This window comes from Eretmochelys imbricata, chromosome 2 (genome assembly GCF_965152235.1).
Source record: "Eretmochelys imbricata isolate rEreImb1 chromosome 2, rEreImb1.hap1, whole genome shotgun sequence".
Classification (NCBI taxonomy): domain Eukaryota; kingdom Metazoa; phylum Chordata; order Testudines; family Cheloniidae; genus Eretmochelys; species Eretmochelys imbricata.
This window is the reverse complement of record NC_135573.1, coordinates 34,459,849-34,604,027: the sequence shown is the minus strand read 5'-3', so window position 1 is coordinate 34,604,027 and position 144,179 is coordinate 34,459,849.

The window sequence follows — 144,179 nt, the reverse complement described above, 5'->3', positions numbered from 1 at the left end:
TTGTGTGGATGAAGATTTGTCAAGAGCATTTTGATAAGGTAAAGAAAATCTTGTCAGAAAACCCAGCCCAGTCCAGATTTTGACAAAAGGGTTGAACTATGTACGGATGCATCAGACAATGGTTTAAATGCAGTGTGGCTGCAGTCTGGAGAAAGTAACAGGACGCATCCCATTGCCTTCTTGCGTTAAAAACCTGACACCCACTGAACAGAACTACTCGGTCACAGAAAAAAGTGTGTTAAGCCATTGTGTGGGCAGTCAGGCAGCTGAGGCCTTATCGTTTTAACAGAACACTCAGGGTTCTAACTGGCTGCTCTCCATTAATTTGGATGCACAGAATGAAAGTACCAGTTCCAAACTGCATCACTGGAGCATCACTCTTCAAGAATATGCCAAGGAAATTATGCATATTAAGGGAAAAGAAAATATAGTAGCAGACACTCTGTTCAGATAAGAGAGTTGTGCCGTTGCCCACAGATCAGCCACGGGCTGACCTTCTTGCATCATTGTAAGAGAAGAGGTCTGATCCTATGAGCCCCTCACTACCCACTAGCAAGGGTTCTCTGTCATGGAACAGAAACTCCTACCAGGCCTGACAAACTCACTCCACCTAACACATTGCTGTCATGGTATTTCTATATAAAGATTGTTGAGTATGGTATCAAAACTTGTATTGTACTGGTCATTGTAATCATTGTGAGATGTGTGTACAGATAATAATTAAGAAGTTGTATATGTACACTGAAAATATGCTTAAATCAAGCAAACCTGGCAGGGTTGATAAACAAGGTTTTGCTAGACAAAGGAATGGTGATTTACCTGTCTCCCTAGGTGTCTGATGTAAATTGAGCATGGTAAAAGTCAACACAAAGCAAGCTTGATTTGCACATTAAGTCAACAGGAAAAGCAAATTAACAGAGGGATGAGAAAAACAGCATGGACAGCATGGCATATGCATACCAGTGGGAAAGAAGAACTTTGTCTGGGGTACACTTCAAAAGAATACATTTTGCTGGATTATAAGAAGAAGTGGGAAGGAATCCTGAGGGCATCAATTTCGCTGAGGAACACTCCTGGCAGAGGGGAATGATTCATGAAAAGATTGGATCCTGGTTTGACTGAAAATCAGAAAACTCTGAGGGTGAGAAAACTGCTTTAGCCAAACAACTGTAGCTTGCTCAAGCTATGGTTATGCTTTTAGAAGTATGTTATACTTTTGTTTTATTCGTAACCATATCTGTTTCAACAAGCTTTAATACTTTGTTCTTTATTAATAAACTTAGTCTTGGTGTTAGTATAAAGTCACCTCAGTGCTGTAATATTAAAGTTGCGTGACTCCTCATCTGAATTAGAAGGCTGGTGTGTAATACATCTCTTTGGAGCCTGTGACCTTGGTAATTTCTGTGAGTGTCCAGTGGCAGGAGCTGGATACTGCAGAAGAAGGCTATAGGAGGAGGTTTGGAGATTGAAGTGCACCTGACATTTACCTGCAAGGCAAAGTAAAGGCTGGCAAATCTTTTGAGGAGATTGTTTGGTAGGTTAATAGACTAGAGTGTCCAAGAGCTGACCCACAGTTTACCTTCAGTAAGACTCTCTCTTGCTGAGGCGGCGTAACAAGGTGACTCACAGTCCTGAGCTCCTGGAGAGAGCACCACAGGTATCCTTCTCTTTTGGTGACGGGTACATGTAATTTGATCATGGTCCTTGGGTCCCTTGGGTTTTTGTAGGTGTAGTCTCAGAAGGGCTCTTATGTGATGTGAATCTGCAATCCTTACACTGAGCTTTACTTATTTAGAAAAGTTTTTCAATCAAATGGGACTACTTGTGTCCTCTTCATAACACTAGTATAAGTAAGGGCTGTGGAGTGGGGTCCATTCTGATTTGGAGTCGTCTCTGTTTTTTAATAGAAAGCTAACTGGGGAAAGAGATCAGTAAAAAGTACTCCTATATAACTTATCAGGAGAACCAATGGTCTTGCGTCAGGAAGGATTATATTTCCATTTTTACTAGTAGGACACTTACCAGTAGGGGAAAAAGGTCACCTGCCCTCTTACATTTGCTCTTGTGTTTTCAACCAGGGGCACTACAATTATAAAATGAATGCAAAAGACCTATTAAGTCAAATAATCTACCACTGCAGGATTGCTCCCTAGATATGAATACTGTATGCCATTGTTTTAAAAACATGCTAATCACAAAAAGAAAAGGAGTATTTGTGGCACCTTAGAGACTAACCAATTTATTTGAGCATAAGCTTTCGTGAGCTACAGCTCACTTCATCGGATGCAGCAATGAAGTGGGCTGTAGCTCACGAAAGCTTATGCTCAAAGCTAAATTGGTTAGTCTCTAAGGTTCCACAAGTACTCCTTTTCTTTTTGCGAATACAGACTAACACGGCTGTTACTCTGAAACATGCTAATCACAGTTCTGCTCATCTTGTCCTATAGAAACTGTTCCTTCTCATAAAGGTCATTGTTCTAAAAAAAGTAGTGGATGATTACTTCCGAGAATGCTGAATATACTGTAGACCCCTTTGGTCACTGGTTTAAAACCACCCCATGCCCATATCACTGGAGAGTTGTTACTGGTTTGGTTGTGAAATGGGTTGGTGGTGTCAGCTGACCACCTAAGAGTCAGCATCACACTTTTCAGAGTAGCGGCCATGTTAGTCTGTGTCCACAAAAAGAAAAGGAGGACTTGTGGCAACTTAGAGACTTACAAATTTATTTGAGCATAAGCTTTCGTGAGCTACAGCTCACTTCATCGGATCATCACACTTCTTTGATGCACAAATTGGCCCTCTTTTTGGAAGCTTTAGCATAAAGTTGCGATTGAAATGATTTAACTAGCCTGCTGCCCTAATGGTAGTTATTCCAGAACAGGGTTAAAGCACATTTCAAGGTAGAGTGCATGGTGCTTTTCCACCCCACATAAGGGCAAGGCACAGTAGTAGTCCCTATGTTTGGAAGAGCACAGTGACTGCTTTCTCTTAGTGTCTCTAGTGATGCAAGTCACTCCAAAAGGACATGGGCCCATTTGACCTCCACACGTGCTCATGGAGCTGATTGAAACCACTGGGAGGAGCTGGCTCACCACCTAAGGGGATGGTGGTAAAGGTGCATTTCCCCAGCAGCACAATGGACAGACCCTTGGAATGGATGCGGGAAAGGCAGAGGAGACAGGCAGATTCTATCCCTTCAGTGCAGTGTCATAGATTCTAGTCTGAGGAGGGAGAGGCTGGTGGGACTGGGGTGTACGAAGCTCCTGAGAGAACTCCTTCCTTCACTAAATGTAGGGAACAGCCCTGAGTTCAGAGAATGCTCACAGGCTGCCTTTTCAGTCCTCTCAGGGCAAAGTGCTACCTGCACAACAAGAGCTGTGGGAAGGTCCAATATGGGAAAAGGCTGAGGCAGCAGGTGTGAGTAGCTGGCCAGACTGTGACTACCAGGAGGCAGCAGCCAGGAGCCTCTGACTGAGGAGCAAGGGGATTAGGGGTGAAAGAGTAAGCAGGAGGCATGTGACTGGGGAGGAGCAAAAGGGATTGGTAGAAGGAGCAGGAGATCTGGGAAGGGGGTGAAAAGAAGCAGAATGGAGGAAGGCTGCCTGTTCTTTTCCGGAGGAGGAAGAAAACACTTTTCTGGAGGAGGAAGGGAGACCAGAATCAGGCCCAATATTTACCACCTAATTTCACCCAGCTGTTTCTTATTATAATGATGTGTGTGGCTGAAAACTGTGGTAAGTGAGGCCCAGATCCTCAAAGGTATTTAGGGGCCTAACTCCCATTAAAAGCAATGGGACCTAGGCACCTAAAGATCTTCAAGAATCTGGGCATCAGATACTGCAGCGTGGTAGGTATTTGCAATCATAGGCACCAATTCTTTGGGTGCTCCAGGACTGGAGCACCCATGGAAAAAAGTTAGTGGGTACTTCGCACCCCCCTGCAGCCAGCTCACCCACTCCCTTCCAGCACCTCCTGCCTGCTGCAATCAGCTGTTCCGCAATGTACAGGAGGCACTGGGGGTGGGGGAGGAGCTGGTATGGGGTGCATGCAGGGGAGAGGGTGGAACTGGGCAGGAAGAGACAGGATGGGGGTGGAGCGGGGGGTGGGAAGAGGTGGGCAGGGGTAGGGATTTAGGGGAAGGGGTCAAGTGGGGGCAGAGCCTGGGGCAGAGAAGGGGGTTGAGCACTCGCGGGGGCCTGGGGGAAGCTGGCGCCTGTGTTTGCAAATTCAGAGTTTTTTTATGGTGGTCACTGTAGGTTTCTCAGTAGCCTTTTCTCACATACTGCGGGCCAGAACTTTTCCCCTCCAGCTTCTTTGTGTTGCCCTAATGGGGAAAACCCGCTGGTCATCCATTTTAAGATGGCTCTACACATCTCTTTCCAACTCCCAGTGCAAGGAGGTATGTTCAGTACCAAGTGAATAGCTTGGGATAGCTTGAGTGAGGGATGGATAGCTCAGTGATTTGAGTGTCGGCCTGCTTAAACCCATGGTTGTGAGTTCAATCCTTGAGGGGGCCATTTAGGGATCTGGGGCAAAAATTGGAGATTAGTTCTGCTTTGAGCAGCGGGTTGGAGTAGAGTTGCAGCTAGCAAGAGATGTTAAGAGTAACAAGAAGGGTTTCTTCAGGTATGTTGGCAACAAGAAAAAAGTCAAGGAAAATGTGGGCCCCTTACTGAATGAAGGAGGCAACCTAGTGACAGAGGATGTGGAAAGAGCTAATGTACTCAATGCTTTTTTTGCCTCTGTCTTCATGAACAAAGTCAGCTCCCAGACTGCTGCACTGGGCAGCACAGCATGGGGAGGAGGTGACTAGCCCTCTGTGAAGAAAGAAGTGGTTCGGGACTATTTAGAAAAGCTGAATGAGCACAAGTGCATGGGGCTGGATGCGCTGCATCCGAGAGTGCTAAAGGAGTTAGCGGATGTGATTGCAGAGCCATTGGCCATTATCTTTGAAAACTCATGGCCATCGGGGGAGGTCCTGGACGACTGGAAAAGGCTAATGTAGTGCCCATCTTTTAAAAAGGGAAGAAGGAGGATCCTGGGAACTACAGGCCAGTCAGCCTCACCTCAGTCCCTGGAAAAATCATGGAGCAGGTCCTCAAGGAATCAATTCTGAAGCACTTAGAGGAGAGGAAAGTGATCAGGAACAGTCAGCATGGATTCACCAAGGGGAAGTCATGTCTGACTAATCTAATTGCCTTCTATGATGAGATAACTGGCTCTGTGGATGAGGGAAAAGCAGTGGACATGTTGTTCCTTGATTTTAGCAAAGCTTTTGACATGGTCTCCCACAGTATTCTTGCCAGTAAGTTAAAGAAGTATGGGCTGGATGAATGGACTATAAGGTGGATAGAAAGCTGGCTAGATTGTCGGGCTCAACAGGTAGTGATCAATGGCTCCATGTCTAGTTGGCAGCCGGTATCAAGTGGAGTGCCCAAAGGGTCGGTCCTCGGGCTGGTTTTGTTCAATATCTTCATTAATGGTCAGGAGGATGGTGTGGATTGCACCCTCAGCAAGTTTGCAGGTGACACTAAACTGGGAGGAGAGGTAGATATGCTGGAGGGTAGGGACAGGATACAGAGGGCCCTAGACAAATTAGAGGATTGGGCCAAAAGAAATCTGATGAGGTTCAACAAGGACAAGTTCAGAGTCCTGCACTTAGGATGGAAGAATCCCATGCACCGCTACAGACCAGGGACCGAATGGCTAGGCAGCAGTTCTGCAGAAAAGGACCTAGGGGTTACAGTGGACAAGAAGCTGGATAGGAGTCAACAGTGTGCCCTTGTTGCCAAGAAGGCCAATGGCATTTTGGGATGTATAAGTAGGGGCATTGCCAGCAGATCGAGGGACGTGATCATTCCCCTCTATTCGACATTGGTGAGGCCTCATCTGGAGTACTGTGTCCAGTTTTGGGCCCCACACTACAAGAAGGATGTGGAAAAATTGGAAAGAGTCCAGCGGAGGGCAACAAAAATGATTAGGGGACTGGAACACGTGACTTATGAGGAGAGGCTGAGGGAACTGGGATTGTTTAGTCTGCGGAAGAGAAGAATGAGGGGGATTTGATAGCTGCTTTCAACTACCTGAAAGGGGGTTCCAAAGAGGATGGCTCTAGACTGTTCTCAGTGGTAGCAGATGACAGAACAAGGAGTAATGGTCTCAAGTTGCAGTGGGGGAGGTTTAGGTGGGATATTAGGAAAAACTTTTTCCCTAGGAGGGTGGTGAAGCACTGGAATGCTTTACCTAGGGAGGTGGTGTAATCTCCTTCCTTATAAGTTTTTAAAGTCAGGCTTGACAAAGCCCTGGCTGGGATGATTTAGTTGGGGATTGGTCCTGCTATGAGCGGGGGTTGGACTAGATGACCTCCTGAGGTTCCTTCTATGATTAGTCATGATAGTCTATGATTCTAAGTGTGCATGGCCAGAGCACTGCTGAGTTCTGCCAATCATCAGCTACCAGAGTTGCCCCTTAGGGTCTGCACAGTCTTGGGCAATTTAGAGCAGAAGAAAGGCAATAATGTCTAAATTTTAATTATATTTTTGAGTAGCTTATTCCTTATAATTGACCACTAAGGTACACAAAATTAATCTGAAATCGAACTGATGAACCTGTGAATGGTCATATGGTATAGTAAATGTGGGACCCTAAGTGCAAGCCTTATTCACATGACTAAACCTTACCTGTACAATTAGTACCACTTAAACAAATAGGGGCATTTGAATTACTTACATGTGTAAGGCTTCACAGGCTCAGATCCATCATCTACAACAGCAGGAATGGAAGCTCATTAACAAGTTCGAAATGCTTTGTTTGAGCAACTATACTAAATCTATCAGCAAGTGAGAATGATCTTTAACTTTTAAAAATATCAAATGCAATCAACATTCTTTCTTGAAAATGTTTTATGAATCCCTCACCTTTTTATAGATAGGCAGTATATTCTTGGTGTTTAGTATTGATTGGGTGATTTTTAGATTAAGTGGGCAAATCCATCAAAATAAAAAGCTTTCAAAAAGGACACAGTGTGCTTTACAATATAGGTTCATGTATTAAAATGGTATTTTTATTGAATGTAGCTCAACTGCATAACTAGGACACATTCAGAAATCACAGCACCACATTGATAAAATTAATATTTTAATTAGACAAATTTTGAAATAATTTTGTTCTAATTATTTATTTTATTATTTTTATGTTATGTAACCTTTGTATTGTGATAGCACATAAAGGCCGACCAGGTCAGGGACAACCTTGTACTAAGAGCTGTACAAATATATAGAAAATGACTCTCTCTTTTGCACATATCTTTGAAATCCCTTATCTATTTAGATATTTAAGTAACATGCTCAGTTTCTTTTTGAGTCAGCTCTTCCAAAATATAGTGCAACTTATATTATTAGCACTCAAATTGGAAGACAGAGGTTATACGAGTATGAATCAATTTAAAGTATTCAACTTGTAGGCTTACATGAAATGACTTCATGGTACTGAGTATGTAACTATCTGCCACTAGTTGTGGTAGTGTGTTAATGTTAGTAAATATCACATTTGTTTTAAAGATAATGAAAAATGGAATTAGCCATCAAAAGCTGAAAAGTTAAACTAGAATCCTTTGTTAGGAGGTGAAAATGCCAGTTTTGTTTTCTGAGCAATGAATGGAAGACAATTTGAATCTTTTCTTTTCACCTGATAAGATTAAGAAGGAAAATGAAATCCTATGCAACTTTGTCCAGTGACACAGCTAGTTATTACTCTGAACCTTCATAAAGATACCATTGTGGATGTATAGCTGATATAGAAAGGCACAGTTCAAGCATGTTGTGTAGATGTTCATAACAATCAGAAGCAGCTAACACAGATGTGATGAAGTCTCTGATAAAAATAAATGATTTGTTTCATTACAGTAAACATTTTGATGCAAAATGTAGTATTCGGAAAGCATGAATAACTCTGATATCTAAAATTCTTGTAGAAATAGAGATGAGGTAAAGGTAATACTTCCATGAGTACAAAAAACCTCCTTCTTCCAGAGGATTACCTATGGTAGTTTACAAATTACCCATAAAAATTCCAGTCAGGCATCTGGAACCTACATCTCATACCAACAAAACTCCCATTGAAATGACTCATGGAATCACTCACTTCAATTGCAGCTTCTGAGAGCACAAGAGGGAGAAAATGTCTTCATGACCTTTATAAGGATTCCACTATATTTATATACCATACTAATAATCATGTCAATGGAATTGGTACTACAGGCTGCAGAGTACCAACCACTGTCTCCTCTCCTCAAATAAATGGGAAACAATAGTGAGCAGAGTGGTGTCCTAAGCAAAGTTAATGTCTGTCACCCTATCAAACAGCATGAACTTTACTTTTACTTTGCGTGCCTTGCCACTCTTATGTCTCCTCACAGCAGCTCTCTACAAATTGTGTGGCCAGATTACGCTGTCAGTTACAGTAATGTAAATCCAGAATCATTCTGTCAGAGTCAATGGAGTAATTCTGCATTTACAGTGATGCAACTGAAAGAAGAATTTGGTTTAAGGTCTGGTAGATGCAGTCGCTGTTTCAGTACCTCCTCCAGAACTGGTAAACAATAAAACAGGGATGGACTTGTGGCCAAATCCTGAATTTGAAAAGCTCTGAATTCTAGAGGAGATGGGATCCAGATCCGAAGTTGATAGCTGTCCCGTATGACTCATACTGCCTCTTCTCTCTCAATCCCAGCCTCACTCTGCCTGCCTTCCATTCTCCTCACCAGCCACCATGCATCCCCCACAACCTTCTTTCTTTTCCTCCTCATCTCTCCTCCATCAATATCTCTCTTCTACTTACATTGTCTCTCCCACTCTCTTACTGCTATTAACTCACCCCACTCTGTCTTTCCTCTTTATTCCATCCCAGTCCCCATAGTCCTTTAAATAAAACCCCAGTGGGACAAAAACAAAAATAGAGAAAAAATCATTTTAAACACTGATTAAAAAAGTAGAAATAGCATTTGCCAAATATCATCTGGATCCTCTTTTTGTATCTTGTATCCCCTCTCTCCTACCCTCATTCTAAGTGAAATCCTGGCTCCATTAAGACAATGGCAAAATGCCCATTGAGTATGGTGGGACAGGATTTCACCCTTTGTCCTGTATGCTCTTTGATTAGGAACCATCTCGATTTTGTGTTTAATGAATGCCTCATGCAATGGGTTCCCAGTTTCAGTTGGGGCCCTAGGTACTACTGTAATACAAATAAATTAATAAATTAATAATCATGATAATAATGTTTAAAAAGAGTAAACAAGATAACCCGGATAATTAGAGGCCTGTCAGTCTGACATCAATCCCAGGCAAGATAATGAGTGGCAGATATGGTACTTGATAATAAAGAATTAAAGAAGAGTAATGTAATAAATGCAAATCAACATGGGTTTTTGGAATATAGCTCCAGTAAACTAACTTGATATCTTTTTGGTTGATAAGGGTAATAGAGTTGACGTAATATACTTAGACATCTGTAAGTCATTTGATGTGGTATCGCACAACATTTTGATTAAAATACTAAAATGATATAAAATTAACATGGAACAAATTAAATGGATTAAAAACAGGTTAGATAATAGATCTCAAAATGTAATTGTAAATGGGGAATCACCATTCCAATGGGGTCCCTCAGAGATCAGCTATTGGCCTGCACTATTTAACATTTTCATCAATGACCTGGAAGAAAACATAAATTCATCACTGATAAAGTTTGCAGATGACACAAAAACTGGGGGAGTGGTAAATAATGAAGAGGACAGGTCACTGATTCAGAGTGATCTGGATTGCTTGGAAAATGGGGCACAAGAAAACAATATGCATCTTAGTACAGCTAATAATTACAGGATGGGGGTGGGGGTGGGGGGGCTCTATCCTGGCTAGCAGTGATTCTGAATAAGACATAGGGGTCATGGTGGAGAATCAGCTGAATGTGAGCTCCCAGTGTGACACTGTGGCCAAAAGAGCGAATGTGATCCTGGGATGCATAAAACAGAGGAATCTCAAGTAGAAGGAGAAGTTATTTTACCTCTGCATTTAGCACTAGTGCTGCTGGAATCCTGTGTCCAGCTCTGGTACCCATAATTCAAGAAGGATGTTGATACACTGGAAAGGGTTTAGAGAAGACCCACAAGAGTGATTAAAAGATTAGAAAACATGCCTTACAGTGATAGCCTCAGGGAGCTCAATATATTTATCTTAGAAGAGAAGAATAAGGGGTGACTTGATTACAGTTTATAAATATCGACATCATGAACAAATATTTAATAATGGATTCTTCAATCTAGCAGAGAAAGGTTAACAAGAGTCAATGGCTGGAAGATGAAGCTAGACAAATTCAGACTGGAGATTAGGGTTGCCAAGAGTCCGGTTTTCTACTGGAATGCCCGGTCAAAAAGGGACCCTGGTGGCTCCGGTCAGCAGTGCTGATTGGGCAGCTGAAAGGCTGGTTGGCAGCACATCAGGGCTAAGGTCAGGAGACTGCCATAGCCTGCCTTATCCCCACTGTGTCGCCGATCGGGAGCTGCCTGAGGTAAGTGCCATCCAGTCAGAGACTGCACCCCAAACCCACTACCACACCCCAACCTCTTGCTCCAGGTAGGAACCCCCTCCCATACCCTAACTCCCTCCCAGAGCCTGCACCCCATCCAGCATGCCAACCCCTTACCCCAGCCTTGAGCCCCCTTCCTGCACACCAAACCCCTCATCCCCAGCCCCACCCAAGATTCCACACCCCCAGATGAAGCCTGCACCCCGTCCTGAACCCCAACTCCCTATCCCAGCCCTGACCCCACTCCTGCACCCCAAATCGCTCATCCCCCAGCCCCATCTCAGAGCCCACACCCCTGCCAGAGCCCTCACCCGCTCCAACAGAGTGAGCAACAGAGGGAGGGGGATGGAGTTAGCCGGAGCTGGGGCCTAGGAAATGGGGCAGGACACAGGACAGGACGTCAGGGAAGGGGCAGCGGTGGGACAAGGGTGTTCGGTTTTGTGCAATTAGAAAGATGGCAACTCTACTGGAGATAAGGCGTAATTTTTTTACAGTGAGAGTAATTAATCATTGGAATAATTTACCAAGAGTCATGGTGGATTCTCCATAATTCAGAATTTTTAAATCAAGATTGGATGTTTTTCTATAAGATATGATCTAGGACTTATTTTGGGTAAGTTCTATGGCCTGTATTATACAAGAGTGCAGACTGGATGATCACAGTGATCCTTTTCAGCCTTGGAGGCTGTCATACATATAAAAGGAAGGGTGATCACCTTCTGTCCACAGTGCTATAAAATCCCTCCTGGCCAGAGGCAAAACCCTTTCACCTGTAAAGGGTTAAGAAGCTAAGGTAATCTATCTGGCACCTGACCCAAAATGACCAATGAGACCACAAGATACTTTCAAATCTGGATGGGGGGGAGCAAGGGGTTGGTCTGTCTGTGTGATACTTTTGCTGGGAACAGATCAGGAATGCAGCCTCACAACTCCTGTTAAGTTAGTAAGTAATCTAGCTAGAAATGTGTTAGTTTTCCTTTTGTTTAATGGCTGGTAAAATAAGCTGTGCTGAATGGAATGTATATTCCTGTTTTTGTGTATTTTTGTAACTTAAGGTTTTGCCTAGAGGGATTCTCTATGTTTTGAATCTGATTACCCTGTAAGGTATTTACCATCCTGATTTTACAGAGGTGATTTTTTTACCTTTTCTTTAATTAAAATTCTTCTTTGAAGAACCTGATTGATTTTTCATTGTTCTTAAGATCCAAGGGTTTGCGTCTGTGTTCACCTGTACAATTTGGTGAGGATTCTTATCAAGCCTTCCCCAGGAAAGGGTGTGTAGGGTTTGGGGGAAGACGTCTCCAAGTGGTCTCTTTCCTTGTTCTTTGTTTAAAACATTTGGTGGTGGCAGCATAGGGTTCAAGGACAAGGCAAAGTTTGTACCTTGGGGAAGTTTTTAACCTAAGCTGGTAAGAATAAGCTTAGAGGGTCTTTCATGGAAGTCCCCACATCTGTACCCTAGAGTTCAGAGTGGGGAAGGAATCTTGACAGAGGCTATGCATAACAATAATGTATATAAGATTAAATAAAATGTCATATCTGAACACCACTGAATGTTGGGAAAGTTTGGACTGAAATTCAGATTTGGATCAGAACTTAGCCACTTGAGCCCATCTCTAGAACAATACCTCAGTCTATAACAAGATATACAAATGCTCTTTGAGATAAATTCATTTGGTTTTCAAAACTGTCATCAAGAAAGAGAGGCAATTTTTTCCCCAAAATGCCCATAATTATTCATTCAGATTTTTATCAATGAATCCACTTTGTTTTTGTGCCCTTTTATATTCTCTTTCTCTGAATATTCCAGTAAATGAATTTACTAGCAGGAGTGTTTGCTGTGACATTTTTTTAACAAATAGTACAGAATATTCTAAGAAAACAAACATTTAAAATTATGTATATTTACCCTGAAAAACTGATTGTAAGAGTTGTACTCATCCAGTCATGGAACAAAAACATACCATGTAAACTATGTGTCTAAACAAAACAGTTCACATGTCATATAAGAGCATTATAAATATTACAAACATCTGTTCATTCACATTTTATTACAAATGATTTTAAATATGTCTGGCATGCTTATTATTAAAGTATGTACAATAACTGATCATATACTTCTAGTTACATTAACTAGGTCAGATTCTCATCTCAAATACACTAGAGTGAATCTGAAGGAACTTTAATTGATCTATTTTAATGGAGTTACTCCAGTTTCATATTGATGTTACTGAGAATAGAATGTGGCCCAGCCACTTCAATGTCCATGTCTAAAGTGTCTCTTTTTTCAGCAAACCTCCTCTTGGGCATTTTATTAACATAACTTTCACAAGTAATCAAGCATATTATCTTTAAGTACATTTTAGGTCAACCCTGTCACTCTCTTGCAGATATCTATATTTTCAAAGTTAAGTAATTGGAAAATTGTTAAAGATCATTATTGCATTGTAACATCTATTTGGTTGTTTATTCTCAGACACTCAGAGATCAAAACATTTCAGAAAGATTTCTGGTCAACAGCTCCTCTCTTCTACCAAGTGAATAACTCTATCATATTAAACACAATAAGGATATGAGTAAAATTTATTCTCAAAAAAGTAGCAAGTGGTGTTTCAATGGGTTTGCATAGTCTGGTACCATTATTTGTGATACATGAGGGGATGCAGGGTCACCCAGATGTGGATGGAGACACTATATTGTCAATGTTATTTAGTTGGAGTAAGTCCCCCCTCTGTCCTCTCTTAAAATGTCCTTGAAAATTTTGGAATTATTCACTTTGCTTGGGAACCCAATATGCATGTCCAGGAATCTGCCACAATGTCAGCATCACCATGTAGCTGTACCTCTTTCTGTTAATGGAAACTGCATTTAATTAAAGGGGTGTACACAGAACAGTTACACAGTGACCATCAATAGCGATGGTATAGTCTGGGAAATCCCAATTGTTTACATTTTTAAATTCCCATCTGGAGCACATAGCATTCAGCACACTGTGTATTGCCATGCAAACCTCCATGTCACCCCAGACTGGTACCTACCAGGCCAGTAACCATCTAGAGCAGCTAGCTTCCACAGGGAAATTGCCACTCTCCCACTGCAAGCAAAGGTCTCATCTAGGCGGGAGTGTCTGATGATGTAACATCAGTTCTGGCTTACCACAAAGATATAGAAACATCTCCTTTTTCATTCTGAAGTTATGCAATCACTGCTGGTACCCCCAACTCTCAAGAACAACATAGTCCCACCAGTATGCCATCCTGGTTGTCAAGGTTCCTTCCCCACTCTGAACTCTAGGGTACAGATGTGGGGACCTGCATGAAAGATCCCCTACGCTTATTCTTACCAGTTTAGGTAAAAAACTTCCTCAAGGTACAAACTTTGCCTTGTCCTTGAACCCTATGCTGCCATCACCAAGCGTGTTAAACAAAGAACAGGGAAAGAGACCACTTGGAGACGTCTTCCACCAAAATATCCCCCCAAACCCTACACCCCCTTTCCTGGAGAAGGCTTGATAAAAATCCTCACCAATTTGTACAGGTGAACACAGACCCAAACCCTTGGATCTTAATCAATGAAAAAGCAATCAGGTTCTTAAAAGAAGACTTTTAATTAAAGTAAAAGAATCACCTCTGTAAAAATCAGGATGGTAAATACCTTACAGGGTAATCAGATTCAAAATATAGAGAATCCCTCTAGGCAAAACCCTAAGTTACAAAAATACACAAAAACAGGAATATACATTCCATTCAGCACAGGTATTTTACCAGCCATTAAACAAAAGAAATCTAACACATTTCTAGCTAGATTACTTACTAACTTTTTACAGGAGTTGTGAGGCTGCATTCCTGATCTGTTCCCGGCAAAAGCATCACACAGACAGACAGACCCTTTGTTCCCCTCCGCCTCCAGCTTTGAAAGTATCTTGTCTCCTAATTGGTCATTTTGGTTAGGTGCCAGTGAGGTTACCTTAGCTTCTTAACCCTTTACAGGTGAAAGGGTTTTGCCTCTGGCCAGGAGGAATTTTATAGCACTGTGGACAGAAAGGTGGTTACCCTTCCCTTTATATTTATGACACTGGTCTAGACCTAAATGCAATGCTCCTCTCACTGAATACCATCCTCCAGTAATGCATGGAAGTGCTTCTCCTGGCTGGGTGGTGTATGACCATTCTAGTCTTATGTTCATCAGCTGCTGGTCTCTGATTCTTTTCAGGTACCACTGGAAAATTTTCCACCTCCTTTCCATAGCCACATCAAATGCTTCACAAGTACTTTTCAAAAGCTCCAACAGAAAACTTTTTTTGGCTGAGGAAAGAGTGAGAGCAGACAGTCCATCCTGGAGCCCATCCTGGCATCCATTTTGAGATAAGATCTCGGAAACAGTGCCAATATCTGGGGATGATGGGAGTTTCCACTGTGAATTATGGGAATTTCCTAGGGGACTATGGAAGTTTAATCTCTTCTCCCACAATTCCCCTAGAGTCCCCAGAGGGACTTTCAAAATTTCCCAGAAGCCACTGCTTTAGGGAGTTGTGCCAAGAGTTGTCAGATTGGTTCCCAGAGGGCAAAGGAACTATAATGATATAGTACAATACAAATGTGAACATGGGGCAAAACTAAACCCAAAAGCATGACTAAAGTTGGCACAATAAACTATTGGTATTTACATTAGTGCTATGTCACGGGTTCAGTTACAGTTTAGACATTTAGCATAGACACAGACCCTGAGCCTAATTTGGTCTGTCTATGTAACTCAGGCCTGATGAGCCTGCTACGGGTCTTGCAAAGAGAGATGAGTCCTTTAGCTCAGGCAGTTCAGGCTCAAGCATTGAGGTCCCAGGTTTGATTCTGGCTACTGCCGACAAACCTGGGACTTCTCGAGCTTAATGCATGAGCCTCTACTGCCTGAGCTACAAGACACATGTCTCATAGCCAAGGTGGTAGCAGGCTCACCAGTCTCTAGCTGGCTCAGCTGTGACTAGAGGGGGACAAAATGCCACACCCAGCAGACATGGGTTACATCTATGCCTCACAGGAATGTTGTGAAGCTTAATGGTTATGATATGTTTAATGATTGTGACAAGAGATCCTTTCTCAGATAAAAAATGCTGTATAACTGCAATGTAGTGTTATCTGCCAAGTTTAGTGTAGTGGTAAAGCATTTTGAAAAATATGCCATGCCCCCGCATCAACGAGTACCTTGGAGGCCGGCAGTGAAAGAAGGACAGTCCCAGTAGCAAGGGATGGAGATATTCGCCAAGGGACAATAGGTAGTTCCTCCCCCTGGGAGTCTCTGGCACCCATTGGCCAGCAGGAGGAGAGGAGTGCTGATTGGCCAGCATTTCCCAGCACCCAGGATTTAAGCCGGTGTAGGGGCCATGTGGAGCCTTTTTAGGCTTTGTTCCAGCAGAGAAAGGGTTACTCACCAGCTTCCAGCAGCAACAACAATCTTAAGATGTACCTCTGCCTCCTGCCCCCCAATGGGGGCTCTGCCTGCTATTGGAACAGGCGCCCCCTAAAGATGGGATTCCATGCTGACTCCCCCACTCTCCCTGCTTGAGGGGAGAAGACAGAGACTGCATGGGGTTGGCACTGGTTCCCAAAGTGGCACAGCCTGGGTGACGACTGCAACTGCAGGCCCCCACAATCAAGGAGGGAGAAGCCCACAGGCCTCATGGTGCCACTACAGTGGCTGGGAGTGCCCTGCTGCAGCTAGGTTTGTTGCCATGCCTCCCCACTCCCCCCTGCTAGAAGGGGAGGAGCCAGGGGGTCAAAAGGTGCTTCTACAGTGACTGCGAGGGCCCATGGCTCTGTGGTCCTGGGCTGTCCTGTGGGAGCCAGCTCTAGGTTGTGACTCCGCCCCTTTCCTCCCTGGGTTACTTGGGAGCAGAGAAAACTCACCTGTGTGCCTGGGCACCTGATGTTGTTGACATTAAAGGAGAACCTGAGTATCCCAGTGGTGATGTTGGATAGGTGGGAATCCTCTATCCACCCCTCTGCTGCAGTCTCTTTACTCCTAAAGAATTTAAAATTAGCGATGCCTCCACCTGGCTGGCCCCTGTACACACTCAATGGCATGTCTTGGGAACCTCCAGGAATAAACCGATTCTAATAATAAATAAGTAATAAAATAATAATTAATAATAATCTGTAGCATGGGTCTAACTCAAAAATACCAATTATAAATAATATACAAGCTCTCAGCAGCAGTTAGCTTCACACCAGCAATCTTGCTCTTCTCTCCAAAAAATGGAGCCCACCACCTGCACTCCCTGCAGTCCCAGGAAGTCTCTCATTCTTTCCCCAAGGCATCATGGGTGTTGTAATCTCTAAGGCTAGATTGCAGCACATGGAATCTTCCCAACTGGAACACACCCAATAAAGTTCAGAGGGCCCTCCCGTAAAAGGAGCCTACAAGGGAAACTGCTCTCCCCCTCCCCTGCCCACGAGGGTGAGCGGGAGAAGCTGGGGTCACACGGCTGAGAAGGGCCCTGTGTCCCTGGAGACCCTGTTGGGGCCAAGTCTTTTTTCTCATGTCCCCCATGTCTCCCACTACTCACCAGGGAGGAAGATGGGGGTCACGTGATCCCACTATAGTGACTGGGGGGAGGCCCTGTGGGAGCCAGTATGTTGCTTTGGTCCCCACCCCTCCTCTGTGCACTGGAGGAGGGGGTCACAGGCATATTGCAGCTGCCACAGAAGAGCATTGCTCCTTGTGTCTGGCTGCACCCCCCCTGCCCGAATCCGGCTTTGGTAGGGGGAGGGTAAAGTCTTGTGCGGCCTTGGTTAAGGGTTTGGCCAGCAGAGCTGCAGGTGCTGTTCCAAGTGCTGCTCTGAGGGAGCCAGGCAGAACACCCAATCTCTTCCCCCCATCTCTTCCTGTTGACCCCCCAAAGTGAGGCGGCAGGAGTCGGGGTGTAGGTAGTAGGGGTGCCTTCCTGCAAGCACGAGAGGGATCCAGCCACACCCTAATGGAGACACTGAGAGCCATGACCTCTGAGAGTTCATTTGGACATCTTTGCCAGGCAATAGTGTGCTTGGGACTGCAGCCACCATGGGGGAAGATGTGCTCTGTCTTCACAGGAAGGGAGATCAGGTGAAGATCCATGGCCTGCAACAGGTGCAGAAGAAGAGCAGCTGGGCAGAAGAAGCCAGGACCTCAGCAGGGACAGTTCACTTGTGGATGGTGGTAAGTCAGAGGAGTGCATTCCTCTCAGATGGGGTCCTGGACCCTCATATGGGAGGTCTAAAGGATGGATTTAGGCTCTGAACTGAGGATAGTGAGGGTTCAAGCTTCACTGAGGTGAGGGAGGATACTGAGGAGTGGGTGTGTGGCCCTGGGCCTGGGCCTCACTCTGAGAACTCGACAAGAGTACAACAGGCATAGTCAGGAAGCAGCAGTGGGGTTCTCCAGTGGCCCACAGCTTCTGACAGAGGGGTTGCATACCTTGACTCTCAGGGGCAAAGGGTGGTGGCCCAAGTCACTCCTCCCTCTGACCCCCCTCCCCAAGGGTTATGGGTTGACCTGATAAAATCACTGGCACTGGTGACCCATACGTTGGGCAGCCTGTCTGACAAGAGTGGGTCCCTCTCAGATGAGGGGGTGATACAGGTTTGGGGTGGGACAGATATCTCATAAAGGAATATGGAGCAATAAAGGAGCCTCTCTTCCCCCATTGCCAGGTGGCATAATTTCTAACAAAACAGAGTCAGGAGACACAGCAGCTAATGTCCCTACAGCTTATGAGAAATGTGGTGGCCCATTCCAGAATCATCTGCCTAAGGCGTTAAGGAAAAGATCTGGAAAGGGGAATGTGTGGAATTATTTACCTTGCTGTTCAAGGAAGAGCAGACAGAGGAGGGAGCATTGATAAAATGATTACATAGACCCCCAGCTGTGTTCAGTGAGGTACTCAATGCTGCGGTAGCCATGATTAGGGAGTGTGGCCCTGGGATGATGTTGGGAAAATGCGACATCAAGTCTGCATTCCAATTGCTTCCAGTGCCTCCCAGGGACTTTAACTTGCTTAGGTTTCGGTTTGAAGTCCACTATTATTTTGATAAAGCCATGCCCAGGTGGTACTCAGTATCATGGGATGCTTTTGAAAGCTTCAGCTTCATGCTGGAGTGAGAAATAGTGCAACTGTGTGATGCAGACCAGTCTCACGCACAATCTCAATGCTGTCTTTTGTGCAGGAAGATTAAGGACAGGCAACTGTGAGTACATGCTTCAAGCATTTCAGAACCTAGCTGAGAACCTTGGGGTCCCTGTTCCACATTAAAAAACAGAAGGCCTTGCCCAAAATTTAACATACCTGGTCATTGAACTGGACACAGTTCAGGGAATTTCTAGGTGATCTAAAGAGAAGTTGGAATGAGTCAGGGCCCTGATACTGGCTCTCACAGGGGCAAAGAAAATTACTGTGAGGGAACTGCAAATGGTCATGGGGCACCTAAACCTTGCATGCTGGGTGGTGGCTCCTGGTCAGGTGTTTAGTACCTGTCTGGCATATGCCTCCTCTAAAATGCCTCGGGATGTATAGGTTTTGGCATTTACTTTCCAAGTGGGTGGTGTGCACAGAGGTGGCCAGAAAGCTAGGTGGCTCAGGGTATTACTAGGAACATTGCTTTCCTCAAGTTTTTTTCCTATACTGGTAACAATCCCTAGTTGGGAAGAAAGCTTTCAGAACCACAAAGGCCATTTCAGGTGTGACAGCCAATCTGTGGTCCATATTGTAAACAGACAATCAGCTAAGACTCCTCAGGTAATGACACTGGTGAAGGCCTTTGTTTTACACAGAATGCGGTTTAACATCCTTAGTCACACAGTGCACGTCCTGGGTGTAGATAATTGTGTTGCTGATGCAGTCTTGATTTCAGAATGACAGATGCCAGGAACTCGCCTTGCTGGCCAGCAGGTATCCATCGGTAGTGTCCCAACAGCTCTGAAACCTTGGGCACTGGAAGGACTTCATTGTGGGTGGGCCATACCACACACACCAGGTGGTCCAATCTGTGGTGCCTCTGACCCACCACAGGTTGGCTCCCTCCACTATCTCTGGCTGGATGGTAGGCCTGTCTTAATGGAGTAAGATGGAGGTTTCCCAGACCCATGCAGGCATTTCATAGTACAGAAACTCTTAGAAGGATGGTCCAGGAAAAGTGGGCGCCGGAGGGACGACAGGTTACCCATAGCACTGTAAACCCTGACAGAGTTAGCAAAGGCTCTGCCATGGGTCTGCAGCTGTGAGAGGGAGGCCATTTTATTTAAGGCAGAATTCGTTGTTGCCTTCTTTAGTGCTTTGGGAGTGAGTTAGCTGGTGCCTCTGGCAGCTATGGGCAAGTCCCAGTGTCCATTAAATATAAGAGATCTCAACTACCTGCAGGAGCAGTCCCCCTGTGTTTAAGGTATTCAAACAGACAGAAGAGAAGGGGGGGCTTATGTGGTGTTGAAGGAATGTGCGGACAAGCGTTTGTGCCCTGTAAAGGCAACAAAAGTCTCACTAAAAATCAGGGGCCTGTATCCAAGCCTGCTGTTCACACGCAGTGATGGTAGCTTCCTGACAAAATACCATTTCAGCGGGGTAGTGAGAAAAAGCTTGCGCTACTGTGGTCTTGACACTGGTAAATTTGATACTCATTCTTTCAGGATCAGAGCAGCAACATTAGCGGCTGAAGAGGTCTTTGGCCCATGGAAAGAGCAAGCAGTAGAGCACTGGAAATCAAGGTGTTACAGGACTTACATCCACACCAAGGAAAAGATCGCAGGGAATGGAAAAACATAACTAACCCAATCTGCTTCCCTGTTTCAGACGCTACCCAGAGCATACACAATGTTTGGATTTGTGGGCACTGCATAGTTCATTGGGCCCACAAGAGGGCAGCCGAGATGGCAGCCAGATCTCTGCTGGGCTTCAGGGCCAAAGTTGTTTGCATCCAGAAGAGGCATGCAGTGGGACCAGCTCATGCCACTTCTGCACTCACTGACAGGCAAGGGCTGCGGGCAGACCCAGTCTGCATGGACAAGGCTAGAAAGAAAGTAAATAGGGTGACCAGCAAGATATTCCTGGACACAATGGGTTCAGTGATACAGCATAGGGACATCAGTTACAATCAGCCAGAAATTCTCAGGGACGATGGCGTACATTTGTCCGATGGAGGTGCTGACATACGGCTACAGCGTGTGAGGGCATGGATTGGGCAGGTGTTGTGATACTAGGCAGTGTGGTTGCAGGGGAGCAACTAAGCTAGTCACTGGTGCTCCCCATGGCTGGTTTCCAGGGAGGTTAAGAGAATAGATTAAACAGTTCCCAGAGGTAAAAGACCTGGGATTGTGGTGATGGGTCTTGGTGTCAGGTGACAGTGTGAGACCTCCTGGCCTTCCTGGACTGAAGTCAGACCTTGTGGCTCTCACGGGCTGAGGTTCCCACCCTGCTGCACCCTCTGTCCCCCTCATCGGGGTGGAGGTGGGAAGTGTGTGCTAGGACTCAGAGAGACCTGAATCCTGGGGGGATAGGCTGAGAGCCTACCCTGTGTTATGGACTATATGGAAAGGAGCCCTCTAACCTACGCGTTGCAGTCAGCTAAATGCCGGATATAGGAGAGTATGAGCGATGGGTGGCTAGCGCCCTCCCCAGGTTAAAGTTTAGTAAAAGTTGCAGCCTGCTGCTTAATTCCATGCATGTGTCTGTCCTCATTTTGCAGCTACGTCCCCATCAAGCCTTCTTCAGAAGGCAAACAGCCCCGTGGCATGGGATTTTACAAGTACTCTACCTTTAAATGACCACAGAAGGGTTTTCAAATTTTCAGTGACTGACAGCTGATTCCCCACAAAATTTAAGCTTTGTTTGGTTTTAATTCACTTTTAAATATTTAAAGACAGGACTTTAAAAACTAGCAGACAATCTCAGCCAGCAACACAGTTTAAATTGTCCAGAACCCAGTTCTATCTCCTATTCAACAATTTCCAGAAAGTTGAAATATTTTCCAGTAAAACATAAAGTACAGTTATGTTTTACTCCCATGATTTTCCAGATGTCTGGAGAGCCATTTTAATAACACAAGGTCAATTTAATCAAACCACTGCAGTAGAAAAATGTGATGATATACCTTAACTGCAAGTGCTTATTATGGTTGGTGGGTGCATATGTAGTGGGCAGGCAAAGAGCAGTTACATATAGAATTGAATGTGCATTTTGCATTGGAGTCCAGGAAAAGGATTTCATTTAAATTATTTGCATGTGATTGCTTAAAGAATATCAAATGTATTCTTGTAGAGGTGAAATGAAAGACTTTACCTGCCAAGATTGGATGTTCCCTCTGTGTCTCATCCCGCAGACTTTTTCTTGCAACACTTGATGATAGCCTCCGTCCTGAATGCGTTATTCAGGCAAGAATCATGAATACAGCTAAATAGATAGTGGGACAATTATCTGTGATGACTCATTTGAATTTGAAAATGAAATTTCAATTTGACAGTGTTCCTGATTCTTTCACGTTCACCTTGTTATGAGCATTTGACAATTGAGCATTCCTAGCACAAATATTTGTGAAAGACTGTTAAGGCTACAAATGAATTGAAAATTGCATATTTGACTAAAATTTGTAGGTTTGTGTTGTGTTGGTTAGCTATGTAAATAGTTCCATTGGAAAACAAAAAAGCAATGTGACTTATTTTAACTAATACAAAATAAATTTCTGTCTTTGAATATTATTATTATTTGTTTACCCAGTAAATGATTCATGAAACATCTGTAGAGCAAAAACTATTCACTGAAGAACTTTGTGAGTAATTTTGAATAACAAGTGCATTCAAGAATGTTGTGAAATAAGCAAATAAAAGCAAAATTCATGGAATAAGTCATCTCTTGTGAATTATTGTTTTGGCCCTCCTCGAGAGGAGGAAATGCAGATTGGACCGGACATGGCTAATGCCTGAAGTGTCAGACAAGAATTCACACTTCCCACCCTTCTTTGCATTGTATTAGAGATGTAAGCCACTGCTGCAGGAAAACCATCCATGTATAGACTGAATTATGAAATTTAGGCATGAAGATTGGATTGGGCAGTACATATGGGTTTGCCTAAATTTTTCACACAAATATGGCCAGCTAGGTGCATACTTGGCCATACTGGGGAACAAATACCTGATTTGTACACATGTGGGACATTTGCATGCATTATCCAGGTATATGCAAATATATGTGCACAGTTGTATGCTTCTAATTTTGGAAATCTCATGCATTCAGTGGTGCAGGCAGTAGGGGTGGTTACATGGTTTACATCATCAGCATCCCCACTATAAAAATTGTTCCAGCTCCCCCTGAATACATTTACTTATAAATAACAGAATTGTAGACTGCATCTGGAAAAGAGCTGTCCATGCAGGCTCACCAATAAGAAACCCCAGTCAACAGACCTCTCCATGGGTAGTCTGCCTGCAGAGAGCTCAGTGCAGGATCAGGGCCTATAACAATTTATGTTTCACAAAACTTGTTTCACTTCTGTGCTAGCAATGTGATGTTTTTATGAACATGGGGATTGATTGTGATTTTCACCAACTCCCTTTTACTCTGGGAGATAAAGGGACTTTAAAGAGGGAGTAAATGACATCCACTTTAAGAGCCCTTGTTATTGCCAAAGTGTTGTGAAGGGGCCTTTGCATGAATAAAAATAAGGCCAAATGTGTTTAAATTGGTTGTGCAGTCCATAATTACTTCTGAGTTGGCACACAGAACATGTGTACTCCCTCTAGATAATATATCCCTCCACTGCTTTCAGTAAATTTTTTAGTTCCTCTACATCCTTCTCTCATCTGGAGATAGTCATCATCAGCCATTAAAAACTGCCATTTGTATCTACAACTGTTTAGTCCTCTGAGAAAAACTATCTTCTTGGAAACCCAATCTTTTTAAAGAAGCAGCGATTACTTCTTAACATTGGCAATGCCAGGCGCTTCTGGAATAGGAGAAAGGATGTAAATTACTCTCACAATGTGTCATAGCACAGAGAAGAATTTAAACTCTTCCTACAATACTGATTGGCTGTTTTTTCTATCACGTAAAGTGTGGCTACAAACACTCAGTTACTGGCAAGTGATTCTAATCATTCTGGGTAATATTAGGAGGGGCTTTTAATTTTTTTTCTTTAGGGATCATCCTGGAGATAGTTTATTTTTAAACTAAATGACAAAGAAAAAAATTGCAGTTTATGCTGGATTTGATCACACTGCCTATCAATCAAGTAATTCTGTTTCCAGTTAAAAGATAAACTAATACTGGCAAATTTGCATTTTTCTCCTCTTCCCTTAATCTGACTTTTATCTTTTGTGAATGACATTGGACATATATAGTTATCCAAAGTGAATATTCTGTTTATGTATATGGATTCTTCAGATTGCCCGCATTAACGACTCTTAACCTTTAAACTGATTTATAAACATGTAAGAATAAAATGTCAGCATTCATTTTTCATTTCACAATAAACTGTCACAATTCGTTTCTCAGCTAAAATAGAATATCTGTCTAAGGATTTACATTAGGTTTTATAATAAAACTAGATAAACACCAGCGCAACTCAGCATGAAAACCTGATACCAAGCATAGACACTCCATTAACACCTTAATGTGCATTCCAGGTTACATCTCACAGCAATCTAATGAATTTGGTAGAACTTGTTGCTGAAAAATGTGAGTGACTCACTCAGTCTCTTCGTCTAACACATCAGCATATGCTGTACCAGCCCATAAAAGGGAAGAGACATGGGATAAAGGGATAAATACTGGACACTGGCAAGCAATGGTGTATATGTATGGAGAGTGTGAGAAAAAACTACAATTCATGAATCTTGGCAGTGAAACTCATGAACCATTGCTGTTGTCCAAAATGTGGACAAAGGCATATGTACATTTGTTGCTAGTTCCAGGGGGACACCGCCAGGTCAAAGGGGAGTCTCTGAACTTTTTTGTAATGTATCACAGCTGGATTTCTACAACCATTCTGATAATGAGGGGGTAAGGTCTTGCTATCTCTGGTCCAGCACTCATCTTCTGAAAAAAATGGGGCTATTCTACAGAAATGCTGAAAGAATGCTATTTCTGTGGGTTTGTGGGCTCCAAGAGTAGAATGCAAATATTTCTCATAAGAAGTTTTATTCCCAAGGGAGGGTTTATATATATATATATATATATAGATAGATTTTTAATTAGTCAAAAATGGGCTTGTGTGATGAAATGCATTCATTTATTTTCCATCATTATTAGTCACAGGACTTTCATACCTGTTGTTTCCACAGGGGAAACAAAAATTCTTAGGGTGTGGCAACTGAGCATCAGTGGTCTCCTGTGGGGAAGTATGATGTTGCTGCATATTAACCATTATTGATTTAGTAATAAGAGGACTGTTTCCTCCTACCTGACCAATCATCTCGCACATGGGTTTTATCTGAAGGGCTCCCATCCGAACACTGGACTGTCCTAAGCTTCAGTGAGCTCCAGAGCCAAGCCAGGGAAGAGATGTAGCTTATTTTTGTAAGAGCCATGAAAGGCTACGTTTTAAAAAGTTGGTCCAAGCCTTATGTGTGATGCATGTACATATTTCTTTGTGCTAAATATCTGGCATGGGTCCTGACCCTGGAGAAATTATCTCAATGTCAACCATATTTCTGTGGGTACTCAAGCTCCTGAAGTCATGTTTCACATGGCTTGTGAGTATAAACTTCTGATCCTGGACATCCTCCTGCTAGCAGTTCAGTACATTCTCCTGTTTTGAATTATGTTTATCCAGTAAAGGAACAGAAATAGTAGCATGTGACTCGGTTGGCCAATTGCAGCTAAGTAGGACAGCCTAAATTTTGAATATCAAGTATTGAATACATGCAGAAAAATATTTGTGATCAACCTGCAGAGTAAAGAAAGAAAAAAAAACTAGCCAAAATGTGTTGAGTAAATTCAAATAATAAAAATGTGAATAAATCATGATATGCTTAAAGACACAGAAATTATTCATTATGAATTATTGACTCAGCATGGATAGACACATGGTTAGAGAGATCTCCCGTAAATATTTGCTGTATATAATCTCTCTCTCTCTCTGTCTCACTCTCTCTCTCAGTAGATGGCTGGTTTACACATTATTCAAATAGCACAAAAATATTTTTTTCACAATTAGCTGAATCCCCTAGATCCTAATGTAGCACTCCTGACCATGGGCAGATTAGTGTGAAATTTAATTTGTGCTAATCTGTCCAAGACCGGGGAAGCACAAAATATACTTTATGCAGTGTTTACCCACTTTACCATATATAGATCTATGCATGAGTGACAAATCATGCAGCTTCAGGTTTACTGGAGTGAATATATAGTCACATTAGGCATGGATTTTATTATTTCATTTTTGATGCAATGTAACAATGAGAGCTGCACTATTAGCAAAATTACATATTCTTAACCAAATACATAAGAAAAAAAGGAAAAGTGTTTAAATAGGTTTAGGCACACACACACTATGCATTATTTGTAACCTTTCCACTACTTTTCAAGGGACTGTGTCTCGGGGGAATTTTATTTTTTCTACTAATGGCCATATGCTGCAGCACTCCCAGCAATGGAGAAAACATAACTAGGTCTGTTACTTTGGACTTGGAATTTTGAAAAGTTAGTGTTCTAGTAATTAAGTAGTTAGTGCAATTTGTACATCTGAAAACAGCGGCTGCCCTTGTTTCCATTGCAACAGGAGTGCTGCTGAATTTGCAAAATTTTGTTGCGGAAATTGGTCCCGAGTTACTACAGAATTATAGAACTATGTATGCGGTGTGTGAACCCACTAGTGCATCAATAATTGCTCCTCCAGGAATGTGCTGCCAAAATGTTGTTACTGATCACAAATGTCAGAGCTCTAAAAACACAGTCCCATTTATTTGAATGCATTCATTTTGTCCACCAATAAAAATTGACAAAATTGTAAAATTAATGATAAAATGCTACACAGTCCTATAGTAATTTGTCAGTGATATTTGGGTGCATGTTTATTGCAGAAGCAAGGACCATCTAGTTGCTTCAAGGAGTTCGCTGGGCTTGTGTGCATTTAAAAAAAAAATCTTCCCCATGATATATCTTTATGGCCAGAATGGATCCAAGTGCCTTTCCATTAAGAGTCTGGCAGAATTCAGCCTTTATTTTGCTATCCATGGGCAATCCTCTGTCTAATTTACTGGTGCAATATAAAAAGCACAATGAGTGTTGTAAGCTTTGTGAACAGCATCAGGGATACCCAGTGTGGATAAACAGGTGCCCCAATATTTCAGAAAACTTGGACACTTTTCTATAGGGTTCGCTCCAAATTGGACAACTGAAATACTATGAGGATTTACCCATTGTATGATCGCAATCTGCCATGGACTTGCATGCTAATGTCCCAAACTGCCATATCCCAAAGTGGTCGGCTTTATTCTGTATAAAGGATTCAAACCCATCAATGTGTAACTCCCAATGGATTGGAAGCAGAATACTTGCTGTTTGCCAGTACCTCTGGATAGGGACAAAATGCCCTCATTCATAGATAATCCAACCAGCTGTGCTGCAACCTGAGAAGGTGATTTCAACAGGATAAGGATGGTTTTCACTGAGCCCATAACAAAGGCAGATTTTGATGCTGGTGTATGCAGCAAATATACTCTTTAGTTGCTGCTTTCTTTTATGATTTCCAGTGTCCACAGTCTCTTGTTACTCATGCACAACCAATATTCAGGTGGCAGATCAATAGTTTTGCAGAAGACAGCTCCAGATTTGCTCTTTGTCAAATATAAACCCCAGTTTTCTTTGAAAACCTACTTCCTTTGCTTCTGTGGTTTAGTATCTGCAGAACAAGGGAATTCATTTGACAGAACATCATATAATAAACCAGTACATTCTCTAAGCTGTTTGCCTATCTGAAAGCAGAGACTTGTAAAGGCTACTACTGGACAGAACACTGGTAATAATTGTTGTACTCTATTTCATCATTATTTCCTATGTGTTGCATCTACAGAGCCAAGGGTGCTGTGGTGGGACAGGTTCTCAGCCCAGGCAGGAATGGGTTTAAGAGCTCCCCATAACAGTAAGCCCCAACATAGCACACCTGTAAGAGCCCATTAAGCTTGGAGAGGGCTGGCTCCTTCAAGGGGGGGATCCAAGCCCAGTGCAGTGTGGCATGCTGATGTAAGCAGAGCTTCCTACCACAACAAAGCAGGAGCTGCTTATCAAGAAAATTGCTGAAGAGCCTCTGCTGCCTGGCTCCACTGAAGAGGGATCTCCTTTGTCTAAGCAGGGTCTGAATGAGCTCTCCCCTGACATCTAGTAATAAGCTGGGGAAGAGGACTTTAGGAGCCAATCTTATTTGCATGGGCACACCCACCCTGTCTTGGTGCTCGGCCTGCTGGGACTGCTTTTGCACAAATGATCCCTTTTGGCTGGTGTTGGATCACAAATGACTTTGTTAATGTGGGAAGAGATAATATAGGGTTGTTATCCTCGTTGTATGAATCAAGGGCAACAGAATTGTGCTTGGCATAATCTGACTGAGGGGCTCACCCTCAACTAAACTGTACTTGCTAGGCAGGGGACATGGGTGCCAAAGCCTACAACTGAGACAGGGTGGTGGGTAACTGTTTGCATTGGATGTGGGCTCTGTTTGGGTGTCCTAATCATTATTTGACATTTCCTCTTGCTGCTGTGTAATAATAGAGCTGATTAAATTGTACACCCATAGAGCTGAAATTGCTGAGCATTCGGCCTGCTTTGGGACAGTGTCTCAGACGCAAGAGAATACCCAGTCTGCACTAGCAGTGAGGCTCTTTTACTGACAGCTGAAATCATTGAGAGCTGTGTTAAATGGTGGGACATCATAGAATATCAGGGTTGGAAGGGACCCCAGAAGGTCATCTAGTCCAACCCCCTGCTCAAAGCAGGACCAATTCCCAGTTAAATCATCCCAGCCAGGGCTTTGTCAAGCCTGACCTTAAAAACCTCTAAGGAAAGAGATTCTAACACCTCCCTAGGTAACGCATTCCAGTGTTTCACCACCCTCCTAGTGAAAAAGTTTTTCCTAATATCCAATCTAAACCTCCCCCACTGCAACTTGAGACCATTACTCCTCGTTCTGTCATCTGCTACCATTGAGAACAGTCTAGAGCCATCCTCTTTGGAACCCCCTTTCAGGTAGCTGAAAGCAGCTATCAAATCCCCCCTCCTTCTTCTCTTCTGCAGACTAAACAATCCCAGCTCCCTCAGCCTCTCCTCATAAGTCATGTGTTCTAGACCCCTAATCATTTTTGTTGCCCTTCGCTGGACTCTCTCCAATTTATCCACATCCTTCTTGTAGTGTGGGGCCCAAAACTGGACACAGTACTCCAGATGAGGCCTCACCAATGTCGAATAGAGGGGAACGATCACGTCCCTCGATCTGCTCGCTATGCCCCTACTTATACATCCCAAAATGCCATTGGCCTTCTTGGCAACAAGGGCACACTGCTGACTCATATCCAGCTTCTCATCCACTGTCACCCCTAGGTTCTTTTCCGCAGAACTGCTCCCTAGCCATTCGGCCCCTAGTCTGTAGCGGTGCATTGGATTCTTCCGTCCTAAGTGCAGGACCCTGCACTTATCCTTATTGAACCTCATCAGATTTCTTTTGGCCCAGTCCTCCAATTTGTCTAGGTCCTTCTGTATCCTATCCCTCCCCTCCAGCATATCTACCACTCCTCCCAGTTTAGTATCATCCGCAAATTTGCTGAGAGTGCAATCTACACCATCCTCCAGATCATTTATGAAGATATTGAACAAAACCGGCCCCAGGACTGACCCCTGGGGCACTCCACTTGACACCAGCTGCCAACTAGACATGGAGCCATTGATCACTACCCGTTGAGCCCAACAATCTAGCCAGCTTTCTACCCACCTTATAGTGCATTAATCCAGCCCATACTTCCTTAACTTGCTGACAAGAATACTGTGGGAGACCGTGTCAAAAGCTTTGCTAAAGTCAAGAAACAATACATCCACTGCTTTCCCTTCATCCACAGAACCAGTAATCTCATCATAAAAGGCGATTAGATTAGTCAGACATGACCTTCCCTTGGTGAATCCATGCTGGCTGTTCCTGATCACTTTCCTCTCATGCAAGTGCTTCAGGATTGATTCTTTGAGGACCTGCTCCATGATTTTTCCAGGGACTGAGGTGAGGCTGACTGGCCTGTAGTTCTCAGGATCCTCCTTCTTCCCTTTTTTAAAGATTGGCACTACATTAGCCTTTTTCCAGTCATCCGGGACTTCCCCCATTCGCCACGAGTTTTCAAAGATAATGGCCAATGGCTCTGCAATCACAGCCGCCAATTCCTTCAGCACTCTCAGATGCAACTCGTCCGGCCCCATGGACTTGTGCACGTCCAGCTTTTCTAAATAGTCCCTAACCACCTCTATCTCCACAGAGGGCTGGCCATCTCTTCCCCATTTTGTGACATCCCAGAGGGTGCAGTGTGGAACAGTGAGTGGCTGGTAGGGTGGCTGATGCCAGAGAGATCAAGGTGCCCCTTTCACACCAGAATGGGAAGTGAGCTCGCAGAGATGCACCTCTGAGCTCTGGGTCTTCACTGACCAAGGACAGCAACTATAAGTGGGGTGTGGTGGAGGGAAAAGGGTTGGGTACCTGCATGGCCCCACAATATGTCAACATTTTTATGGCTGACTTAGCACAACACTTCCTCAGCTCTCGTCCACTAACGTCCCTACTCTATTTGCGCTATATTGATGACATCTTCATCATCTGGACCCATGGAAAAGAAGCCCTTGAGGAATTCCACCATGATTTCAACAATTTCCATCCCACCATCAACCTCAGCCTGGTCCAGTCCACACAAGAGATCCACTTCCTGGACAATACAGTGCTAATAAACGATGGTCACATAAACACCACCCTATACCGGAAACCTACTGACTGCTATTCCTACCTACATGCCTCCAGCTTTCACCCTGACTACACCACACGATCCATTGTCTACAGCCAAGCTCTGCGATACAACCGCATTTGCTCCAACCCCTCAGACAGAGACAAACACCTACAAGATCTCTATCAAGCATTCTTACAACTACAATACCCACCTGCGGAAGGGAAGAAACAGATTGATAGAGCCAGAAGAGTTCCCAGAAGTCACCTACTACAGGACAGGCCTAACAAAGAAAATAACAGAACGCCACTAGCCGTCACCTTCAGCCCCCAACTAAAACCCCTCCAACGCATTATTAAGGATCTACAACCTATCCTGAAGGATGACCCAACACTCTCACAAATGCTGGAAGACAGGCCAGTCCTTGCCTACAGACAGCCCCCCAACCTGAAGCAAATACTCACCAGCAACCACATACCACACAACAGAACCACTAACCCAGGAACTTATCCTTGCAACAAAGCCCGTTGCCAATTGTGCCCACATATCTATTCAGGGGACACCATCACAGGGCCTAATAACATCAGCCACACTATCAGAGGCTCATTCACCTGCACATCCACCAATGTGATATATGCCATCATGTGCCAGCAGTGCCCCTCTGCCATGTACATTGGTCAAACTGGACAGTCTCTACGTAAAAGAATAAATGGACACAAATCAGATGTCAAGAATTATAACATTCATAAACCAGTCGGAGAACACTTCAATCTCTCTGATCACGCGATTATAGACATGAAAGTTGTGATATTACAACAAAAAAACTTCAAATCCAGACTCCAGCAAGAGACTGCTGAATTGGAATTCATTTGCAAATTGGATACAATTAACTTAGGCTTGAATAGAAACTGGGAGTGGCTAAGTCATTATGCAAGGTAACCTATTTCCCCTTGTTTTTTCCTACCCCCCCCCCCAGACGTTCTTGTTAAACCCTGGATTTGTGCTGGAAATGGCCCAACTTGATTATCATACACATTGTAAGGAGAGTGATCACTTTAGATAAGCTATTGCCAGCAGGAGAGTGGGGTGGGGGGAAGTATTTTTTCATGCTTTGTGTGTATAAAAGATCTTCTACACTTTCCACAGTATGCATCCAATGAAGTGAGCTGTAGCTCACGAAAGCTTATGCTCAAATAAATTGGTTAGTCTCTAAGGTGCCACAAGTACTCCTTTTCTTTTTGCAAACACAGACTAACACGGCTGTTACTCTGAAACCTGTATAATGTTGCTAGAACACATTTAAGAAGACAGCCTAGCCTAGGTAAAGGTGACAATCAGGGCTGTCCCAGACAAAGGAATGTGGGTTTACATCAATTTACATATTAGCTGTAAAAAAAAAAGCTATCGAGCAAACCAGTGGGGGTTGTCTTGAGCCTTAATTCAAGCAACAGAGAATGAACATGTCTCTTGCACCAGAGACAGAGATGCAGGAGACTGAATCCCCTGAAGGCCTTCCTGACTTTGTTCTCAAAGACAACTGTTTGAGAATATAAGGGAAAGAGATGCCACTTCTATTTTTCACCTAGGAAAACCAGGGAAACCAGCACCTCATACTTCTGAGAAAGGTCTTGACTGACCAACTGTCAACCATGCTGGACAAAGAATAATTGGTGAGAGAAACCATCTGAAACAAAGTTTGTGACTTGCTAGATTAAGTTTTAGACTTTTAGATACAGGTTTTCACTTTTATTTGCTTGTAACCATCTCTACCATCTCTACCTTTATTTCTTTTACTTGATATCACTTATCAGATGTCCTGTTGCTAATAAAATTGTTTTATTTTAATCTAAACCAACCCAGTGCTGTGTTTGACTTGAAGTAATTGACTCCAGTAAATGTGGCAGGCTTCTATATACCGGCTCTTTAAAGGAGCAAACAAACATTATTATTTCTCTGAGTGGTCCACGAGAGGATGAACTCTTCAGGGCAAACATTTTTGGGGAAATTCAGGGCTGGGAGTGTGTTGGGGTCACTTGGCTACCAGTAACCAAGGCTGGTGGGGAATGGAGTGTGGTTATGATGTAACAAACAGGCTACTGGAGTCAGAACTGCTGAACCAGGATGGCTGAATGTACAGTGCATGTTTGTATGCTGGCTGGGAGCATCCAGACTGGGAGCTGCTGCAGCAGAGCATTTAAGGATTACAGGGCAGGTGGGTGACACAATCCTTTCTTGGTCTGGATTATACCCCAAAATGTGAAACTCCCAACCTCTGGAGTCTGGGGCTCAGCCGGCTCCCCAGCAGACTTTGCCTCAGCCTCACTTTCACTGTCTGAACCCTTCCTTGACAGGGTGTCTTTAAACCCTTCTGACGCTTCTGATCCTCCACCCCCCACCACACCAGGGCTAAATATGTCATGTAAAATCCAGTCTGTCAGGCCCAGCAGGAGGATCAAGATGAATTGCTCTGCATTATCCTTCAAGTGTTTGTGGACACTCACATAACAGGAGTTCTATCCCACTTCTTGCTTTGAATTAACTCACTATTTGCATTCAGTAAACACCACAACAGCCTGGTCATGATGCAGTATTCATAAATTGTTACAGGGAGCTCCAAATCCATCACAACTGGGTCTATCATTTAAGAAAAAAAGTGAATCCATGTCAAATTCTTCTTGGAAGGTTTCACTCAGCTTTCCTGGCAGTCATAATATTAACTGTTGCCTCTTAACTTGGTTACTAATGTATAACCTTAGCTTTGCTCCTGTTATTTGAATAATGCATTTGAATATATTTAGTTGTCAAAAGTATCTCTTGTTTCCTGGGGAAAAGGGGGAAAGCATTTCCAAGTGAAAAAGAGGTTTCTAGACTCCATGCCAAAGAAGAACAAAGAAAAAATGTAAATATCTTCTAATGAATTGTGACAGAAGTTACATTCTGTGCAAAGTTCAGCAGCAGCTGAATCAGAGTCCTAGGGACTTTGGCCGCAAATGCCTCACTCCATGAAAAAAGAACACAAATACAGACCAGATCAAATCTGATCCTTGTATGCCATATTTAGTTTTATGGATAATTTGGAAATCTTTGCTCTTCTTTTCAAGATAGAAGGGTATATTATAATAGCCCATCCCAGGAGCATGGGGCAAGATCCAGGGTTATGTTAGGACAGGTTTGCACTTTAACTACCCCAAACACTTCTAGGGCTCAGGTCCTAAAATTTTGTGCAGTTATAACCCACACACCTCCTGGGTGTGGTGCTCTGTCCTCTCTAAAACAGCTTAGAGATTAATGAATCTGCTACAGCCTTAGCTAAGAGGCATGTGGCTTTTAGCTCATTCAGTAGAGGCTCATGCATTTAGCTCCAGAGGTCCCAGGTTCGAACCTGCCCATTGCCGCCGAGGGTCTGTTGGTGTTATAGAGTAACACATCATGGGAGAAACTTTAATCACTTGTGTACAAAATATATGACTTTCCTGTCTCTACTCATTCTGGAACTCCTCTCCCACTCACACCTGACATTATGGAGAGAGGTAAATAGTGGTGTCCCCCAGGGATCTGTACTGGGACCAAGTGCTGTTCAACATATTCATAAATGATCTGGAAAAATGGGTAAACAATGAGGTGGCAAAATATACAGATGATAAAAATACTCAAAATAGACTGTAAAGAGCTCTCACTACACCGGGTGACTGGGCAACAAAATGGGCAGATGAAATTCAAATGTTGATAAATGCAAAGTTATGCACATTTGAAAACATAATCCAAACTATACATATAAAATGATGGGCTCTAAATTAGATGTTACCACTCAAGAAAGCGATCTTGGAATCATTGTGGATAGTTCTCTGGCAAAATCCTCTCCATATGCAGCAGCAGTCAAAAAAGCTAACAATGTTAGGAACCATTAGGAAAGAATCATAGAATATCGGGGTTGGAAGGTACCTCAGGAGGTCATCTACTCCAACCCCCTGCTCAAAGCAGGACCAATCCTCAACTAAATCATCCCAGCCAGGGCTTTGTCAAGCCTGACCTTAAAAACTTATAAGGAAGGAGATTCCACCACCTCCCTAGGTAAAGCATTCCAGTGCTTCAACACCCTCCTAGGGAAAAAGTTTTTCCTAATATCCAACCTAAACCTCCCCCACTGCAACTTGAGACCATTACTTCTCGTTCTGTCGTCTGCTACCACTGAGAACAGTCTAGATCCATCCTCTTTGGAACCCCCTTTCAGGTAGTTGAAAGCAGCTATCAAATCCCCCCTCCTTCTTCTCTTCTGCAGACTAAATAAACCCAGTTCCCTCAGCCTCTCCTCATAAGTCATGTGTTCCAGTCCCCTAATCATTTTCGTTGCCCTCCGCTGGACGTTTTCCAATTTTTCCACATCCTTCTTGTAGTGTGGGGCCCAAAACTGGACACAGTACTCCAGCTGAGGCCTCACCAATGTCAAATAGAGTGGAACAGTCACGTCCCTCGATCTGCTGGCAATGCCCCTGCTTATACATCCCAAAATGCCGTTAGCCTTCTTGGCAACAAGGGCACACTGCTGAATCATATCCAGCTTCTCATCCACTGTAACCCCTAGGTCCTTTTCTGCAGAACTGCTGCCTAGCCATTCGGTGCAGTGCATGGGATTCATCCATCCAAAGCGCAGGACTCTGCACTTGTCCTTGTTGAACCTCATCAGATTTCTTTTGGCCTAATCCTCTAATTTGTCTAGGTCCCTCTGTATCCTATCCTTACCCTCCAGCGTATCTACCACTCCTCCCAGTTTAGCGTCATCTGCAAAATTGCTGAGGGTGCAGTCCACACCATCCTCCAGATCATTAATGAAGATATTGAATAATAAATAAAGAGATGGATAAGACAGAAAATATCATAATGCCAATATATTAATCCATGTACACCTACACCTTGAATATTGCATGCAGTTGGGGTCACCTCATCTCAAATATTTTATACATATATATCATTAGAACTGGAAAAAGTACAGAAAATGGCAACAAAATGATTAAGAGTATGGAACAGCTTCTGTATAAAGAGATTAAAAAGACTGGGACTATTCAGTTTGGAAAAGAGACGACAGTTATACAGAAGTAGCGTAGACCCGGCCTATGTCGCTTAGGGGTGTGAAAAATCCACACCCCTGAGCGGCATAGTTATACCAACCTTAACCCCCTTTGTAGACAATGCTAGGTTGGGGGGCAAACTTCTGCTGCTGACTTAGCTACCGCCTTTCGCGGAGGTGGAGTTATTAAGCTATTGGAAGAACTCTCTCCCATGGGCTTAGACCATCTTTGCCAGAAGTGCTAGAGTGATGCAGGTGCGTCGATGCACGTTTCTAGTGTGGACATGACCTAAGAGGGGATATGATAGAGGTCTATAAACCCATGAATGGTGTGGAGAAAGTGAAAATGTTTATTTCTTCACATAACACAAGAATCGGGGTCACTCAATAAGATTAATAGGCATCAGTTTAAAACAAACAAAAGGAAGGACTTCTTCACATGAAGTGCAGTCAACCTATTGTGACTAAGTTCCTCTTCTGCCTTGGTGGATCCTGCGCTTATTGGTGGATTTGCTCACCTCAGAGGTTCATGGCAGCCCTCAGTTTGGCCACTTTTGCCGGTGGCTCCAATCTGCCATTCACTCAGCTAACCTCATCACTGGCCAGCATGGGGAAAAGGAGAACAATCCCCGCAGTCTCTGCTGGCCCACCTAGTGGTTGGGGGACAGGCCAGAGATCTTCCCCTCTGGTGGAGCCCATAGTCCAGGTCAACTTCTCTTATATCAAATAGGGAGTTGGGGAGAATGTGGGGAACCCGGGCCTGCCCTCTACTCTGGGTTCCAGCCCAGGGCCCTGTGGATTGCAGCTGTCCTGTAACAGCTGCGTGACAGCTGCGACTCCTTGGGCTACTTCCCCATGGCCTCCCCCCAGCACCTTCTTTATCCTCACAGCAGGATCTTCCTCCTAAAGCCTGATCATGCTTGTATTCCTCAGTACTCCAACAGCACACATTCTCACTCCCTGCTCCTTGCACGCCCTCCACTAACTGATGGGAGGTCCTTTTTAAACGAGGTGTCCTGATTAGTCTGCCTGCCATAATTGATTCTAGTATGTTCTTAATTGGCTCCAGGTGTCTTAATTAGCTTGCCTGGCTTAATTGGTTCTAGCAGGTTCCTGATTGTTCTAGCGCAGCCCCTGCTCTGGTCACTCAGGGAACAGAAAACTGCTTCTCCAGTGGCCAGTATATCTGCCTTCTACTACTCTGCTGAACGGCCTGTCGTTCGCCCTCCTGTCCCTGGATCAGGAGAAGCAGTTCAATAGGGTGGATCACGGGTATCTCCTGAGCACTCTGCGAGCGTTTGGCTTCGGACCCCAGTTTGTGGGTTTTCTCCAGGTGCTGTACACCTCCGCAGAGTGTCTGGTCAGGCTCAACTGGATCCTGACCGAACCGGTCAGCTTCAGGCGAGGAGTACGGCAGGGGTGCCCCCTCTCGGGCCAGCTGTATGCTCTCGCGATCGAGTCCTTCCTCTGTCTCCTCCGCAGGAGGTTGACGGGGTTGGTGCTACAGGAGCCGGAGCTGTGGTTGGTCCTGTCGGCATACGCCAATGATGTGCTTCTCGTGGTCCAGGACCCGGGCGACTTGGTGCGGGTGGAGGCTTGCCAGGCCATTTACTTGGCAGCCTCCTCCGCCTGGGTCAACTGGGTCAAGAGCTCTGGCTTGGTGGTAGGGGACTGGTGGCAGGCGAGCTCCCTCCCACCCGCGCTTCAGGCCATCCGGTGGAGTGTGGGTCCGCTGCTCTATCTCAGCGTTTACCTTTCTGCCAAGCATCCGTCTCCGCCGGAGAACTGGCAGGGTTTAGAGGGCAGGGTGGTAGAGTGGCTCCGGAGATGGACAGGACTACTCCGGTGTCTCTCCCTTCGAGGGAGGGCACTGGTGCTTAATCAGCTAGTCCTGTCCATGCTCCGGTACTAACTCAACACCCTGGTCCCGGCCAACCTCCGGACATTGTTTTTGGAGTTCTTCTGGTCAGAACTGCACTGGGTCTCTGCAGGGGTTCTCCATCTACCCCTGGAGGAGGGAGGGCAGGGCCTGAAGTGTCTCCGCACTCAGGTCCATGTCTTCCGCCTCCAGATCCTGCAGAGGGTCCTTTATGGTGCAGGTAGTCCAGCGTGGAGCGTACTGGCACACGCCTTCCTGCGCCGCTTCCGAGGGCTCCGATATGACCGGCAGCTCCTTTACCTCCATCCGAGAGGTCTTCTGTGAGACCTCTCCGGGCTGCCAGTCTTCTACCAGGACCTCCTCCGGACCTGGAAACTGTTTACAGTGACCAGGTCCGTGGCGGCCTCCATGGGGGAAGATCTCCTCGCGAAGCCCCTGCTACACAACCCCCAGCTCTGTGTGCAGGTGGCGGAGTCCCCCTCGGTGCACCAGAGGTTGGTCCTGGCAGAAGTTACCAGAGTTGGAGACCTCCTGGACTAAGACTGGGGAGGCTGGCTGGATCCCCTGACGCTCGCTCAGCGCATGAAGCTCTCCAGACCTCGTACTCCCCTGCGCGTACTTCAGGAAGTGAGGGCCGCTTTGCCGCCCGCTGCTCAGGTTTACCTCGACCGGGTCCTAAAAGAGGGAGTGCCCCGCCCACCCTCCACCCCAGGCCCTCCGGACCTTTTCATTGGGCCCCTGCCCCATGGACCCAACCGACCCCCCCGCCCCTTCACTGTGAGCCGGCTACGCGAGTTGCAGCCGGTCCGGTTCCAGACCGCGCCAAAGAAACATCTCTACATGCTCGTGCTCCACACCCTTCATGTCCTCACCCTCGCGTCCCGCCCTGACAAAAAGTGGTGGGACCTCCTGCCACCTCTAGAGGGTGAGGAGCCCCGGTGGGCCAGCCTATATTCCATCTTGGTTCTGAGGCCCACCAGGGATATCAGTTGGCGGCTCCTTCATGGGGCCGTGAGCACGGGCGTGTACTTGGCGCGGTTCACCCCAATACCGGACACCTACCCCTTTTGTGGCGTGAGGGAAACCCTAGTGCACATCTACCTGGAGTGTGCCAGGCTGCAGCCCCTATTCTGGGTCCTCATGAATATTTTGTTAAGATTTTGGTTGCACTTTTCCCCTCACCTCCTTATCTATGCACTCCCTGTCTGTGGCCCCACTAAGTCGCGGGATCTCCTGGTCAACCTCCTCCTAGCCCTAGCTAAAGTGGCCATCTATAAAACCAGGGTGAGGAGTTTGGCCGATGGAGTCTCCTGTGACTGTGAGGCCTACTTTTGCTCCTCCGTCCATTCACGCCTCCGGGCAGAGTTCCTCTGGGCAGTATCCACTGACTCCCTTGATGCCTTTGAGGAGCAATGGGTGCTGTCCGGGGTTCTCTGCTCGGTGTCCCCGTCCGGTTCCCTTCGTTTGACCCTTTGACCGCATTCCTGTCCCTGTTGTTCATTAGTTGTCCCCTGTAATTATTTGGTTTCCCAGGTCCTGTGGACCCCCCCCCCTTAGGCTGGGGGGGGATCCTTTAGCAGTGGGCGGGCCTTGCCCGCCCACTTCCTGGATTCCAATAAGACTACTCTGCTGTACCCAACTGGCCTGGGTCTATCACACTATGGAATTCATTGCCAGGGGATGTTGTGAAGGCCAAAAGTATAACTGGGCTCAAAAAAGAACTAGATAAGTTCATGAAGGATACATCCATCAATGACTATTAGCCAAGATCGTCAGGGATGCAACCCCATACTCTGGGTGTCCCTAGCGTTTGATTGCCAGCAGCTGGTAGTGAACAATAGGGGATGGATCACTCGATGATCACCTGTTCTGTTCATTCCCTCTGAAGCACCTGGTATTGGCCACTGTTGGAAGACAGGATACTGGGCTAGATGGGCTACTAGTCTGACCCAGTATGGCTGTTCTTATGTTATATTTATCTGTGTCTTTTTATAAGGTCATCTATTCCTTTCTCTCTACCTTACAAGTTTATGTATTCTCAACACTTACAATGGTATCATGTCCATTGATCATCTTTGTGTCTTCAGTTTTCATGTCAGTCTTTTGCTGTCTCAAAATGAAGATTTAAGAACTCGAATCCATTGCAGCCTGAATCACACCTAACCTGTTAATACTACAGTAATATCTTCCACATTATTACTGTAAGTACAGAACCTCTGCTAGACTCTTTAAAGCAAAACAGACTTTATAGTTGACAGAGGCTGACTTTTCTGCTTCCATTAGAGAGTATTTTTATCTTCCCAGGCACTATCAAAGGAATCTGAAGAATATCTATATACATACAACATAAACTCATACACCATCTGTCCATCTTCTATCCATTTCACCTTCCCTTTCAGCTTTTTAAAAATGGAAACTATACACTATACATTTAATACTGAAATCCACTGGTACAGTAAGAGGATGGGTCTTGATATATATACAGAAAAAGAAAAAAAACACTATAGAGTTTTATAGTTTCTAAGAAGTTTCTTAATAGACTTAAAATAGATTTTTTTTAAATGACGCTCCAAGCATTTGAGTATTGGTGTTTAGGAAGAATGTTCAAAGTTTTAGTTATCCCAGTTTTTTTTAAACACAGGTGATGAGAAAGATGAATTTTAAAAGTGCACAATTATTTGAGATCCAAGGTAAAAGAAGAACATCTTTTTGTGGACACGTTTCTCACCAGTCACAGCATAACTTGCTTCCAGCACTCAGACTAACAGGCAAGATCACAGACAAACCAGGGAGAGGAATAAAGAGAGCCAGTATCATTGGAAATATTGTCAGATGGATGATACCGAAAGGAGAGTGGAAGTTTTACAACTCCTTTTCGACTGCGAAAGATGGAAGGTGGTGGTCGACAACCTCTGTATTGGAGATAACACTTGAAGAGGAGGAGTAAGGTCTATGTATTATTTGGACTTGACAGGTCTGACATCTACAGCAAAGGCAAATTAATTCTCCAGTAACTCCTAACTGAAGGAAAACTGAGCAAGAATACGGAAGCTCTGGTCTCTTTCCTTTCGATCATTAGTCTCCTCTGAATTTCCAGTTAAAGAAACCCCAGGTAATAATAAAATGTTGCGATATGGCAAGTTGAGGCTTAATTTGATATGAACAGACTTAAATGCAAAAAAAGAGATGGCAATTAATATTATACAGAACAGATTAATGTAGTTTTGAATCTCCATAGAAATATTAATACATTACTGATATACAAAATTGTGCACAGGTATATTTTAAGCTTTAAGTAGTTATCAGATGTCAAGAATATAAAAACAAAGTAGCCTATAAGTGCTGAGAATTATATATGTATTAATTATATTTATGAATATATATTTATTCTGCATTTCTACTTATCACATTTTAATAAATCAAAATATATTTCAGATTATTGAATATTAAAATAACTTCAATAATATTATAATTCCTATAGCATCCACATGTGCTAGAGGTGTTCCATACATAATAGTACCCTACAGCATGTGGAATTGGAGTTAACTCCTTAATTGTCAAGAGCACTGGCATCTTTGTGTTCTCAAAGCCCTTTTTGTGGTAAGAAGAAAGTTATCCTCATATATCCATACCATTGTTATCTTTGAAGTACCCTAGACAAATTATTATGTGGCAATCTGATATTTTGTTGATGTAAACCAATCAATACTCATGCATTTATGCTGTTCTCTTCCAAATTATTTTGGGGATATCATGCAATCTTATATTCTGTGGCTAACTGATCGCATGAGGAGAAATTTCTCTCCAACGTACACTCACATAAGTCATGGTTTACAATGTACAACAACATCAGCCCATACAAAAAAAGTCTTGTGTAAAATATATATGGGATATAATGCATATGTGAAGTACTCACTTTGGCCCGGATGCTGCAAGGTACTAAGAGCGTGTGTTAAGCTAAGGTTGTGAGTGTTCCTAGGGATGGCCTGCTGAATTGGCCATTACTTTCTATGAGATTACTCACATGTTTAAAGTTCAGCATGTGAGTACTTTGCAGAATCAGGCCCTTAGGCTCCTATCTTTCCCTGAGCTCTGTATGGACAGACACTTTCACTCTCAAGAATCTCCAGGAATGGTAATAGGATTCCACACAGGGATCTGCCCATATGGAGCTCATTGCAGGATAGCGGCCTTAATGCATTAATGGCGCTTAATGAGAACTCCCAGGACTAGACTTCTATGCCCTGCAATAGCAAACAATACCAATAGGAAAGGAGGACTTGTGGCACCTTAGAGACTAACAAATGTATTTGAGCATAAGCTTTCATGAGCTACAGCTCACTTCACTCACGAAAGCTTATGCTCAAATACATTTATTAGTTGATAATTTGCCACAAGTCCTCCTTTTCTTTTTGTGGATACAGACTAACACGGCTGCTACTCTAATACCAATAGGTGATTTTGAAAATCTCACTAGGTGCCTAGCTGCATGTTTAGGCATCTATATAGCTTTAAAAATCTGGCCTAAGTGCCTTGCAGGAGTTGCTCAGTTTAGTGTCCATTGTTGGAGAAGAGAGAGGACTCAGTGAATACATAGCTGATTCTTTATTCCGGGTGCTGGAGACAGACTCTCTCTCTGTTTCGAGCCTGTGCTGCATAGTGACACCACGGCAAGGGCTACAGTGCAGATTGCATTAAGCACTTCTAGAATGTATTGTTACTTCATTACATAGAGGACCTTGCAGGAATGGACCCTACATAGAAACTTCCTAAAGAAGAGTACACTTGGCAAATTTGTGACATAAAGTGCTTTCTTTTGAGCCCTTAAATCATGCTATTGGAGTATTCATACTTTTACATTTGGGGGGGAAAAAAGGCAAAACTAGCAAATTACTATTACATTAAACTGTGGATTTTTTGGTGTTTGTTTTTAAAAGCTAGATGCTGAGTTTGGTGAGCAATTTAGGCATGAATTATTAATGGATCTGACACAAATTGGACAGGAAGTCAGTAGGCTGCACACAGTAATTATAATATAAAGTTTTGCATTCTTTTAAAGTGATGCCATTGGGATGCAGAAGAATAGTGGGAAAATGGATTTTACACAGGGGGAACCTAATAACATCTATGAACTACAAGTAGATGTGTGATGATGGAAAGTAAAGCTATTGAGAAGAACTTGTTGGAAAAAAAGGAGGGAAGCATTTTAAAGTATTTTATTGTAAAACATTTTCCTCCTTTTTAATTAAATTTTGAAGTTTGAAAATGCACAAAAAAGATTATATCAGCTCAATAGTTCAAAAAAATTCAGATTAAATTTCAGGAACACTTTCCTTTTTTTTTTTAATTTTGATTTGAAATTTCAGAAAAATATTCAATCCATTCTAATATTTGGCCAAATTCACTTGCTCCCGTCTTCAAACCCATGAAAAGTATGGCTAAATAATTAACTCCCTGGTTTTTGGGATGATAACTGATACTCTTTACCCTGTCACATAATCCAACTCAGGGGTCTTTCACTACTAAACAAATCAATTGACTACATCTCTTCTAATGTCCTATTTAGAGGGTCCAAATGTTCTGAGTGTCAATTATTTTAGGGAACATAATATGTAGAAAAAAATCCTCCACTTGGCACTTTTCAGAATGAATAGTAATTATCATATAAAATAATGTGACTAACCCACGGTGATGAGGGAGGTAGTGTAAATCAGATTCTTTGTTATACTCTGACTCTTTTAAATGTACAGACATGTAAGGAAGCCCAAACTAGTGTGTTTTACATGCCGAGTGTATTGAAGAAGGCATAAGTTAAAGTAGTGTGAACACAAGAAAATGAAGCAAAGAGCTTAATTTGGTATTCTCAATTTGTCCTGTTGGAGCTGTCCTACTTTCTATACATAATTATTCATTTGTCGAGAGAGAGAGAGACTGACTGTAAAGCCCAGAGGTTACAGCGCTCACCTGGGATATCAGACAAAGCAGGAATTTGAACCAGGCTCTCTCACTTCCCAGGTAAATGCCCTACCCGCAGACTATTGACTGTTCTAGGATAGCACTCTCGTTTGTTTTTATGAAAAGCTTTGATTTTTGTTCCACATGTGAATGAAAACAAGTTTTGAAATCTCAGAATTGTTCACAAAATGGAAATCTTGTTTTCTGGCCAGCATTACATAGTTGTCCTTTATGGGGTTTCTCTCACCTTCCTCTGGAATATATGGTGGTGTCAACGACCAGACGGTGAACTAAGTGGGCCACTGGTCTCATCTGGTGTGACAAATTGCTCTGTTCTTAATTATTGCTTCTTACACAGACTGCAAGATACTGGGCATGGAATGATCAAACAGATATGAAACAAACAGGCTTTATTTATTTAAAAAAAGACATTCACAAAATGATCTAAATCCCTTTTTTTTTGGGGGGGGGGACTCCTTGACTATAAACCAAAAGAAAATTGATTGCCATGTGCTTATTAGCAGTTCCCTCTGCTTCCTTCACAGTATCTTCACCTCAGCTTCATTCCACACCTGCTCCACAGACCCTCTTCTCCCCTGCTTTGTCCCCCTCACTTCTTTCCATTCAATGTCCCTTTCCCTTTTCTTTCCATTCAAACTTATCCACATCCTGAAAAAAATCATGGTCCTAACATGACTCTTACTACTATCCCATTGTTCACTCTGACATATCCTGTGTTTGTCTTGTCTATTTAGATTGTAAGAACTTCGGGGCAAGGACTATCTACTACTTTGTCTTTGTACAGTGCCTAACACAGTGGGGCCCCATATTTGATTGGTCATAGACATATAGATATAGGGTCAGAAGGGACCATTATGATCATCTAGTCTGTCCTCCTGCACAATGCAGGCCACAGAATCTCACCCACCCACTCCTGCAATAAACCTCTCACCTATGTCTGAGCTATTGAAGTCCTCAAATCATGGTTTTAAGACTTCAAGGTGCAGAGAATCCTCCAGCAAGTGACCTGTGCCCCATGCATAGAAACTACCTTAATAATTTTCTGCAACTGTTACTCACGTTTATTTGATGGAGTTATCTAATCTATGTTTTGGACTTATTATTTTGGGGAACACACTTCTGTAGTTGAATTGCTGTACACAACATTGTGGGTGAAATCCTTACACGTGTTGCAAATAAATATTCAGTTTATAAATTTACCAGGTCAGGATACCATATTTTTTCCTTACTATTTGATCAGGTCCTGGAACCTTTAGTTACAAAATTGCTTCAATGTAGCAAAATTACAACTGGTGATTGTAAAAGGATATGCTGGTACTTTCTGGCAGACAACAGGTTCAGCACAATCATATTCCTGGTTTCTGCCAAAACCTGTGGAATTCTGTGGCTGCAGTTCTAAGGGACAATAGGACTGGCAGTAAAGCATGCCAGAAAGGGAATTTGTAGACATCTCTTTCCTTAGCAAGGGACAGACCAGGGTAGGAATAAGACCAGTGGTGTGTCTCTCTTTTGAGAGATTGAGTGGGAGTAGACCTATGCTAGAGAGGCCATGTGTCTCCCTACTGAGGGGAAAACTGGGATAGAGGTAGGAGCTCTGGGTCTCTGCTAAACAAAGCTTTGGGGCAGAGGTTATGAAAGGAGGCTAGGATGTGTCCATGTGATAGGACAGGGAACTTTGAGGGAGAGGAATTGTATTTGGACCGTGGTACAGAGTCTGCAGGTGGACGGAGCTTGGGGTAAGTAAAACTTCGTTAGTGTTGGAGCATTTTTTGTAAAGTTTTATTGGTTACCGTACCCATGAGGGCAGCTAATCATTAACAGAAGCCCTTATCTGGTGTCCTTCTGCTTTGGTCACACACAGCCAGGGTCCTTAGCTACTAAATGGTGGTACCTTCACTTGACTGTTTAAGGGAGTCAGGCACCCTACCATAGCTCCCTATGTATTTCAACTATCCCTGATCTGATACTTACCCCTATGACTCACCTGATACATCATACATATACTCTGACACTTCCATAATGTACAACAATGTACACTTTATCTACATTGTGAAATATAGAAGCATATAAAGGGAGGATGAAGACTGATTTGGAGTAGGTACATCAACATAATATAACCCGCAAGTAACATAACCCCCAGGGTGGATTTCCCTGGATTTACTAGTCCAGTTTATTCCACACTAGAGGGCTCAGTGTACCTTTATGAGACAATGCAGGCCTGAAGGTGCTTGAGTGCAGTGAGGTAATGAGGGCACCGATTTGGCCAGGGGGCTAACCTCTCTGGGGCGACAATAGATGTTACTCAGTGGAAAAAGTCCCCCAGTGTAGGGGACCTCTGCACTGTTTCCAAGACCGTTGCTCTCTTCCAGAGTAGGTTGGTAAACCCCATTCAGGGCAAAAAAAGCAACCCCTCAGGTGGGGCCAGGCAGTCAGGACACTGATCACATTATCTCAGGCAGAGCTGTCCTCCTCTCATTCCCCCCTCCCATTGGCTTATTCAGCATTCCATTCCCCAGGGTTCACCCAATCACAAGGCACAACACCCTTGGCAAGGGGAGCACACTGCAGTCTTCCCCATCTCTCATCTACCTGGCAACAAACTTTTAGTTCCCTTTTTGTCAGCCCCATTCACCCGGGTTACATGTTTATTTAGGACTGTTGTTACCCTGGAAGGGTGGCTTCAGTTGGAGAGTGAGAACTAAAGTACCCAGACAGTGATGGAAACTGAGGCATCTGTATGGATGGGACATCTGTATGGAGAGAGGTAAGAAACCTAGCCCAAGGATTAGAAGCACCTATAAATTATGTTGATCACTCTTGGTTCCTCTGAGGACTCTCTCTGAAATCAATAGGATTTGCATGTCTGAGTAAGCTCAGTGATATTAAGCAGCTGAGGTATCTATGGTAAACAGCATAGTATTTGTTAAACCTCAGGTGTTTGGGGTCATAACATTCCAACAGCTTTAGGGAGACCTACCCAGTTAAATCAAATTATACTGAAAGTACTATTGGGCCAGACTTCGATACCCTTACTCACAGCGAATTGTAACTTTCACAATTAATTGTCCTACCGAAGTCAGTGGCGTTATTTGGGAATAAGATACTACTCAGTGTGATGGAGGGTATAATAATCAGGCCCTTGGACAACATGATAAAATAGTAAACTAAAATAAAATTGAAAAAATAAAAGTATCCAGTACCAGTGGCCGGGGTGGAGAAACCCAGGCACTACCTGCTTCACTGGGTTCCAACCCTGGACTTTGTGAATAATAGCTCGCATAGGTGACTGAGGGGTGGGAACCCTTACACCTGTTCCCTGGGCCACTTCCTACCCCGGCTGCAGTTCCTCCTTCAGTGCCACTAGTCTGTTTCTGGATTTCCTCTGGAATTTTCTCTGGTTGCTTTCTGGAGTGTCTTCCTCTATCAGCAATGGTCAATTGTTCCTGCCTACATGGGGTGAAGGGCCTGTGGCAGCTCAGCTGCTGGGCCTGGTCTCAGCCATGTGGAGCCCCAGCAATTTCCCTCCAGGAGCTTGCAGCACACGACTGCTCCCCTGCTCTGTCCACCCAGACTAAACTGAGCTGCTCCCTTCTGAGCCGGGCCTCCAATGTGAACATGCACATGCCCAGCAGGTGCAGTGGGACAGCGCCTTCTGGGCCCAGAGCTGTTCCTCAGTTCACCAGTGTGGAGCTTGTACACACGTATCCCACCAAACAAGAGTGGTGGGTTTATACTCCCTACTTTTGAGAATTACCATAAAGCTTTAGCTATTAAATTAAACCTGCTGTGGATTAAAACGAAAACCAATGAGTCACCTGGTTAGCTATACCTAGAAGAAGAATATGTTGCTTCAATATGTAATTGTTTCAATGCAAAAGTTGAGTAGTTCTGATTCTGACCCTCCCAAGGGCAGTGACAAACAAATATGTTAGCTAGTCTATTATACATTCCCCTAGTTTTCTCTCCTGAGTATCTGTGGTTCACAACAGATCAAATCCTATTCTTAAAACCTGCTAAGAAATCTGTGGCCATTTTTGTAGGTTTTTATGATTGACACTTATAACAGGATAGGCGTAGGTGGAGTCTGGGGCCAGCCAACCCTGTTTCAAGTCTGGTCTCTTTAAGAGACGGCACGCTGAGACATTGTTCCCTGGGGTGTCTCGGGAATTGTGGTCCTGTGAAGGTGTCATGTAGAAGTTACATGAGTATATAAGGCAAGTCTGTGACTTCCCTTAGTTGGTGAGGACTGAGGGACAGCAGAGTAGAGCTGACTCTCCAGAGCTCCAAGGCAGAGTGTTTGGGAGCGAGACCATGGGGAGCAGGAACTGGCTGAGGGGAAGCCTCAGCTGGGAGGGCTGCGAAGGTCTGTGGAGCCCTAGAGTCAGGTATATGAGGAAGGTGAAGCCCTGATCAGGACTGGAAGAACTATTGAGTCCTAGGAAGGGCCGGAAGGAACTGTTGAGCCTGGAGGAGAAGGCGGGGAGATGTTGGCTTTAAGTTACAACCCAGTGGAATAATAAATGAGACCGAGAAGAGGAGGGTTATTGAGAAAAATAACTTCAGTATGATATTTGATTAAGTAGGGGAGAAGGGAAACTGAGGCAGTGGAGGCCCCTGATACTGGAGTGGGTAAGAGTCTGCAACAGCACACCGTGGCTACACACACCTGCACAGGAACAGTGGGGTCGGAACTCAGATTTATGCTCCAACAGGAGGCACTCTGTCACCTGAGCTAAAGAACACTCAGCAATAGCTGTTGTGAGGCCTATGACACACACCTGAGGGGTTCTGAGTTCTTCCAGAAGAGGACAGCCGTATAACACTAGCACCCATAGTACAATACTTTAGCCTTGTGTATTTTACTTTATACCCCTTCCTCTGATATGGTAACAAAAATTAAAATATTGAAATATAAGACACTTTTTACTTTTCCATGTACTATATAACTGCATGGAGACAATCTGTAAACAAACAACACTTAGCTCTTATATGCTGCTTTTCGTCTATAGACCTTTACATGTTTTACAAAAGAGGTCAGTAGAGCAGCATGAATGATTTTAAGGGAATAATCTAGCTTCTCTCTCTTTTCACTAATTATCCAGTAACAGGCTTTTTGCAAATTTATTCATTTGAAATTAAGTGAACAATTTATGTAAACATGTTTCAGCCTGTGGATTACTTGCTGTCACAATATTCACTATCTGTATTTGCAGCATGAGTGCTCTCTGAAATCAGATTGTATTTTTTCTGCTCTTGGATTGGATGATTGGCAAATCCACGAGGAGCTTTCAGCATGGCTGCATGAAAATTTCCAGCATGAATACTCATGCAATTACATATTTTCATGAGTATGCACAACACTTTCCTCAAACATCCTTGCAAACCAAAAGTTTGCTTGTACAGATGTTTCTAGGAAATGAATAAAAGGGGTTTTGAATAACAAAGCAAAATGGCAGTTTTCATTCAAATGTCTGTTTGCAAAGACTGTTTTATTCAGTTCATTCTCTCTCTCCTCCCCAGTGCCATTCTCCAGCTCATGAAGGATCATAAATACTGAGGCCAGGATGGTGGATTACTCTATACACCTGAGAAGTAAGCCATGCAATATGCTACTGTTTTAGACTCTGCTGTCTCCCCTGCATATACCAGCATTCTCGGAGATACAATTCCTTCCCAGTTTTTCTCATGGGGAACAACTTCCAGCTGCCCCTTGTTGTGGCCTGAGAGTAAACTCTCAGTCTAGCTCTGAGTATTTAAGTGGTTTGTGTCAGAGATTATATAGATCCAACACACCAAGTCTCTTACACAGGAAAATGAAAAGGACATTCTTAGCTGTTATATCAACAGCAGCCAAACACTAGCATCACTGCTTGCATCACAAAGATCACCTAGTATGACTGCTCACACCAGCACCCAGATCCACAGGCCTGGGAGTCCTTTCTTATAATCATACATGAAAGTCATCATAGAGCTGTGTTATTTCCTACAGAACCTAGCAGTAAATTAGGAAGTATTCCTTCAAAAGGATAGCAATGGTCCAATATGTGATCAGGGAGGGTTTTCTGCTGTTACAGTGTCATTAAATGCAGAGGAACTCACGGAGTGCATACTAGAGTATTAGGGTGACCAGATAGCAAGTGTGAAATATCAGGACAGGGGATGGAGGGCATAGGCATCTATATAAGAAAAAAGCCCCAGATATCAGGACTGTCCCAATAAAATAGGGACATCTGGTCATGCTACAGAGTATTCACAGTGAGGGTTTGAAAACAGCCAGTTAGTTCAGTTTACCTGGTACACATGTACAGATTTGGATGAACTGTTGTAGAAGATGTATCTACAGATGGAATAAAAAACTCCACTGAAATAAAAATGAGATAAAAATATTTCAGCTTGGGCATCTCCTGCAACTACATAGCTACCAAGTGCATATGTGATAGGAGAGGTATAATGACAGTCCTCTGTAGATACAGATATAATACACAGTCAAGTGTACTTCTGAACATGTTACATATTTGCAGGTGTTTACTATAAAATTAAGGGTATTTTCAGAAATACTGAAAAAGGTTAGCAAATGTGACTATATCAGCACAAGAGGAGAAAAGTTACAGTGGGAACTTTGTGGCAGCAGAACAAAGGTGCGGAGGTAGACTCAGCAAGAGTCAAAGTGTTAAGCATTACCAGAGGTACAGTACAGCAATGAACAGAGCCCCTGTCTTTCAGACTTAGGAGAATTAGTTGGGGTTTTTTATCCTTGACACTGGGCAACCAAATCTGGGCTTAAAAAACAGATGATTCAATCAAAAAGAACCTGGATAGGTAGTAACCATACCAGAAGAGGCAATTTTCAGTTTCTAACAGTCCATGTCCAATCCTTCAAACTAAAGCTTTATCAGCCCTCTTTTTTTCTAGCCAGCAGAAAATCCTCAGCAGCAGAAGCTATTTAAAGGCCCTGGTCCAATATTGAATCCTCAGATTTGGCAGTAGCAGGTTTCAGCTGGATTTTCTGGGCAGTAAGTAACTCAGCAGCAAATTTACTCTTTTTAATACAATGGCAACAATTCTTGGAAGTAACAGGAATGACTTCAGACTGTGCCAAAATTTAAATGAAAAATCTAACTGTAGCTGGCCTTGCAGCTTGCTGGCAGCACATCCTGCTTTCATGTGGGAGACCAGCATTCAGACCTGGGATATATCCCGAAAGTGACATGTAGGCACACAACCTTTATGAACTGATGTACAGCACCTTGATGCTAGTCATACTTATGTGGGAGGTGCAAGCAGGGGGTGAGAGCAGAAAATAAGCGATTTCCCACACTGAATGGGCTGAGAAAAACCAAAAGTCCAATCTGGGCAGGTTTCTGGTCAAGTTTTGCTAGGGAGAAATTATGTTACCATTTTTGTTCTTCTGCTAGTTAATCTACATGAATGAAGATACTCAGATGGCTGGTAAAGATAAGAAATACCTGTCTCTAAAGAATACAAGCATTAATTTGGAACAGAAAATATATATATGTATGGTAAATATAAGGAAATTCATTGCATCTTCTCAAAAGTGCAATATAAGGCCTTCATTCTGCAAGGTACTTAAGGAGGTGCAGCAAAGTAGTTACCGTTCAAATGTTGGAAGCGCTTTGCTTGATTGGGGCCTAACTATTCAGTGAAAAAAATTAAATTCCTTTAATGCAGCTGTTTGCCACATAAGATGACTTAACACCCACAGCTATATTTCTTTAAAAACAACAAGGAGTCCGGTGGCACCTTAAAGACTAACAGATTTATTTGGGCATAAGCTTTCATGGGTAAAAAACCCACTACTTCAGATGCAACCCATGAAAGTTTATGCCCAAATAAATCTGTTAGTCTTTAAGGTGCCACCGGACTCCTTGTTGTTTTTGGGGATACAGATTAACATGGCTGCCCCCTGATACTTGACAGCTATATTTCTTTGTTTACTTCTGCTGAAAACAATCATACAGAGGATAGCCTCACAGCAAATTAATATGGTAGGCAAGAACTTCTTTAGCCACTTTCAGGTGAAAGTTGGTTTTCAATCCATAGTCATAAATACTTGAAAACAAGGCTTTAGAATGGAAACACTACCATGATTGCAAGGTTACAATAAAAACTTACTAAAAAAGTGCACCTTGAGTTGTGTGTATTATAGACTCAGAAGAATCAGTGTCCCCTCCTTCACAATCAGTTTTTTGTTCCTTCTTTGATGTATGGCTCTGGCATCTTGCTTCACAATGTACTTAGCTTCTACGTGGAATTCTATATGGTTTGAAATCTGCCCTTGTCAAATCTATTTGCTCTTTAAAGTATACCCAGAGTTAAGCAAAGAAGTATAAATAAGAAAAAATCTTTAGCTGATTCAGGGATAGTTACACTGAAGCTTCCAGGATAGCACAGGTGTTTCTTAAACTGTATTAACAACTTAACAAGCTGTAAACATTCACAGTCACAATGTGCCTCGTGGTTCCACCCCTGCAACGGGGGGAATTTAGCTTGTACCAGCCCTATACCTAATGTGATGTATTTTGCCCATCATGCCAGTGCAGTGGTTGAGGGGTCAGAGCCAAAGCTCCACCCATTCCCCACCCTGCCTCTTGTGTGGGAGGCTAACACAAAAGCTGCACTGCAGAGGCTATTTCCCTTTCTCACCCTGATGCAGGTACCTGGTGCAGGGGCGTTAGACTCACCTTGTGCTCTCTTATTTACCTGTGCAGGTGCACAGGATGGGACACAGAAAGTTACGGGAGTATGGCTGAGCACTCAGAAGTCAAAAAATGCCCATGTTAAAGTTGCACATGCATCCTAACCCTTCCCCTTTGTGCAGGTACATTATGACACAGTATTTGATCACCTGGTTAAATTATTTCTCATAAAAGACAATCTTAGACAATACAGTTTTTCTAATATATTCGCATGTGGAACATTTAGCAACTGTGCATTACCATGTGTATGCCAGAGTCTACGGAATTCACTTGTATAAAATATCCACACTGAATGAGAGAATGTAGAAAAAGAATTGCATTGTTATTATCTATATAATAAGACTCCAGGAATGTTACTCTGTTTGTCCCTCCGAAGCCAAGAATGTCTGTTGAGTCAGTGTGAAGCAACAGAAGCAGCCACAGCATGGCTGAGAGCTCTTTTTGTCCAGAATATCACCAGGTTCAGTCATCACTGGGTTTTGCAGTCTGTTACCATCCAATTGTTAAGTTCTCAGCCATTTTGATATTACCAATTACATCCCTGTGGTGTAGGGCTGCAGTCCATCACGTATCTACGAGATGCCAAAGTTCTAGACCATTATGATCGCTGAGGTAACTCAACCAATCACCACCAGTACTCCAAAGGTAATTTGCATGCAACAATTTCATTGGTTGTATGAGGGAGACTGCAGAGATGGTGGTAATCTTGGCCCAGCTGTCACACCCACATGACAGCACAGGCTTTCAGCTCTGAGGACTGTATTTATTTATTTCAATTTTGATTTAAAAGAAGCCACATAAAGGGTGCCTGGCCACAGATCTGAGTGCCCTCTCTATGCATTTAACACAACAACATCAGAGTTTCAAAACATAAAACCACCTAAAGCAGCAGCACTTCTCCCACGCTACCGCACCTGTCCCCAGACAAAGCATAGTAAGCGGACCAGAATGATTTCAACCCCCCACAATGGTCACCGCACTTCTCTGCCGGACAGAAATCCCATCTTCAACAGCCTCAGACCTCCACCAACATGCACGCAAACAGAAAGGCATTGCAATATGCCTGGAAGATCAGCAGGCTTAGGTGACTCCTGGCCAGGGCAGGAAAGCATTCTAAGGAAAAGGGCCCTTCTTATACTCTGACAGTCTCCTCCCTTTTATACCAACGCGGTCACATCTTGGGCACCCCTGCTGAGGGATTACTGGGGAGAGAGTCTGCATGTGCAGTCTTAACTTTGGCTATTTCCAACTTTGAGTGCTTATTTGTGCAACCTTCATATTCTTTTAATGTAGCTTTTCCAGGGAATTTGTTTGATAAAAAAAAAAAAAGGACAGGAAAAGAAATTCCAAAATGTGAAACTTTTTACTTAGGTACCACTAGGTGAACAGCTCATTCTGTCCCACATAATGGGAACACAGTGTTCAGTGTAGGAGACACACAATGACTGAGGCAGGGCTTTTAAAGAGCAGCTCCTGCCTGCCGTAGAGCCACGCTCTGGAAGGATTCCATCTGTGGGTAGCGTGTTTTGTAGTTGTACTAGAGGGCCAGGTGGAGGAGGGCTGGGTCATGATGAGAAGAATCTACTGGCCAAACCCACTCACGGAAGAGCGGCAAAGCAGCCACCGTTGCTATTGCAGCCCAAGGGGCATATTAACAGCTGTGACCTCGTATTTTTGATTCCATGCCACCATCCCCACAGATAACCCATGTGCCTTTTTCAGGATTTGTACAGGGATGAAGATTTGGTTCTCAGACAGACATTTCATAAGGACCTGGAGTGAGCACTAGTGGTGTCTCATAGCATCATAGAATATCAGGGTTGGAAGGGACCTCAGGAGGTCATCTAGTTCAACCCCCTGCTCAAAGCAGGACCAATCCCTAATTTTTTGCCCCAGATCCCAAATGGCCCACTCAAGGATTGAACTCACAACCCTGGGTTTAGCAGGCCAATGCTCAAACCACTGAGCTATCCCTCCCCCGGTCTCGCCACCATTTAAATCAGCCCAATCATAATTTTATGTAACGGTGTCAAGATATTAGATTGCAGGAATCCTCTTTATTTGCAAAAACATATGCAAATATTCTCTCTCTCCCCCCTTTCCAGGAAAATGAATGTGGCAACACCACTTTATATGGAGTGAGTTAATTGTCCTTCGAAGAGCAATGCTCCAGTCAAACCATCATCTGAAGTGTCAGTAAAGCAGGCAGTGGGCAAACATTTTACTGTGTGGTTGAAAAGACTCTATATAAATTAATCTCTTAGCTGAAAATGCAAGTACATAAGCCAGGAAAAAAAGCAGGGACAATTCAGAAATGGGAGAACTCTTTTGCAATATTTCAGTGAGCTTCAGAGATCAAGTGTCATGATTTCATTTCAAACTAAACTCATGTCATATTTCTCAAGCATTTTTCTCTAATAAGCATTTGTTTTATGCAAGCAGTTCTGACTAGCTGTCTATGACTGCTGGATCCCCACTATAGCTAGGGGTACACTAGCAATAGGTAACTTGTATTAGAAAAGGGATTTTATCTAACCTGAAAGCATGAAGCTCGAGGTTGCATCTTTATGTTGATTTGCTGTGTAACTCTTATATGTTTGCTTTCCTTCACTATTTTGTCTTTGTATCTCTGGATTTTCTATTAAATAAACTTTTCATTTATTTTCACCCCAAGCAGGTCTCCAGTGTACAAAATCTGTTGAATGTGTAACCCAAAGTGAACTGATACCTGCGGGGATGGTTTCACACCTTCATGGGTAACGAACCACAGAGTCTGGCACTTAAGAACTCGGGGAGATGTATTTGTGCAGTATTGGAAAGACTGTTAGTGTGTCACTGACAAGTGAGACCTTATGTTTGTGGGATGGTTATTGGTGTCGGGGACCTGAACCACAGCCTCACACCACCAAGGTACCCGGAAGTTACAGGGCAGGCAGTGACAGGACCTCTTACCTCTCTAGGTAGTCACCAAAATCTCACAGCAGTGTTAATACTAGGAAAATGTGTAGTAAATGCATTTTCCTCATAGTTTAAGCATTTTTATTATGCTTCAGCAAACATATATTTAAGATCATAAAATCATAGAATATTAGAGCTGGAAGAGACCTCAGGAGATCTAGTCCAATCCCCTGCTCAAAGCAGGACCAACACCAACTAAATCATCCCACCCAGGGCTTTGTCAAGCTGGGCCTTAACCTCTAAAGATGGAGATTCAACTACTTCCCTAGTTAACCCACTCCAGTACTTCACTCCCTCCTAGTGAAATAGTGTTTCTGAATATCCAACCTAGACCTCCCCCACTGCAACTTGAGACCATTGCTTCTTGTTCTGTCATCTGCCACCACTGAGACCAACCTAGCTCCATTCTCTTTGGAAGCCCCTTCAGGTAGTTGAAGGCTGCTATCAAATCCCCCCTTGTTCTTCTCTTCTGCAGACTAAATAACCCCAGTTCCCTCAGCTTTTCCTCGTAGGTCATGTGCCTCAGCTGTCTAATAATTTTCGTTGCCCTCCCCTGGACTCTCTCTAATTTGTCCACATCCCTTCTGTAAAGGGGGGACCAAAACTGGACACAATACTCCAGGTGTAGCCTCACCAGTGCCGAATAGAGAGGAATAATCACTTCCCTCGATCTGCTGGCAATGCTCCTACTAATACAGCCCAATAATGCAGTTGGCCTTCTTGGTAACAAGGGCACACTGCTGACTCATATCCAGCTTCTCGTCCGCTGTAATCCCAGCGTCCTTTTCTGCAGAACTGCTGCTTAGCCAGTCAGTCCCCAGCCTGTAGCGGTGCATGGGATTCTTCCTTCCTAAGTGCAGGACTCTGCACTTGTCCTAGTTGAACCTTGTCAGATTTCTTTTGGCCCAATCCTCCAATTTGTTTAGATCACTCTGGACCCTATCCCTACCCACCAGCATATCTACCTCTCCCGCCAGCTTAGTGTCATCTGCGAACTTGCTGAGGGTGAAATTCATCCCATCATTCAGATCATTAAAGATATTGAACAAAACTGGCCCCAGGACCAACCCTTGGGGCACTCTGCTTGATACCAGCTGCCAACTAGACATCAAGCCATTGATCACTACATGTTGAGCCCAACAGTCTAGCCAGCTTTCTATCCATCTTATAGTTCATTGATCCAATGCAAACTTCTTTAACTTGCTGGCAAGAATACTGTGGGACACCATATCAAAAGTCAAGTCTTGCTAAAGTCAAGATATATCATGTCCACTGCTTTCCCCATATCCACAGAGGCAGTTATTTCATCATAGAAGGCACTCAGGTTGGTCAGGAACGACTTGCCCTTGGTGAATCCATGTTGACTGTTCCTGATCACCTTCCTCTCCTAAACAATTACTAAGCATTTCTTAAATTTAAGTCATGCTAGGAAGCCCAAGTAGCTCTGGGAGAAGCAGAAAGTGCAGAGAAGAAAGAAGAGCCTACACATGGCCATAATTCTTGCAGCTACTAATCCAGTGTTCATTCATGCTAATCCTTATCACCTGGCATTAAATTAGTTCTGAAGGAATACCACATTGATGCTAGAGCTCCTATTCTCCATTGCCATGCACTTTGTGACATCATGTGCTCCTGTACAGGTGAGTACAGGATTGGTTTAAAACAGTATAAGCCAGATTCTCATTTACACTAAAGTCCCTTTACACAACTCTGGCCATGTAAGAGAGCCTGAAAGTGGACATACAGTACAATTATGTCCAATTCATAGTCCCTTTGCTCTGGCAGAGCAATGTAGAGAGGCCTTAGTGTAAATGAGAATCAGGCCCAATAGCTGGTGTGAGCATGAAATATTTATTTAGTAGCATATTACACCTTCTTTGCACTCATTTTGCACTGGTATAAATAACTACGCAGGTTGCAAGACAGTAGAGAATCTGACCCTATAGATGAGTGAGGGAGAGCAGTAGTTGTTCATAGGGAAGACATCCCAGTCTGATGGAAAGCTGATCAATGAATGGACCAAATAAGCAACAACATGGAAACTGGTCTCTTCATCAAGCCTTATTTTTTCAATATTCTGATTGCCATATTCATTATTTAGCAGCCACAGAGTCAGATTTACATCCATCTCTTCAAATTTAAATATTGTCCATCCTAGTGCAGGGGAAAAATTCCATAGTGGTAAGTAGCAAAGAAGGAAATATTTCCTAGGTGAGTGGTTTTTTAAAAAGCAGTAGTTGTTATTCGAAACATCTGTGTAGACTGAAATATCCTTGGCAGAGATGAATTAGTGGGCAGAGAACAGGTGGGGTGGTAAAAGTTGTGTGATAAATGTAATTTATCACATAGCTCTGCAATTTCTCACAGGGATATCTTCTAACTGCATCCTGTGAGTTGGACCCATGTCTATCTGCTGCTACCAGATAGTAATGATGCTTCTGAGCTATTACCTATGAGGCCATAACAGTATCAAAGGCTGCTGCTAAGTGTCGGAAAATTAGAATGGCCACTTGAGCCTTATCCATTGCCAGTAGGAGATATTCAACCATTGCCACCACAGCTGTTTCTGTACCATACCCAGATCTGAAACTGGATCAAACAAGGTCAGTTAAATCCATTGTCTGTTACTTTGCCATAATCTTCTCATTAATCTTCCACAGAAACCAGAGGTTTAAAACAGAATATTTGACAAGATTCAGTGTTGAGCAATAATTTCTCATATACAACTGCTGCGTTACATGAAGTGCTGAGGTCATAAGCTCTCTGAGGCAGGGACGCTCTCTCTTTTATTAAATGTGTGTACTCTGACCAGCACAATGGGAACTTGACTCCTAACTGGGCCTGTAGACGCTACCACAATACAAACAATAAATAATAGTGTTAACTGAGCCTGTTGCTAGGGGAGATCATCAGTATCTCCATTTGTGAGCATAGGATGCTAGGTGTGCTCAAGATTAGATTCCCCTTCTCAAGAAATTACTTGACACTGACATTCTAGCCTGGTTCAAATCTCCCTTTTTGTGGGCTTTTATTGAGATGGTTGCGGCAAAGTAACACTGGCAGTATCTACAATTAACCAATTTCCTGGACCCTATTCAGTCCATTTCTAGACCTTGGTAAGGGACAGAAACAGCATTGGTGGTACTGGTTGATGACCTTCTCCTAGCGCTGGGTAAGGCCCACATCCTCAAAGGTATTTAGGCACCTAACTTGACTTCAGTGAGAGTTAGGTGCTTAAGTACTTTTGAGGACCTGGCTCCAAGTGTTCATACTGATTTGGTTACATCTACCACCAGATAGATACGGGGGCAGTCTCTGGCAGGAGTTGATAGGATCAAAGTCAAAAGCCAATCTTTTCAGATGGAAATCACAGAGGATGATTTTGGAGAATTATTATTCTACTCCAAGGGCTCTCAGTGCTAGAGTAACACAAGTTGCCTTCTTGTCTACCCTCCTCTTCAACATGTAAATGAGGCTTAGTGAGGAATGATGGTTTGCAATGTCCCTAATACACTGAAGATACTCAGCTTTATGTTTGCATCTTGTCCAGCCCTGTTGAGGCAGGGGAATGAATGACCCACTGTCTGCAGGAGACTGAGGCTAAATGGCTGTGTCTCAGTCTTGGGAGAAACAGCTGGCAGAGCTTGTAGGGAATAATTTTGGCTTTACCATTCACCATTTGTGACCCAGGTTTGCATTTTGGGAGTCTGAGATCCAGGGGAGATGCTGGATTGTGTGATAAGAGCTGGAGTGAAAAGTATATTTTCTATGTGCCTATCAAGTGGATACTAATTTTTCCACAGCTATTCCTGCTCCTGACACTCTCATATTAGATTATGGTAATTAGTGCTGGTCAAAACTTTTCTGTTAACAATTTTCTTCAATTAGAAGTGTTCTTTATTTGAAATAAAAATTCATGGGATTAGAAAATTTAAGAAATTAAAATTGGGTTTTCAATGCAAATTGAAAACCAAAGAGTTTCCAAGTTTTTTTTTTTTTCCAAAAAATACTTTGCTAGAAATTTTGGGCAGAAATAACGTATTTTCCCAACAGCTCTACTTCTGGTTTTACTAAAACATAAATCAAAATTTTCATCACAACTGGAAAAGGATATTTCAAAAAGTGGTTTTATTCTCTCTTCTTCCTCCCCTTTTTTGCCTCTAAACAAAATTAGATTAATTCTTCCCAAGGTTTTGTTTTTTCAAAACTTCAACTTTTGAAGCATTACCGAGTGGCAATGGGAAAATGACAGTGAAAGTCTACAACTGAACAATTATATGTGGGGGAAGGTTCTGTTTTTCTAGTGTAGATTTTGTTATATTGGTTATTTTAATTGTTGTAGAGGAGTTCAGTCCATAAAAATGCCCATCTAAACTTCTCTGAAGTCAAAATAAGAAAGTCAAGAAATTAAAGATCATAATTTTCCACAGCTGGAGAACAAATTAAAAGAGTTAGAGTACCTCTCTATAAACCTATTAAGCAATGTCAGAGGATAACTTCTTGCAGCACCTTTCTGCCTTTTCAGTTGAAAATTCTTGCCTTTCCTTTTGACTTCAGAGCCTGCAGAACCCCTAAAAGAATGAGCACTCTACCTGGGACAAAGAGGCTGCAGGAAAGGCAGCAGATGAATGCAACCCCTGCCACTGCCACCTCATGAGCCAAATCAGTTAAAGTCAGTTGGTGAAATTCTGGCCCCATTGATATCAATGACAAAATCATCATTGACATCAGTGGGGCCAGGGTTTCACCCAATGTTTTCCTGCAGTTGGGACTGAGCAAGAACTGAACTGCAGAATTTTTGTTTTCAGTTAGCCTAATCAGGCAAAATTCCTTGGAGGCCAGTGGCATGGGAACTTGTCAGGAGAATCCTCAGGGAATGGCACAGAGCAGCCGGAGTGCAGGGTAGGATCCAGCTCAGATAGTCAAAATGTTTAAAGAGTGGGAATCCTGTATATGCTTTCAGTAATTTAATTTTGTTGGTCTGGATTGAACTCTGGTTATACAAGCAGAGGGGACCTAATGCAGCTGGAATTCCTCTAGCCATATGAAAGGAGGGGGTGCCATCCTTCCACGGCATGGCATGCCTGCAATGTCATTGTTCTGAAAGATCAATGCTCCTTGGTATTTTGAGGGCAGGGTTGGAGGCAGGAGTGGGTAGAATAGGGGACCAGCCACTCTGCTGAGCTCTCCCCTGCCCATTCCCTGGATTTGTGCATAGACTGCAGCAGGGGTCCTGTGGCCTCCCAGGTGCAGTTGCTACTGAACAGAAATAGAGGGATCCAGCCAGTGGTAATATGGCTCCCCAGGGCAACTCTTCCAATAGCACTATGGCCCCTGCAACACCTGTCCTGCTGAGGGATAGGCAGCAATGCTGAGCAGAGGGACCATTTCTGCAGAATGTGTCCATGTGTCTTTCCCATGGACCCCTGAATATATGGTTTTAGGAGCCTCATCATCATCATCCTGAGGCCCCTAAATCCCTCTTTGCTAGAAGGTAAGAATTTTCCGGCAGCTTTGTTATTTGCTTAATAAAGCTTGAGTCATCTCCATCCACATTCTGTGGGCTTCTCCCTCTGTCCCATTGGATTTTGGATGAAATGGTTCACTGTTAAAGCTTCTTTAAATTGTGAACACCTAACACTAAACACCTTAGCACCTTCTCCCACCAAACTGGTTCTTTTTTCTGTCACCTCCTGGCTGTCTAAGTTGGACAGTCACAATACTGCCTATTGCACACTCCGAACTTAGTGGGAATAAGCTTTCTTGCCTCTCTATTCTTAATTCACACTGTCTTTAACTTCGTGCAATATTTTGCATGTGACCTAACTGTCAGACCATGTTGGAAAACATGTCTACTTTGTACTTCTCAGCTTCAGCTAAAATGAACTCTAAACCACAAGAGGGCAGCAGTTCAACATATTTTACCAAAACATCAGCTTTCCATTTTAATGAAAGACTCTGAACACTGCAATAAAATAGCCTGTATGCGCCAACTTTAGTCACAATAACTTGCCTTCTTCTGTATTCCTCTACAATACTATTTCCTGTGACAAGCAGGTTTGGATGTGGAATAATTAAAATCATATTTAGGTCAGTTGTAGCTGTACCTATTTTTCATATCCCTCATACTTAAGAAAAATCTTTGTAAATCAGCCTTGCAAAATTCTTCTCTTCCCCATTTCAAGGTGAATAATTAGATTTAGCTATTAAAATATTATGAAAGTTTCATCATCATCATCTTAGAAAACTGTCTTATTCTTCTACCACTCCCACTGAACCCATGGCTTCTGAACTCTCCTGAGGTAGCTGATGAATGACAGGTGACTTGACTGTGTGCCTGGGATCACAGATTTTTGTTTGAATTCTGCAAGGCAGAGTCAAGCAAACAACAAAATTCAATATGAGTTAAGCTAACATGTTCATCTACAAAAATAAACTCTACTCAGGTTCATGAGAATTTGGTTTAAAAGAAAAAATAAAAACTATAGATTTTAAAAAAAAATACTGACAATTTTGATGTGAAGACGCTCTCACAAAGGAAGTATCTGAAATGCAGGCCAGTCAAAAAAAGTGTAAGATCAAAGTTTAACATGGATCAAATATGATTGTAAAATAAATAGTTGTAATACACAATAAATCAAAACAATCAATACTAAGACAATGAAAGCCTATGAAATCTTGTATATGGACAACATAAGAGAAGTATTGTTTAGATTTTAAGCTCGTTGGGGCAAGGACCCTCTTACTTTTTGTTTGTACAGTGCCTAGCACTGACTAAGTTCTGACCAAGTCTAGTTCCTGACTAAGGAACTAATTCAGTACCCCTCTATTTATGCAAGTTTTGTCCAACTGAGTTCAATGGGACTGCTCTTCCAAGTATGAAGCTCATTTGAGTACCTGAATCAAGCTGCAAGGAAGGCATTTTTTTGCTTTTGATAATGCTCAATGGTGTAATGATTCCATGTATCCACAAGGTGGTGCTACTAAACTTTGTTTGAACAATCCAGGAATGATGGAAAAAACAAGGCAAAGAGGAAAAAAGGTAAATGTGATCAGAGAAGATGTCCAAGATGTTGAATATATGCACACACAAAGCACAATTGCCAGATTTTCTGACAAGTATAAATGGAGCTTAATTGCAGAGAACAAAACCTTCATAAAAATATATCTAACAAATCTACATGAGCAAAGCTCAATGGCAAGTTTTAAATGGGAAATTTAGACTTTTCAATTTACAACAGAAGATTCCTTTGTCACCCAGTCCCTTCTAGATTAAAGTTGGGCCAAACAATGCAAGCAGTATTAAAATCAGAGAGTATAGCCTCTCTTTTCTGGTTAAAGATCAAAGGCAAAAGATAGCAGTCATTCATGCTGAAACTGCACAGGGAGAAAGAAATTACTAGCTAATGTACAAGAAAGTGCAGAAATCAAAACAGACACGTTGTCTTCTCTGTACTTAGACTTTGAGGTAAAAGTTCTTTTGTTGCAATGCAAAAAAAGTTATTCCAGTATGAATGTAATCCATTAGAAAACATCTACAGGAAGAGATTAAACTAAACAAACGATAAGGAAATGTAGCAATGGTGCCCTACTGCATAGTAGGTATTTTAAACATTTCAGTTCTTGGAAGGCTAGGTTGTGCACTCTTACTTATGTGGACGATAATAACTCACATGAACAGGCTCAATGAAGACAATGAGCCTGTATGCATGAGTTCACAAGGATAAGCACACGCTCCACAACCTGGCCCTAATAAAAAGGTAAAATAGTAATATTTAAAAAACTAGTAAAAACTACATTAAGCAGAGGTTCGCAACAGGGAGGTCAAGACCCAGTGGTTGCAAATAGGGTATCATGAGCTCCTTGCCCTCCCCATATTATTAGGTATGAAAGGAGTGCTAGCTAGATTAGAGCTCCTGGGTTGGTCCCTGTGTGAGAAAGGCTGAGAACTTTCTGCTATAAAGATATCCAAGGCAAGCTTTTCCAACTATTATGGTAACATTGTCATTTAATTTTCAAAGGTGCATGGGAATCATTAAACAATGAAACATAATATAACAAACCAAGCAACAAATTAATTGAAATGAAAATCTCTAGCTCTTCTGGGAAGGAAGATGCTTCATTAGCTCCTGTCCCGGGGTAACAGAACTGACAGTGAGTACAACCCATAGAGACTGAGCAAAGGAAAGGAGCAGGAAGGACAGAACTCAGCACTTCAGAATGGAACCAACCACACCAATACACATTAGCTGAGGATCAGGTGCATAAATTTTATCTTATGAGTTAATTTCCTTGTTTCCTGCTAGTCTTGCATTTATGGTACAACTATTATCTCAATTCTCAGATAACATTTAAATAATTAAAAATGATGCAAAACAACTTAATACTTCAACTACAGGAGGTCTGTTTCAACAAGTTGAAGATCAGCTTTGTCTTGATTGGATAAACCTATAATCAGTATCTAAGAGGAGCAAAATTCCTGAATTAGCAATAAGAGTGAATCTTAAATAGGTTTCCCCACACTGTGTAGGTTATGTTAATGAAGGCCGTAATCTCTTAAATTGATTACACTTTGAAACTGCACTTTCAAACAAAGCAGGTCTGTAAAGGTCCCATCAAAGTGCTCCTGCCATTAGTTTCTCAATGTATATTTCAGGCACATGTTCACATTTAGAAACTTTATAAAAGGATGTGTCATCTCAAAGTACATATTCTACAGGTTTAGTTTATGAAATTAGTTTACCCAATTTACAAAACCGATCATGGTGGCTTATGTTACAGAAACAAAATTTGAGCTGGCTGTTACGGAAGTAAAAATTGTTTATTTGTGCACAGAAATTAGGTGCATTTAATTGCATGCATCTCTTTGAACATATGACCCTTTCATGGCACCCGCAATGTTAGTAGTATGACAGTCTTCAGCTTATCAGCTATTCTATTGCTATGACCATTTGCAATACCCCAAAAAAATCCTGCACATTTTAAGGTTATATATTGCGGACAGAGAAACCTAAAATTATAAACTTTGTCTGATGTCTTATTTGCCTGCAAGTATCAGCCTGCAATGAGTCCTGTTTGGAAGAGATTAGTGGCTGAAAGCCCCTTGCAATGGTATAACAGCTATATGAACCCCACTTCAACAAACTACAGTATAGTTCAGATTCCACCTGCATTATTGTTTTTTTCAAATCTTAATAGTGGTCTGATGACATTTATATAGCAATATCCCAGACAGTTCCCCAAAGAAGCTAGTGGTGTCTGGGGCTGATAGGCTACAGGCTGCAAAAGCTTGTATTCACCAGTATGCAGACAAAATGTTTTGTTTCTTTTATACATAATTTAATTGCCAGGGTCTTGAAACTAATGCACTTTTGAGTCGACTCTTATAGATCTCATCTCTTAGGAGACCAAGAGAACAAAGCACAAATGATACTCTGCCAGACTACATTGTCTGTGACATTTAGTCTATTATGACATTGAAAAAAAATCATGAAATGATGCAAAGAAGCTGCATTTTAAAGGAAATTTTTAAAAGTATGATGGGGAAAATCCTAAAGATTCAGGCCCCAGGTTTGTTCAGAAAAGCATCCTAATTTTTGGATGCTTATTCAAGCCCTTGGAGGCTGCCCACTAAGTTCTTTGCTCTCCCTGAATCCTTATCCCTTCTTTGGTTCTCCCTACCTACTGGTCTTTTAGGACCAATTGGGGTGTCCTTCACACTGGTAAGCATTTACTCATGACTGTAGACCCAGTGACATCAATGGAACTATTCACATGAGCAACTGCTCACCAAGTGGGAGTAAGGACACCAGTTTTTTTTTTTTTTTGGTAGGGAAGCATACTTGCCAGGTAACCCCATCTGATATGATGAAGCTGGAGAACTGGCCCATGCTCCCTTCCAGCACCATCAGCAATTAATGAGACAAACCCTCTACTGAGAGGAGCTCCATAGTATGAAAAAGATTGAGAACCTCTGTGTCATAGGTCATGCACATCCCATCCCCTTTTGGGATGCAGCACGGGTCATTCTAGACCCATGGCTAAGTCTGCACAACACCTATGGGTCTCAGAGTAATGTAGCCTAACAGCCAAAGTCAGTCTATTCACCTTCTCTATCAGAGCAGGGTGGTCTAACAGTCAGAGTCCCTATCACCACCCTCTATCAGGGCTGGGCAGCCTAGTGACCAGAGTAAATAGAGCTGCTGAGGTGGGCCAGCAGCAGCCAGGATAGGGGGACCCAGGCCCTCCCTCTCCACCAGGTCCCAACCCAGGGGCCTGTCAGTGGCTGGCTTGCCCACCACCAGCTCAGCCAGGATCCGGCCAAAACACACCAAGCTTGTCTCCAGTTCTCCAACCACCTTCCCACAAAGACTCCCTGTGTTACTTCCTACCTACTTCTCTTCTCTCATGGTTCCCACAGTCTCACCTCCCTGTGTGGCGCCTGGGGGTCGGGGGTCATTGTCATTTGGCTGGCCTCTGCAGTGTGGCCTGCCGGCAGCCCTTCAACAGGAGCCTGCAGCACACCTTCTTCCTCTCCAGTAGTCCACCCCAACTGTGTGGCTGCTCCCTTTTATACCTGGCCTCCAGCCAGAGCATGCCCAGCAGGCTCAAGGGCTTATGGTCTCCTCAGCCCAAAGAGAGGAATTAACCCCTGAAGTTCCAGGGCATGGCATGCACACTCCATCAATCCAGTATATACAATGAAGCAAGTTAACATTGCTATTATTAAAGCATTCAGAGTGGGGTTTTCTAAACCACTCAGTACTGGCCTGGGTTGGATGCCATTTAAATCAAGGTGAGTTTTCTTATTCCAGTAATTGAATTAATAAAATCATAGAAGATTACGATTGGAAGAAACCTCAGGAGCTCATCTAGTCCAATCTCCCGGCTCAAAGCAGGACCAACATCAACTAGATCATCCCAGCCAGGGCTTTGTCAAGTCAGGCCTTAAAAACCTCTAAGGATGGAAATTCTACTACCTCCCTAGGTAATCCATTCCAGTGCTTCACCGCCCTCCTAGTGAAATAGTGTTTCATAATATCCAATCTAGACCTCCCCCACTGCAACTTGAGACTATTGCTCCTTGTTCTGTCATCTGCCACCCCTGAGAACAGCCTAGCTCCATCCTCTTTGGAACCCCCCTTCAGGTAGTTGAAGGCTGCTATCAAATCCCCCCTCACTCTTCTCTTCTGGAGACTAAACAAACCCAGTTCCCTCAGCCTCTCCTTGTAAGTCATATGCCCCCGCCCCCTGATAATTTTTGCTGTCCTCCACTGGACTCTCTCCAATTTGTGCACATCCTTTCTGTAGTGAGAGCAAATTTAAACCAATCCTGGTGCTTTTGAAAATCCTATTTGAAGTTTTTAATTCTGGCTTTTCTGTGATTACAGTTGCAATAATATATCTGCTTTAACATAGAGCTTTGAACGTGATAGTATTCCACTTATTTAGCTGGTGGCAACAGTAATAGTTTGGATTTCTAGACCATCTTACTGCTTGTTGAAAGAGAAATGGGTGAACAAAGTGTCATATTCGTTCTTATCTATTTTTCTTTGCAGTATGCACAATGTTTTTCTTAATGCTTTGCACAAGCAGAAAATAGTGGCAAATCTCACAAAAGCAGTCCCACTTTCAGGGCTCCAGATCTGTCTTCAGGTCCTACCTGGATTTTTCTTTAACACAAGTGGTCATCAGCTACTTGTGTTGGGGTCTATAAGCCCCACACTGCCACAGCCATGAAAGGGTTAGTGGGGAGTAATGACTTCCCCAGCTCTGACTAAGTGTCTGGCTAGCAGCAGCTTGGGTAGAAGGCTGCAGCTCAGCCAGAGGGGGGTGGCTGCAAGAGAGGTTATCCCAAGGAGCCTCATCCGATGAAGTGAGCTGCAGCTCACGAAAGCTTATGCTCAAATAAATTTGTTAGTCTCTAAGGTGTTACAAGTCCTCCTTTTCTTTTAATCAGCAGTAGTCTGTCAAGGTGCTGCCTAAGGAATAAACCTAGAAGCCTGCCATAAGGAGTAGGGCAAGACTGCTGAGCAATAGCAATAGGGACATATTTTTTCTTCCTAGCCTACAAGATGGGGTGGAGAAGGACAGACTTCTGGAGGACCATGTTGCCAGGCCTTGGAGAGACTACTATAGAAGTAACTGGCAGAGTTTCAGAGAGCTGGGAGATTGGGGTCTTAAAGGACCAGGGTCTCATAATAATCCCTTGGGTAAGGGGTGAAGACACAAGCCCTATTATGCTGCTATACAAAACCTTGTATTTTAACCCACCCTCAAACATAGTGAAATCCCTGTGTAAGGACATATGTTTGAGCTATCACTATGCCTAGTGCCAGGCAGCTTTGGGGTACCTGAATCAATTAAAAAGGAGCTTTTTTAAACAACTTCAAATGGAAAAGAACTTTTTTCCAGACAAGATGTGAGACAATGCGGTAATGCTGTATTATGTTCCCAGCTCGGATATCTTCAGTCACAACACCGTATGTAATGCTTAAGACTAATGTGGATGCTCTATGAAGCCCTACTGCATCTCATCCTGTCATTACATAGTCCACTGAGGTATTTGATTGGACGCTCACCTACTGTAAATCAGAGCATCAGTGAAATCAATGATTCACAACAGCTGAGGATATGGCTCATTAAGAGGGTCTTCTGCAATTATCTTTATATTTAATCATTCTGCAGGAAGCCTCATCTGAGGCATCAGTTTCAATAAACTTAATCTTTTCTTTTTTTTTTTTTTGGTACAAGTTTCTGTCCATCACAAATGAGGTGTGTTTTTCCTCATGGAAGAGGTTTTAAATGAAAACAATAAAACTAGTCTGAATTATACAAAATAAAACATTTTGTTAATTATCCTCACAAAACTAGTACCTGCTCCCTATATTTGTCTGATTCTCCTTTCACTAACGCCAATGCAATTGAACTAATTGGGTTTACAATGTAAAAGAATCAAGCCTAACAACTGAGGAGGGCAAGGTTTAAATTTTAACACTGTAATATTAATCATTGCTATGAAGATGGATTTATTTCGGGCTATTTTCTATGCTTTTTACACTACTCTGACATGGAAACAAGTTAGCTAAATTGTAATGCCCCTGTGTACAGAGTTCACTGTAAAGAAGACTAGCCTGTACTACCCTGTTTACCTATATGTCTGAGGAGAACCTAGAACACTGGGGTCTTTGGATAGAACTATAACTTAGTAATAGAAATGAATCACTCTCTGGTAGCTTAGGAAGTAGAATAGTAGAACAGATATGAAAAGAAAATTGAAGTTTGCAGAAAAGAAAATAGTTTGTTCAAATGTATGATCATGGGATAAAGAGCTTTTCTCAGTTAGGTCCCTGATTCAAATCCAGACTAGGTAGATACTGACTGAAGTCATTTATTACTATCTGGCTGATGTTCATTTGCCTATGTGAAATTATTTCCGTTGGAGTAGGTAGTAGTCTATGTTATAAATGTCTCCATTATTGTCATCAAACCCTAGCTAGCAATTCTAGCATAGGGGCCAGGATCCAATCAGCAAACTTGAACCAACCTTAATCTTTCTGGTGATCCTTCCAGGGCATGGTTGACGCACATCAGGACATTGGGATGAGGAATCTTGCAGTAATGTTACCCACGTTGTGTGTGTTCTGTATACAAAAAGACTTTGGTTTCCATGGCTGACATCTTTTTATGAGCACTAAATTAAATTAATTGTAATGAAGAGGTCAAAGTAGCAAACAATACCATGTAATTTAAATGTCTCCTACAAAATCTGTAAAGAATAAAATATAACAAGAACAGAATAGTGTGTGCATTAGATAAATTTCCATGGGAGCAGGATTAGACAGAGAATCTAATTACTCAGGTAAATTCACTACCAGTTATTTCCTCCAAATCAGTTTCTGCAGTGATTAGAAATTATAGACTAAAAGGTCTGATCTAGTATGGCAGTTCCTGTGTTCCAACTGAGTAGAATATCCTTCAAGTTAAACATTTAGGTGTGGCCAGAGAGAAATTTGAATTTTATGGATGGAAAAACTTAAGGGACTCATAGACTTTAAGGCCAGAAGGGACCATCATGATTGTAATGCTGGGCCAGCGAAGGTTAAACAATTAGCAAGCTGGGTGACCTGTAAGCAACCCTTAAGGACATATCAAAAGGGTATTACAATGGTAAACAGGGCCATTCCTTGTAGATAGTTATCAAAGCCATGTAAAGTAGATTAGTATCTTTAACCTGTTTATCTGTATTGTTAGAGAATCAAAAAGTGCTAAATGTATCTATTGTCAAGGTTCCTCCCCCACTCTGAACTCTAGGGTACAGATGTGGGGACCTGCATGAAAAACCTCCTAAGCTTATCTTTACCAGCTTAGGTCAAAACTTCCCCAAGGTACAAAATATTCCACCCGTCGTCCTTGGATTGGCCGCTACCACCACCAAACTAATACTGGTTACTGGGGAAGAGCTGTTTGGACGCGTCTTTCCCCCCAAAATACTTCCCAAAACCTTGCACCCCACTTCCTGGACAAGGTTTGGTAAAAAGCCTCACCAATTTGCCTAGGTGACTACAGACCCAGACCCTTGGATCTTAAGAACAATGAAAAAGCATTCAGTTTTCTTACAAGAAGACTTTTAATAAAAATAGAAGTAAATAGAAATAAAGAAATCCCCCCTGTAAAATCAGGATGGTAGATATCTTACAGGGTAATTAGATTCAAAAACATAGAGAACCCCTCTAGGCAAAACCTTAAGTTACAAAAAAGATACACAGACAGAAATAGTTATTCTATTCAGCACAATTCTTTTCTCAGCCATTTAAAGAAATCATAATCTAACACATGCCTAGCTAGGTTACTTACTAAAAGTTCTAAGACTCCATTCCTGGTCTATCCCCGGCAAAGACAGAATATAGACAGACACACAGACCCTTTGTTTCTCTCCCTCCTCCCAGCTTTTGAAAGTATCTTGTCTCCTCATTGGTCATTTTGGTCAGGTGCCAGCGAGGTTACCTTTAGCTTCTTAACCCTTTACAGGTGAGAGGAGCTTTCCCCTGGCCAGGAGGGATTTCAAAGGGGTTTACCCTTCCCTTTATATTTATGACAACATCTATGTTTACCAGCCTTCGATTAGAAATCTAACAAATCTAATTAGCTTGTGGAAGCTAAATCCCCTTCCTGTCTTATAAGGATTCATTATTGTATTCTATTGACTCAGAGATCAAAAGGGGCTATCATTTAGATGGAACACGTGGTGTAATAATATTGTTATCTTCATCACTCCTCGAAGCTTGTAATTACTCATAGTAAGCCACCTGTGAACTATCTTGATGGTTTGAATAGCTATTGCTAAAGGTATTGTCTGAGAAAGGAACCACTGAATAGAGATCACAAACTGTCAGCTCACTTTCATCCAAGCCCACATGGTGGAGTTGCCTGTCTGTGCCCAGTCTGTTTCAACTATAAAAGAAGCCCTGGGCCTGATTCTTGCATCTCATGTCTGCTTAAACTTTAAGAGGGAAGGTCTAAGCCATAGGACCAAGGTCTCTGGATAATTGCCTGGATTCTCCTGAAGAAACTAACAGATTCTACACCCAAACTGCTATTGGACTATAACCCAGTGAACTGATTCCAGAGAGACTTTTACAAGCCATCAGCTATATCTCTGCTATGATCCCGATCTACAAACATTTGGGAATCATTTGTATGTATATTGATCTTTTAATCATTTATAACTCTTTTTTTCCCTTTTATTAAGAAATCTTAGATTTAGTTAAGGATTGGCTGCAAGCGTGTATTTGGTAAGATAGGAAATATTCATTGACCTGGGGATTAATGTGCCTGATCCTTTTGGACTGGAAGAACTTGATTTATGGTGAATAGGATTTTAATAAACTCTCACTATATTAGACTTGGTTATCTAGATGGGAGCCTAAAGGGCTTTTTGTTAAGCAGTGTGGTACTCCAGAAGTGCTTTTGTTATTGGCTTGGTGAGTCTAATTATAGAATAAACCACTAGTTTGGGGGATTATCTGCCCAATTTCTTGCAGTCTGCCCTGAGTGTTTCAGAGTAACAGCCGTGGATTTGTGCTGGAAATGGCCTAACCTGATGCTCACTTTAGATAAGCTATTACCAGCAGGACAGTGGGGTGGGAGGAGGTATTGTTTCATATTCTCTGTGTATATATAAAGTCTGCTGCAGTTTCCACGGTATGCATCTGATGAAGTGAGCTGTAGCTCACGAAAGCTCATGATCAAATAAATTGGTTAGTCTCTAAGGTGCCACAAGGACTCCTTTTCTTTTTGCCCTGAGTGTGGTATCCTGAATATGGTCTATCTGGGCACCAGGGTCACAATGATCAGCTAGTCTGACCTCCTGCACATCACAGACAACAGAACCTCACCCATCCACTACAGTAACTCAGATAGAGGGTCTATTAAAGAAGTCCTCAAACATTCATTTAAAGATTTTAAGTTACAGAGAACCCACCATTTGCTCTATTTCTATCCAGAAAGTGACCCATGCTCTACACTGCAGAGGAAGGCAAAAAATCCCCAGGATCTCTAGCAATCTGACCTGGAAGAAAATTCCTTTCTGACCCCAAATATGGTGATCAGTTAGACCCTGAGCATAGGGGCGAGACCCACCAGCTAGACATCTGGGAAAGAACTAGTAGTAGTAACTCATAGCCCTCCCCATCTAGTGTCCCACCTCCAGCCGTTGGAGCTATTTGCTACTAGCCGTTGTGGATGCTTACAATGGCATGTGGCCCAACCTCATCATAACATCCCCTTTGTAAAGTTATTAAAATCAGTCTTGAAGCCAGTTATGTTTTTGCCCCTCACTGCTCCCCTTGGAAGGCTGTTCCAGAACTTCACTCCTCTGATGGTTAGAAACCTTTGTCTAACTTCAAACCTAAGCTTAGTGCCAGTTAATATCCATTTCTTCTTGGGTCAGCATTGGTCCATAACTTAAATAACTCCTCTCCCTCCCTGGTTATGATACCTTTGATGTATTTATAGAGAGCAATTATATCTCCCCTCAGCCTTCATTCGGTTAGGGTAAACGAGCCAAGTTCTTAAGTCTTCTCTCGTAAGATAGGTTTTCGATTCCTCTGGTTATCCTAGTAGCCCTTCTGTGCACCTGCTGCAGTTTGAATTCATCTTTATTAAACATGGGAGACCAGAATTGCTCAAATATTCCGGATGAGGTTTCACCAGTGACTTGTATAATGGTAATAACACTTCCCGATCTCTGCTGGAAATACCATGCCTGATGTGTGCTAGGACCGCGTTAGACTTTTTCATGGCCACATAACATTGGCAGCTTATAGTTATCTTGTGATTGACCAACACACTCAGGTCTTCTCCTCCTCTGTTACTTCCAACTGATATGTCCCCAGGTTATAGCAAAAATTCTTGTTGTTAGTCCCCAAGTGCATGACATTGCAACTTGCATTATTAAATTTCATCCCATTTTTATTATTCCAATTTAAGATCGCCCAAATCTTCTTGTATGATAGTTTGCTCTTTCTCCCAACTTTGTATCATCTGCAAATTTTATTAGCACATTCCCACTTTTTGTGCTAAAGTCTCTAATGAAAATGTTAAATAACATTCATCCCAAGACTGATTCTTGAGGAAATCCACTACTAACTTCACTCCAGCCTGACAGTTCACCTTTCAGATGACCCAATGTAGTCTCCCCTTTAACCAGTTCCTTATCCACCTTTTGATTCTCATACTAATCCCCATTTTTTTCAATTTAACTACTGTCCATGTGGAACTGTAACAAGTGATTTACTGAACTCCAGGAAGATTAGTTCTACTGCATTTCCTTTGTCTAAAAAAATCAGTTCTCTTCTCAGAAAAATAGATCAGGTTGGTTTGGCATGATCTACCATTTGTAAAACCATGTTTTATTTTTATCCCAATTGCAATTTACCTCTATGTCCTTGTAGCATGGCAAGCACTCACCGCCACAGCACCTCCTGCTGGTCATCTGGGAATTAGCTCAGTTCCAGCCTTGGAGCACCTCCTGCTGGCCGGTGTCTTCCTACCAGTGCCTGCTTTCTCCTGATCTCCACCATTTACAGCACTTCAGGCCCAGTGTCCCTCCTGGACCCTGCTGCCCCTTTCCTTGGGGTGCTGCCCCACAGCAGTGCCCCCACACTCTGGGTCTCCCCTCCCTGGGGAACCCCAATCCCCTAAGCCCACCTCACCTCAGTGACTCACTGCTAGTCCTCATCTAGCCCTTTTCCTCAGAGGCAAACTGCAGTCTGAAGTGGCCACTCATCATCAGCAAGTGGGTTTGGACCTGCTGCCTTTCCAGCCCAGCTGCCTCCCTCGTACCTCCCCTGACCTTTAGCAAGGCCTCAGCCTGTGGACTCACCAGATCAGAGCTCGTCAGCTCTACCTGCCTTTCCCCAGCCTTTGCTCTGCCTCAGGTACCCTGCTTGCTCTCCCAGGCAGTCTGGGCCTCTTTGCTCCTCAGCTGCAGCAAGAGTGTTTCTCACTCCTTCAGTCTCCCCTTTTATCAGGGTCAGCTGTGCCCTAATTGGGTGCAACCACACCTGTGGCTGATTACCCAACCAGCCTCCCTTGGCTGCTTTTAACCCCTTCCTAACCGGAGCTGGGTGACCACCCCATTACAGTCCTTATCAACTTTCTCTTTCAAAATTTGTTCAAAGACCTCACATACTTTTGAATCCTCATTCCCATTAGCTACCCTGCCACTTTCCCAAGCTCCTTATTACTCTTACTAAAAATTGAGGCAAAGTATTTGTTTAGATGTTGGACCATGCCTAGGTTATCTTCAGTCTGTACCCCATCCTCAGTGCTTAGTGGTCCCTCTTCTTCTTTCCTTGTTTTCTTTTTATTTATATAGCTACGGAATCTTTTACTATTGATTTTAATTTCCTTTGCAAGGTCCAACTCTAGTTGGGTTTTGGAAGTTCTCACTTTCCCTCTACACTTTCTAATTTGCTATCCTAGTGGAGCCTCTGTTACTTTTCTTCCACAAAGTGATTTTGATCCAGACAGATTCCATTTTATTCATGCCATCACTTCTAATTTCTTTACACTCTACCTTGTTTTTAATATGCAGTGCTACTCCACCTCCTTTACCTTTATTTTAGTTTTTCCCTGAACAGCACATACACTTCAGTATCTGTATTCCATCAGATCTACTAATGCACCATGTTTCCACTATTCCTATAATGTCTGTTTTCACATCCCGCACCCATAATTCTCGTTCCTCCATTTTGTTATCCAGGCTCTTTGTATTGGTGCGCAGACACCTTAGTTGTCTTTGCTTGGCTTCACCCAGATTTCTTCCCCACCTAGATTTTCATTCTACTCCCAGTGTCAGCTACCTGACCGTTACTCTCATTGGTATTGGCACTTTTCCCCTCTTGATGTCCATTCTCCTATCCTCTGTTTCTTTCTCCATTGCTGTATCCTGTCTTACTTGATTTTTCTTCTGCTCAGTATTATAATAAGGCATGGAGATTACATGCACATCTCCCAGCTCCCTCTCCTCTAAATTCCTAGTTTAATGCTCTTTTAATTAGTTGTACCAACCTCCATCCCAGAAGTCTATTTCCACTCCTCCCCCACTCAGATGGAGTCCATCCCGTGAGAACAGTCCTCTGTCTGTGAATGACTCCCATTGCCTCAGCCATCTGTTGACCATCATAATCTTGTCTGAACTTCACTCTCCTCCTCTAGGAACAAACAGGTAGAATCTCACAGAGGATCACTTGAATCTCTGTTTCTTTAAGCATCTTCCCCGACCTGGCATAGTCTCCCTTGATGTGTTCCAGCAAGCATATTCTTTCCTGCTCCCATTAGGATCCTCTTCAGCTGCAGGTCTACATTCCATATCTTAGCTTCTGGCAGACAGCACACCTTTCTGTTCTCCAGATCAGGTCTGGTGATTGGCCTGTCTCTTCTTCTCAGTAGGGAATCCCCAGTCATATATATCTGCCTCTTACTTGTGTTGGTGTGGTTCTCCAGACTTCCTCCTTCTCTTCTTTCTGGCTGCAAGTCTTCTTGCCTTCAGTTCTCACTTGCAATCTTCTGTGAGTCATCATCTATCCTCCTGGATCTCTGAACTCTGGCTACCTACATTGACTCTTCTCCTTTTGTAGGACTAGCTACTCTTTTTCTTTCTTGCCCTCCTATCTTCTGTTGCTGCCTGCATCTCTCCTTAACTTTCCAATTCTGCATTCCTCAGCTATGTTTCTCCTTTGCTACCCCATCTCTGCCTCATTCTCATAGTCATGCTTTCATTGGGCATTTTCCTCATTCAGAACCTTCAGTTCTTTAGTCTAGCTTCTATCTGTAAGTGCTGAGGTTTCCCATCAGCCTCCTCTCTCCTTCCATCGTAGGCTCAATGCTTTTCAAAACTTAACCATAGTCTCTACCTGCATTTCCAAACCTCAGATCTTCTCTTCCATCAGATTTGTCAGGTGGTACTTCATACAAACAAAGCACCTTTCAGGTACCCTCTCTAGAATATATTCTCTAAAATGATGTACATTCAGTAATCTTCATCTCTTCCATTCTTTGGATCACTACCACTGCTGCTTCTGTAGCTGTAATAGCCTTCTCTCCAAAGCTCCAGTCACCACAACCCCCCCCCCCAAAAAAAAAACAAAAAACCCCAACAACCAAAAACAAAAAAGACACACACACACACACACACACAAACAGAACACCACCACTCCGTCACAAACTCCTACTCAAACTTCTCTAATTTCAGCTCTGTTTGCTGGCTCCTGTGGTGCTTGGCTGCCTTTATCGGCCTGCTGATTAGGGATGACACAATTAAGTCCGTGCGGTACACTCATAGCAGAGTATTGTCAAATCAGGTGAAGCTCAGTTCATGTGTACACTCACATTCACTATGGAAGTGTTGCAGGGATCTTGGATCTCTGAAGCAAAGCACTTTCTGCTTCCCAGAGCTATGCTCACCTTGAAAAAGAATTCTACATTTAAAGAGATGGGAGGAAATATAAAGCTCTAGCAACTGAACTAGTGTTGTGTAAAATAAACACCTCCCCTTAAAACCCCCATACACTTACATTGAGCGTGTATTATTGTGGACAGCATCATTTGATTGCACTCTATTTTGTTTCATGGAAAAGAGCCAGCTTTGGCTGTCTGACTTCTACCAGAATCAGGTGGTGGACATAGACCACAAAAAACTTTAATTTTTTTCTTAAGTACAATGGGTGTCAGGTAGCTTGTCTGAATACATGCCTTAGTGATAAGGTAGACTTTAAAAGGGGCAGATATGTCTTTGTGTGCAATCCACTTCCCCAGTCTTCTTAAACACAGCTCAGCAGGTTTGAAAATGGATTAAAAGGATGTCATTTGGTGTCATGGAAATCTGAAATCATAGTAGTTGCTCTGAAGGGTGGCACTGCTCAAAGTCCCTGATCCTAATATACCATCCTGAGCTAACTGCCAAAATCCATTCTAATTAGAATGTTACTGGATAGCTAAAAAACTAACTGGGACCACTTTCAAGGAAACTGTGTGATAAAACTAGATGTGACCAACACTTTTTGAGCACAGTTTTAAAGCAGCGCTAATGTTTTAAGATTTCAGTTTTAAGACCCTCAACTAAAGAAAGACTTACTGTGGCATGAGCAGCATCCTAACTTAACAACTCAGCAGTAAGCTTCACTAGAATGAGGAAAATGAAGGGCTGTATAATCGCTGCTTCTCAGGGAATAGGATTAAAACACATCTTCTAGTCAGCGTCAGTGCCTGAAAGGGCATCTGATGCATTTTGTTTCTCTTTTGGCAAATGACTGTTTTGTGCATTAGTGAGACAAGGTGGGTGAGGTAATATCTTTTATTAGGCCCACTTCTGTTGGTGAGAGAGGCAACTTTTCAAGCTTACACAGCGCTCTTCTTCAGGTCTGGGAAAGGTACTCAGAGTGTCACAGCTAAATGGCACAAAATGAAACAGGTTGTTAAGCTAAGGAGTTAACACATGTTGCAAGAGAACATTCAAGGTGAAGTGGCCAGTTAACACCTCTGCAGTCATAAGACAAAAAATGGGGGTTAGTGGGTTACAGACTGTTGCAATAAACCATAAATCCAATGTGTTTATTAAGTTCATGACTTTTAGTGTCTAGCAAAGTTATGAATTTGCTTTGAGCATGCCATAGTTCCAGGTTTCTGTTGTAACCTTTCTTGCTAAGGTGTTTGGAAAAGATCCTAAATCTCCAGACATAACCCACCGCTGTAAAACCATACAAAATAGATGTTGGCACTGACTCTTTCTGGAGCATGGTGTATAGAGTGTAAATGCTGCTTTAATAAAGATGATGATTGATAAAGCTTTCCCCACTGTCACTATACCCAGGTCAGTGAAAAAGCAGTTTAAATACAACAGAATTAAAACAGAACAATACAACAGCCAATGTGGGCTTATAAAAATCTATGAATATAACCATATGCATACAATGTGGTATGAGAAAGCTAGAAACAATTACTACACTTGAGTGGTAACATATGGAAATGAAGAGCAAACTAGAGTTCTGCAGAGAACAGACTTGGTACAGAAAGAACTGCAATCAATGGTGTATGATCAGGGTTAAATAAACTGGGAAGTTTGAGTCATCATTCTGAGATGGTGACTGAGGAATATTCTCCACTGTGTAGTGACAACTGATGGGAAAAACTTTTTTTATGTTGTTGGCAGAGCATTCATTAGTGTGCTCGCTGCATAAAACGGAGACAGCTGCTTTGAGCTGAGCCCAAGAGCTGGAATTTTGGGCCTCTAAGATTTCACTGGAGGCTTCTTAAGCTGGACCCATTTTAGTCTTCCAAAGACTTGTGGCTTTATTCCACTGCCCATATTGAGGTGAGGAGGGGTTGCACATTAATGGTTGCTTCCAGGGGCCAGATGCCTGAAGCAGGCACAAATCTGGGAGTACAAGGCAGAGGAGTCCCTGAGAACACTTTTTAAAAATATGAGCAGTAGGAAGGGTGTAGGACTATGTCCCTGCACTACCACCTCTTTTTTTTGGTGGGGGGGGGTGGAGGGGGAGGAGGTCAACTGTAATAGTCTAGATTTTGTAGACTTCTCATTGCATTAGTTCCCTGAATAGGGATGCAAGAAGTGGTCCCCTCCTCTTGTGCACTCACAGAAAGTTAGATGCACATTAGACGTAAGCAAACAATGAGCAAGTTATTGCAAACGTAGCCGCTAACCCTAAGCAAGTGCCTACATAGATTCCAGGCCAAAGCTGAAGAAATCTGGGGAACAAGTAATATTTCCCTTTCTCACAGCTGGTGAATGAGAAAAGAGTAAGGGAATGTGCTGGAAGGAGTAAAGGGTGGAAGATTGTTATCATGGATGACATTCTTTCACTTTGCACTGCTGATAAAACAGCACTTGAAGCTCCAAAGAGCTCTCCATTCACCATCTCTACCCGATGAAAGGTTGGGCTCCAAAAGGTCTCAAAGAAGTTTGGAGTGATAGTTTGTTTGGGCAACTCAAGAAGAAGATGCAGAGAGGGAACCAACACCAATGCCCGAGGAGGAGGAGATTATAAATCTCTTGTGCTGCGCTCCAGGACGTACTGTGCTTTCCTCCTCTTCCAAGCTGACACAGTTAACCGATGCTACAGTGCTCCCAGAGGGTCCAGAAGAGGAAGCATTCTGCTGAGATGGCAGTATATCTCTTGAAAGGTCACCCCAATTGGTGAGACCAATGCATGATGCAGGAGATCTAAGACTTCCTGACTTCCTTGCCACCAATCAAGACAGTTGGACCTCCTTTCCTATCTGAAAAGACAAGAGAAGTTTTCTAGCTTGGTTAAAATCTACTCCCTCCCAGCAGTGGTCACACAAGTGTCTCATGAAGGACTGTGAACTATATTCTAAGTACCTGAACTAACTAAACTTAAAGCCCTGATTTCTGTCAAAATGCAGAAAAGAGTGAAGAACTGATTGTCACAAGGTAGCCTCCTTTCTCATGAAGATGATTGATCATGAGAACGTCCCTATTTTTGCCTTATTCATCCAGTCATTGTCAAGGTGCCTGACTGGTAATCTGGAACTTTGACTTTATACATGTAGTAGTTAGCAAGTTTCATCAGATCCTGATGGTGTCTAAGGCATCTATTACTGTGGTATCTAAACACTGAAAAACAACTAAACATATCACTGTGGGTGCCCCAGTCTCACTGCCTTCCTTGCTCCCAGTGGCTAAAGACATATGGATTTAGTCTAATGTTGATTCTGTGATCCTGGATACCTTGATCTCTGTCCTGTTACCCTTTTAACCCTCCTAGCCATCCAGTCTCCCAGCTTATAACAGTTTTGAGGTGAGTTATGTCTAGATCTAAAAATATGGACAATGTCCCTTTTTAATTCTATACTTCCCCCTCTGCATTCCATCCACAAACCATATCATCATGTTTTGATTGACACACAGAAAGAGTGAAGTACAAATTCAAGGTTAAGGTCAACTCTGCTGATACAGATCTGCTTATTGACATATCAAACCAATAGTTATTCTGAGCAGATCCTGGCAAATATAATGGGGGTGGGGGAGATGCATGATACCCTTGAGGGAATTCTGTGCCACAAAATTAAAAATTCTGTGCACAATATGTAATTTTTATTTGTCAATAAATAAATGTGGAGTCTCCATCATGGCAGTGGGGAGCATAAGATGCTGGCTGCACGGAGATGGGAGATCACCCTGCAGCCCCCTCTGCCCCGGACATGGACTCTGACCCAGAGCAAGGGCCAGGCTCTTCCATGCCAGGTGCACTGGGTGTGGACAGGCAGGCTCAGCTCTGCAGGATCCAAGTGTGGAGGGACTCAGTTGGGGCGGGGGAGGAGGGGAATCCAGGTGTGGGGGGAGAGGGTTCTGTGGGGGGCAATCTGGTTGCAGATGGCTCAGTGGGGGTCTGGGTGCAGGGGGGATCTGAATGCACAGGGGCTCATTGAGGGGTTCAGGGTGCAGGGGCCATGGGACTCTGCAGGGAGATCCAGGTGAAGGTGGTTGGGGTTCAGCAGGGGGGTCTGGGCATGGGGGTCTGGGTCTTGGCAGTGGGAGTCTGAGCATGGGAGGTTCAACGGGGGGAGGGGGTCCAGGTGCTGGGGGAGTGGAGCTTGATGGGGTGAGGGTCCAGGTGCAGCTGGCTGGGGCTCAGTGGGGTGAGGGTCTGGATGTAGTGGCTTGTTGGGGTGGTCCAGGTGCAGGAGGGTGGGGTTCATTGGGGGTGGGGATTCAAGTGTGGGGAGCTCAGCTGGGGTGATCTGGGTGCAGGGGTGGAGGTCTAGGTGCAGGGTGGTGGTTCGGCAGGGGTCTGGGAGCAGGGGGGCTTTGGAGGCAGAGGGTGAGGCTTGATGGGGTGTGGGTTTGGGTACGGAGGCTTGGTGGGGGGTTCTGGATGCATGGGGGGTGGGCAGATGGGGGAGCAGCTCCCCGTACAGTGACCCCACCTATTGCGACTGAGAAGCAATGGGGGCAGGAAGCGGAAAGTGCAAAGCTTCTGCAGCTGGGGGAGGGTCTGTCCCAGCCCCAGCCGCTCCTTGCAGGGGAAGAGGAAGTCCCGTCCTCCTCAGCCCACGACGGCTCAGGACAGACTAGCAGCTGAGCCAGCACAGGGTGGGAGCTACCGGCCAGGGCTTACCCAACCCCATTCTCCCCCCTACAGTGATTCACCTTTCTGCAGGCTGCCTTGGGAGTCCAAAATGACACACCTACACTGTGGGGGAGGGGTACTTGACTTCTCTTGTGGCTTCCCTTTGCTTCCCTGTCAGAAAGCCATTTTTCCATGGGGAAGCCAAAAAGTCTGTGGGGGACATGAATTCTGCATGCACACAGTGCAGAATTCCCCCAGGAGTAACATGGGAATAGCACTCTCTCATTTGTCCTTTTTTCTCACATAAATGATAGGCCTGTCTTACTGGTAACAAAAGGGACCATAAGGCCAACTTTCAAATTCTCAGTAACATATTCTAGGCAAATAATGACCTACATCATGTTATTTCTCCTCTTCTATAGTTTTATGCTTTTCAGAGCTCAATCCCTGCAGTATCTGCTGTTATAAACACAGTGGGTGGACAGTTTCACACACTTTCAGCATTCTATGTGTCTGGTATAGATGGTTAAATTGGAACTCTTGTTTCCATTAAAAACCTAATTGTTGGCATGTTGCTGGGCAACAAATGCAAAATCCAGTCACATTTTGAGAATTGTTTCTTGTTTCGGGGATCTCTCCAAATAAAATTTGGGATGGGTACCTGAACTTATTTGATAGCTTTCCCAGTAAAATTAGTTCTTAGAGGAGCTCACTCAGAACTTTTGTACCAAGAGCATTCTTTTTGAAAAGTCCTGCATAAATAGTAAGGCTGATGGTATAGTCAATCCTGCTAGAAGTGCTACTATTAAAGTTGTGACAGTTTCCATTACAAAGCCTGTTTCTCTAGGATTTATGTAATTTGGAAATAAAAAGACAGTGACAGTAAGCTTTTTTAAAATATATTTTTGAAAAGAAACTCCTAGTTTTCCTTTCTCTTTTCTGTTTTCTGAACCTCCCTTCATTCCAGCTGCCCCTGCTCCTGGTATTAGTGCCACACCTGCTTTCAATAGTGCTCATTTGCAGCTTCATCATCTCTTAAAATATACTTTCCATTTTTAAAATCTGGAGTTGCTCCTGCTTTAGCTTTCTTTAAAGTAACATGCTAAATATTTAAGGCTGGTTCAGACCATGGGGGAGTACTACTGTACTGAACTCCAGTCAGAACTGGCATCAAGGAGATAGCTCTGCTGTTGTGTTCTTTTCCAGGACACAGACATTCACAAGCCTTCTCAGCATGATATTGGTCTTGGGGTGCTGTCCTTTGTTTCTCTGCATTGTTATTCATAAATTTAAAGATATTGCTTATTTGATGAGAATGAATATTCGTTTGTGGCAGCTGAAGCAAACAGGTCACTAAAATGTATGGTTGAGTAGATTTATTTTCCATAGCTCTAAAGGTGTAAAACAATTTGATATTCCTCCCTGCTCTTTTCAGAGGTAAAAGCAGGGCTTGAAAATGTCTATTGATCTGACGGAAGAGAGGGAGTTCCATTTGTTACCATTTGAACCCTGTATACATAAAATAATTGTTTCCCTCACCCATCTGCCACCCACACAATAAGAAGCTGATCTGCCAATATCACGGGCTCATGAAGAGTCTAGAAGTATTCTTTTTGCACAGAATTATTATGAGACCAGTGTATCTTTCACTCTACACAGTAATGGCATATACTGAAGAGGCTCTCAGGTTGACACTGGTACTTGGAGTAAACTAAGTTTTGTTTTGCATGGGTGTTTGAATATATTCAACTAGTCAAAAATGATTGCAAGGAAAAGTATAAATTCAGCTATGACTAAATGCTACTGATCAAACCAGAATCAGAGGGGTAGCAAAGAAGCAAGAGAAAAACTAAACAGAGCACAATCTAGATTAGTTAGTCAGAATGATAATAAACCTCCCCAAAATCAACATCTATCTTCTTAATTTCCTGGGAAATAGAGGCCTTGATAGAAGGTCAAGAGACTTGGATGTGTCTAACAGAGTGCGGAAGCTAGTTCTGTAGATGAGGGCCTCAGGTCTCAAATGACATACCACCCTCCTATAGTCCATTTAAACCAGATGAAGGCCAGCATGTGTACTTTATCAGATCTCAACTACTGTGGTATCACAACTACTGTGGTATCACAAGGAGATAGGTAGTCCCTCTGGTAATCTTGACCCAGACCATTTAGGACTTGAGGTAATAGGGAAAAAACCAATGCTTTGAAGTTTGCTAACTGGAAGCCAGTGCAGATGTCTGAATTATTTTGGGGAAGTTCTATGGTCTGTGTTAAACAGGAACACAGACTACATGATCACAATGGTCCCTTCTGGCCTTGGAAAATATGAACATAAGTGTAATGTTCCCCTATATGAAGCCATATTAAGAAAAGGGGCTATCAAAATGTGCATTAATGTGCTAAGTTTCTGAGCAGCTCTTCAGGTATATATTATGTATTATGATAAATGACAATGCTGAGGAAGAGAGCCATGAGAGGTAGTAACTCTGATAACACTACTGGGGAGTAGCAGCAGCTCCTGACTCAAGGGTAACTATTTTATTAGATTTTCCTTGCATTCTCCTTCCCCTGCCACCTAATATCAGTGGACAAAATTCTCTTGTTTTTCATTGATCATTCCTGACATGTAGCTGGCACCTTCATGAGTCTATCTGCTTCGCTGGTGTCATTGAATCATGAATCTGGAAAAGTGGCAAAGATACATTTCTCATTCTTTAATGTATTTACAGTGAAGGACCTCTTCAATTTTAGCTGACCTGCTGTCAGAATGCAGTTACATGACATTATCTGTCAGCTACAAGTGTTCTGTCTTACAATAAGTTTTTCTTCAAGCCGTTAAATGAAGATCTTCAGAATGTGACCAACAGCTTGGCTGCCTGGCACTTTTTTTGACTCTTCCAAAAGGTCAAAAGGATGGTGCATTTGATTTCCATATTATCTGGCGGATAAAATACAAGGAAGACTGGTGTTCTATTTCTGCAGAATACTAACTGTACTATAGAGGTTGAGGAATACAAGTTCTGAGAGTGGAAACCCATGTGGCCAATACCTCTTGTTTGAGCTGATGCAAGGTAATGGGCAATGCATGTGTAGCAGGGCAAGACTCACCCCTGCGGCGCCTCCCGCTAGTCGTCCAGGGAATTAGCGTTCCAGCCTCCGGAGCACCCTCAGCAGGCCGGTATCGCGCTTGCTGCTGGGCCCCCCAAGTCCCGCCTGGTCCCCAGGGCCCCTTTCACACCACGGTGCTGCCACCTGCAGTACCCTGCACAGATCTTGGTCTCCCCTCCCGCGAGAACCCCCAACTCTCTACCCGCCCCTCGCCTCACCTCAGTCTATGGCCACTGTCAGTCCTCACCTAGCCCCCGTTCCCTGGGGCCGACTGCAGTGTAAGCGCCACTCATCATAGGCAAGGGGGGGTTGGACCTGCTGCCTCTGCCTACCCCTTGGACTGCCCTCTGCAACCCCAGTACCTATTTGGCCTTCCACTAGGCCTGCAGCCTGGAGGGTTTCCATGCCAGAGCTCCCCAGCTCCTCTGGCCTTCCCCTAGCCATGCTCCACCTCAAGTACCTTGGTATGCTCCCAGCAGCCAGGTCCTTCCCTCTCAACAGGCGAGAAAGAGAGTTCCTCTGATTCTGGCTTCACTGGCTTTTATAGGGCCACCTGGGTGTGTTTGGGGTGTGGCCACAGCTGAGGCTGCCTCCCTATCAGCCCAGCTTTTCCCCTGCCCCAGCCCTCTCCCAGGGCTGTTTTAGGCCCTTCCAGGCAGGAGTGGGTGGCCACACCGCTACAGCATGTAGCCACCAATTAAGCTATTAAAATTACATATCTTATCAAAGTTAGGGGAGTCCTTGACATTACATTGGGGTTTACATGGAAAACTTTTTATGAACTTTGCATAACGCTTACTATGTCACTGAAAACGTTGGACCCAATTCACGGCTTCTGTAAATCTGTGTAACTTCATTGACTTCAACAGAAGTATACTGATTACCCCAGCTGAGAATCTGTCCATTTATGTGCAGAGCAGAATTTTTCCCATGCAAACCCAATTTAAATTTCAATGGCTCTTCTGGTTCTTCTCCTTTTCCTCATCCGACCTCTCTGTGGACTGCTGGAGTGCAATAGTGGAGCTTCTTGCCAATGGCTTTGCCATTTGCACAGTCATCATTCATACAATACCTATTCTGTGGACTTACACAGACTTACCTTGATAATAGGAAAATACACTGTAAAGGTTCTTGCTTTATAGTATAGACTCCATCTATATATGAATTCATATCACATCACCCTCAAGAGTTAAAGTGCTATCTTAAATATTCAATTTTCTGATACTCTTGTCCTGTGTGCCTTTAAAGAGTGCAACATTACCTTAAAAATATTGCTACTTCTGTGTGTCAAATACTGTCTGGTTTATCAAGGTTCCCTATTATAAACAAATCAAAGGCTATTCTCCAGTAAAATTAAGAGGTCTCAATGCAGCTACAAGGACACTAATCAAAATGGCATCTTGTCATGTATTGGATTGGGGAAGTGATTGTTTTAGCATCTTAGTATCTGCTGTTTTACTGGGCTCTTATCAAAGCAGTGTCAGCTGGTAGCTAACCACCTGCTATAATTCAGATACGTCCCAGACCTATCTGAAAGAAGTAGTACTGGCAAATATATTACCAAGACTTCCCCCAAAGCATTCAGCATAATCACTTATAGATTAAAAATAAAGTTCCCAAAGCTCAATTCCTTTTAAAGACTAGGCAATAAAATTAAGGATATTAAGGAGCAAGGATATTAAACAAGCATTTTTATCTCAATTCAATTTGCCTTTTATTGTGTTGCATGAACTTGAGGGAAAAGGAAATAGAACAACTGTAACAGTGTGAAGTGTCTGTTCAGAATAAATTCAGCTTAGCAAATGTAAAGATAATTAATAGAATAAGACTATATAGTGTATTTTCAGCTTCTCTGTGTAAGCAGCAGAGATGCTGATCATTCCAGTTGTACAAGCACTTTCACAAAGGCTTCTATAGCCATGGTCCTGAGCCAGAACTCCAGCTCTAAACAACCTGAACTTTGCAGCATGGAATCATATCTAAACACAACCTAGATGTTCAGAAGTTAGTTAAGACTACCCTAAAATGTTTGATTTTACAAAACTTTCTCCCTCACCACGAATAGGTGAGCCTGCCTTCCCTCCATGGGCCCCTGTGGCTCAAATTCTCATCATGACTTTCATTAGGTATAGTAGATGGACTTTCTTGTCAACAAATCCCTGTGATGGGTTCCTCCCAGGGTGCCACCTGGAACTGGGGTACCGCTGAGCCCTCTGATCCACCAGCCTGGGCTCCCTCTCACACTGTGCTGCTGTGACAAGCTGTATATACGCTCCCGGTCTTACACTTCCACCAGCAACACACAGGTAGGGACACACCCAGTTGCAGTTACATGCAGGCTCTCTGACCAGCCACTGCATGTGAACCAACAATAGAGAGGCTATAGCCAAAATAACCCCCAGCTTTCCTGCCTAGGACCCCAGAGCAATACCATCCTGCCCTGGTCCAAACCCCAACCTGTATGAATTTGTCATCCAGTTCACCGCCCCCTCAATGTGGAGAGGAATATGCAACAGCCCCTCTGAACTAAGAGTCCCACACACTTCACTCCAAACTTACTGGTTTAGATTAAAACATAAAATAAATTTATTAACTACAAAAGATAGATTTTAAGTGATAATAAGTGATAAAACAGATCAAAGCAGAACGAGGAGTAATGGTCTCAAGTTGCAGTGGGGGAGGTTTAGATTGGATATTAGGAAAAACTTTTTCACTATGAGGGTGGTGAAACACTGGAATGCGTTACCTAGGGAGGTGGTAGAATCTCCTTCCTTAGAGGTTTTTAAAGTCAGGCTTGACAAAGCCCTGGCTGGGATGATTTAACTGGGAATTGGTCCTGCTTCGAGCAGGGGGTTGGACTAGATGACCTTCTGGGGTCCCTTCCAACCCTGATATTCTATGATTCTATGATTCTATGAAAGCAGATTACCTAGCAAATGAACAAAAATTCATACTAAGCTTAATATACTAGATAGAATCTACTAATTCATATCCAGTCTCACACTAACTGGTGGTACAGGCAGACTAGTAGATTCTTAAGGCACAGGCTGCATTAGCTTTACAGCTTGGGTTTCTCAGGTATTCATACACAGGCTAGAAATCCCTTTAGCCTGGGTCCAGCAGTTCCCCTAGTTCAGTCTTTTTTCCTCATGTGTTTCTAGGAGTCTTCTTGTGTGGGGAGTGAAGAACAACTGATTATGTCATTCCCTGCCTTATTTAGCTTTAGCATATGGCGGGAACCCTTTGTTTCAAAACTTGGTTCCCAGACTGGTTTGTGGAAAAATACAGACAACCCAAGATGGAGTCCAGAGACATGTGGTCTGGTCACATGACCGTGCAGTGTTATAGCAACCATTGCTTACAGGCTGGCCAAAACACGCACAGGAAGGTTAAGCTATTCTACAGTCCATTGTCTTTGCCACGTCTGGCTTCTTCATTGTTGTACCTGAAAGGCTGGCTGTGGGTGTTTTCCAAAGTAAGCCCATTTGAAATACAGGTCTCTAGTCAATATTCATAACTTGAGATACAAAAATCATACATGCATACAAATAGATAATCATATTCAGCCAATCAACTTTTTCAATGACACCTCACATGACTTATCGTGTACAAAATGCATCATAATTATGCCATAATCATAGCATAATAATATGATGAATATAGGGTGCAGTGTCACAATCCCATTAATCAAAAAGTAAAGAATGTTCTTGGAGAAGATTCCAGCATGGGCCCAAAAAGTCTCCAGACTCTTTTGGTGGGCCCTAAACAGTAGTTCCAGTTTGTATGCTAGTGACCTAGCACTACTGGCTCTGTATACATAATAAAGGCTATGGATAAATAACAAAATGGAAAGCCTTCCACACTACATTCATTCTGTGGTATATTATGTACCAGATAATACTTCCTTACAAAATACACAGTCAGGGTTGAAGACAGAAATGTCTGATAATTATGGTGGAATTTGGCCAGAAAACCGTATTGGAAGCTGTAGGTGGTGGGGAGTGCAAATGCTGTGCAACAGTAATCAGGTTTAGAAGACTCAGGTTCTATTCTGATACATTACTGAGGTTCTTAATGGGTAAGAAATGGTTTGCCCATTCTTTAATGCAAACACACATAGGCATACCAAAAGAAGGCCTGAAATTACTATATTACAAGATAGGAATAATGGATGGAATCCTGGCCCCACATAAGTTAATGTCAAAGCTCCCATTGATTTCAATAGGGCCAGAATTTAACCCAATATTTTGTATTTTTCCCCTTCAAAGCAAGGCTACCACCAACCCCTTTCCTGCCAGACATTTCCTTTGAGAAATGTCTCCAAGCAAATTTGGAATATCCTGGTATTGTCATCTAGAACTGCAGTGCCATGTGCTTCTGCAGGAAAGAGTTACCTCTTCCGGCTATTTAAATAACTGTACTGCTTCCTCTCACCCCATTGGCTGTCATGGCCCTTCCTGCGAAAGCTGTGGGCTGCGATTGATCTGGTTTCAGCAAGAGCCTTAATAAAGGTTATTGTGGCTGTCAGATGAGAATCCCACTCTTTATTGGACTGAATGGGGGAAGAGACGTGAGAGTGAAAAGGTCATAGCAACCTTTAGAAATGTACTAAAAATCACACAGCCCTTGAGTGGCTGGGAACTCAGTAGCCTATAGACCCCATTCATTTGAAAATGGGGAGTGTCCTGTTTGTCAGCCCCTCTCCCAAGATGTCCAAAAGGGAGTAGACAGCTTGGAGCATCCCAAAGATCTTAGGAGAAGGTAGATACTGAAGGTCACCTGGACCCTTGGTCATCAGACAACACTGCTAAATGGAGCAGGAGGGATGAGATTTATTGGGGGGAATGAATGGCTGGAGGCAGGATCCAGTGGGGAAGAAAGTCTGTGGGAAAAATAGACAGGACTAGGGTGTGGGGACAAGGGCGGGGCAGCTTCTTGAAGCTTGAACCTGTCCCACAGGATTTGACTTTCAGATTTTGACCTTTCTTAAAAGATAAGGTCTGATGATTCAAATCTGAACTCACCCACAGTTCAGGGGTATAGATCCATAGTGTCTGCTTTGGCTTTCCCTAGTATAAATCTTTATGAACTAAAAGACACAGCACTCTCTGATCTGTAATCTAGGAGCATTTATATTTGACTCACTTCAGAATTATGTGTTCACAGAACAGATTTTAAAACTTTCATGTTTGAGAAATGATTCCCAACTGGAAGCAGCCATTGCTGATGATGAAATCCTACTCCCTGAGGGGAAAATGAAGCTCATTAATATTTAAATTACTGCAAAAATGAGCCTTTTTAGGTAATGAGATGTTTGAAAGTTAGAATAAAACCAGACTTAAAGATCACTTATCTTCTACAAATGACTTATGAATATTGAAAAAATGTCTGCTGCTCTTATAATGCATTTTGTCTGTATAACATAGAGGTAGACAAGGCAACATACAACATTTGATAGAGAATAATTCACACAATCTGCAGAGAAAAAATGAAAACTCTGGCCAAGAAACTCAGGCCAAGGGAAATACATCCAGGAAATCCATTTGAGGTCTGTTTTACTTTCATTTTATTTTCTCTTTTTCTAAGTGGGGTAATACCCCACTGATAGCACCAGGACAAAGGAGGAAGGAGGGAGCTAGAGCTACCAGCTATAACGAATGTTGCTGCTAAAGCCTGAAGCAGTCACTTAAATAGCGTAGAGGGAAGAAAGGCCGTTATCCTTTTTTCCAGTATGTCCTATCTCCATCTCATTTACATATTGTGTGCTTGGCTCTTTGTGAAAATGAAGTGTTCTGTGATAAGACTGATGTAACATCATGTGTTTCAGATTTTAAATTCTCTGCAAGGCTATCAGCAGAACCAGACAATCAGAATGCAGCGTGGTAAAAATCAGCATACAAAGAAATATGGCCGAATTCAGTGGGCACTGTATGTTTGTATGCAGGAGCATGGAGCCATGAAATGCAAGGTGCACAATCTACTGCACGCTGTTACACACTGTGTGTGCAGAGTCACAGAGAGAGAAATGTGGACACGCTGGCCTGGCAAGTCTGGGCATGGGTAAATGCAGTTCAGCACACAGTGTGTGGGTGCAAGTGGGGTTTGCACTACTGTTGCCCCACCTTGGTCTGAGATGCTTCTTCAGCATTCTGAGGAAGGACATTATAATGGATCCCTACCAAGTTCCATACTTAGGGCAAAACACCACAATCCAGCTAGAATACATGGGGGCAATGCCAGAGGTCCCACACAGTGCATGGCACAGCATGTTGTCCGCTTCGATTTATTGAGGTCTTGCTCACTGTAGTTATTTCTGTGTTTTCCTACCTGTAACTTTCCCTTATGCAGCACAGTACGTGCTCATCAGCTGGTTCCCTTTGTCTCTATGCGCAGCTGTGTAATGTTGCTGATGTAGGATGTCGATTACAGTGCTCGATGACCTCTGATCCACTGCATGGGCTGACTCCCTGTGATTGCATGTGACCTGTGTAAGACATTTCTTGGACCTTGCCTTCTCTAAGTATACATGTAGCTATACATTTGTTAAACAAAGCCGCCAACAACAAAACTACCAAAACAAGACACTCCACTGCATACATCTCCTCTCAGGAGAGGATGAGAGAACAAACAACATGTGACAGATGTGTAGTCATATTGCTTAATGCACTATTGGGAGGTGCGCCGCTACTAGAGTAGTGAGCCTCTAAGATAAGAACCTGAATGGAATTGAATCACTGGCTCTGGTTCAATGGTTGGCAGCTGACAATGGCACGTGCCTCCCACCACCTTGCTGATTTCCTGTCACATCTGGCTGGATGCTGGAGCCTGCTGGAGGAAAACAAGGTGGTTAGAGTTGACATTGCTGCTGCCTAAGAGTAGGAGGCACATATCTCTCCCAGTGCTGCAGCAGCTAATTCACAACTGAATGAACGGAAATCCTCCATGATTTTCAAAAATTAGCAATGGTTACAAATATTGATGCTGAAATGCAAATAGCTTATACTGCAGTGCTAGGTGCTACGACAGGTTATTAAGACTTATTAAAAACCTGTCCATTTAATTTAGGCCGGCATAACATCTTGATTAACTTATGAGAAACAAAGTCTCTGATAAAATATATTTCATTACCATGGTCTTGAACTACTAATTACGTCACTGTATTGAGGTGCAATTGAGATGCAACTGGTCCATAAGGCAGGGCTCAGTAGTACTCATTAACTTTGTTGTTAATTATACAAAAGGATCTTAGTAAAGAGCCTTATGAACCATAATTTCTCTTCTCATTAAAGTTGTCAGGTTAAATTATATCTTGGAGACATTATTTTTTACAAACTACAAAATAACCGAAGATTTCTTAAACCCAAATACATGAGGAAATCAAAAGACTGAAAGCACTCGACTTGTAACTTCCAGCACAGGGCTTGAGAATATGACATTACATTTCTTCTACTCCCTCTTTGAAACAGTGCATCTTTGACAAAAAATACGATAAATTCTAGTCCTTGGTCCAGAATAATTTTATTTCTTGGTTTAAATATAAACCTGAATCATTTTAAATTTAATTATTTAGATTTTTAGTGATATTCTGCATGGTTGTATTCCTTAAGAATTCTTTAAGATTCACGTCATTTGCAACATCCCTTCAGAACAATACGATGTGTCATGTTATAACCAGTTTTTGTTTGATTGATTGAATGAGTCCTCCACTGAAATTTCATTTGACATTGGAACATAAAATGGTTATGGACACCTTCCATTGTCATCTTTTCCATTGTTGTAGTCCTCTTGCACAAGAAGATGGTGGAAGAGGAGTTGTAGATGGTTTTGCTGCTACCCTTTTTTCTTCCTACTTTATAAAAGGAAAAAAAAACAACTGAGAAAGCTGGAGACTACCTGTGCTGGACAGAGGGGAAAAGTGAAACTCTTGTCTCTCTCTCCCTCCCCCACTCCACTATAAGTACTGCAACATATTGTATCTCTAGTCATATTCTAAAACTTGTCAGAGAGGGTCCTTTTAGGTAACTTTTGTAGATTTGTTATTTAGTGCGAAAGAAATTCAGAAACACTATAGGTGGCCTCCAGGGGCAATAAAGATGGGCACATGGGAGCTTATTTAAAAAAGTCCTTACACCAAGCTGAGATTGAGTGTATTGTTGCACCAAGAACTCTCACATTTCCACAAATCAGAGTGATACTAAGATTTCTTCTGGTGGGCTTGCTGGTTGTCTTACCTTTAGTCAGTTTTATTAAAATCAGGGTACCCTGGGGCTTGTGTAAAAGTAGGAGTGGAATGATCCAGGTGGGTGACTGAAGTAGCGCTCTAATGATTAAACAAAAATATGGGGAATATCTTGTCCCAGTATCACATGTTCACTTTAAACTTCTACAGCCATTTCTTCAGAATTCTTCTGGAATGTTCCACTAGTCCATCCATGCATATACAGTACATGGAAGTCTGAACTGTTGTTGTTTGTAGCAGGGAGAATACTTCCATCAATAGTCTAGCTATAAAACTGAGGCCTTGGTCAGTTAAAATCTCACAGGCAATTTTCACCCTGGTAAACACCTTCAATAACTAGATCTTTTGTGCAAGCTGACATTGATCTAAGAAGTATAGCTTCACAGTATGAACTGGCATAATCTAGAATCACAAATATGATACCTTTTTAAGGGGACCTTAGGATATCTGCTTCTATTCTTTTATAGAAGCTTGATTGATTTGCACCAGCCAAAGCACTGGCCCTCTGTATTTCCATGTCATGCAGACTGAGTTATTATTCCTCTGAAGAACTGTCATTGTTTTATCTGCACAGGTTGAACTACCTTTGGTATGTTTCCCTTTGTGAGATTTAATGGCTCCAACCTGGGTATGTTCTTCTTTAAGTTATTGATTACAGAATTTCTCTCATGCATTGCTGGCTCCATTTCCTTGCACAGAATTAATACTCCTTGCTCACTCCTTCTCCCTATTTATCAGTTATTTATTTAATAGCCACACCTAAGACTTTATCAACAGATGCAGATCTCATTTTTAGAAAAAAGAAAGCACTCTGAACAGAGATTGGCAATATTAAAAACACTTGCAAATTTGTTCTACTTTTACTTCGGTCTTCAGCCTGATGTTGCCCATTAGAATTTTCTCCTCCTGATCATAATGATAGAAGCAGTCTTTACATGTGACTGGGAAAATAAAATTGGGCTTCTGCCCCTTTTTTGATACATAGAGAAGGCCCAAAATACTTGTCAAAAATATTTGTTTTCTGCTTGCTTGTTGTATTTGAAATCCATGTCTCTTCTTTATTTAGACTGAAAGCTGAACAATTTAAAGGGGAGGAGTTTTAATCAGATTAATTAAAAATGCTGGGGATTTGGGGTTTTATATATATAACTTGGGTTTGGATTTTATATATATATATATATATATATATATATATATATCTTCAATGGCTAATGAACACTTGGGAGAAATGGGAACTTTTGTTTGAATATTTACAATGCTTAACTCTTCATTTAGGACACGAGAGCTCACAGTGAACATTTGAGCTTCTGCAAAGGTCCTCAGTCGACACTCAGGAAGACCAGAATTGACATTCCTGATCATTCTAAGAGGATAAAAAAGCAGGGAAAAAATCACACACACACACATATTTCAGACCTTCATACATTATAAAGAAGCAAAAATAAAGGACAAAATCAATTTTAAAAAATCCTTGGAAGGTCATTTTTAATTTGGATTCAGAAAGTGCAGGCCAGGTAACCTAATATAATAATTGATCTATTTTGAAGTACTGAAATGTTTGCTTCCTGGTCCAACCTGCAAATACAGACAATAATAGCAGAAATTCTAGTACTTCAGAATACTTTATTTAGACTGTTCCAAGAGATTTACTCACTCACAGATGCCAGATTTAATCATCTGTACAGACCAGATTTCTTCATTTTCATCACTTTACAAACTATGCAAATAAGCCATTTTAAATCTTTCCACTATAAAGACTAACATGTCTACAAATTACAGTGATGATACCTGGTGACACTACTGTATTTCATGTATTATGAAGTTAGAGTACCATGGCCTTTCATTTTACTTGCATTCTTCTATCAATGAAGCCTAGTATTGACCATTGTGATAATTTAGTCTAACCTCCAAAATAACACAGGCCATAGTATTTCCCCCAAATAATTCCTAAAACATATATTTGTTAGAAAAACATTCAATCTCAATTTAAAAATGATCAGTGATGGAGAATCCACTTGGTAAATTGTTCCATTGGTTAATGACTCATTATTAAAAATGTGTGCCTTAGTTCTAGTTTGAATTTGTTTAGCTTCAACTTCCAGCCATTGGATTGTGTTATGTCTGTCTCTGCTAGATTGAAAAGCCCATTATTAAATATTTGTTCCCCATATAGATACTTATAGACTAATCAAGTCACCCCTTAACCATCTCTTCGTACATTAAATAAATTGAGCTCCTTCAGTCTATCACTATAAGGTATGTTTTCTAATCCTTTCGTAATTCTCGTGGCTCTTCTCTGAACCCTCTCCAATTTATCAACATCCTTCTTGAATTGTGGGCACCAAAACTGGACACAGTAATTCCAGCAGCAGCTGCACCAGTGAAAAATATGGAGGTAAAATAACCTCTCTGCTCCAGTCCTGTTTATTCATCCCAGGACTGCAATAGGTCTTTTGGCCAGTGTCAGACTGGGAGCTCACGTTCATCTGATAATCCACCGTGACCCCCAAATCTTTTCCAGAGTCACTGCTTTCCAGGATAGAGTCTCCCATCCTGGAAATATGGCCTATATTCTTTGTTCCTACAGATATATATTTACATTTAGCTGCATTAAAATGCATATTGTTTGGTTGCACCAAGTTTACCAGGAGATCCAGATCACACTGAATCAGTGACCTCTTCATTATTTACCACTTCCCCATTTTTTGTGTGTCATCTGCAAACTTTCTCAGTAGTGATTTCATATTTTCTTCCAGCTAATTGATAAAAATGTTAATAGCATAGGACCAAGAACAAATCAATGTGCAACCCCACTAGAAACACACCCATTCAATGATGATTCCTCATTTACAGTTACAAGCTGAGACCTATCAGATAACTAGGCTTCATTCCATTTAATGTGTTCCGTGTTAATTTTATATTGGTCTAGATTTTTAATCAAAATGTTATGCAGTACCAATTCAAATGCCTTAGATTCAAATGCCTTACTTACCTTTATCAACTAAATAGTAATCTCATCAAGAAAAGATATCAAGTGAGTATGACAGGATCTATTTTCCATAAAAACATATTGATTTGCATTAACGATATTACTCACCTTTAATACTTTGTTAATCACGTCCCGTATCAGCCACCCCATTATCTTGCCTGGGTTCAATGTCAGACTGACAGGCCTATAATTAGCCGGATCATCCTGTTTACTTTTTTTAAAAAATTGGCACAACTTTAGCTTCCTTCCGGTCTTGGGGAATTTCCCCAGTGCTCCAAGACTTATTGAAAATTAACATTAATGGTGCAGCAAGCTCCTCATCCAGCTCTTTAAAACTCTTAAATGCAAATTATCTGGACCTGCTGATTTGAAAATATCTAACTTTAGTAGCTTCTGTTTCCATTCCTCTAGTATCTATGGAGGCTATTAAAGAGTGTTGTCATAACCATATGCTATGACTACATCTGTTTTTCCCCAGATACAGAATAATGTTTATTGAACACTTCTGCCTTTTCTGCATTATTATTGATAATTCTACCATTTCCATCTTGTAATGAACCAATATCATTGTCAAGATTATTTTTGTTCTTAACATATTTAAAAATCTCCTTCTTGTTTTCCTTATCTCTGCTGGCCATAGATTTCTCCTTGTGCCTCCTTCCTTCCCTTATCAATTTTCTACAGTTCCTAACTTCTGATTTATATTCTTACTAACAAGTTTCCCTTTCTTCCATTTGTTATATTTTATTTTTTATTTTTTATACCTGACTTTACTTTTCCTCGAAACAAAATGTCTTTTTTTAACCAGTACAGCCTTCTTCCTTGATTGTGGCTTTTTGGGCATCTCGATAACTGTGGATTTTTTTGACCAGCTCTAGTACGAATCATCTTATCTTGGCTTTGTTTTCTATTTTTTCTGAATAAGGAGCACATTTATATTTACCTACATACTTATATTGCCCTCATTACCATAGTAATTCAAAGAAATGTAGTGCTGAAAGGGATCTCAAGAGATCAGTCCATCCTCCACCACGCTGAGACAGGATTAAGTATACCTAGACTTTCCCTGAGAGGTGTTTGTTTAACTGTTCTTAGAAACCTCCAATGATGGGGGTTCCACAGTCTCCTTAGATAACCTGTTCCAATGCTTAACTATTCTCATAGATAGGCTGGATATTAGGAATAACTTTCTGAGTCTCCTTAGCTGCAGACTAAGCAAAATAGCTTCTTGTCCTTCCCTCAGTGGACATGGAGAACAACTGATCATTATTATAATCCTGTCCTCCAAAGTTCTTGCAACCCTCCCTTATGGTGTCATCTGCAATTTTTATAAGCAGACTTCCCACTCCGTCATCCAAGTTATTAATTAAATTATTGAATAGTACCAGACCCAAGACTTGATATGTCTTCCCAGTATGACAGGGATCCATTGAGAACTACTCTTTGAGTACAGTCTTTCAACCTGTTTTGCACCTACCTGGTAGAAATTTAATCTAGACCACATTTCCCCAGTTTGTTTATGAGATGTCATGTGGGACTGTCAAAAGCTTTACTAAAGTCCAGATATATCATGTCAATTTTTTCCTCTCCATCCACTAGATCAGTTACTCTATCAAAGAAGGAAGTTACATTGATCTGGCATGATGTGTTCTTGACAAATCCATTTTGCCACTGCCTATTACTTATCACCTTATTATCTTGCAGGTTGAACAAAATTGATTGTTTAATAATTTGTTCCAATATCTTTCTGGGTATTAAGCTAACTGGTCTATAATTCCTTGGGTCTTTTTTTGTCCTCTTTTTGAATATAAGTACTATGTTTGCCCTTCTGCAGTCCTCTGAGACCTCAACTGTCCTCTGTGAATTCTCAAAAATAACCACTAATGGTTCAGATATTGCTTCAGCTAATTCCTTAAATTCTCTAGGATGAATTTAATCAGGCCCTCCCGACCTGAATACATCTAATTTATTTAAATATTCTTTAACCTGTTCTTTCCCTATTCTAGCCTGAGATCCTTCTCCCTTGTTGTTAATATTGAGTTAAGCACCTGGTCATAATTAACTTTTTAAATAAAGACTGAAGTAAAAAGGCATTAAATTTGGCATTGGTTTATAATACTAATATACTGCAATAAAATATTTTAGCATTGGTTTGTAGTATTTGGTTTATAAATGTATACCCACAGTACCCCTGTAAGGTAGCGAACTAATATTATTTCCATTTTACATTGGGACTTAGGCACTGAACCTTCTTCAGCACCTTCTAAAATCCAATTACGTGCCTCTTTAGGCATCTAAATACCTTTGAAAATCTGGCCCTACTTGACTTGACCAAGGTGTCACAGGCAGTCTGTAGCAGAGTTAAAAACTGAGCCCCTATCTTCTAATTTCCAATCCTCTGCTTTAATAACAAAACCATCTTTGCCCACCTCTTTTCCAGGCTATGTGTGCTAGTCAAGCAGGACTGCCTGTCTAATCTAGGCTGTTGGGTATATTAACATTCCTATTCCTCTGGTGTCTGAGCATAGACAAAAATTACATAAGCACTCTATGTTGGAGAACAATGTTCCCCATCCATTCCTTATTGGAGCTGTTGGGGTATACTTTGAATTTCTTTCTTTTCTCTTGTACATATGCCCTTGTCTATCCATACTGAGCTATGTTATGTTGATATTTTGTGAATGCCATTGAAAAGAAAAGTCTTACTTTTTCATCTGAATGGGAAGTGATCCATGATCATCCTGATATCTGGTAGATGGGAGTTGCACAGAAGCAGATCAGCTATTAAGATGGCATAGTTTTATGCTTCTATGGTAATTTCATCATTGGACAATGGTGATTTCATCATTGCCCCGGATTGCATCTATCATAGCAAGTCATGTTCATGGAGAGAGATGTGGTTCCTGAGACTGCAAGACCACTGAGGGCCCTGTAAAATAAGGATCAAGATCCTGTTTTGGATTTGGTAATGGAAAGTCCAGTGTGCAGAGTAATGGACTGATATGTTCTTGTTACTATGTGTTGCTCAAGAGATGAGCTGAAGCATTTAGGATAATGTAGAAGATTATGATTCCTAAACTGGTTATTCTAAGACATACCCCCTTGCCACTCTAATATCTTTAGATTGACACGGCTAAAGTAACATTGCAGACAACAATGGAAGACATCGAATTTTGCCATCTGAAAAGGAAGTCCACAACATGAAGAAAAAGGAAGCAAAACTTAACAGCGATATCTACTTCCTGAGCAAATCCAAGAAACAAAACATCATCTCCAGAGGTCTCACCATCTATAACCCTCTGACCACTACATACAACTCTAAATATGCTGAACAGCTCTGCAGATGAACTTCAGAAAAATTGAGGAATCACTTACTGCACCTCACATACTCCAGAAGGGACTGTCTCAAACAAGAAATCATCCTGTGCTCCCACATATTGGAAGAAAAAAATCAGGAAAGTTACCTGAAAATCATGTGAGAAATCCAAAACAACAATCAAAGGATAAGCCTGGGAGCTCAAATTCATTACTTTGCTAGACACTAAACATCATGGACTGAACAGAGATACTGAATTTATGGCAGTGGTTCTCAAACTTTTGTACTGGTGACCCCTTTCAAATAGCAAGCTTCTGAGTGTGACCCCCCCTTATAAATTAAAAACACTTTTTTATATATTTAACACCATTATAAATGCTGGATGCAAAGCGAGGTTTGGGGTGGAGGCTGACAGCTCACGATCCCCCATGTAATAACCTTGCAACCCCCTGAGGGGTCCCGAGCCCCAGTTTGAGAACCCCTGATTTATGGCTTATTATAGCAATCTATAACCTACTAACACCCACCCCCCCAGCTGATTCCTCCCACTTTTTCCAGTGATTGGAGGGGTGTTAATGGGCCACTTCACCTTGACTGGTCCCTTGAAATATTTAACTACTATGCTACACAATCTGTTCCATCTTGTATTTAGCTATGACACCCTGAGTAGGTTTCCTAGCCCTGAAGAAGAGCTCTGTGTAAGCTTGAAAGCTTGTCTCTCTCACCAACATAAGTTGGTCTAATAAAAGATATTACCTCACCCGCCTTGTCTCTTTATTCTAAGAGGCACAGGAATAGCTACCAATTTGAAATGGAAAGGGATTAATGCATATAAATGGGAGATTATGTTTGAATAAACTGTATTCTCCTGAATTTAACTTAAGTGGAATTTAGCATCAACTCAACCTTTTTAATACAGAGGGTAATTAACTTTTTCTTTTTTCTCCCATGAAATAAAGTCCGGACCATATCAAATCAAAGTTCTTATATTATATTAAATTATACAAGTAGCCTCATTATTACATTATACTGGAAAGTTATTTGTCATTTAAGCAAACAAAAAGACCTAAAGACAGTCTTGTTCAGTTTGGTGAACTGGCAGTTGTGGGAGGCTAGCCCCCTCGCTTTTGCCCAAGGCCCCATCCCTCCTCTGGAGCCCAGAGCTGCAGAGCCCCACTGCAGCCGCTGGACCCCCTGCCCCAGGCCATCGTCCCCATCCTTAGCCCCCCTCCCCAACCCCAGCCCCGGAGCACAAGGCTGCAGCGCCTCCAGCCCCAGCCGCAGAGCACGAGGCAGGCGGTGTGGCTGCAGTGCTCCCTGGTGCAGCCAGCAGGCGGCGCCATTGCAGCCCCCCCATCCCAGCCCCAGAGCGCAGGGTGGGTGGCACCGCCGCAGCGGCCCCGACCGGAGGGTCAGGCGATCGCCAGCCTTAACCTCCCCAAATCCTGGTGGCAGGCCATCCGGCCCCAGCCCAGCCCTAGCCTGGGCCATGACAGAGCAGGAACACACAGGCACTCGCGGGGGTGGGGCCCCATCCTATGATACCTGCCGCTCATGAAGTCTCTGAGTCTGTGATATCAGGTCCTAGACAAAATCCAGCCAGTCAAAGGCAGTGGTTGTGCCGGTGCCCACCTTATAACTTTTAGCCCAGTGATTTAGCCCAATGATTTAGTTGGGGATCGGTCCTGCTTTGAGCAGGGCGTTGGACTAGACGACCTCCTGAGGTCCCTTCCAACCCTGATATTCTAGGATTCTATGATTACAGGACTCTCTTGGAATGTGGGAGACACCCAGTTCACGTTTGTGCTCCATCTGAAGGGGAGATGGAATCTGATTAGGGGTCTCCCACATCTCTCGGGAGAGTGCTGTAACCACTGAGCTAAGGGGCATTCTCACGTGGGGCTCCCTCAGTCTCTTGAAGATGTTCCACTGTAGATAAATAATGAAAGCGTGATTGAAGCAAAGGGATTGGACCCGTCTCTCCCATCGCCCTGGTGGGTGCCCTAACCACTGGACTACAGAGTCTCTGTTCCCTGCCCACCACTGCCAATGACTATTTCAGTATTTATAGACAGTGGCACAGCCAGTGAATCTGAGACCATGTGCTGATAGTTAAATAAAAATAGTATCCTGAAAAATCAACATTTACTATTTTTCACCTTCCTTTAATCTTCTCCTGATAAACAAGGGGAAAAGAACACCAGCACTTAGAGAACACGTACCAAACTGTTCAAGTCATTTCCTTCGAACGGGAAAGAAGAGTGACTTCACGGTTTTATTCCTCAGGGCCCACGGGACTGGGCTAGAAATTGAGCAAAACAAAAAGAAAAATCTAAGGTTTGTTTTCCCACTTGGCCTTGTGTAACCCATGTAACCCCAAAGGAGTTTATGTAGGTCCTTGGAGCTCTGTGTGCTGGTAAATCAGGGAGGGGCACACTGTCCCTGGTAGGGAAGGGGAGTCAGGGGCAGACTCAGAGTCTGCACTGCAACCTTGAGGGAGAGAGGAAAGCCACTATTAGAATGAAAGGGGCCCCTGTTAGCTTGGGGGAGGATAGCACCCATACCAGCTCGGAGGAGGAGGCAGAGTCAAATGATTGACAAGGGAAAGCCTGGGAAGAAGAGCCAGCCATACCAATGGAAACTGAGATGCCCTCTCCCGGGGCCCCTGGTATGGGAGAAGCCATTTTGGAGCAGTCTGGAACCACTGGAAATGGTCAGACTGGCTGTGTGAGGAGCTGGTGAGTCCCAGGCCTGAATTTGTCTGGGAACCAGCCTCTGGGGACCTGGAAGCAAGGCGCCTTTGTTAGCCTGAGACAGATTAAAACTCAAACCATTTGTCAGAAGATGGGCTATCTGCAAGCTCTACCCACATATATGCATCTATTCAACTGTGTTAGGTAGTGATTAAAGACTTAGGCAGGATAAGGTGCAAACAAGATAACATTTATTAAGCAACAAATAGTACAATAAGCCAAGGGGTCCAATTAAACTAAGGTTGCAAACGTATACAATAATAAATAATGGCTTGATTGTTAACGTATTTTATGGGTATGAAATCCGGAACCCCAAACCCTTTTATGGACATTAGGGTAAAGTGAGGAGATGAGTAAGGGTAATTACAGTACCATTTCTCGTAGACACAGGGGACACGGATGCTGATGAGGATAAGGAACAGGATCACAAGATACAGGAATGGGATAGGGAACACAGGAGATACGAGGCGATCACTCAGGAAAGTGGCCTTGTTCTTGGTCTTCTTTGTTCTGTTCTTGATCACGATGTCCTGCATGTGGTATGTGTGCTATTTTCCTGTATGCTGTTATTACAGGTGCGTGCAAGTACGTCCTTAATGGGAACTAGATGGATTACAATGATTTACCTCGAAACCTGGTTTGGCTGGGAGCCAACTAGCAGCAGGCTGCAAGTGTGGGAGACTGACTGACACTCTGGTAGACAGCCCAGAGTGATGGGAGTGCCACCCTTAAGTAGTCTGCCGTTGCTGGGCAGACTTAGGCTGTCACATGACGCTACCTTTCCTGCTCTTTAGGAAAAAGGCGCCGAACACTCCATGAAGGAGTGTTCCCAATATGGAGGACTAGTTGTCCTTTTGCAAATTCAAGATGGCAACTGAAGGAAAACATAGTAAATAAAATTGAATCCAACACCTTTCCCTCTTCCTGGCATAGAGAGCTTTGCTGGGAAAACTGCCCCCACCCAGCCAGGTGGAGTTAGCCTTCCAGCTCCCTAGGTGAAATCAGTCACCCCATTGCCAGCTCTGCTCTGGCTGCTAGTCCATGGCTACTGCCTGCTCTGAGTGTGTGGAAGACTAAAGTTTGGATTTTTAGTGTAGTTTTGTAACCTGCACCTTGAGCCCTGAACCACTTTATGGTGAGGGGAAATCCTGGGACCAGCAGCAGCCTGACTCCTGCATGAAGAGGGCACTTGCCAGCAGTGATTACTGCAGTGGCTGAGGAGTCCAGAGCCATCTCTGAACCCAAGGATCATTCACGGAGTTGTGAGTGCACCATCTTTTAGTTAGTGATGGAAATTGCTTGGGGGACCCCTTACTCCCTGCACGTGCCCTCCAGCCAGGGGGTAAGGGGTTGGGAATTTTATTACCTGCTGCCTATTAAACCTGTTTATCATCTTCTTGTGAGTCTTTTGGGCAACTGAACTCAGTTGATAACTGCTGCACAGATGATATCATGGTCACAGGTCATTAAGGGCCCCTACAAAGTATGCGTACCAATGGGACACTAATTGTTTACATTTGCTATATCAGGTCACATGACTGAGGGAATTCATGGGTATTATCAGCATGGACACCAGTGACCCACAGAATAGTGTTTTATCCTGTTATGTTATATTTATCTCCTGTTTTATATAATTACTGTGTTACAATATATTGTATGTGTTTGTTATTTCTTGGGAGTCTCCAACTATCTGGCACAAAAATGGGGATTACCCTGTGGATAGAATTATCCTACCAACCTGCCCTGGTGACCCTGCCAGGAAGGAGCAAGGGGTGCGGAGACACCACCAAATAAATTCATATGGGAAGAAAATAAAGAAGTTATACCCACTGAGTGGGAGATGGGATCCAGAAGAACCCAGGTCTGTTCATCAACACCCATAAGGAGATTGGCATAAAGGAGGTAACTGGTTGGATAGGATACAACCACGTGCTTTACACTACAGCATCTGGCTTGCTTTCTCCCAAAGAAAGGGAGAGAAGCCCTGGGAAGGAGACGTGGATTTTAGTTGGAATACTCCGTCTGCACACACATGCAAAGTCCAGGGCATAACAACTCAGCTGAAAGGGCCCAGAAACATCCAGAAATAGAGTGTGGCAGTTAATAGACATGCTCACTAGCTATTTCTTAAGCTGTAAAGGAAGTTTTCATTGTGGGCAATCCACAGTCAGAGCACAAGTAGTATTTTCCTCTCATGGTTTGACTGCTTTCTGATTACATGACCAACACTGAATAAGTAGATTTTAGGGATATTAGGGATATTAGTTTCCCTCTGCTTATTGCTTCCTAATACTTTTTTTTAGGAAGCCTGCAATTTTCTCATTTAAATGTTCCTACATTAGGAACTGCTGCAGACATTAGAGCGATAAAATGAATTACTGTTAAAATTAGTACAAAGAAAATGAGTACTTGTGGCACCTTAGAGACTAACCAATTTATTTGAGCATGAGCTTTCGTGAGCTACAGCTCACTTCATCGGATGCATACCGTGGAAACTGCAGAAGACATTATATACACACAGAGACCATGAAACAATACCTCCTCCCACCCCACTGTCAGCTGCTTCAGGAGTGGGCTGGTAATAGCTTATCTAAAGTGATCATCAAGTTGGGCCATTTCCAGCACAAATCCAGGTTTTCTCACCCTCCGCCCCCCCCCCCAAACTCACTCTCCTGCTGGTAATAGCCCATCCAAAGTGACCACTCTCTTCACAATGTGTATGATAATCAAGGTGGGTCATTTCCTGCACAAATCCAGGTTCTCTCACCCCCTCACCCCGCTCCAAAAACCATACACACAAACTCACTCTCCTGCTGGTAATAGCTTATCCAAAGTGACCACTCTCCCTACAATGTGCAGCAGGACAGTGGGGTGGGAGGAGGTATTGTTTCATGGTCTCTGTGCGTATATAATGTCTTCTGCAATTTCCACGGTATGCATCCGATGAAGTGAGCTGTAGCTCACGAAAGCTCATGCTCAAATAAATTGGTTAGTCTCTAAGGTGCCACAAGTACTCCTTTTCTTTTTGCGAAGACAGACTAACACGGCTGTTACTCTGAAACCTGTTAAAATTAGTACAGTTACGCATGAACATTGGCATTAAATTTACTAGATTAATTGCAGACGGTTTTGTTCCATCAACTACTGGGTGCCGGTGACCAAAAGCTATAGAACATTCTGTCATTTATTCCTTCACATCTATGGTTCAGTCTACGGAACAAATCAGAGAGCTAAGCTTTGCCAGCCTCAACTTCAGCTTTCGTGTTGGCTTGAGAAATGCATCATACTTGGAGATAATTGGACATACTTTTAAATAACTGAAAGGTATTTTTACTATTTTCAAAGATGACATGTTCTGCTCATGGATTCCCAGCCTCATCTGCAATACCTGATTAAGGAGAAGGCCAGAAGATCCATTATAGGTCTTCTTAAAAGCATTGATTTGCATCCACCATTGCCAGGGTCAAGAGGAAACAAGGTAGCTGGTTGCAAATGGCTTTCCCATATTTCACCAAACATGACTCTCTGAACAAGCAGCAAAGTTAACTCAAACTGCATGAATCTTCCTGGGCATTGGAAACAGAACCACCTTTTTAAATGACTTTGGAAAGTCCACTTGATGTTCTACTATCAGGATACCTCTGCCCTGTCCCTTGAACTCTTGATATAAGCAGAGGAGTTGTGGGGTGAGAGTTAGCAGTGTTTTCATCTGCTCATGGATGCTGAATGAAAAATACTCGACAATACAGGCTAAGGTAGCCAGGCACAAAGTCACCTAGGTGATCCTAGCGAATTACAGTGGAGATAGAGCCAAGCTAAGAATTCCACACTAAATAAACACTTGGCCATAGCAGAGCCTAGGATAGAATGCCTCTTAAACAGTGTCATGCTGGCTGTGAGAGAAACTATTTTAGCTGGAAGTTTGATCAAGCTCAGTTTATACAGTCCCTGGCCGAATGTAGATGGGGTCACAAAGAGAAACATTATTTGATATTTGTACAGAACTTTGAAAACTTAAAGTGTGTTAAGACTTTAAAAACTCTCCACTTGGAAATGCAATCTCTAAAGCTTTCCACTGTAGTATAGAACCTTTTATAACCTGCACCTCCTCAGTCCTCCAGTACTAAAGGCAGGTGTTTCCAAACCAGGTAATTTTAAGCACATATGAGAATCATGTGCATCATTGGTCTCTACCTGACAAATAAGCACTACTGCAAGGACATCCCAGATTTAGCTACTATCTTTTTTCTCTGAGTTCCTATAATCTGATATATGACGAAGATTTACCAGTATAAAACTGGAAATGAGTCAGCTGCTATAGATATATATGACTCTGTGCAGATGCACAGTCACCGCTGAGTCGTGATTTGAATAACCAACTGCTTCAAAGCTGCACATTATCAGAAGTACTCTTTCATTGGAAAAAATCAGAAGGAAACCTGTTCTTACTTTATCTCTATTGTATAACAAGATGCATCTGTTGCCACATACTGCTATGCATAGATATTGCAAGGATGAAAACTATGAATGCGGTCTTTCTATTTTTTATTCCTTACTGTCTGCAGTAAAGATGATAGAACTCTGCATAATTCAGTCTATCATCCTCAGGAGTTTTCAAGCCCATGTTAAATAGAATTCTACCCCTACAGAGATAAAAGGTAACTTTGAACAAACTCTTTGTCTTTGTTTTTCAATTTGTTCATTAAAGAGGATTTGTTGTTAACAAAGGTATTAGGAGACTGGATAGCTCCAGAGCTTGGTAATGGGATCTGAATCTTTCACCTATAGGTCACAAGTCTTAATGTGGCCTAGATGATTAATGACTAATCACTTAAGCTACATTAAGACTTGTGACCTAGAAGAGTAAGATTCAGATGTCCCAAGCATACAACTCTGCTCATTTAATCTAGTAATCTTTAAACTATGAAATATTGGTTCAAATAGCCTTAAAGGGATTGTGATCCACAGGTTTGAAAATTCATAAGTACTAACAAAGAGAAGTTCACCATGCTTAGGGAGCCAGCATCTTCTCAGCTAAGACTGACACAGCCTTAAGCATTCAATATTTCATTCTGCTCTGGGGAAAAAAAGTCACCCTTCCATTTAGATGCTACTGAGAGTCATCCTTTGGCAAGGACAGTAAATATATAATCCAATCTTTTCTTCACTTCAGACTGACAAATGAGAAATATGTCTGGACTTACTGAAATAAACATGTTGTCTGTGATAGGCTGCCTTTAGAAAAATTGGAAAACTGACTCAGTTTGTATGACGCTGTATAGAAAGAAAGCTGACCACTTATATTACTGTTGCTACCACAGTTACACAATTGCAATAAATCTTGTACAAAGTTTGTCTTGTAAGGTATCATTGGAAAAGTTATGAGCAGCTAAGTATGGATATCCTGTTTAAATCTATGTATCATAATTGTATCTGAAGTTATGAATATTTGCTATATGGTTGTATCTCAGATATGTTGTGTTCCTGGATAACATCCACAAAGACAGATGTACATCGAGGCTAGTCAGCCATGTGTTGATGGCCCATTAAGGAGAATCAACTCTTCAGCGAGCCCCTCCTGAGGATGCCTCAGCGAGCATGTAGACAATGGATGCCTCATGACTCAGCAAGGCACTTAGAACATGTGATCCCTGACTCCATTTCTGAGACAGTAACTTTCCAGGCACTGGGGGGTATACATTGGAGAGTGTGACATCACTTCTTTGCCTCTTTCCTGCTATCTCTGGACTGTGATTTCTAACAAAGAAGAGCTTTGAACAATGGACTGAGGACCCCATATTTGGAGTGGTCCAGAGGGACTGGCAGATTTAACATCGCTGCTATTATCTTGGTCTACAAACTCTGAAATCAATTGTAATATATGTGTAAGCAGGGTCTGAATGAATGCTTCCCTGACAGCTAGCTGAGAGGGGGAGAGACTTTGGGTGTGTCTCTGTAAATAAAGGTTGCTCCTGCTCTGCTTACAAATTCAGCAGATAGAGTGGTGTCAAAGTGATCAACATTGGCTGGTGTTGGGTTACAAATCACCTTAGTACTGAATGCAGGGGTAGTGAAATATGGTTACCAGTGTTGTAATTATTGTGGGAATACAGGGTGAGCAGGCGGCTGGCAAGGGCAGCTGGCTGGAGCCTGGACAGCAGAGCAAGCATGGTCGCTTTTACCCCCCACTCATGGTGGGAGGAGAATTCATGCAGATGTACCGCTGAACTCTGGGTCTGCGCTGACCAGGCACAACAACTGTGAGTGGGGTGTTAAGGGGGGGGCATACTACAAGAACTTTGGTGTTAGTCTCAAGAACCTGAAGCAAAAGACACTGCCCTGTGTACTCTGGGGAGGGTGTCTTGCTCATGTTTATGAATACCTCTTGTGCTGTTTTTTCAGATTAATGCTAGGTTACTTTTATTAAAGAAACACTTTCTACCTCAGACTCTGTGCTTGCGAGTGGGGAAGAATTGCCTCTTAGAGGTGCCCAGAGGGTAGAGTGAAATTTTTCCAGGTTACTGGGTGGAGGCTCGAGCCAGGTTTGGTTATATTGTTGAAAAGGAACCCCCTAGATATTGAACCTGGCCCTTCTTGCTGTTCACTCCAACGGGCAGAAGGGTTACATACGAGATTCATTTAAACCTTTTAATAACTCTCATCTGCTTCGAGTAGCGTCTCTGTGGGTGCTCCACTATAACTGCAGGTGTTGGTGCGTCCCTGCGCCGTAGATCATCAGCGTTTGTCCCAGACTATTTATCTGCCAGTGTCCGGGTTGGTCAAATCTGGGTGAGTTTTTATGTAGCTCTTTCTGAACTTGCTGAAAGAACTAGTAAGTACACAACAAAAAAAAAATCTGTACAATCAGCTGAAGAAATGTATTTAATAAGGTTCCTCGTTGCTTGTTGAGTATTTTAAGGGTACATTTAGCACAAGCATTTTTCTCTATGGGATTTGTTTCCATGCTTTTCCAGTGCTGCAGTAAATGTCACTATTGAAATTAATGCAATATTAAATTAGTTCTGTTCTTTCTTGACCGAGAGAGCCGTACGTCAACAAATTTAAAGAAATGCCCTTGAAATAACTGACCTGTTCGTAAAGGCTGGAACTGACCTGTTCCATCCACCAAACCAAATAATAGACAGTAATAGAATGCATCCCTTTTTAAAATGAACAATTAATAACAAACAATAAGTTAAACCAAACTTTTTAGTACATAACAGAAAGTTGCCCTTTTTCAGATAAGAAGGGTCCCGCCCTGTAATGAGCTCCACATGGGAGGACCCCACCGACACGATGGAGCCCCACAGATTTCAAAGGTGGTCTGCACTGGTGCAGGGCTCTGCCCGCCCAGAACTCATTGCAGGACTGGGACCTAAGTCTGGTAAATACATCCGGAGTGATCTAACCCATATTTAAGAAAATGTCAGTGCTCTCTGCCATCAGAGTAACAGCTGCTTCAGGAGTGGGCTGGGATGCAAATCAAGACTGCCATACTAGTCAAGGCTTTTGGACTCCACAAGAGATGTGGTTCCATATTAAATTGCTGTATCTGAGAGCAATTTCAAATCTTAATCAGAAGCATGGGTCACCTTCTGATTGGCCTACATCAATTTTGCCAAGAAGAGGAGCCTGTCTGTGCAGCCCAGCAGAAACTGTATGGAACACCCTGTGTTGCTCAACATGTTGCTCCATGAAGCCAAAACATCTGTATGTGATAGACTGTAAGCAGGACCATCATCTCCTGGCCGGTGAGAGCACCTCCTGCTTGCTAACAACTAAACTCTTGTCACTGACAAGCATGATATTAACTCTGTCTTTTAAATTCATGTCTAGGGAGACTGAGTAAAATCCCAAAAGACAATAAGAATACAGGTAACAGCACCCTGAATGAACCATCCGAATGAACTCTTTATCTCATTGTTATAGTCATTGCAACTGTGAAGCTGGGCTGGAGAACCTGCCTTCTTCCCAGTCCCAGTTGGTAGTGCCAAAATAACTTCTATACATTTATTGTGTATGCAAGTGAAAACTTAGTATATTAAGCTAAATGCTTCTCAGAAAGTATGTACCTGAGTTAAAACCCTCTGAATGACTAAACCGTATAATATAAAACTGTGTTTAACTAACAAGTTAGTCTTAGTTGTCTAGAAATTATGCTCAATCACTACAGCTTGGCCTACACTACAAATTCTCATTGGTTTAACTACATCGCTCAGGGGAGTGGAAAATCAACACCCCTGAGCGAAGCAGTTATACAGCCCAAACTCCCAGTGTAGACAACACTATGTCAATGGAAGGGCTTCTCCCATTGACATAGCTACTGCCTCTCGGGGAGGTGGAGTACCTACGCTGACAGGAGAAGTTCTCCTGTTAGCTTCAGTCGCATCTTCCCTAAGTGCTACAGCGAAGCAGCTGCATGGGTGCAACACCGTAAGTGTAGACAAGCCCTCAGTAATTGAAAGCTTTGATGCCGGAGAAACTCATGAAACTAACTAAGTCTAGTACTGTTTGTAAAAGGAAACTGTGCTTCCCAACAGCAAACATTACTGCGAGAAACCCTGGGCATTTCAAATAGATCAGCCTAAAATCATGCAGATTTTGTGGTCAAGATAATTTTCAGCCTCCTAACAAAAAGAGGAAGAAGCTATGCATTGGTGGGTATGCTAAAGATTTTAACACTGAACCTTTGCTTGAAGTGACTTGGGAGCCTACAGCACTACTGAAATTCCAAGGAAATTAGAATGGCTTCAGAATTGTTACCTGGGTATTTTGTTCTGGGTTTAGTGTGCAGTAGTTGTGCATGTGTTAGTGGCAAAGCTGGGCTCCGAGGATCACCTGGGGAAGGTAATTGTGAAATGAGCTGACATTCTTTGATAAGTAAGTAACTCACCTACATTCCTCAATTCCACTTTAGCTTGAGCAGTTTGGTTGAGCTGAAGAAAGCAGTTCCATATGGCCATTAGCCTATAAACTTGACTGGAAGGATCTATATTCCATGCTGATACCAAAATTACCTGGCCAGACTAGTATAGCACTAGAATAAAAGTTTCCCTTTGTGACAACATTGTGATAAGACCTTGACTTAATTGAACTTACTTTTTATCTCTAGAAAATTGTAATATCCCATGATGAGTTCAACTTTTGACACTGTGAACACTATCATCTAGTCCTCTATTTTTCCTTTCTGCAGTTTCTTGTTTGCTGTAAAACCAATTTTGGCTAATAAAATTCATAAATTTATAATTCTCCAGTTTGTACTTTAGCTAAGGAACACAGATCCAAAGAACAGTGAGAAACCTCATAGAGGTAACTGATTAATTACATTATTCAACCAGTTTTATAACCCATCTTTCTCACACTAGCCAGCATGAATGGACATCGGTCCAAGGTGAATCTGGGCCTTTCTACTTGCCAGCTGAACTAGATGCTTCCATGATATGGATGCATTTATATTAATGCTGTCCATAGGTGCCGACTCCATGGGTGTTCCGGGGCTGGAGCACCCACAGAAAAAAAAGGCCAGAAGAGGCAGAGCAAAGACGGGCTTTGGGGGAAGGGAGCAGGTGAGGGGGAGCTTTGAGACAAGCGGGGGTTGAGCAGCCCCAGGGAAAAGGAAAAATCGGCACCTGTGATGCTGTCCTGGCCAGCACAGCTGCACTAGTGATCCATTAGCACATGCATGTCTGGCACCTGCTGAACCAATGTTGCTTAGTTAACCCTAACCCTATCCATGTCTGTCAGTGACTAATTCCTGCTGCATGGAGACTGCCCTATTAGCCCCCCCATTACCACCCCCTGAGGGATCCCTGCTTCCCTTCCCCCAGCTGGCACTTCCTCATGTGGACACTCACTGCAGCTCTGCCACTTGTAGCAGGTATTGATGCTGTTGCTGAGCGAGTCCTGGGGACAGACCAGAAGGGACAAAGGTTGTTGGGAGCAGGGAGCACCCAGTGCAGCAATGCTGGCTGCCCCATTGCCCACTCAGGTTTGGCCCAGCTCTCCATCATGATGTCAGCACCACTCAAATTTGGTCTGTCTTGATGGAAAGGTGGCTGGGCCTAATTTGAGTGAGTCGAATTGTGACAGGTGCGCAGAGCCACAGCATCACTCAGTCTGGGGATGCCCCCAAGGAATTTGGGCCCTGGGGCCATGCCTGGTTTGTTTATGTGTTAATCTGGCCCTGCATGTCACATCAGTGCTCTGCACCCATCATTGGCTCAATTGGCTTCCTTTGCTAATTCAAGGCACTGATGGTTTTCATTTTTAATGTCCTCAGAAGGTTGGACCAAACTACATCAGGGATCACTGCTCTATTCATAATCCATTGAGAGAGCTGCACTGTTCTGGGACAATCCAGCTCTCAGAGAGATTGTGATTTGTCCAAAACCATAGCGTGCTTCCAGTGGCAAAGCTGCAACTGGAACTCAGGAGTTCTTGCCACACTGCCTAGTCTATGAACTGGATAACTCTGCTCCACTACAGGGGAAAGAAGCATATTCACTGTTTGCACATGGAATATCATGTTTGTTTCAGCCCCACACTTTAATAATTTGGTCTGTTTCAAAAGGCAAATTCCACAGGTGTGTTTTGCTGGCAAGCTGCCAGCTAGGAAAATTGCCACTTTTACTGACAACAACCAATCAGATTAATAGGGTGGGGTTTAGCTGCTGTGAGCGGAGGGTAGTATTTTCATGTAGACCTGTCACTTCAAGTGCTTGCTCCTGCTTTGACACTGTAGCAAGTACCTTTAATTATGCTTCCCCTTAGGCTTGTGAATCCACATCTCTCTTTTGGCTTATTCCACAGGTAGGTTGTTCCAAGCTCTCACAGCTGTAAATCCAGCTAAAATGGAGGGAAAGGATTGATATAATACTGTTATCGTGATGAGTGGAGCAAAACAGGGTAGAACTGAAGGGGAAATAGAGACCTGGCTAGAATCTGTGAGCGTACACATATGTTCCCCAAAGATAATAGGATCCCTTGTTCTCACACAAGAAGGGTAGGCAAAATATTGATACCTGACAGAAATTAAAAAAAAAATAGATACAAACTTCTGCTTTTGGATTGAAGGACCCTGATGTGGTCGTGGTGGAGACTACGGGGAAGAACGAAAAGGATAGAATAGTAAGAAGAAATATTTTGGAAACAGCACAACTACTGCAATTTTGGGGGGCTTGCAGCTAGGGTGACCAGATGCCCCTATGTCCTGATTTACTAGGGACTTTGTCTTATATAGGACCCTTTACCTCCACACCCTATTATTCACCCCCTCCACATCCCAGTTTAACCAGGGTTAGAAATGTAATGCCTCCCATTTATTTTGTATATTTCTACCTAGGTTACTGTTTCTGTGGAATATTGTCTCAGAGTACCAAACCATCTATTAACGTATAAGCCTGTTTGTCAGCCTGAGATAGAATTTTGGGTTTGACCTTTGATGCTCTTATATCCTCACTCATATGTGTGAACAAAGGACAAAGACACTGTGTATGTTGCTTCTCCCTAGCCAGATGGGTTTGTTAGTACAATGGGAATAGCTAAGAGCAGTTAAAGTGTTACAGAGCATGGTGGTAGTGTAATATATGAGCACACTTTAAGATTGCCCCTCCCGAGTGGTTGCTTGACCTTGCCTTGAGATAGGGGTTGAGGCAAACAGGGATGGGAGGAAGGTATATAACACTAAAAGACCAAAGAAATGCCTATCCCTGACTGTTGCACAACCTCACTCCTTAACCCTCCCATGGGGTACAAAAGGGGTGGACTGTGGGCATGCATTGCAGGTATATTTGGGTCTCCTAAGAAGGAGGAGGTGGGAACAGGGAATGGGAACACAGACAAGGCTCTGCGGCATCAGAGCTGGGAATGCAACACTAGGAACCAGACTCTGCCGGCGTGTAGAGCGATGGATATGTTTGCTTGGAACTAACCTTGCCTGCACTTCGGACTTCACCCCAGCGGAGGGGGTGAAGGGAAAGCCCTTTAACACAATCTACCAAGAATGAGTGTGCTGATTTGTTTTTTATCACTTTTCCTTGTCTCTAGTCTAGTGCAGTCTAGTGCTATGAGGAGGTAAGCACAGCTCAAAGACACTTGAAACATAACCAGGGATGAGTTGCATGACATATATCACCCTTACTTGATCAATGCAATAGGTAAAAATCTGTGCATTGTACTTGGTTATAAAGGAAAGCCGTGTCTGCTGGAACGACTGCTCTTTATACCAACCTCTTAAATCTGTACTGAAGGTGTTTACATGGGCGCATACTAAAAGCAGTGGGCTAAAGTTATTCCTGAACCCCGTGGCGATGCAGCAGGGATTTATAGGTTGGGTTAGACTCTATTGTTATCGTTTGGGTTAAACCTTGGTTTTAAAGGTCAGGTGTAACCACTAGCTTCCATTCAGAACAAACGTAACAGAAGCCATTGTAATCAGGTGGCTGAAACAGGTAAGCAGCCTCCACCCCAAACACAGGCCCAGGTCTCCAGCCAAAACAAAAGCACATCCACAGCCATTCGGAAATTTGAATTATATGAGCAGCTGCTGGGCTGGGGTGTGTGTGTGTGAAGCAGCTGGAAAGCCAACCAGGCACTAAAGAATTACTGGAGATGAGAGAGAGCAGAGCACTGGCTGGAAAGGCAGGCTTGGACCAGTGCGCAAAAGAACAGTGTCCTGCTGTTTGATTCCTATTGTGTTCAGGGAAACAGGACATTATGTGTAAACTTTATAAATAAACAAGATTGCATCAGACAAAATACCTGACTGTATTATCAATTTCACCTCCTAACTAGAACAACCCACAACACCCATTTGGCTAATTGCTCAGGTTAAAAGGGATAACAGGGGGATGGTGGTTCATGCTCTGTAGATCAAGCTGCTGTGTAACGGAGGAAACAACAGTATTTAGCATTTATCCACTAGACTGTTAAAGTCACTCCTTCCTGGTTGTGTAGGGGAGTAGCAGGGAGTAAAGTTCCCCGTACTCCTCTGCCCGGGTTACTATTTTGGCTCTAGCAGGTGAGAGCAAGGGCTATCCATCTGGTACCCACCCTCTGAGCAATGGTGGGAAGTGGTAAGAGCCCTCCTACTTGCCAGGCAAAGCAGCTGGCCAGTACACAGGGAGAAGTAAGCTGCTCCATGAAAAGAGTGAAGTAACTTACTCCCTTTTTGTAGCAGGTGAGGAGTTGTGTCTGAATCAAAATCTGTTCTCTGGTCTGTTCCTGTGGCAAGCTCACACCACCTGACACTCAGGCTGATGGCAAAGTTAGAATCTAGCTTGATGTATAGTCATTATAATGGTGTTAATGATTAAAATGCGAGTGCTCCAGGTGATGGGAGTGCAATGGTGTCTGAAGGGCACCTCTGAACCATCTTCCTTCCAACAAAAATTTGTTGTTCTTTTGTTTCAAGGGGCACATGTGTTGGAAACAACCTTTAACACTAATGCAACTATGCAGCATCACAGACACTTCAGTACACTACTGAAAAAATAGATCTCTTAGCAGTTGTCTCAAACTTCCAGCAAAATTGTAGAACATTGCTATGGCAAGTATGAGATAAAGCTTCTGAAGCAGCACTTCACTATGACTCAAGTGCCATCTAAGGGGAATGTCCAACTGGCAAAAACAAGAATATAGAAGGCGAATAACTTCCCCCTTGAATTGCCTAATCGATGAATAGACTACATGTACTGTCCTTTATATCAGACATCCCTTTCATCTGAAGAAAATATCTTTTGAATGTCTACTCTGGAGTACTAGTTTCAAATGTTATGCAAAGAATCTTTTAAAATTAGATTTATATAACTAAACTGTGTATAATGTAATCAATTATCCAGATGAATTATGTTATATATTTTCTTCGTTTTAGATTTGCAGATCTGTTCCATTGACCTTATTCCTTTGTCCTTTGATAATAAAGTTAGCAGCAACTTTTCTATTGAAGTATATTTGTACAAGATTAGAAAGATCCCTGGAAAAGTACATCACTGTCAAGAGTAAATTAATATTCTCTTCCTCCTACAGTAACTGGAAACACGATGACTCTGAATGAGTCAGATGTTATTCTGAAACATTTTGATGTTCAGTAATAGCCTATAAATGGAATCTGCTATACGCTTCTGGCATGTCACTGATTTTCCCTTGTGAAAACTGAATGGGCTCCAGGTAAATTTGAATGGCAAAAAATTATGTATGCATTTATTTGGGTAATGTGTAGAATGAATCATTTCCTATTAGTCAGATATGGTGAGTATATTTAAAATGCCAAAATGTAAATATGTATGTTAATATACATAGCAGAAACTATGCTAGCTTTGTAGTTAAAGAGAAAACATTTATTTACTTTCTATAATGCACCTTTAAAAATACTGAGACAATGACCATAAGCCCTCCATTATATGCAGTAAATCTTTGCGTTTAGTATTATGAAATGGAATCTCTCCAATAATGCAGAAAATGTTAACTTATCTGACACTAATCTGTTCTTTCCTTGATGTCAGTGAAATTTGACTTTCTTTTGTTACATTTCTTCAATCTATTTTTCCCCATAATAGTTTATAATACAGTGAGACTTACTAGATTGATGACCATCTTAACAAAAATCAAAGTGTAAGGAATAAGTTCTTAGAGGATAAGCAGAATTAAAGAACAAAAGTTCAAGAATCCTAATCAGAGACCTGTCAAGTAGAATCTTAGGACCAAATACAGTTGCATCTACACACAGCAGAACTGAATTGTCCTCTAGACAATTGCCTGGCAAAGAATGTGTGTCATTCAAAAGAGCAGTGGAGGCCTGCACTGGAATTCCACAATTGTGGTAGCATTTGCTTTCCTGCAAAGATCATATTAATAGCAACGCAGGGTATATTTTTATTCTCCCAAAAGTGAATTTTGTACCCATCCTGTAGAATCATTGGGTCTGAATTGTGTATGGTATACCTACTGAAATAGTTTATATGCCTTACTTAGCATGACTCCAGTTGGAAAACACACACTTGATGAGGTAACTGTCAAACTTGCAACAAAATTGGCACAAATTGTATTCACATCAAACCTGAAGTTGGTCTAATTTCACTAAACAAAGGTACAGAAGCAGCTTGAAAGGTCATTAATACTATTCTTGGAAAATGTTATTGCTTTAGAATTGTGTATTTAAATCCCAGGCTGGCTGTCTTAAGATATAACAACACTGCACTGTTACTGCAAGCAGAAGGAAATGTTCCCATGGTATGTAATTTTGTTAGTGATAATGGAGGACACAAAGGCGGGAGAGTTATCTCAGTACTGCCAAGCTTCACTCATAGTCTGCAGCCCCTATAGCCACAGTCATGGAATTTAAGAGCTTTTCCAGCTCCAAAAACCGAAATAAATCAATGAAAGAGAAAATAAAACAGTAACTGTTTCAAATATTTCACCAGATTATATAAATTCAGTACTGGCAGTAACTCAGGTGCTGCAAGCAAAGCATTTTTAAAACAATCCAACTACTGGAAAGTTTAGCAGATTTTTTAAAATGGATGCATATATATATATGTGTGTGTGTGTGTACAGGCAGAACAGATAGTGACACATATATAGCTGGAATTGTCTAACATTTCCATTATAAGCCTCTGTGTAAATTGCTTATAATTTTGCAAGACTTGAAGTGTTTGTGCTGAAATTTTCCATGTCTCTTTTTTGCCTCAACCTATGTTCTTGTCTTTATTGACTGTAAGTAGAAACACTCACATCCTTCTAGAGTTCAGCATATAACCTAAGCATCCTGACTTCCATACTAATCTATGGAACATTAGAGATGCCATACGTGTTAGTTGTGATACAGACTCTGTTCCTGCATGGGGTCTGATTCAAAGGTCCTTTGAAGTCAAGGCAAATGAGTAACACCAAAATTAGATGCAGAATATTTTAAATAGTCAAAGCAGTTAAGTATAATAACATAGTTTTTGTTACTTCTATAGTAACTCATCAGAGGATCCTTATCAGAGGAGCTCAAAGCACTTAAATTAGCCTCATAATAGTCCTATCTGTGTAATGACATGCCTGCTCAGTTCATTTGCAGGGAGTGAACCTGGGACTTCTAGATCTGAAAGCATGAGCTAAAGGATCAAGTTCTTGAACTAGATGGCAGTAAACACGTTAAGTGATCTGGTCACTAGAGGGGGACAAAAGCTGTTAGTGTGCATTAAACAAGTATCGGTAGCACCATTTTCTAGAGCGGTGGTTTTCAACCTTTTTTTCATTTGAGGACCCCTAAAAATTTTCGAATGGAGATGGGGACCCCTTTGGAAATATTAGACATAGTCTGCGGACCACCAGGGGTCTGCCGACCACAGGTTGAAAACCATGGCTCTAGAGGAATAAAGTGGGGTACTGAAAGGTTAAGTAACCAGTACATGGTGAGTCAGTGATAGGAAATTGATTTATATCTGGAGCATTTTGATTAAGAATTATATGCACTGGCCAACAAAAGATGGGAACTAAATTAAAAACAAAAATAGAAATGAAAATTATTGTCCAGCTTTTGAATATGAAATAAGTAAACACAATATCTGGAATTATCAAATGACTGTGTGGGTAGATGAGAAGAGGTCTCTGTTTCCTTTTTTAAGTCAATCAAATGTTCTACTTGAAGATCCCTTAAAAACTCAATTCCTTATTTTGAGCATTATAAATTTGCCTATCCTATTCAATTCTGAAGTGCACAGAGTAAAAAAAAAAATCCAGAGGACAGCTGACAAGTGGAATCATTAAAAATATTTCAGAGGATTTGTGGCAAGAACAATAATAAGTGAAAACATTAACTTTGGTTCAAATCATAGTCAATATGACTTAAAGGCTGATAGAGTGGACTGTAGTGACTGTAAAGATTCAAAATGCTATTTGTGTTTAAAAAAAAAAAAAAAAGCTGATAAGCTCATAGAAAAAGATGTACTAACAAGTACCCTGTCCCTGAAGCTTCCTCAGTGTAAGTGGCAAGCTCTTGTCTTTTGTTTTTTGGTTTTTTTTGTAATATAAACACACAGGATGCTGGGATTTCTAATAAATTAACAGACTAGAACAAGAAGTTAAAATAACTGTGGGGGGAAGCTATTTTTATCAAATAAGAGAATCCCTGTGGAGAAAGTAAATAGAATTTTGAGTTGCACTGCTAGAATTGTTTACTCAAAATAAAAAAGATCATCTTCTGCCATGTTCTATGTGGAAGCCCAGAGGCATGCTTTTTATGACTTCTCCTTTATTTGTAAAGGAATATCCCTGAAAAGTAAACCACAACCATTCATCTATCCTATGTTGTGCATCTTAAGGCATGTTGTACAAACATTCATCAAAAAAGACATTCCCTGCCCCGGGAGGTGTATTGTCTAAGATAAGAGATACAGGATATAGACAGATTGGGGGGGGGGGGGGGCGTGCAGGGGAGTACAAGGGAACATTGTGATGGTTTAAAAAGTACAAAAGTCATACTGTAATTACTTTGACCTAAATCATGACCTGGTTCATGCCGGTGCATTAGGGCATGTAGGAATGCTCTGCACCCACTTGTAGGAAGGCAATTTACATGCTTACTGTGTGTCTTTACATGGCCTTATTTCCAAATTCATGGAGGGTGTCCTAATGACCTTGCCTGGTGCAAAATATAAATACAGATGAAATATTGCTCAAAAGAGGCATGGTATGAATCATCCTTCAATATGGATTGTGAGTCAGCAGAAAGTAAGGGAGTTTGCATCACACGCAATGTAATTTTCTGCTGCTTGTGGAGCTGTAGTAGTTAACTCTCAGCCTGCATTCAAGTTAAATTGCTGTGACTGAAAGTCAGCTAACCAAACACATCTTATTTTAGAGTGACTGCAAACCTTTTTGCTGACTGCTGTAAGGAACTAGTGTAGTCCCTGCCTGGATAGTGAAGTAGGCTAATCACTCAGAATCTTAAAGGCGAGTGGAGTTACTTCTCAATATGCTTTCATGTTATTGGAACAGCGGATGGGTCACTCCCCTTTGTGCTTCTCTGCATTTCTATTTATTCAGGCTAAGTCCGTACAAGGATCTCTATTCCACCCACTGCAACTGCCAAGTCTGGAGGAAAAACACTCTTTAAGATTTAGATTTGTGACTGCTATGACCACCAATGATGAGGATGAATGGTGCAGTGGTTGGGGTCCTTGCCGGAGACATGGGTTCAAGTTCCTGCTCTGCAGTGGACTTTCTGTATGACTCTGGGCAAGGAACTTAACTTCTTTGGGCCTCAGTTCCCCATCTGCAAAATGGGCTTAGACTTCAGGTGGCTGTTAGTCTAGGTATGAAGCCAAGAAACCAGCAGAAGTTGGTCCAACCCACCCTTGGTATTGGAAAAAAGTGGATGATGAATAGGGACCCCTGTCATATGACAGGGCATGGACCTTTATGGCTCTGATCCTGGTCCCAGGCACATGGTGTGGAGGAAAGAACAGTCTACAATTAGTTAATGATTTCCACAAAATTCTTCGTTATTCAATATTGTTTTATGTGAACAAATCTCAGCCTATGGCCTACCAGCAAATACTTCACTGTGTATATTGTTTTGGGTATTTTATATCCACAGTTCAAGCAGTTTTGAATGGAAACAAAAGTCACGTGGTGTAGGTCTGTTCCTTTATTGGATAAGAAATGTAAGTTAGAATTGCAATTCTAGAGCAACTATGATTACAAATTCAAAATTTAGTCTCCTCAAAATCTACAATATTTCCTCAAAATCAGCCATTCCTGACATGAACACAGCTGAAGTGAATTCATTAAAGAAATGTTTACAAATATTTTTTGCAGTATTCATTCAGCTCTAATTATGCCGCTGGGTGGCCAGTTTAGCGGAAAGGCAAAGGAGTGAATACAGATGGAGGCTGAATGAACCATTCATCTCAAGAGATAATATTTTGAGACATATTCTTTTCAGTGTGGGAAAACCTGTCTTGCCACTGTCTCATGGAAAAAGGGCTTCAATCCACAGGGCTGTCAGGCATCCTGGCATTTTTTCATTTGCACTAAATTCACTTAAAAGGCTCAAAGACTGGGAAGTACGGAATCCTGATGGATGGGCAATGTGTAATTAGGCCTTGCATATGAACAACTAGGAGTACCATAAAAAGAAAAGGAGTACTTGCGGCACCTTAGAGACTAACCAATTTATTTGAGCATAAGCTTTCATGAGCTACAACTACAAAGTGAGCTGTAGCTCACAAAAGCTTATGCTCAAATAAATTGGTTAGTCTCTAAGGTGCCACAAGTACTCCTTTTCTTTTTGCGAATACAGACTAACACGGCTGTTAGTCTGAAACCTAGGAGTACCATGTTACTACAATTATTTCTAAGTAATACTGATTTAAAATTCAAAGCACCTGAATATAAAGCACTGTATTAAAACCCAAAATGCATCCATGCAGGGTAATGAGGCATTAAATAGCTATGTTGGATTGCTAGAAACATTACACTAGAACCCATAGAATCCAAGTACTTGGAGGGGACTTCAGGTTGTTGAAGGAGAAAATGCATCACAATGATTAGAAAAATGGCTGTCAGAAGGTATTGGCACAAAGATCCTCATGTGGAGCGGGATATCATAATACCTAGGAAGGTCGGCCTTAATCTGCTTGGTGGATGCACAATAATTGTACTGTTAGTAGATTTAAAAGCTGAGGTCAAAGGCATTCCTGAAGCCAAGAGAAAAAAGAACTCTTATATAACAGAAAAATTCTCATCTCCCAGGGTAGGGGTTGAAAGTCTTTTCCACGTGCTTCCGCCGATGTTTCTGGGGAAGAAATCTGAAGCAACAATTCAATACCTAGCAAAATTCAAGGGTAAGCACCAGGAACAGATTAATCTATTGTTTAATCCAGAATGCAGTAAAAAAAATTGCAGCATTTGAACAAACACGTTACCTTGAGAAACATTGCTATTGAGTAGTCTTAAACTGTCAGTAGCTAGTTATATTATGATATGCTGTTGTGATTTGTGCTATTGTTTGCTGGATTAAATTTTATCCTTTGGTAATGTTTCTCACTGAGGTGATGTTCTCTTGTTCTTATGGCGTGGTATTTACCTTATTAAGGCCATACAAACCTGCCTACCCACTAAAGGGGGATCTTGAGACTTCTTCTCAATCAGATAATATATATCAGGAGGATTTTGCTTAACAATTGTAGACACTAATGTAGTGTATAAAGAGACAGAGCCTGCAGTATGCAGCTCAGCTAGATTCCCTCCCAGAACCTCAGGATATGTACAGTACTTTATATTATAACTAATGTTTATGCCAAACATCCTTAACTACAAGGAGAACTGAACAAGCCAGTTTTAATTTGCCCTTGGCACATATTTAACTGGGATTTTAATCTTGAACTGTATTCTGGGAATCCAGCATGTTTGGATAAAATCTTCTGAATGTAAAATATTTTGTTTTGCTTGCATAAATTCAGTGACTTAAAGAAAATATGTTCCATCACATTATATCAAAAAGCCTAAGAACTGCGTCCAATTACAACAAAGACTAAAGCACTGGAAGCACTGGGAGAATTTCAGATATAAATGAAATTAAATCAGATAGGAAGCTGCCAATTGAACAGTGTATTGTATTGTGCATTAAGAATCTTTTGACAATCTATGTTTTGCCCATGTAAACTCCATTTTCTGTGTCATGCTCCGCTACCCTGGAGGGGGAAGTATCAGCAAAATGTCAGATCTCCTGGGGACACAGTGGCACTATTTAAAATTGACACCTAGTGAAAAAATGATCAATTTTCTAAAAACTGATTGGCAGTTTAAATATCTATCATCAGACGTGAGTGTTAATATCTAGTTGAAAGTAATGGGGACAGAGAAGTTTTTAACTCTGTATTAGGCTCAGGAAGGAAACACTGCATCATTTACGCATGGTTCATGCTTGGAAGGTTTCCTTCACAAGCGTATGCATTAAAAACATTCTCTGTAAAAAAAAAATTAAACTTAGATTTTGCAGAAACTGAATGTTGTGCAGGCCACGAATAGAACAAGTGAGCTGAATCTGGCCTAGGGGCTGGGCATCTGAAGTGGTGGAGGAGGGGTCAGCCAGAGCTGCAGATCTCCAGGTGGATTAATGGATAGAAAGAACACCAGACCAAGTGATGTCATTGTGGTGGTTCTTGAGGTACCTAGGACTGCGAGTCATCTTGTTATCCTCACCGCTAGTGTAAGGGAGTCAGCTCCCTACCACCACCAGCCTGTTAGCCATTCATATACTGTCCTCTGGGCAATGCCAGCCCTTACTTTGCCTTGCAGGTTAATATTCCAGTCCCTGAGTCCCATTGAAGTGTTCCCCTATAGTGTCCAGCCTCCTTATCCATCAAACACTCACAGAAATACCAGGTCTGCTGTCCACAAAGGAACAGTATGCACACTAGTTTGCATGATTCAACTCAGGATCAGCACTTTGCTGAATCTCACAGCACTCTGATAATAAACTTATTCTCATTTTCATAAGAAATATATCTAAGATTCAAAGTTCAAGTGATAGTGAGGAAGTATATTGGAAACAAATGATAACATGTAAAACAAAATCATAACATGCTTTCTAGAGACTAAACTTACCAGGTTAACCTCCTGTCTAAAAAGCTCTACCTCACCCAATGTCTGCAATGGCTTTTCTACCAAGGTTGGCTGAGATCCTGTTTTCATGAATATATATGCACTGCCCATTTACTACTTATGTGTAGGATGATGGGGTGTCTTTTTTGGGTTATAGATATATTCCAGTGTTTATTGTCTTTGCACATCACCAGGATAACCACTCATGGTTTGTTTTTCCTGTGTGCTCCTTTCTGATTGACTTTACATGTCTTTGCTAACTTCCGAGTTCACGTATAAATGGGCATCCATTGTGTTAGCTTACAATGCTTAATTTACATTCTGACAAAGATACATTTCTGACCCCCTGTCTGAAGGAAAACCTGTTTTTTCATCCCAGCCTTGTTACAGACTTTAAAACCATATTTTCCATATATAAACATAAACTCTTCACATAGTATTTGTAGGCACATTTCACAATGATATTGATGACCAGTGTGACCCTGGGCTTTTATTTAAGACCTCACATGACTTCTTTGGTGAACCAGAATGTACCCACCAGAATCAAGATATTCCTGTACCCCCTTGCCAGTTGGCATTAAGGGATTCTTGGGTCAGAGTCATATACACTAACAGTATAAGAGAAGTTTTCCAAGGGTGGGCTTAGTTCAAAGGGAAGCAGCCTACAAGGACATTTCCCTACTGACAGAGAACATACCTTGCTTGAAATGCTCACAGTAGAGATATGCTGAAAGTAAGCTGCACAGTAGCCCTAATGATTGGAGTGCGATAATAAAAGGATTCATTTTTATGTTCCTTTCCTGGGGGTTTCTTTGGAATCAGAAGCTGGACGAAGAATGGAGGCTGGTGAAAGCATGTTCCCACAGTACTCTGGGGTTCTGCAGAAGCTGAGCTGGGGGGAAAATCACACTGGTCTGAAAAGTTATTTTAGTGAGGCAGCATTATGGATGTTTTCTTCTTCTCTTACTGTTAATCTTTTAACATTGATTGATACAAAGGTAGGTTTAACTAAGCAGTATTTTTCCTTACTAGTGGGATTTACTGACATGAAAACATCAGTAAATTGGTCTGCAGTTAATATTATGACTGTTTAGTGTACTTGAAAATATATACCCTGCTTCCTATTCTGTATGATTAAAAAGGTTCTATTCATTTCATTCATTTGTTCTTTGCTATCACTCCTAATACAAAACCTGAGAGAGAAAATGTAAATACACAGTCCAAAAATCTTTAGGAACATAGGAAATGCCATATGAAGATGAGACTAATGGTACATTTTAATTTGGCATCCTGTCTTTGACAGCAGCCATTGCCAGATACATCAGAGAGAAACCCCAATATTAAACTATTTAATTGGGGATTGGTCCTGCTTTGAGCAGGGGCTTGGACTAGATGACCTCCTGAGGTCCCTTCCAGCCCTGATATTCTATGATTCTATGAAACTCTTATACAATAATATGTCTATGAAGACACTTCTTCCTAACCCCAAGAGATCCATGCTTAGCTTATGTTCTGAAACATATGGGCACTATCTACCTGGGTTCTTTTACCATCATGATCACCATCATATATGGGTGCCTTGGGGGTTAATCTCTCGTAAAAAATGTCCTAGTTATGGTAGCTGCTGACATTTTTTGTTCATATAAATGTCCTTTTAAAAAAAATGCCTGTCTCAACTCCTTGCCTCTGCCCTGCGGCAGTGAGTTCCAATGGCTGGCTGGCATCTGTCGGTCTGTCCATCTGCCATGTAAATATGCTGCCTTCATGTTTTCTTTTCTTGTATTATGAGAGAGGATAAATATGACTGTCTATATAAATAGATGAGAATTGTTCCTTAGAGTAGGTTTTGTTTTCTACAAATATATCCTCAGCATTGGTTCCCCTCGTATCCATACAGGTACCAAACTGTGAATTTAATATAAGGAACAGCTTGAAACAAATCAGATATTAAACCACTAAGTATAAAATATGTGAAGAAACCAACTTGGTTCAAGTCAGTTATATTTAAAGGCAAAATAACAGAGATTTTTGTAATATATAAATTCAAACTACTAATGTGATGCTCATATTCAGTTAGTTGCTCTTTGCTACCATTCCTTAGATTCAAGCTTCTTGAAATGTTACTCACCAATTGTTATTTTTAGTAGTTGCAACATTTTACTGACTCACTGCACAATTTGCCCCTTTACATTGTCTGGATATTTTTATCAAAGCGGAGAATTGACTGAAGAATAAAGAACTATGAAATGTTTTATCAGATCTTTCATTCAAGAATTTGGCTGATGAACCAGGTGAACAAAGTGGCATCTCCCAGCAATGTATGTTCTTGGATGACCCCTTTTGTATGTTATCAAGTTGCTAGCTAAAACTGCATAACAGTTCATGCTCTTATAGCTTGGGTTATTTGAAATCCTGCTACTGGGGACACTTCTAAAAAGCAGTATTCTCACTTATAGTATGGCAAGCCACAGGTATATTTCCACCATCTGAATCTAGAACATGTATATGATTGTTTGCTCTTTTTATATTTGGTCCTATTCTCAATGAGATACATTTGTTAATATTTAGAAAGCAATTTGCCAATGTAAGGCATTAAGGTAAGTGTTATACAATTATTATTTATTATTATTACTTTAATATGCCAATTTTGTTCTCAGATGTGAGAATCAAATTGGCCCCCTGAGAATTCTGAGCCAATATGAGATTTTCTAACAGTTAAGATACTTCTGGAGCTCTAGCTGGTTTAAATTGTCCGTGTTCCACTGGTGTGATGGTCATTTACCTCAGCTGAGGATCTGCCTGCTTTAACCTTAAATCAATTGACAGAGTCCACTTCTCTGCTGGTGTATATGCATGACTTCAGTGGAGCCACACTAGCAAAGAATTGGGCCTACTAACTCTATTCTTTGGTAAAACACATCACAGTGGTGACACAAGCTCTTCATTTCATCCCTATCTTGCAGTTTCACAATGGATTTACTGTTAACACCTATTTCCTTTTTAAAAATAATTGCTTCCTATATCATGGCTACAGGAGACACTAAATTAATCCATGGCACCAGTGTAACTGACATTTAAAAATCTAGGTACTAGGTTCTCTTCCACAGCAGTTTTACACAGGCCCAGATGCATTAACTTCAGTGAAGTTACTCCTATTTTACTCTGGTACATTAGAGATTAGAATCCGCTGCTAGGGATGCGTGGCTATTTTATCTATTGATGTGTGCACCTCATGGAGTATGAGGTGTGGTAAACCCAGGACAAACAGTGTGGTAAACCGAGGACAAACAGCTACAAAAAAGGGAGGTGTAGTAATTAGTCCCGGGGGATTAAAAGGCCTCTCCCTGTCCACTCAGGAGAACCACAGGGAAATGAGGTTTGCTAGGGAGCTAATTAGGTTCAACTGGTTCCAACTGCTGGAGGGTGTGAGAGAGTGAGAGAAGTTGCCAGTACGCTAAGGGCAGCAAGAGACAGATCCCTTCCAGGAAGGGAGGCTGCACTCCTTCCCCAGAAGGGAAGGGCAGCAAGCACAAGGGACAGATCAGGGAAAGGAATAACCGGACCCTATGCTACCTGTAATGATTAGCCTTGACCAAGCCGGTGTCTCCAAGGCTAAAAAGGACTGAGTCTACTGAGCAGAACAAGGTACTTTGCCACAGAGGGTACGCAAGCTTCACAAAACGTCACCCAGAACTTATGGACAAGAAAAAAGTGCTAGTTTCTATACCAATAAAATGCACAATTAGCCAATATTGAAGCAATACATGTTTTAAGTGTTTGCCTTTTAAATGACTTCTTTGTTCCTTGCTCCAGCTAAACTCATTATTGCTGTGCTGATTATTCTGATTTTAAAAATATTGATTCTATCATCTAACACTGAATAAAATAATAAATATCAGCTAATTAAATCAAAGTTTACAAGGATATGGCAGGTCATTTCTTAACAATTTTGTGTTATAATTGTTTTCTTAAACTACTGTGTGGTCTTTTAGTCTATGAATTAGAATTGCAGCTTCAGGGTACAACATGAATATGATGAATTGTGTATACAAGATTTGCTCCCAAATTAAAAGCATTGTGTATGTTCAAAGATGTCAATAGTTGTATTTAATATAGTCACATCAGCAAATATTTCTTCTCACAGAATTGGTTTTATCCAAATGGACAGGTGTACAGCAGCTTCTCCTTACCAAAATCTTTACTTTTGCATTTGATGATTTGGCTGGGTTTCCCATACTTTAAGTACTATTGTGCAGATGTACATGCCTAACTCTGAAATCTGGTCCAGAATGTCTGCTGAACAGGACCTATTGTATTGGATGCTCCAGTATTCTCATTATCATCAAGGCACATCCCAAAGGGGCCATAGCATTCTTGCAGATTTGGTGCCCACTCGGATTGATCTCTAGTTAGGTCCTTTATGGTGGTCTGGCTGGATATTCAATCTCTGTCCATCATTGGCAATCTTATTGTGCCACCAAAGCTGTTGGTGACTACATGATCACCAGCCACAGAGCAGTATTCCTTGCTGATTTACCCATAGAAGTTCATTACATTTTTTGATTAAGGTCTGATCTCTTTTTTTTTTTTTTTTTTTAACACTACTGTGACAAAGCTCTGACCTTGTCTTTGTGGATCCCACGTTTCCAGACGGATTTTGCTAGCCTCAGAGGCTCCAGCCCAGGGACCCTAATAGTATCAGCTATGGTAGCTGACCTTTTAGAAACATGACATGTACAATTCCCTGCGCTAGTTCCCCACAGCAGCCCCCACTTCCTCAAGCTCCACTTCACCCTTACCTCAGGGCCTCCTTCCTTGTGCCTGATATGGCGTGTACTGCTCAGTCTCTCCAACAGCACAACTTCTTTCCACAGCTCCTGACATGCACACCCACCTGACTAACTGGGAGGCTTTCAATTAGTTTCAGCCAGCCCCTGATTGGCTTCAGGTGTCCTAATCAACCTAGCATTCTCCCTGCCTTCTGGAAAATTCTTAATTGGCCCCAGGTGTGTTAATTGACCTGGAGCAGCTGCCATTTAATTTATCCTGGTACCAGGGATTTGTTTAACCTGGAGCTAATATATCTATCTCCCACTACTTTTCTATAGCCATCTGACCTTGCCCCATCACACATCTCCCCTCCCTGCTCTGCTCAACACCATAGAGTTAGGCAACTTGGGATGCCAGGCAGTATGCTCGTGACAGACCATCAGCATTGCCATGGTGGCATCCAGCCCTGTGCCGTATGTGGAACTGGAATTGTTGGAGGGATAAGAACCACCTGGTGACCCTTGCATTCTTTTCCTTATTCTGCTGCATCTACTGGAGGGGTGCATGGTCCATCACAAGAGTAAATCGCTGGCCTAAGAGGTAATAACGCAGTGTCTCCATAGCCCACTTGACAGTAAGGCATTCTCTCTCGACTACTGGATATTTCTGTTCTCTTGGGAGAAGCTTTCTGCTTAGGTAGAGGATCGGGTGTTCCTCTTCTCCCACCATTTGCGGCAGAACCGCCCCCAACCCCACCTTGGAAGCATCTGTTTGTAAGATAAATTCCTTGTTAAAGTCCAGGGCTATGAGTACGGGGTATTTACAGAGGGCCGTCCGAAGATCTGTGAATGCCCCCTCTGCTGTGTCGGTCCACTTTACCAGGTATGGACCTCGAGCCTTCACCAGGTCTGTTAGGGGACTTGCCCTAGTAGTGAAGTGGAGAATAAAATGTTGGTAGTAGCCTACCATGCCTAGGAACATGCGGACTTGCTTCTTTCACGTCAGCCGTGGCCAGTTTTGAATTGCCTCTAGCTTATTTGTTTGGGGCTTCACTATGCCCCTTCCCACAATGTATCCCAGGTACCTAGCCTCTGCTAGCCCTATGGCGCATTTAGCGGGATTAGCAGTGAGGCCAGCCCGCCTTAAGGTGCACAGTACTGCCTCAACTTTCTCCAAGTGGGTTCCCCAGTCCGATGTATGGATGACGACATCATTTAGGTATCCAGCTGCATAATTAGTATGGGGGCGCAGCAGCTTATTCATGAGGTGCTGGAATATGGCTGGGGCCCCATGTAACCCGGAAGGGAGGACGGTGTACTGAAATAACCCATCCAGGGTGGAGAATGCTGTCTTTTCGTTAGCTTCTTTGGTCAGAGAAATCTGCCAGTACCCTTTTGTCAGATCCAGTGTAGTCAAGAATCGGGCACTACCCAGTCGGTCAACCAGTTCGTCGATGCGCGGTACGGGGTATGCATTAAACTGGGATGTTTCATTCAGTCGGCGAAAGTCATTACAGAATCTCATGGTACCGTTGGGTTTAGGCACTAGAACAATTGGACTGGACCACTGACTGTAAGATTCTTCAATAACCCCTAATTCTAACATTTTCTTTACTTCGGCCTTGATTTCTTCTCTTTTGGCTGCTGGGATTCGGTAGGGTCTCAATGTTACCTTGGCTCTGGGGATTGTGCGGATATGGTGATAGGTCTCAGTCGTCCGCCCTGGTTTTGTAGAGAATACATCTTGGTTGCGATTAATCATGTCGGCTGCCTCGATCTTTTAGATCGGCATCAAGTTGAATGATATCCTCACTTGCTCGTGTAAGTTATCCTCCTGGGGAAGGGTCTCCTGCATGACTAAGTGTGCCTCTTGATTGTGCCAAGGTTTTAGATGATTGATGTGGTAAATTTGCTCCGGTTTCCAGTGGCCTGGCTGCCACACCTTTAGTTCACCTCTCCCATGGCTTTGATTACTTTGCAGGGTCTCTGCCACTGGGCCAACAGTTTACTTTCCGCTGTGGGCACCAGTACCATCACCCGATCCCCTGGTTGGAACCATCGAAGCTTCGCTTGGTGGTTATAACGGGTTTGTTGCATCTCCTGTGCTCTCCAAATGTTTCTGTACAATAGGCGTAACTCTGACTATCCGATCTCTCATCTGCAGTACATGCTCAACTATAAAGAAAAGGAGTACTTGTGGCACCTTAGAGACTAACCAATTTATTTGAGCATAAGCTTTCGTGAGCTACAGCTCACTTCATCGGATGCATAAAGACATCCTTGCTTCCTTGGGTAGTCAGGTCAGTTCCCTGGCTGTCATCTGTCTTGATGTCAGCATGATCATCTCGTCGTATGTGGATGGACTGTTCTGGCCTACCCATTTGTGGAGATCTGGCGGCAGTCCCCGCATGTAATGGTCCATGACCAGGGTCTCCAAGATCTCCTCTGGGCTGCGCACCTCGGGCTGTAACCACTTCCACGCAAGGTGTATGAGGTTGAATCGCTGGGACCTTGGGGGTTTGTTCTCCTGCTATTTCCACTCATGGAACCTCTGGGCCCTTACTGCTGCCATCACCCCTGATTGTGCTAGGATCTCTGCCTTCAGACGGGTATAGTCAGTGGCATCCATGGCAGGCAAGTCAAAGTAGGCCTTCTGGGCCTCTCCACACAAAAAAGGGGCGAGAATGCTGGCCCACTGCTCCCGGGGCCATGCCTCATGCTGAGCAGTCCTTTCAAATGAGAGGAGATATGCCTCTACATAGTCTCCTGATGTCATCTTTGGCAGACAACCAGTGGCCCTCAGGGTTCACGTCCTGTCAGACCCCCAGGCCTGGGTGGTGAGGATCTTCAGCTGGTCCACCACCTTTCTCAAGAGGGCATGATTTTGGGTCACCTGGCTCATCAATAATTGATTGGTTTCCTGCTTGTAGCCGCATAGACTCCTGTTGCGCCATTGCCTGAACCTGGGTGGCCTCCTGCTGGGCTGCCGTGGCTTGTACCAGAGCTCTTACCACCTCCTCCATTGTGGTACAAAGCAAACAAACAAACCAAAACAAAAAAAATCCAAAACCCCAGGGCACTTTTTTTTTAAACCTTTCTTCTGCCACGCTGTAAACAAAATTCCCCTTCTGACACCAGTTGTGACAAAGCTTTGTCCTTGTCTCTGTGGGTCCCACATTTCCTGGCAGATTTCGCTAGCCTCAGCAGCTCACTGTGACCCTCCACGTAACCCTTCTCTCTCTAGAGGCAAGGGCCACAGTCTACTGAGCCATTTTCATCATAAGCCAGCAAGGGAGGTAAGGAGAAGCTATCCTCCCTTGCACAGTCTCTGTTGTCTCCCAATCTCAGGGATTAATCGGGGGAGGGTCAAAGGGGGGAGCCCAGGCCCACCCTCTACTCCAGGCTCCAGCCCAGGGACCCTAATAGTATCAGCTATGGTAGCTGACCTTTTAGAAACATGACACATACAATTCCCTGCACTCGTTCCCCACAGCAGCCCCCACTTCCTCAGGCTCCACTTCACCATTACTCAGGGCCTCCTTCCTTGTGCCTGATATGGCGTGTACTGCTCAGTCTCTCCAACAGCACAACTTCCTTCCACAGCTCCTGACATCCACACCCACCTGACCAACTGGGAGGCTTTTAATTAGTTTCAGCCAGTCCCTGATTGGCTTCAGGTGTCCCAATCAACCTAGCCTTCTCCCTGCCTTCTGGAAAGTTCTTAATTGGCCCCAGGTGTGTTAATTGACCTGGAACAGCTGCCATTTAACTTATCCTGGTACCAGGGATTTGTTTAACCTGGAGCTAATATATCTATCTGACCTTGCCCCGTCACACTACATTTAACAGAAAATATCTGTCTGCAAAACCTTATTTAGAAGATACAAGCTTAGGAACTTTACTTCCAATACACAAAACAGAACATAGGAAAGTGATTCATAATGGGCTGTCTCACTCTTTATAGGATCCTCTCATACACTAGCTGACAGTTTTCACATAAGGGATCTTGAAAAGTCTCTTAAGCTGAATGTCAACTCTTCATGAATTATAAAGGCATTAGGTGACTTCTAAGATTAATCACAAGAGAAGAATACTTCTTTTTGTACTTTTTTCAGGAATTATAAAGAGAAGGCAAATAAGATCAGATCACAGATCTCCTGAATAAGAGGAAATACTAAACTAGCCTTATTTTGTCTCCTCCTTAGTATCAATGCTCATTGCCTGCCTGCACTTTCTTCCTGGTTGACAAAGCCATACCAAGCTGAATGTGTTGCAGGACTCCAGGCAAAGTACCATTGACTAACTGAAAACTAAGTACGTTTCATGTTAATCACTTTTAAATTGTTTGAAATCAACCTACTGTCTAATGGGAAATCTATTATTTAAAACCCATAGGGACTGGTAGGCCTCTTCACATTGTGGCGTCTATTGGAACCCATGGACACTGTCAGTTGGAGGAGTACCTTGTCATTTTCTGTGTGTGCAGGTTTCCTACCTTCCATGTTAGTCATTTTAAATAAAGTTTAAGATGAGTGAGTGAGTTAAGATTTTAGAAGGAAACCCCCTTCTCTGATGGTAATAACTGTCCTTTTGGGGAAGAGTGAAGAAGTTAACTGAGATGGGCTGGAGATGTCGTTGTTACTCTTGTTGTTGAAGTCTGTTTCTGTTTTCTAGAAGACAGAACAAGACAAACACACACAAGAGGGGAGAGAAAAGAACAGAAATGATAGAAAATGCAGCTTTCTGTCTTTGGAATTGACTCTCACTTACAACCTTACTGCTGGGAAAAGAGAGGCACAGCACAGTCTTATCAGCTACACTGAGACCTGGCAAACTCATACCAGCAACAGACTGTTTAGGTGATTGCATTTAGCTGCCTTTCTGGTCATACGCTTACAGCAGTGTTGCAAAATACAGTCTTGAGCAGCTAAGCCAGACTCTTAGTAGACAGAAGGAAAAAGACAAGAGATAGGAAAGAGAAGAAATAAAGGAGGGAAGAAAATAACACAAAGTCTCACATCCCTGATGGTGCTCAGGAGTTAGCTGGAGCTGGTGGGATCATCTGGATTCTTCTCTCTGGCTTAGCCTGGTCAGGACATCTCTCACGATTAAGACAAACAAGACACAATAGTGTCACACACGATTCTGGAATCCCAGGAGACAGTGTGGGTGGTAAAGTTCACTCCTTCCCCTTCTCTTTTCTTTGAGACAGCCAGCATTTGCATTTTCTCCTTTCCGTCAGCCAGCATTGCAGTAGCCAGATTCTCCTCCCTCCCCATGTATCTTTTTGAGGACCCCAAGAGGGAAGTTTGGGATTAAATAGCCCTTCCCCTCATTATTTTCTCCACAAATTAGGCCTAATTTCTGACACACTAATTTTGGTCCATTGTTTTTTGGTCCCATACTTTTGTTTACCAAGCCTGATTTTAATACAGTCTTTGAGTTATATTAGTACACCTTTCTGTTTAGACTAATTTAGCCTTTTCCTCTCTTTTGCACTGTTTCTCATTAACATTTATTGCTATAGGCTATTGTGATACTTTATGAATTTTCATTCACTTTTTGTTGAATTTATAATTCAGGTTGTAGGACCTGTTATTACAACACGCTACACATGGAGTTATTCCTGAATAGCTATTTCAAGATAATTCTATGTGTAGTCAAACCTGAACACAGAAACACAGAATCATAGGGCTGGAAGGCACCTTGAAAGGTCATCTAGTTCAATCCCCTGCACTCATGGCAGGACAAAATATTATCTAGACCATCCCTGACAGGTGTTTGTCCAACCTGCTCTTAAAAATCCCCAATGATGGAGATTCCATAACCTCCCTAGGCAATTCATTCCAGTGCTTAACCACTCTGAAGGTTAGGAAGTTTTTCCTAATGTCCAACCTAAACCTCCCTTGCTGCAATTTAAGCCCATTACTTCTTGTCCTATCCTCAGATGTTAAGAACAATTTTTCTCCCTCCTCCTTGTAACAACCTTTTACGTACTTGAAAACTGGTATCATGTCCCTTCTCAGTCTTCTATTTTCCAGACTAAACGAACCTAATTTTTTCAATCTTTCCTCATACATCGTGTTTTCTAGACCTTTAATCATTTTTGTCGCTCTTCTCTGGATGTTCTGCAATTTGTCCACGTCCTTCCTGAAATGTGGTGCCCAGAACTGGACACAATACTCCAGTTGAGGCCTAATCAGAGCGGAGTGGAGGGGAAGAATTACTTCTTATGTCTTGCTTACAACACTCCTGCTAATACATCCCAGAATGATGTTTGCTTTTTTTGCAACAGTGTTACACTGTTGACTCATATTTAGCTTGTGGTCCACTATGACCCGCAGATCCCTTTCCTCAGCACTCCTTCCTAGGCAGTCATTTCCCATTTTGTATGTGTGCAACTGATTGTTCCTTCCGAAGTGGAATACTTTGCATTTGTCCTTATTGAATTTCATCAACATGACCCTGTAGCAATCTCTCTGCCTGACTTGAGACATCAGGCCTCAGACAGAGCAGCAGCCAGTATTTCCCTGCTGGGAGGGTGGTCACATAAAACTCACCATAAACTCTGTTCATGTATTTCTGTTCATGTGCATCCATTACATGGCAGCCTTGCAAGTGACACAGTTTATGGAAGAGGCCTCTCTATACAAGGTGTCCTTCTGACCCATACTCCCAGCCAGAATAGGCTCCACACATCTCTTCTTTCAGTGACTCTTCTGAAAGGTTAAAGGTTGTTTCAACTCTCCCAGCCAGCCTGTGAATAATTCTCAGACAATCTGAGACTGAAGCCGTCTAGTTAAAAACAAGATTTAATACAAAGGGAGAAATCAATTAGAAGCAAAATAAATAGTATATTTTATATAGTCTTATTTTCAACAAAAGCTAAGTGAGGCAGGTGGCTAGATAGGTAACACTTGGGTTTAGCTAACAGTAAGTTTTTAAAATGGCAAATGTTCAGAGAATGAGTCTTTCTGCCCTCTGACTCTTTCAGCAGGCTGGCCTACCAGAGAGAGCCTTTTGTTACAGGTGTCTTCTGTTCACCATTCCATTCCTTACCTGACTGTAGCAAGGCAATGACTCACCAGTGCAGAGCCTCCTGCTGCTCATCCTGGGAATTAGCTCTCCAGCCTCCAGAGCACCCTCTGCAGGCCAGTGTCCCGCTTGCCTCAGGCCCCCATGTCCCTCCCAGACCCCAGTGCCCCTTACCTCAGGGTTCTCTCCTCTGCAGTACCCCTGCAGTCTCTGGGTCTCCCCTCCCTGGGAAATCCCCACCCTCTATCCCCACCTTACCTCAGTAGCTACTGCCAGTCACCATCTAGGCCCCACTCACTGGGGCAGACTGCAGTCTGTAAACCATTCATCATCAGCAAGGAGGGTTTGGGCCTGCTACCTTTGCCTAACCCTAGGCTGCCCTGCTCCTCTGCAACCCCAGTACCTGCTTCAGGCCTTCAGCAAGGCCTGCAGCCTTGGGGTTCTCCTCTCAGGTACCCTGCTCAGCTCCCAGGCAGCCAGGTCCTTCTCCCCCTACAGCTAGAGAGAAAGTCTTACCTAGCTCCTACCTAGCAGCCCTTTTATAGGGCCAGCTGTGGCCTGATTGGGGGTGTGGCCCCAGTTGTGGCTGCTTCCCCAATCAGTCTAGGCTATTGGCTCCCAGGGGCAGCCCTTTGCCAGGGCTGTTTTAACCCCTTCAGGGCCAGAGCGGGTGACCATCAAGCTACAATGACTCTCAGGCTTGTTATACTTTTCAGGTTTTTGGTCCTGGCTTGTCATACTAGAAAGCAACTGTCTCCAGGTGTTTCTTCTGCTGTATCCATTGTCCATGGTCTGAACCCATTCAAGGCTCTTCTATCTGCTTGGGATAAGCAGTTTGATTGCTGTTTTTCTGTCCAACCATACCAGGAGGAGCACCTCCATGGGGCCCTTCTAGGTGTCTCAACATGGCCACAGGTCTCCTCAGGGGGGAAAATGTCTCTGCCTCTGCTGCCAACTATAGCAGGACTCTGGCCCACCAGCTAATTGTCCCTTCAGCCTCTGTATGGGTTGGATGGGTTCAGCCCCTCAAAATCCCACTACATAAAGCAAATCCAATTCAATTTGGACTGTCTCCTTTCTCCGCCCTTCCAGGGGATGCCCCGTCCTTTCCTTCAAGCTTGTCTCCCAAACAGTCTCTTACTTGTGCATCACTCATTCCTGGGGTCTAATTGCTTCTCCCCAGTGGCTGCTCCAGCTAGCAAGCCTGTGTATTAGGAAGAGAGCCTGAAACATAAGCCCTTGTATCAGAGGCCTGGTATCAGACAGGACCTGCTCACAGAATTTGGCAAGAAAAGAGCTGATACTGCAGAAATACACATTCCTAAGAAGTGCTAGTCACAAAGTGCTCACGCAAACGCATCCTGATATCAAGTGGTACCAGAACATCCTGATATCAAGAATGATACAAAAACATTCCCCAAGGATAACAGGAACACTCTGACCTCTCCTAAAAGATAAGGTCAGGATGACAGTATGTAATAGAGATGTTTTGATCAAACCAACATGTACAAGGTGATGAGTGATAACTAGTCACTTTAAGGGGCAGTAACTACTATACCTATGTCAGAAGGGCAGTACTAACTTGTTTGTATGAAGATATAAAGATGTATCTCAGAGACAGTATCTTTGTCTGGCCTAGGGAGGAACGGCAAGTCCCGCCATTCAAATGAGCTGCTCCATTGTAACGAGCATACATGATTAGTGATCCGTTAGAGTCTGCAGGATTTCGCTCTTGAATCTAAGCAAGTTTGACCCACCAGTTTGTTTTTTGAGAACATTGTCAATACTTTCCTTTCCAACAGAAATTCCCTGTAAGTCTTGGGCTACATTGTGCCACAGGAAGGGACAGTGCCTGACTGCACCATTCCAGGAGCATTGTGGGGAAAAAATTGTAGCTCCAGGGGATAGGAGTATGCTTCTGGCCTATACCATAAGCAAATGATTAACCCACTCCACCCACACCAGGTCATCTCCACTGGCTGGAACATTGAGGATGGAGCCAAAGCTCTACCCACTCACTGCCCAGTTGCACCGGAAGCAGAGGTGAAAGTAAGCTGGTACAGTCCAGTACGGCATACCGGCAAGAGCCAGTATGCCCTGCCGGATCGGACTGGCTTCCCCAGGCTGGTGCTTTAAAGGGCCCTGGGCTCCATGCAGCGGCCAGAGCCCCGGGGCCCTTTAAAGCTCCCCCCAAGCCCTGCTGCTGAAGCCCCAGGGTAGTGGTGGCAGGGCTCTGGCCACGCTTTAAAGGGCCCGGGGCTCCAGCTGCTGTGGGGAGCACTGAGCCCTTTAAAGTGCCCCTGGGGCTCCCTGCAGCGGCTGGAGCCCCCGGGCCCTTTAAAGCACCCCCCGAGCCCGGCTGCTGGAGCCCCTGGGGCAGCAGGGCTCCAGCCACGCTTTAAAGGGCCAGGGACTCCGGCCGCTGTGGGGAGCCCCGCACCCTTCAAAGCACACCCCCCCCCCGAACCTCTGGCGCTCCCTGCAGCGGCCAGAGCCCCTGGGCCCTTTAAAGCACCACCTGAGTCCCGCTGCCAGAGCCCCGGGGTAGCAGCGGCAGTGCGCCGGCGGTGATTTAAAGGGCCTGGAGCTCTGCTGCAGTAGCAGCAGACAGAGCCTGGGGCCCTTTAAATCGCCCCTGAACCCCGGGGCTCCCAGCTGCCTGTGCAGCTGGTAGCTCTGGGGGTGATTTAAAGGCCGCAGGGCTCCCAGCCACAGCCGGAGCCCTGGGGCCTTTAAATATTGATTTATAGGGCCTGTGTATTTAAATGCCTCGCCTCGTCTGGTTGAGGCCACGCCCCCTGCTCAGGACTCTGGAGTACCCGTAAGTCCTTTAAGTTACTTTCACCCCTGACTGGAAGGGAAAAATTGGGCATGCAGAGCTCAGGTCCTCTATCATGCTCAGTACCAATACCAAGGGTCAAAGTCCATATAGGGATATAAGGTACAAGAGTGGGAAGGTTAACTGTTGCCCCTGCATGGATATGTAGTTCAAGTCACAGTCAAGCCCTTTCTCTTGTATGCTAGCCATATTGCTACTAGTACTGTTCAAAACAGCTCAAATATTATACAGCATACTTGTTGAAAATTCTGTCAAGCGAGAGCTAATGGCAAGGAGGCACTATGTGTTCATACATGTGGTATGTACTCAAACCATATTTCCATGTACAGCTGTTCCATTTATAATATAAGCGCCTAATCCAGCAATAACCAAAACAAATGTAGAAGTAGGCCCATTACTTCAGTGCCTTGATGTGACTGAACATGAAATTGATCCAGTTTTTAAACTAAGCTGAAGGTAAAATGAATGGGTGTTAAATAATACTCTAGGTTCCTCTCAGCTTGCTTCAGTGACTAATTCCATTTTAAACAGTTAAATGATTACAAGCTTTGAAATTAAATTTTAGAATGAATTATTAAGCAGCACTCTCCAGTGTCTGTGAGAAATCACATTCCCTCTTGTAGAAACACTTGGGGTAGTAGATATGGGAGTAGAATGGTAACAGACTTCGGATTCAATTTGCTGAGTGTTGAGTGACTTCTCATACAATAGTGAGCAAAGCATATTGCTACATGTTTTGGTAATTCTGGAAGAAATTAAGAAATCATGAAAACAAAAATCCTCAGTGGAAACCATCCCATAGAAATGTTTTATTTTTACAAGTAGTCACTTTGATCAGAAATTTATTTAGAGGTCTTTAATCTGTGATCAAACAATTAGTGAGTACAAGCCCTCTGTGCCCCTTAAATCCTCAAAATGGGGCTTAAGTGGGGTTTAGGCTTGCAAATTTCAACCAGAGTTTCTGCACTTTTAGTCTTTCTTAAGCAGCTGTTGGGGGGGGAGGGACAGGGAGAATAGAAACCAAAATATTTTAAAGGTCTGTTAATCAGTGTTTGATATTGGGGGTTTGCTGGCTGTAACGTGCACCAATACTTAATTTCAGCATTGCAAAATGTGTGCAGCAAGTTGCAACATTTTGGTAAAATGTATGGATTTTCATGCAATGCATTCAAAGTCATGAACCCAAATACAAAATATCAAAAAATGTATCCCCTGCATTTATTCAGTATGTTGTGGTTTGCCTTCTGGCAATACACTTGATTATCTTATTCTAGACAAAAAAAAATAACATTTTCAAAAATGCCTAAATAATTTAGGATCCTAAGGTGTTGTGTCCAGCCAGGGTCATACCAGCCTAAGATAACCGAGTGTGTGGTTAATTCCCAAGTTCTCGTAACAGCCCCGAAAGTTACAACTGCAATCAACTTCCGAATATTACCAGTACTAGGTCCTCAAGACTGTGGGAGTGCTGCAACCAGTCTTCCAATAACAGCTGTTTTCAATTAAACTTAACTGAGATTCATGTGAAAACAGCCCTATGGATAAATCACATGCTGTACACATAGTGGTATAGCTATGAGCAAGACCTAGGCAACGGTAATGCGTACCAGTCACTCATGCTGTAGGGGCAGCAAAAGCAAAGTGCTTCAAATGGCCGAGGCACTCTCTATATCCTAGACTTGAAATCTATGAACTCATTGATACATTCCAGACTTCCAGGCAATGCGTGCTGAGGAAGGTGTGTGCGGTTGGAGTAATCCTGTGGATTTTTTTAGGTCTTCATAATATGTGTTGGGTGCAGTCATGTCCCCCTTAAGCTGGGCTCTCATCAGATTTAATTCAATACATGGAACTCTTCCTTCTGAGTCGTTGCTGAATGTTCCAACATGGTGCCAAGGAACATTCCGTACTGTCTGTCCTTAGCTCTCTATAAGTACTGTATACTCTAAGCTTCAAAGAAAACAGGAGGAATAATTATGAAGTGAACATATCATACTCCATATGGGTGTTATGATGTTCTCTTATTGTCTTTAGTATTCATCAAGTACAGTTACTCTGCTGCAAACACACTCCAAAACTCCAAAGAGTTCTTGGCTGTTCTGCACCTTGGGAAGTGTTGCTGTTCCTAATTTCTCCCTACCATTAATAAGCTGACCCCACAGAGCGGCAGCTTGGTCACTTTTCTGCAGGTCCAATAGCCCAGCAGAGTCCAGGTCCAAATATCAGAATCTAGGGCCAAATCCAAAGCTTAGTGAAGTCAATGAAACATTTCTATTGATCTCAATGGATTCTGGATTAGGCCCACATTTTCAAAAGAAAAGAGCACCCAGTACCTGGGCCAGATTTTCAAAGTAGGGCAGCTCCCATTTTGACACAGAAAGGGTAAGTAGATTTTGAAAAAAGTTCAGTACATTAACAGCATGGCTATTTTGAAAATCTGGCCACAAATGTCACAATGGGAGTTGCTGGGAACTGAGCCCTTTTGAAAATCTGGCCCTTAGCTTGTGATCATATAACAGTATATTCACGGGTGCATTTACCTGAATGAACAGATTAATCCATAAAAAGTGTGTGTTTCTTTAAACTATTGCGTTTGTTCCTATAAAAGCTAAGTAATCAGTGAACATTTCACCTATTTCAAGTCCTTGGCTTCTGTGTAAGGAGTCTGCAGATGTTATTTTTATTCGCTAATACTGTATTTCAGCTCTTCAGGTGTGGCCTTTTGTTTTGCAATCGTTAGTATTAGGCTTCCCAGATTCATTCCCCCCCTTCCCCCATTTATTACAGATATAATAATTTGGCCAGGAACAGAAGAACAACTATGAAACAGAGGCACTGACTCAAATTCTCTTGGCATTTTTCTCAGTGGTTTAAGGTGTTAACCCAATGCCTGTGGTCAAAATACAGTGATAATAAATTTCATGTCTCTTCATTTTCCAATCACTATGCAAATAGAAAGTAATTATGATCTGCCTACCTATTTTACTTTGTTACTCCACCTACATACAGTATTCACCTGGACACATCCATAGAATGCCTATTGGGGTAGGAAAAACTATTAGTTAGGGCCTTCATGTGGCGTAAGTCGGAGCTGTAGGTGTATATCACCTCTCAAGATCAGGCCCACAGATTTACTAGCGATGAGTTGAGTCACATAATTCAGGTCAGATTTAGAGATCCAGTTAGGGAACTTTTCCAAAGTTCAGGGAAGTTTGGCATTTGTGTTCTGGTTTGGTCTGTTGGGCCTGATTTAAGCTAGGGAAAAAGTGAGTCTAGAACAGAGGCTTCACTCGCAGACGACACACAAGGCTGTTTTTCATTAAGATTTTGCAGACATAAACAGATGTTCTCAGATCAAAAGCAATTTCATTGGTGGTTTATGTTTGCTGCCAATTTTAAATTCCACTATGGTTACATTTTCATGCATGGAAAATTTTCCCATTCAAGATTTTTTCCTGTAGCATTTTTTGCTTTACCTTGTATCAGCAGAAAACTGGCATAGGTTTTGCATATCTAGAATGTCTAAAATCTTCCTGTTCTTTGCATTAAGTCTGATTTCTCATTTAATGAAAATAGCAATTTTGAATAACAATTTCAAATTCCCTCTTTCAAATTCCTATTCTGCTTAACGTACAAGAAATTAAAAAAATCAAATTAAGGTTTTTATTAAAACATATTTTGCTTAAATTTCCATCATTATGGGTATCATAATAGTTTAACACAAACACAGATATTTCCAGTACCTGCTACATAGCACAATAGGTCCAGAAAGGTAAACTTCCCTCAGCACATAACACATGGACAGGAATATTTCCAATACGTGTCCCTCACTATGGTTTTTAACCATTTCAGTTGCCAAATTCTTTTTAATACTTAGTGAGGATATAAGGCTGAAACTTTCAATGGAAAATGGGAATCCAAATCTCAGAGGCAGTTTTGAAAATCTCATGTGAAATGTATAAGGTATATCATCCCTCATGGTCTAAGAGTTTAAACTAAGCCAAACCTATTGTTCAATGTGCAATATATTGAGCATTCATTGATTTTAATGTTATAAAATATTTGCTGTTCTATAAATAATGGCTTAAGGAATGTTTGGGACTTCTTTTTATTGTAATCTCAGACCAAATGAGGAAATTAGCTGTCAGTATGTTTTGGTGTAAAACCAATAAGTAACAGCAAGCTAAATCCTAGACAGGGTCCTTGCCTCAGAGAACTACAGGTATACAGTATGCAAATAGCAGATGCCATAAACATATAAGTCCTTAAACTCTAGAGACTAAAGTGCTCTCTGATCCCATCTGTGGGTGAACAGGGGGAAGAACAGCAAGAAAGCTGCTGTATCTGCAAGAACGATTAATCCAGAACTCCAGTTGGACGGAAGCCCTCCTCCTTCATATATGGGTAAACAGGGGGAAATACAACTGGGGGGAGTTTCAGGGCATAAGCTTTGTACCCAGAATTCCTCTAGTGGCTCTTTGGGAGGCACCATAACTGAACACAAACTCAGAATTGGTTGGGTAGTGGAACTGACGAGAGAAAGGAGAAAAGGGCTTCTATTTCACAGTAAGGAGTGTGTTTGTGCTGGCAAGGATTCTGTCCAGTTGTTCTGTATGCTACTGGTATTCCTCCACTGAGAATCTGGTGCTATTAGGAGGATTCTTCAATTAGAACTAATGTGGAGATAACTTCTTGAAGGGGTAATAATACAGAGAGTCTCTTCACTGAAGCTATAGAGGACAGCAGCAAAGTTCTAGTGAGGCCCCATCTACCCAGCCACTAAATAAAGCAGAAATCATTATGGATGGGTTAGGTGAATAGCTAAGAGTGAGGTCATGCTTGCGGGGCAGGACAGTAAGCTCTTCAAAATAGCATTCTCTGTGTGACGTGACCTCATGCACCATGTGTGTGAGATCACGTCAACCAGGACAGAGGGGCGTTCTCTTCAAAATGGCATCCCCCATCAGTGATATCAGACTAAATCTCACCCAGTTTTGTCTCAGTACCAGATACACAACAAGCCATTTAAACACAGGATGGTCCGGCTTAAAACTGGAGAAATGGCCTGCCTACCCATTTAATACCATATGAAACCATACTGTGTGCCTGTGTTCAGAGTGCACAGCATACTTTCCAAGCAATGAATCTGGCATTATATACACCAGGCAGAATTAAAGCGGTTCTGTAATTATCACCACTCAATAAAACACAGCTCCTCTTCTTTGGCATCATCTCTATCTTTAGCTTTAAAATCCACACTCCTTCCCATTACAGGTTCTAGGTTCATGGTAGCAGTCAGCACCTTTTTAGCAGCTTAAGCTAATCAATTCATGGCCGACAATCTCAGAATTCTTACCCCAGGGCATAATTGCTAATTAAATTCTCATTCCAGATTTTATAGTTTCTAGTTGCAGTCATTCATGAGATGTGAGGAATGAAACCAGGCTTGAACAACAGTGCTCTTCATCTGGCGTCTTAAAGTGAGTCTACAAAGCTGAAGCTAGGCCTTTGAATGGTGCCATTGGTGCTGTAAATCTAGTAGATGAGCTTGCGTGGCTGGAGATATTAACTGCAAAAGGATTAAATCTTGACCACCGTGTGTGATCAGAGATTTAGTATAATTCCACAAAGCTCATGCACTCATTGAAATGTACTGTCGGTGCTTGTGGAAAAAAAAGCTGGCCAAGTGGTTCACTACAGGAAACATTGTGATAGTGTGAGCTGTCAGGTGTGGGACAACACTACCCTCACTCCCAAAGCAGGTGTTTCCAATTAATCCCTCCTCTCAGGGGCTGTTAGGAGTGGGAGGGGACCCACTCATCCTAGGAGGAGAGACAACACTCATGAAGATTGGAGGCATGCCAAGGTGAAAAAATAGCTCCAGAAAGGGGTAGGAGGAGAGATACAATCACCATAGAGGGAAAAAGTACTGAATTTGCAATGAGTTGGGCACAGGCTGGGGCCTGCCTCCTTGGGAAACTGTGGTCTTGCCTTAGAGGTTAGAGAAATTATGGGGGAAAGGGACTAAAGACTTTGATTGTAGACAATAAACTGGATACTGTGATGCCCCCTGTTATAAGTACTTCTACAGTCTCTCTGATCTCCTTTTTTCCACACCTTTTCTGTGGTGATCAGGTCATCCTGGTCTACCATGCACTGGCTTGGTAACATTTGAAGCTGCAGGATTTGGGGCTTAGCCTGCAGGCCGAATCACTTTATTGCTTGTCTGCCAGAGACTGGGAATGCACTGGTTCACATGCTGCTGGCTATAATCTGAATGTATCCGGTTACCATCATGTTTCCCAGAGATTGTGTACGGAGCAAGCAGGTTTATTCTGTGACTCAATAGAAGTCCATCTGGCAGAGGCTTCCACTGGAATCAGCACATTTCCCTAAATGCTGTGGCCATGCCCCCTCTCCACCCAATTCTGGAGGTGCATGAGCCATCTGTGCAGTTCCAAGTGAGGTGGAGATGTAAGCACCTTGCAGTGACACAACTCCATCCAGGTGAGTGTTCTGCTGCCATGGCCCTGCACAGGGGTTAAAATCAAGTACTGACAAACCAGGTCACTTATCCATTTACCTGTATAGACATGAGCTTGGAGTAGTTTCCCTCCACCCAGGAACTGATACGTCAGTCACATACAGTATAGCAGAGAGTAAAGGCCTCCTGTGTCTGATGAGATCACATTTGGCAAAAAAAAAAAAAAGCTTTGGATTTCATAAGAAAACCTTTTAAAGATAAATCCCTTGTAATTTGATTAGAGCCTGGTACATCTAACAGCCACTTCCCACAACAGGGAACTGATACAGCATGACATCTG